The following is a 144,179-nucleotide window of genomic DNA, read 5'->3' on the forward strand; positions in this document are numbered from 1 at the left end:
CTATTGTCATATTTTTTATTGTTTGAAAATTTGATGACTGAAAAGTTATTCCTATTGTTTTAATTTACAATCCTTGTCATGGTTGCTGAATCTCTTTTCAAAAGTTTAATTGCTATTGAAGTTTCCTCTTCTATGAATTGTCTGTTCATAATCTTTGAATACTTTTCACCAGAGGTATTTGCCTTTTTCATTAATTTCTATTTCTTTATGTATTCTAAATTCTAAATCTGATCTTCTCCTTTGCAAGTGATCTTAGTTTGCGGTGTGTAATTTTTTTTTTTTTTATTAAGAAGAATATAGGCTGAGGTGCTGTAACAAGGTGACCCTAAAATATAGTGGCTCAGATAAAATAGATGTTTAATTATGTCTCATTGAAGTTGGTGGGAAAGGGTTGGTATGGTGGCTCCGTGTTATAAGAGATACAAGATATTTCTATCTTGTTTCTCTGTAGTCCCCAAAACCTGGCTTCCATCTTATGGTACAAGATAGCTGCCCTAGCTTCCACCATCACAAAAGCATACAGCCAGTAGGAATAGATTGAGAAGGGCACACCTTTCCTAAGGACGTGGCTTAGAAGTAGCCCACAGCTACTTACTTTCATTTTGCATTGGCTAAAACTTAATCATATGACTACAGCTCTCTGTAAGGAAGTCTGGGAAATATAGTCCTTATTCAGATAGCAAAATGCACAGCTAAAATTCTAGTGCTGCAGAAGAGAATAGATATTGGGAAACAAACCACAGTGCTTTCACTATCCACCTATTGGACACCCAAATTTTCATTAAAAAAAAAAAAAAATTCGTATGCAGTCTTATTTCCTGGGTGGTAAAAATGGATAGCAGCACTACACAGAGAATAAGAATGAAATTCACCCAGAGGTGCCTTGGAAGAAAGGCCTGGTGATTTCCTTCTGAAAATCAGTCATTGAAAACCCTATGAAGCACAGTTCTACTCTGACAGACACAGGGTCGCCATGAGTAAGAGTCAGCTTGACAACTCTTTTTGGTCTTAATTCCCAAGTAAGACAACCTCACACCCTCTCCAAGAGAGACTCCCCAAACTTCTACCTTGTAATTGTATCTAGCACCAAGTACAAGATTTCTAGATAAGATGGATAATACATGCATTTCTCATTATGACCAGATAAACAAATTTGCATTCCCGGCTCCCACACACTACATTCAGTAGAATAGTAGAAACGGGCCTACTGTAACAAAAATTTATTTCTTAATAATAGAAAATGAAAGAATAAGAATCCTATACCTGTTAAGTTGTGCCCATCGTATGGAAATTGTGAACATTCCCTATACTGGCAGTGCAGTATGTCTATGGGCAGTACATTCAATAAACACTGATTCTGTTTTCTGGAAGAATTCTTAGTGATCTAGTGTTGCTGTAATAAAAAATACCACAAATGGGTGGCTTTAAAGAATAGAAATTTATTTTCTCACACTTTGGGGGGCTAGAAGTCTGAATCCAGGCCATAGGCTCTAGGGGAAAGTCTTTTGTTTCTTTCAGCTTCTAGGAGTTGCTAGCATTCCTTGGCAATCCTTGGCAAACCTGGGCTTGACATGAAAGTCTGTCTCCCCCTGTATGTGTGTCTCCTTGTCTATTCTGATCTTTTCATAAAACATTTCTCCGGTTAAGAGCTTGGCTGCTAACCAAAAGGTCAGCAGTTCAAATCCACCAGCTACTTTTTGGAAACGCTATAGGGCAGTTTTACTCTGTCCTAAAGGATCACTATGAGTCGAAATCAAGTCAACAGCAAGAGGTTTGGTTTTTCAGGGTTTTCAGAAAGAATTAGGTTAGGACCCACCCCACTCTGGTATGACGTTATTAGCCTAATGGAAGAAAACTTCTATTCTTGACAAAAGGGTCACATTCACAGGTACAGGGGCTAGGAATTCAATACAACATTTTGGGGAACAAAATTCAATCCACCACAAACACTTTAGTATAGTTCACAGTTTGTGGCTTTGCCCTCTTCAAGGACTTTGTTTTTCATTATCCTCTGTGGTCATACAATATTTGATGCCTGGATTGCGAGCTTCCCTATACTAAAAGACTATCATGGCTTTCAAACCCTGCTTCCTTATGAGGTTTTAGAAGTTGACCTGTGCTTTTCTTTGAAGCATAAATTTATTCCTCAGCTTGGCAGGCATCCTATCAAATTGCTTCCAAAAAGTTGCCTGGAAAGACCTTATCTGGATTTAATTCTTAAAATCTGAAGATATATATTTTTTATCTACTTACCTCTGAATTCTGCCTAACATTCCTTTCCCCTTTTATCATCTTAATTGTGATGATGTTGGGGGACATCTCAATGCAAAACTTGGATGGGAAGAGCCTAAACTTATCTCTGTCCTTTAGTTGGCTCCCATTTTCTGGTAGATGACTCTTAAGTGGAGATGCTTCAGAGAGGTTTGAGGCTACATTTTATCTCCTGCTGAAGCTGACTCTTCAGAGCCATCTTTTGTCATTGCTTCAGGTTTGGGTGTTAACCCTTAAAGTCCCAAATGAATTTAGAGACTGGCCTCAGGTAGAGAAAGCCTCTCTCTCTAGAGATCATTCATTTCCACCTCTGCCTGCAAACTAAACAACTATGTAATGAATTCATCTTTCTCATAGAAGATTCCCAAAAGTGTCAAGAAGTAGACAATTTGCATTAATATTTTGAGTTTCTCTGAACAGTTTCATTAAAGTTACACCTTCAGTGGATCAATGACGTTCTTCAAGTTATTGTAGGCGACAATTTACATGTTCTTTTTTTTTTTTTTGCCACAGCATTGCGAAGGTTACTGTGATTGTCCTATGATGTGTCAGCTTGGCTAGACTACCAAACCAAAACCAAACCCACTGCGGTCGAGTCAATTCTAACTCATAGCTAGACTACGGTCCCCAGGTAGTCAAGCAAATCTTAATTTTGGTACTGCTATAAAGACATTTTGTAGATGTGGCTAAAGTCTATAATCAGTTGACTCTAAGTAAACGAGATTATTTTAGGTAATCTGGGTGGGCCTGATTCCGTTAACTGAAATGTTTTACAAACCAAGCTGTGACTCCCCTGAAGAAGAAATTTCGTATGTAGACAGTAGTTCATCTCATGTCTGAGAATTCTAGCTTGCCCTTCCTGAGAATTAATATGTATTTTCTAAATTATTAATTATATTTCTGGAAATTTTTTTTTATTGTGGTAAATGTATGTAATAAAACATTTACCACTTCAATAATCTTCACAGGTACAGTTTAATGACATGATTTATGGTCATCATGTCCTAGAATTTTTGTTTGGTTATTATCTTTTGGATTTTTTTCTTTTGTCTCTTTAAATATTATAATCATAATAATGGGAAAATTCTTTGCATATGATTTGTAATTTATAATCTTTTGTGCCCAAATATTTTGCTTTGCTCAAGTTGCTGACGTTCCTTCATGGTGACTCACTTCCTCAAAACAATATATAAATAAAAATTTAGAAATCTGTAACAAACTTTAAAATAAGTATGCTTCTAATGTTCAAAGAGATTTAAAAAAAAAAAAACCAAAAAGGCAATAACAGAATAGAAATCATGAAATCAAAAAATACACTTACTAAATTAAATAGGAGCCGTGGTGGCACAGTGGTGAAGAGCTTGACTGTTAACCAAAAAGTTGGCAGTTCAAATCCACCAGCCATGCCTTAAAAACCCTATGGGGCAGTTCTACTCTGCCCTTTAGGGTCGCTATAAATGTACATTTGCCATTTTGGCCAAAAAACTTATCTTAGTTTTATCCCACCCCCACCTCCCCACTACTTGTGCTCTGGAAAAAAAAAAAAAAAAAAAAATCCCTTCAAGGCAGTTTTGCATTTCTCTTCTTCCAGTTCTATGTGTTCTGGGTGGGATTTTTTGGTTAATTTTTTGCCCAGGATTCCTACAACATATAGGTAATTTGATTTGGGACCACAAGACCTGAGATATAGAACCCGATAGATAATGCATCAAAGACTGATGAATAGATGGAAGATAGAAAAGAAGAAAGGAAGGAAGGTAAAAAAAAAAAAAAGGCAGAAAGGAAGGAAAGAAAGAAGGAAGGGAGAGAGGGAGGGAGGAAGAAAGGAAGGAAAGAAGGAAGGAAGGAAATAGGTTAGAAATAGATTGATAAACACACACATGCACATACACTCATTTATTTCCTCAATCACTTTCTCAAACATAAACAAGCCACGAAGTCTCTTTAAAACCCATGTATACATTTAAAATGCATGTGTGCGTTTACTTAAGAGATCATGCAAGATTCCATATTTCTAATGAAGATGTCCCACACCATTCAGCTTTGCTGCTGCTGTGGAACACACAGCAATCGTAAGGGGAGAAGACCTTTGCCTAATGTTTAGGATGATAATGTACTGCGTGAAATGCATCTTTTGTGTGACTGGTTCAGAGTTGCTCTATTTAGCTGATTATACACACTTGTGAAAGCTTTAAACAGCACAACCCTGTTGTTTGTATTGGTTCAGATGTTGAGTTTGTGGACCTTTCTCAATACAAGTGGTCAGAAGAAGACTCCCAGTCCAGGCTGTGTGGGGATTCAAACTAGCACACTGTGGGGTGCTAGTGGGTGCCAGAATTCAGGTCCATGCTCAAAACTCTTGACTCATTTTAAATCTATAGCAACTTTTTGATGTAGATGTCCTTGTTTTTTTTTACAAATGAGGAAATAAAGTCTCAGAGAAGTAAACTGGCCCAGGTCATCCAACTACCAATGAAAGAACAACATTTGAACCCCAGCTTTCATTCCAAAATATGTACTTTCTTAGAAAGAACATTTAGTCTCAGAATTTAATACTCTATTAGATTATGCTCTAATAATAACATAAAATTCAATATACAACTGTTCAATTTAATCACGTTATACAAATATACTCTTTTCATTCCAAATCTTATTTTTTTTCACTAGTTACTCATAATACTTATTCATTTTGTGTAGCAGGAAACCCCAAAATTGTGGAGAAGATACCCTGTTTTGTTTTTTAAATTAGGGAAGCTAATTTTTTTTTTTATATGTAGGTAACATTTTGAGAAAGCCTGCATCTTGGAATTATATTAGTTTGAATGATACAAGCGAAGGCCAAATACATTCTGAATACAAGATGAATTATTACAAAATATATAATATTCGATGCATTTAAAATTTAACCTTCTGGCTTTGAACCATGAGGAAAAGTAGAAAAAATGTCATTGTCCATTATGTCAAATATGAACTCTGATCCGAAACCTATCTTCACACAGCCTACTGTGTATTTCCATGGCAAGATTGTCTCCCTCAAAAAAGTTCCCACAAACCAGGTTGAGATTAAGTGCCTACTGACCAAGAGCCTTGTTAGTATTGCCTAGGTGTTTCCTAGTTGGAGAGACAACACTCTTAGAGCTAAGAATGTACACAAGCTTGTTCAGACATAAAGCTTTAGAGTAGCAATAGGGAAGCTGGACCACTAGCTGTGATGACCACTTTCCCCAGATTTTCAAGGCAATTGCAATTTTAAAAGTTACATCTCATTGTTGTACCATGTGTTCACTCAAACACAATTATCATGTTCAGAGGCCTTACTTAATAGTCAGCTAACGTTCCCTCTTAAGGAACGTCAGTGAAAAAACGTGAGCAGGTGCTATTTAGAAGGCCTACTCAAGCTTTTGAGCCTCTTCTTTAACATGAAAACCTCCGACCAAGCAATAGCCGTATCTGCCTAAACTCCTGGCAAATCTCCTATTTACACACATGAAGCAGCTACCCAAGTATGTGGCACATAGTAGGTACAGTCAGATGGCTATTTTAAGTATTGTATTTCCATTCTGAGAAACCTCCTACTCTTTCAGGAATATGTAGTTATATAATTGTAAAATATTAAGAACATAGTACATGTAAAATTTTAATGTGCACACACAAGTCTTTTATAACCTTCTCACTTACTAAGTGGTCCCACATTAAAATAAAATAAATCTTCACCCAAAGAGAAAGCACTTAAAATGTGCAGACTTTTCAGATTTTAGTCCCCCAAAGAATTCATTTTTCTTAATAGTGTCAGATATAATAAAACCATCCGTTCTGAGGAAAAAATAATTAAAGCACTTAGCACCATGTTTTACTTTCAGTATTTAAAAATCAGCTATTTCTTATGATCAGTAATTTGGGATTCCATTAGACTTCATGATATTAAATTTAGATTTACACAATAATATTAATGACTCTGGACTCTCAGACACTTGTTACCTGCTAAAAACCAGGATATCTGCCAAGAACTTAGGTTCTTAAAAATTATGCAAAGAATGCAAAATGATCCCAAAGTAGTACAGACTAAAAAAAAACACAAATCTTACCGCCTGATATTGTCTATGCATTTCAAATTCTTTCCAAACCAGTTGATTTTTTTTTTGAACAACTCATTTTAATATATTCATTTATTTTGAGATTTCTTGTGTGCCTTCTATATCATAGGCCCCGTCCTGGGACCCAAGAATTTGGAAAAAAAAAAAGAAAGAAAGAAAAGAAAAATAGAGTCCCAGTCCCTGCCCTCAAAGAGCTGACAAATGGGTTGCAACCAATATAAAACAAAATAAATTTAGTAGAATGCTAAGTTAGTATTGCTGGAAGGGATAGGTGATTGGCTTTGGGAAAGAACATCTAGTCCACTGAGAGTAGCATGCAAAGGTTTCCCAGAGAGGGTGTTAAAATGAACCAGTGGTAAAATGGGGGAAAAAAATCAGTAGAGAAAGAGACTGCCATATGGAGGTACTTCCCAGGTCCTTACTAAAGAAAGGGAATTTTATTTACTTAGTTCTTTTTTTTTTCCATTTTATTGTTGTGTGTGTGTGTGTATATATATATATATATAACACAACATTCACCAGTTCAACATTTTCTGGTGTACAATTTAGTGATATTCATTACATTCATTATGTTTTGCAACCGTCACCCATTATCATTGCCCAATTTCCTACCACTCTAAACAGAAACTCAGTTTCTGAAAGGGTGTTTTAGACCTATGTTTCTCAACACACTGTGCTTCAAGTACCAGAATCAGAAAGCTCTAAATGCACTTGTGTAGAAATCTGGCTTACACCTAGATCTCTTGGTTTCAAATCTGCAAGGATGGTTGCAAACGCATGCATAACCTGTGTTAAGCATGATTCTTGTACGCAGTATTGAACGCACAGAAGGTGCAGTGACTTGTCACTTGGCGCTAACGGGAGTTTCTTATGAAGGTATTACCGCTTCCTCCTTGTAGACTACCACTTAAAATATCTCTGTTCTAAATAAAATATTTCTAATAGTGTTGATTAAATTGTGTTCAGGTTTAAATAATAAAAATAAAACAAATCTCTTAGAGTGTTTCCTTATGACTGATGTCTATTACACTTTCTTGAGTAAGATCAGCTCCTAAAAGCTATGTCATGTTTGGGACTGTGAGACTTGTTCTACTCATTGCCACTGGGTAAAGAACAACATTAAGGTTGCAGTTGGTTGAGGCCCCTTAGGTTTCCAAGGGGCAGAAATATTACTGTGGTAGGTCTTTGATTGGCATACATCACAGTCTCTTAGTCAACAATAATATCTCTATTATGATAATAGTAATGCTAATAAATCCCTACTAAAGTTTGCACATCACATTTATGATAAAATCTATAACTTTTAAAGTAGAAACACCTGGTTATAGTTTGCAATAACTCAGAGTAAATTTCAGCTGTTATCTATTACTCAATAATTTAAACCTGATTATATCTCCCTGATTATATTTCTCCCAACTCCCTTAAGTTTAGAAACCTTATAATCTTCTTTATATTGAGTGATAAGCATGACCAAATAATATATTGTCTCAATACAGAAAAAGTAAAAGACAAAAATAATAAAAATATACCATAAACAGACCAGAGGCAGTCTTTAAGTGGGTGCTTAAAATTTTCAAAGAGAATTTACCTTCTCAGCAGCCTTAAAAATCCCATATTGTCCTTTTACTTCCTTAGAAAAGTCTATGTTTTCACTAAAAACCGATTTATCATGGCTGGTTATTTATTTTGGGCTGTTTATTACTTCTTCCCAGCAACAAAAGTATGCCAAATTTTATATGTATATACTCATATGGAGTATATAAAAATTTGGAATAGTTTTGTTATAACTTCTTATTCCCATTTCCAACATGATTTCTAAAGTTAGTAAGAAGAAAAAAAGGCACTCTTAAGTTTTACTATTAGTTGAAAGTTTAAAATTTGTTTAAAGTTTTGGTATCAAAATTTTATTGATGAAATATACCGTATTTCCTTCTCTGAAAATTATAAAAGCATTTATTAAAAAAGAACTCTGTTTAAATTTGCATATACTGTATTTTTATCATACTGCCAATTGCTGAAAGACCTGGTGATCTACTTCTAAAATAATTGGCCAGGGAAAACCTTATGAATAGCAGCAGAACATTGTCTCATATAGTGGCTGGAAGATAAGCCTCTCAGGTTGGAAGGCATTCAAAATTCGACTAGGGAATAGCTGCCTCCTCAAAGTAGAGTCCAACTCAATGACATGGATGGAGTCAAGTTTTCGAGACCTTTGTTTGCTGAGATGGCACGAATCAAGATCAGAATCAACTGCTGCAAACATCCATTAATAATTAGAACATGGAATGTATGAAGACTCTAAGAAAATTGGAAGCCATCAAAAATGAAACGTAACACATAAATATCAATACCCTAGGCATCAGTGAGCTTAAATGGGCTGTATTGTCCATTTGAATCAGACAATCATATAGTCTATTATGCCGGAAATGACAAACTGAACAAAAATGGCATCATATTCATCATCAAAAAGAACACTTCAAGATCTACTCTGAAGCAGGACACTGTCAGTGAAAGGGTAATATCCATATGCCTATAAGGAAGACAAGTTAATATGACTAGTATTTAAACGTACGCACCTATCACTAATGCCAAAGATGAAGAAATTGAAGACTTTTACCAACTTCTGCAATCTAAAACTGATCAAACATGCAATCAAGATGCATTGATAACTACTGGTGATTGGAATGAGAAAGTTGGAAATGAAGAAGGATCTGTAGTTGGAAAATATGGCCTTGGAGATAGAAACTTTGGGCATGTTATCAGGAGGGATCAGTTCCTGGAGAAGGACTTCATACTTGGTAAAAGTAGAGGGTCAGCCATAGAGGAAGGCATTCAATGACACGGATTGACACAGTCACCGCAACAATGGGCTCAAACACAGCAATGATTGTGAGGATGGCACAGGACTGGGCAGTGTTTCATTCTGTTGTATATAGGGCCGCTCTGAGTCAGAACTGATTAGAAGGCACTGAACAAAAAGAACATCAACTGCTGTGAGAAAATTAAAGACCAGCATATTTGCAATGCAGGCAGTTTCCAGATTATGAATGTCAGACTTCCTTATCAACCTGTAGTGTAGATAAGAAGTGACCCCCATAAAACCAAAAAACCAAACCCGCTGCCCTCGAGTTGATTCTGACTCATAGTGACCCTAGAGGACAGAGCAGAACTGCACCACAGAGCTTCCAAGGAGTGCCTGGTGGATTCAAACTACTGAACTTTCGGTTAGCGGCCATAGCACTTAACCACTATGCCACCAGGGTTTCTGAACCCCCTTCCCCATAAAGCCTATTATATTAAAAATTTGAGATACATACAATGGTTCATCATAACAAATGGGTGCTACTTTGCGATATGCATCAAAACATTATTAATATTATTATTGTTACTGTACAATTATGTTAAAGATGTTTTACTGTATCTGGAAGTGTTTCTTTAATTTCTTTATGCATAGAAAGTTACAAGATGTACTAAGACAAGCATTTGACTAACTGATGCTAGATATGAACCATACTTAGCTGTTCCTACTTACATAAAAAATTTGACTAAAAGACAGACTTAGGAACGGAGCTTATTCATATTCTGGGTACTGCCTGTGTAAACAAAAGTACATTTAGGGCAAGAAAGACATCTGTCAAATATATGCTCAGTTCTTTATAAAATTGCCTACAGTTTTTTCCCAAGAAGGAAAAGAAAAAAAAATCAAAGCAAAATAAACACCCCACAAAATAACATTGTTATCATTCTAGCCAAAAGAGGTGCAATTAACGTTTTTTTATTGAATGAAAAAATGAAGGTTGAACAAATAATATTTCTTTCATTAATTCCAAAAAAGACAATAATATGCCAAAAGAAATTGCCCCATATCTGTGATAGAAATATTAATAAGACATATTTCTTAAGCAGTTCCAAATCCAATAATAGTAGACTTAACCAGACTAAATAACTTAGGTCATGAACTTGAATCTTTCTGGTACAATGAAAGGACTTTGGATTTATCTTTCTCAAGTATTGTATGTGCCTAATTAGTCCCAACCTTGGGCCTTTTACTTGTTTTACATCAATGCACCCGTTATGACTGAATTGTGTCCCCCAAAGATGTGTGTCAACTTGGCTAAGCCACGATTCCCAATATTGTGTGATTATCCACCATTTTGTCATCTGATGTGATTTTCCTATGTTGTAAATCCTACCTCTGTGACGTTAATGAGGCAGGATTAGAGGCAGTTATGGTAATAAGGCAAGACTCAATTTACAATATTAGATTGTGTCTTAAATCAATCTCTTTTGAGATATGAAAGAGAGAGGTGAGCAAAGAGACAGGAGACCTCCTACCATCATGAAAACAGAGTCAGGAGCAAGTGTGTCCTTCGGACCCAGGGTCCCTGCACTGAGAAACTCCCTATCCTCTTAAACTGTGAGAGAATAAACTTCTCTTTGTTAAAGCCATCCACTTGTGATATTTCTGTTACAGCAGCGCTAGATAACTAAGACAACATCATATTGTTAACAATGTACTTCATTTGTTCCTTCATAATGAACTCCCATAATTCCTGCACACCACTTCTCCAAGTCTGGGTTCGCTCATAAAAATGTGACTGGTATCTTGGATTCTTGGCCTATTCAGCAGTTTCTTAAGGTGAGAAGCACCGTGATTAATAAAATGCTACTCCAATTTCGGTAATTCACAGAACATTTTTCACTACTTTCCATTTTTTAAATTAGCTTATAACTATACACATTCCAGATTCGCTCCAGATGTAGACCCAAAAATAACCTTAAGACCTCATAAACATTTTAATTTTCTCTTATCAGATCATCGTGCTTCGTAATTTTGAAGTTTACTTTCTTATTTGAGGAATTGGAGTAAATTAAAAAGAAGAAGAAGAAGAAAAACTATACACAAATGCAAAAAACTTAAATAACAGCCAGATATTGGGAAATTTGCAGTCAGATTAATCAGATTCTGAAATACATTAGCAAGATTTTTCCAGAGAAGATTTAAAGGGACAAGCAAAGCTTTGGAAGAAGCACTTACATCTCTATAGCTACTAGTTAGCCTCTTGACTAAAGAGTACCAATCTGTTACTCCTGGCTTGTAAACAATGTTACCACCTCAATACCAGCTGGTTTCCACTGAATCAAATGAGATTTGGCAGATTCATACAACTGTAAAATTGTTTTCAATAGAGACTTTTTCTTTATTTATTTACTTCTCTTCTAGATGTAATTTTTTTGTTTGCTATTTATACATTTTTGTTAGCCTTTTAATTATGCAGGTTAGTTTATTGAAACTTTAACATTATTGGCAAACTAGCCCAGCCCTCCACTGAATAAGGTAGGGCACTTTATAACACCTCTGCCAGGTTATTATCTATTGACTGTTTAAACAGTGCCAGTGAAAAGAAGTCACAGATTTGTGAAAAGATCTGGTCCATTCCAATGTGTAACTGATAACTACCATTGGACATTTCCTTTTTTTTTTTTTTGAAATCACAGTAAATTATTGGCAGCCATTCATTCAACAAATATTTATTGAGTATCTACAATTGCTAGGAAACAGGGAAGAAATTGGCAAACTACAGGCTGTGGTAAGTGTTACAATTAACATGAGATTGTATGCTGATAGAAAAACCACATATTGGGGTGAATTACTTGAGATAAGATCACTGCCTTAAGATGAGACCTGAAGGATAGGAAAGAGCCAGCCATGTAAACATCTGGAGGTATGAAGTTGTGACACCATAATTGAGGCAAAGGGACTAGAAAATGCAAACTATCTGAAGTAAGAAAGGGCTTGGTTTACTTATATAACCAACAAAAGGCCAGGAGAGGGAGAAATTGTCTTGAGTTGACACTGGAGAGAGAAACCAGGGCAAGATCATGCAGGTCCAAGTAACACAATGTAAGGCGTTTGTATTTTCTTTCAAGATGTTTGGGAAGTCACTGATGATTTTTAAGCTAGGGAATAACACAATTTTACATGTGATGGAAAAAATATCAGTTTGGCTGCTGTGAAGAAAATGTGAAAGACCAACAGAAATTGTCTGGGTAACATATGATTGTTACTGAGAATACTATTATGGAAATAAATATCAAGAGGAATGGGTAGGTTCACAGCACATTTTGTAGGAAGACTAAGAAGTTGTCAAAAATTAGATTTGTGGGTAAAGAGAAAAGTTGAGAATGCATTCAGGTTTCTGATTTGACCAAATGAGTAATAATGGCACAACAATGGCAAAAAAAAAAAAAAAAGAGTAGCTGCTTACGTACAACTTAAAAACCTAAGCATTTGGTTTCTTGGTTTGGAGGTTTAGTGTCACAGTTTCACATTTAATTGGCCTAATAATATGTTTAGTACGTCTGTTTTACCTCCTAGTTCATGGCATAGAGCCTGAGGTCTTAAAAATTTGCAAGTGGTCATCCAAGGCACAACCATTGGTCTCTATTTACCTGGAGCAACAGAGGAAAAAGGAGAGTCAGGAATAGAAGGAGGATAGTGGATGTGTGACTAATTGGCTCTATGAACAACTGCCCCCTTTGCCATGAGACCAGAAGAACTGGATGGTGCCTGGCTACCATTACTGAACATTTTGATCAAAGATTCTATAGAAGAATCCTGATCAAAAGGGGGAAAATGCAGATCAGAATTTAAAATTCTCATGGACTCCAGACTTTCTGGAGCTATGGGGACTGAATGAATCCCTGAAACTACAGCCCTGAGATAACCTTTAAAACTTAAAGCAAAAACATCCCCTGACATTTTATTAAAACCAAACAATAGTTTAGCTTAACTAGTAGAAAAGGCCTGCCTTGAGCATTATGCTCTTTTAAGAACTATCTGTGTGTGATCAAAGTGACAATAGCAATTTGAAAGGTTAGATAGAAACCTTAGGGGACAGTGAGCTTATGTTAATAAGGGAGGAACAACTCAGAAAAGGGAAGTTAGAATGGTTGCACAACTCGAAGAATGTAAACAATGTCACTGAATTGTGCATGTAGAAATGGTTGAATTGAAAGTTTTGCTGTGTATATTCTCAACAAAGTATCAAAAAAATTCTGCTTTGCTTATGTTACATTTGAAAACTCTTGGAATTTTGTAGTTGTTAGCACACAGATTTTGGTTGAAGCCATTGAGATAAATTGACCACCTTAGGGGTAAAATTAGAGAGATCCCCTAGTTGCCGTCGAGTCAAGCAGCTGTAGCTCTTAACTACTACACCACCAGGGTTTCTTAGAGAGACGTAAGAGCCCAGTATTGTTCCTTGAGGCAGACTGTCCTGTAGGGAAATAACAGAGGAGGAGAAACAAGTCAAGATGACTAATAAAAATAGTTTATTGAAATCCAGGAGGAAGGTATAGTGTCATATGGTCTAAGAGAGAAAAAAACATTTATACACAAGAAGCTGCAGAGGTGGTATAAGATAAGGACATAATAGCATCCATTGTTCAAGAGTAGCTTCAGTAGATTGATAAGGATTGAAATTACAATGGAAGCAAGATTGACAGGTGTGGAACTAGAAACATTGTGTATAGGAAACTCTTTTGAAAAACTGTTTTGTACTTGAAAGTGGAGCACAGAAATTGTAATGTAGCCAGAGGGCCATGAGGAGAAAAGGGATTTTGTTTTGTTTTGGTTTTATTTTTGTTGTTTTTGTTTATTTATAGAAATAAGAAAACAACAGAGCAGAAGGGTGGTGGAACAGGAGAAGAGGGATAACTAAAGGAACGAAGTCATTGAGAAGGTAAAAGGAATTGAGATCCAGAGTCCAAAGGGAGCTACTGGCCCACTAGAGGGTTATTTTAGTAGGCAATGTCTTTTTCATAAGAGTTGAAGGCAGTCTCTTCTAAGTCAGGCCTGAAAAGCTAGTCATCCACCATTTGAAGGTTACTATTCAAAAAAAAAAAATTTTTTTTATTCATCTTGAGGAAAATGTCCTTCAGTGGAAATATGAAATGTATTCATTTTTCCCTCCCAATACCCCTAAGGGAGAAGTTTGTTCTGGCTCACAAAGACCTACATTCACAAGTTGATTTCCAAAAGCAAGGAAGAAATATGCTTGAAAAAATAATGAGGCATCCTGAGGGACTGTGCAGAGAAAAATCACCAGGTGTGTGAAATGAGGTAAATGAAAGTTAGTTGGATTTTTATTTAATAACAATATAGTAATTCCAACATGTAGTGGTATAGATAAAATCCTCCTTACTTTCACTGTTCATTACAGTAATACAAATTGGAATTAAGAAAAAGCCTAATCTGAAAGGACTCTAACAATAGGTAGAATCTATTGAAATTTGGTGATTCCAGGGACAACATTTAGACATATCTTGGCTCAGGACCCAAATAATGTGATCAGAATCTGCTTCTTCTTTCCTTCCATCAGTCTGTTTTACTTCCTCAGTGTTGCTTCCATTCTCAGACAGGTTCTCTTCTGTTGCAAAAGATGACTGTACAATGCTTCATTCTTATGCTTATCAAAAGTATTAAACATCCTCTCCTCACTTATCAACATGGTTAGGTTCCAAAGACCAGGTCATTATGTGAAATCGACGTTATGCAAAAATGGAGGATGACCACATCAGATCACAAAGTGGAGGATGGCTATATCATTATATAATTGTCAAATTACATCACTACATAACTGCCAAACCACTGAGAATCACAGCCTAGCCAAATTGACACATAACCTTAACCACCACAGCCAACATTTACTCTCACCTCGCACCTCGGTGTTCGTTACTGCCTGACATAAGTTGATAAAGTAAAAATAGTCAGATAGTAGATATTTCACTATTGTCTTGAATGTAAAATGTTAAAGAGATAATCAGTAAGTGAGAGGAAGGTGTAAAGGGAAAAGACAAGTCACACACTGGCAGAAAATATTTGAAACATAACAAAGTAACAGTATCCGAAGTGTATTTTTTCAAATCTTTTATAAGTCAATAATAATAAAAAAATTAACTAAAAGAAAAAAAAATGGCAAAAGGCTTGGCTAGGCATATGTAGGCTGTGACTAGAAAAAGCAAAGCAAAATGTTCTAAAACATAGAAGCTATTCAATATTATTAAAAACAAGGAAATGTAAAAAAAACAATGAACCAGCATTCCATAAGTACTGGAGTAACCAAAAGTGTTGGGGATGATGTGCAACAATGGAACTATGGAAATTCATACCTACTGGTGAGACTATAACTTGCCACAGTTGCTTTGGAGAAGAGTTAGGCATTATCTGCTAAAGCTGAAGATGCACATGTCTATACCCAGCCTTTTTCATGCCTAGGTATATATTCTAAAGCAAAGATGTCACCTTGAGGACTAAGGTGCACCTGACCCAAGCCGTGGTGTTTTCAATAGCTTTATAGCGTGCAAAAGCTGGACAATGAATGAGGAAGACCAAAGAAGAATTGTGGTGCTGGCAAAGAATATTGAATATAGCATGGACTGCCAAAAGAATGAACAAACCTGCCTTGGAAGAAGTACAACCAGAATGCTCCTTGGAGGCAAGGATGGTGAGAATACGTCTCACATACCTTGGACATGTTGTCAGAAGGGGTCAGTCCGTGGAGAAGGACATCACGCTTGGTAAAATGGAGGGTCAGAAGAAAAGAGGAAGACCCTCAACGAGATGGATTGACACAGTGGCTGCATAGCAACAATAGTGAGGATGGCACAGGACTAGGTAGTGTTTCCTTCTGTTGTGTACAGGGTTGCTATGAGTCTGAACTGACTCGACAGCACGTGACAACAACAACAAGGTATATATTCTAGACAAATTTCTGTTTGCCACTTGAAGTTATGTACAAAAATGTCGATAACAATGCAAAAGTTCATGAAGAGTAGATAAGATAAATGAATGAATGAACTGTGGTATTCCATTCATTTAATACAACACTGTAAAGCAGTGAAAACAAATTAACTAAAGCAAATCAGTCACAACATGGATCTCAAGAATAAAATGTTGAGCAAAAATAGAGGCAAAGGGAATGCATAATGTATGACTCCATTTCTGTAAAGTTCAAAATAGCCAAAATTCCATCAGATACTATTTAGAGTTCTATACATACGTATTAGAAGTCTATAGAAAGATAAAAATAACACAACATTTAAATAAGTAGTTACCTCTGTGAGGGATTAGGTAAAGAAAAGAAAAAAATAAAGAGGATGAGATAAAATAGGAGTAGAAAAAGGTTTCTGAGGCAATGGAAAATTTTTATTTATTAAGCTGAGCATTTGGTACATAACCACTTTATTGTTATTATTTTACCCTACTGAAACCCTGGTGGTGTAGTGGTTGAGAACTACAGCTGCTAATCAAAAGGTTGGCAGTTCGAATTCACCAGGTACTCCTTGGAAGCTCTATGGGGCAGTTCTACTCTGTCCTATAGGGTCGCTATAAGTCAGAATTGACTCGATGGCAATGGGTTTGGTTTTTTATACATAATATAAGGAGCCTTCATGCCTCAGTGGTTAGCCCTCACCTGTTGACTGAAAGGTCTGCCGTTGGAACCCATCAGCTTCTCCGTGGAAGAAAGACATGGCAGTCAGCTTCCATAATGATTACAGCCTTGGAAACCTATAGGCTAACTCTACTCTATGGGTTGGAATTAACTTGATGGCAGTGGGCTTAGTTTTTGGTTTTTACATAAAATATACCTTTTGAGATGTGTAATATATTTGAAAATAAAAAGTTAACTAAATGAAGTTAACCAAATCATTGTACACCTAAATTGTTAATTCTGTTGTAATGAAGGAGATATTCTGGAGCTGCTAGGATTGTAAATTGGCACATAACCTTTTGCAAAGCTACTTAGCATTACATATCCATAACTACAAAAATGTCCTTTCCTTTTGACCCGATAATACTACTACTTGCATTTTATTACAAAGAAAAAAGGTAGGTTAAGTTCTTGCCTTTCTTTCTAAATTCATTTTCCATTCCTCTCACTATAAGGCTCTAAACTATCATAATACCAAACAACCCGCTCCTTCCAATTTTACCCTTGTACCTCTCCACAGGCTCTGAACCTATGCAAAAGTCTTACTTAATTGTTTCAGAGTGGACTTCTTACCCACTTTATTCTACTAAATCTTTCTGTATCCTTCAGGATACAACACAGGTATAATTTCCTCAAGTTCATGTATCATGACAGTGTGTGTTCCTTACACTAAATTTCTGTATTTGTATATCCATCCATGATGGCATTATTTTGTTATTTCATATAATCTCCAATGAGATTGTCAGCTCCATGAAGACAGACAGTAGTTTATTCATATCTGTAACCCTCCCCAGCAGGAAGTACTGAACAAATCACCGCTTAGTGAATATTTATTAATTTAAAGAGAGAAGAGGTTACATGCTCACAACATATCATAGGAAAACAGACAACAACTCAAGTGTCCACTGATGGGAAATTGTCTGTTAATTACAGTGTTTTCATTTTATGAGTATTATATGCTCATTACAATGCTGTTTTAAAGTGCAATATATCAAAATATTGAAAAATCTTAAAGATACAATGGTAACTAACCTAGGCCATTAGGAAGAAGAAGATTCTATTGATTATCTACTTCAGAGCTATGCAAACATATACATACATGAACAGAAACAGGAAGGCAAAATAATATAGCCCATATATCACAGAAATGTGAAAATGGTTGATTTTAGACTCTTGGTTGACATTCTTCTCCAGAATAAATCATTTAATTTTTCAGAAGCTGTATTTAAAAATTCATTATAACCAACTGAGACTCTGATTCATGAGGTGTGACTTAGCCTAATTCAGAGAAGTCTCTGGCCTTCTTTTTGGTGCCCTGTTCAATATGCACACTGGGAGCTGAAAAAGTAGCCCAAGATGGACAGTAAGAAGCAGTTTCCTCACTCCAAAAGGAAGCTTTTTGTAAAATTAAGCATTCAATAATGAATTTTCAAGAATATCCCTATATCACCAAATAGTGAAAAAGAAGAAAAATATAAATCTCTGAAACGCATAGCCATAAACTGTTTTAAGGGCATCATAAAATTTAAAAATGTTCTATGAATCACCCAGCTTAAGTATCTGTGATTGCGCTAATTACCGTCCTTCTAACTTCCGCAATCACAGACCGTGTATAATACAGGGCTGCTTCCACGTATCAGCACAGAATGACAAGATGAGCAGTGTTTCTGTACCTTGGCTATGCTGCACGTCTGAATCGGCTCTGGGACGTTAGAAATGCAGATTCCTTCGTCTCATCTCAAGTAAAGTTTTAAAACTTCTCAGGGAATTTGGATGCCTAGCCCAGGTTGAGAAACACTTGCTTAGAGCATGAAAGCCGTTTTTCTTCTTTTTTTTTTTTTTTTCTTTCTTTAAGGTTGAAAGTACAAAATAAAGTTTAACAAAATAAGGAACTCATATTAAAAAAAAAAAAAAAAAAGTCCCAGTACATATAGCATCTTTGGCATAACAACGTTTGTTGGGTACGTAACCAAAGGCTCTAAAAACCGGGACATCTCCTCCATTTAAGTAATTGGTTGTGATACTTAAATTCAACATGTCTGATACTAATTATGTTCTCATCATTCCTCTCGACTACTGAGCCAGTGCTTCTTACCATTTTTACTTCTCTTCTGGCATATTTATAACACTTTTTTTGGATTCCCTAACTCCAATCCTCCCGATGGAATCCATGGTGAATACTGTTACCAAAATAATCTACTTTGGAAACCCTGGTGGGGCAGTGGTTAAGGGCTACGGCTGCTAACCAAAAGGTCGGCAGTTGGAATCCACCAGCCGCTCCTTGGAAACTCTATGGGGCAGTTCTACTCTGTCCTACAATGTCTCTATGAGTCGGAATCGACTCGAAGACAGTGGGGTTTTGGGGTTTAAGATATAACTCTGTCCATCAATCTTTAGCAAGTTTTCATTGCTCAATGGACAAAGACCCAGCCCCTCAAAATGTGACTTGAAACCTTTGACTATCTGACCCCAGATGATCTCTACTACCTTATCATTTTATTTTCCTGTGCTGACCTACATTTCAGCCAAGCTACCTCATACTGCATGTACCTGTGCCCGTATCTTCCCACATTTGTGCCTTCTTTTTTTATTCCTGCAGTGCACTTGTATCCAACTTACATGTATTCAAATCCACCCCCCAATTCTAATACAAATATAATCTATTTCCCAGGGAAAGCCCCAACACCTCTCCAATTTAAAGTCTCTATCTTATTAATCTAACTAATACGATGATTTGTACTTTTATACCATGTAAATTTTGATCTTACAGAGTCATTGTCATCTTATTACTTACACAACATGTAAGCTCTTTAAAGACAGGATTATTCTCTGATTGACTGGTTGTCTTATTTCCTCCAGCATCTTGCATCTATTTATTTCCCTGAAATTTTTGTTAAGTTACCACAGGCATTATAAATACTTTTGACTTTTCCAGAAAACTCAAATATAAAACCCCATGAAATTTACTATGTCATTGCCCAAAACCCTCTTCACAAAACAACAAAGAACTCCGTTTCTACTGTCAAGTACACATCGTTTTTTTAAGTATTTATTAAGCTTGCATGTATGTATCTCCTGTAATTCTGACCAGTGAGTGACTTTTCACCATTAAATATATGTTCCCAGTGTCTGAGGGATGTTCAAAAGAGGACACCATACGCTTTTTTTTTTTTTTTTTTAAGTTCTACGGAAGCTTGCATCAGAATCCAGAAAAATAAAAATGCATAAGACCCTGTCATCCTGGGATAGACACAATCTAAATATCAGGGTGTGCTTCTTAGAGGTTAAGATAAACAAATCAAAACATATTTCATAATATTTATAATTTTCATTATATTTCATATAAGATAGAGCTACGTACACTTTTCCAGGTTTCCATAGGAGCACAGAGGGATGACTTTAATTTAACTGGGATTTCAGTATTACTTAGTTGTACTCTACTGGATTCTGAATAACTGGTGTTGGGATTTCTTCTCCACAGCCTGGTTAGTCTTCCCCTGAGTGTCTTATCTACCCTGCTGTCACTTATGCTTCTTCCTGGATTCCAGCCCCCCTTCCCACAATGGTCTCTGCAATCACTTACCACATATTATCGAGGCCACCAGAGAGTAGATCTAGCTCTATATATGCTGGTCAGTCTATAAATCACTGATTTTGATTCGAGGAGAGAAGTGGGTATACATTTCTCTTTCTGTGTCCTCCCAAAGAGAAAGCACTTGCTATCCTCTATAATTCTGAGCAGCAAGTGATTTTCCGTCATTAAATATGTCTCCCTAGTGCCTGAGGGCTGCTGTGAGTCGGAATCGACTGGACAGCAGCGGATTTGGTTTTGGTTAGTGCCTAAGGGATGTTCAAAAGAGACCACAACCCATTATTCTTTTGACGCCAAGGCTCTTCAAAGGCATCTATTTCTCTTGATCATTTTTTTTTTTTTTCCTAATCCTCTGAAGGTCTCAAAAACCTGAAAAGGTCTGCATCAAGTTTTCTCCACTAGGAAAGGACCAATTTTAAATCACTTAATTACCAGTCAATCTTAAGTAAGTCAAGCAAAAGCAACATCTGACCCAATTTGTTTAGAAAGCCATTCATTCAGCCTTGTGGATTCTCTGCCATGCAGGAGACCTGTCAGACTGGAATCAAGAAAAAGGCTTATTGAATTTTAATGTTGAACTGATGTTGCTTCTGAGTCGCCTGCAATAGAGGAGTGATGGGGAGTCCAGGGAGGAAGTGAAAAATGGTCTTCCTTTCTCTCACTTTTTTTTTTTTCTTTTACAGAGTTCAAACGTTCAGTCTGTCCTTTCTATGAACCTACTATTTACGGCAACCTCTTTTAACCTATATATAATGCATGAAGAAATCTAGGCAGAATAATATTGCATTCAAGCATTCATATGACTGATGTCATTGAACTCTGAAAGCTTTTGAATGTCAGGCTCGAGATATTGTCAGATCCCTAGCTAACTCCACCTGCTAAAGCAACTCTTATCAACCTTCAGAAAAATTATGCATAAATTTATAGCTTGAGACAAGAAGCGTAGATTCTGTCTCGATCTAGAGGACTTGGATGTCTTCCTCACTTCTCAGCACCCTTTTTCATAATCTAATGCTTTCAATAGGGTTTCATTAATGCTTCCTATCGAATGACAGAGTCTATAAATTTGAACGGTAATTTAAAGAGTATCTATAACATCTTAACAGGAAGAAATACCACAAATGAATATTGATATTCTCATCTCCTCTCTCACAATTATGAAAATAGCTAGTTCTTGTCCTTTTACCCCATATCTCACACTCAGGTTAGGCCAAAGAAAAGTAAGCTAAGGAGTAAATAAGGACAGTAGATCCTACCTCTAAATTAGCAATTGTCCCAGCTCTACCTCAGTACTCAGGGCAGCTGAACCTTCGTTCCTCATGTAAATGACTGAGATCAGTGAAGGTGACCTACCACAGTCTGTTCCTTTTTGAGTATCTGATTTCCTATTATATTTCCAATGTGTTCTACACTGGATATAGAATAGGTAAACTTTCATACCCCTATCTGTCACTTCCGGGAGCTCTTACTTGTTTTTTTAAAGGAAGATCTATTGCCGATGTTTGAATTCATCCAAAAGCAGAGCTTGAGACAAGAGCTTGGGTGCAGGTAGTAGATTTGAAAGTGGAAGTGGTAGAGCAGAGAGAGCAAGACGACGAAGAAGAAAAATCCAATAAATTGTGCAGGTTATAGCTGTAGACAACTGGGGCTCAGTTCCACAGGGAAATGTCTGAATCACCATGTAGAATGCATGTGAAAAGTGTCTCTTCAAATGCTAGAAGACTCATACGTACATCCACCAACTCCATCTCCTATTGGTTAAGGATTGTCCTCCAGAGCCACTGAAATCTTTCCATTTTAGTTTGATCAGCATACGTAACTTTGGGCTAACCAAATTTAAGGCTTTAGAAAATAAATCCCTGAGGCAAGAAACAAAAATATGCTGTAAAGGTTTAAAACAGGGGTATTGGCATGAATCTAAAACCAGATGTGGGCCAAGGAGATGTGGTAAGGGACATACAAATTGTGTGTCACATCCATGGCCATACAAGAGTTTTTCAGCCTCCCCACCACAAATACATACATACATACATATATGTATATGTATATATATATGTGTGTGTGTGTATATATATATATATATATATATATATATCCCAGAAACTCTGGTGTTGTGGTGGTTAAGAGTCCGGCTGCTAACCAAAAGGTAGGCAGCTCGAATCTACCACGTGCTCCTTGGAAACCCTATGAGGCAGTTCTATTCTGCCCTATAGGGTCATTTTGAGTTGGAATCAACTTGACAGCAATGGGTTTGGTTTTTGGTTACACATATAGCACTGGTGGCACAATAGTTAAGCTCTCGGCTGCTACCCAAAAGGTTCGTGGCTGGTGTTTGGTGTTTGGAACCTACCAACAGAAGCTCCACAATCTGCTCCTGTAAAGATTACAGCCTTGGAAACCCTATGAGACAGTTTTAATTTGTCATATAGATAGGGTCACTGTGAATTGGAATCAACTTGATGGCACAGAATAACAGATAAAAGAAATATATATATATATAAAAGATCAACTTATTCATTCATCCAGTTATTATTTCATTCATCTGCTTTACATTTTCTGTATTCCAGATGGAGCCCTGGTGGAGCAGTGATTAAGAGTTACGGCTGCAAACCAAAATGTGTGCACTTCGAATTCACCAGCTGCTCCTTGGGAGCACTATGGAACAGTTCTACTCTGTTCTATAGGGTCACTATGGAGTCATAATCAACTCAATGGCAACAAGTTTTTTGGATTTATTCCAGGCATGCTAGTTCAAGTCTCCAAGGATATATATTTGAATAGAAAGCAGACTCTGTCTTGCTTTTAAGTAACGCACAGACCAGTGAGGAGGATGACACATGAACGGATAATACAGTGGGTTAAGTGCAATGGCATGATGTCATTTTTTAAAATCAGTTTTAGCAGGGAAAGTTGAGCGAGACCTCCTGAAGGCAGTGACCCCTCAAGGAATGTATTAACAAAAAAGTCAAAATTCTAGAATCCAGCATAGGCAATCCATTATTAAAATAATATCATAAAAAATCATAAGGGGACTATTATTATCCCCATTTTACGTGTGAGAAAACTGTGGCAAAAGAGAGTGACTTGTTCAAGTTCATAGTTCTGGTGAATGATAGAGCTAGGATTGTAACCTAAATTATCTAAATTCGAGTTGTTGTCTGAACAACTGTGCTAAATTGCCTGACATCTACAACCACCCTGCCCATCTCTACTTCTTCTAAAATGTCATCCTATAATGTCTTTAACGTAGCTAAAGTCTAGGCATGATATTGTGATTCATACAGTCTACTTTATCTAAAGGTCAATCCAATTTTTTTTTTTTCAGGATTTTAATACCATGTGACAGGAATTATAAGAAAGAAGAAAAAAGATACACACTTTTAATTAAGCAATGATTTCATGTTTCTTCAGCAAGCAATGGTCCAACTGTGATGGTATAATTTATAATTCAAACTGAGACACTTTTCAAGCATAAAAGGGGTGTGCATTAATGATTATGCTAGAGCAGTGGGTTTAAACACAGTCTTGGACAAACAGCCCTGTGGATAACCCACCTTAGGCCCAATAGTCTCAAAAAAGAATGTTGTGCTGTGTGGAAAGCCCAGGAAACCTTTGGTGTGTATGAAAAAAAGATAAAATAATTAAGAGATTGTTTTCCCTTATTCAGTTCTAAATATTTCCATAGCCTTCTCTACTGCCACTGCTTGCCTCACATTTTCCACTCCAAAGCACTGAATCTTTTAAAGTTCTTCAGGACTTACCTTCTTGAAATTTCTTGTCTTTGCTTAGACTGGTCTGTCTTTGGAGTGCTCTTCTCATTCCTTTTCTGTTGGCTAACTAATCATTTGGCCAACTTCCTTCTTTGGTACCTACTGTCTTGGCTAACAACTCACTCCTACTTTTCCTTTAAGAATGAGATCAGTTCAGGAAAGCCAATTTGAGTCTCCTCCTCCCATCCCCTTTCCTAGCCAGGCTGAGCCTGCTCCTTGGCTTCAATCCCTTACTTTATTAGGCTGAGCTTCTGAGGGACCAGCCCCATGTTTTCCAAATCTTGCAGACTCTATCCTTAGTATATAATATGTAACATGGTAAAGTTTGATGAATATTTATTGAATTAATGACAGACAAATGAATAAATTAAAAAATATATATTCTTGCCATCCTTGCAGTAAGGACACGTCAAGATCTCTGATCTCCAAGATCAGTATAAAATTCTACAACTTTTCATGACCATTGCGTAACTTGGCAGCTAATTGAAAGGCTGGCTATTTGAATGCACCAGCCACTCCTTGGAAACCCTATGGGGCAGTTCTATTCTGTTCTACAGGGTTTCTGTGAGTCAGAATCAAACTCGATGGCAATGGGTTTGGTTTATTTATTTATTTACTATCTTTTCTGTTAATGTGGCAAACTAGTCCTCTGGAGCATTTGCCAAAGCAGAAAAGTCCCTAATATCCTGGCATGTCCAAGAAGTGGGCTATGTTCTAAAAATATTGTCAACTACAGAGCCAGTCCAGGTAGACATTTCCATGCAACTTGGCAAAAAAAAGAAATTAGAAAAACTTCCTCCTAATTTAGCATTTTACAATGGATTTTGCACAAAAAAAAATCTTACAGATAAGCAAAAAAAAAATCCAGGCAATTATGTATATAATATTCCTCCTTGAAAAGTCAGTCATAGGACACCAAGCCTCTAGAATTAACTTATCAAGGGTTTTGCTATACCTGTCGTTTAAACCAAACCAAACCAAACAAAACCTAAACAACAACAACAAAAGCTTGTTAAACCTTGTTTAACTAAGAAAAACCTCAAATCCATTTGACACAATGCCCATAAATGTACACATAGTTTAAAACTGTAGGCAAACAGTTTTTACTATGAAGCCTTCCTCTTGGACATTGTTTCTAACTTATTAGAATATTTCTCACCCTGTGCATTTTACCTTACAGTTTGTTATGAAAAAATACATAAATATATGAAAATAAATACTATAGTTCTGCTTCCAGAAGAAGTATTAGACATGCTTACCCTATTCCCACTAAGTATAATTGAAAACCCTGGGTGTTGTATCTAAACAAACATGAAAAAGAATCTGAACAGTGCAAAGAAGAAAGCAGGTTGGCTATGAACCTTGCCAGTCAAGGAATGGCACAGTGGTGAATGCTAAACAGTGCAAACAAAAAATGCCCCAGCAAAAGCTGCTCTCTCTCGCCAGCGGACCAGGAAAGGGGCAACTTAACACAACAGAAAACATTTAGACAATACACATGCTACTCAGCCAAACACTACAGAAAAATATTGTGCCCCCCCCACACCATGCTAGCAAAGGTTGAATGGGTAGTCAAGACTATATGAAAATATATCAACATTTGTGGGACACAAATTGAGAGAAAAAAAAATTATAGTATAAAAGCATCCATTAGAAAAGAGCAAAAAAATCTCAAATCAATAATCTAAGCTCTCACATCAGAAATTTGTTTAAAAAAAAAAATAACTCAAAGAAAGGAGAAGAAAGAAATAATACAGGTAAGATCAGAAATCAAAGAAATTGAAAACAGAAAAAATAGAGGAATTAATAAAATACAGACCTGGTTCTTTGAAAAGATCAAATAGAACTGACAAATTTCTAGTAATATTGACAAATACAAAAAGAGAGAAGACATAAATTACCAAAAGCTGGAATGAAACAGGAGCTATCACTACAAATCTTACAGACATAAAAACGATATTGTATGAACAATTAAGTAACAAAAAAAAATTCAACAACTTAGATTAACTAGATCAATTCCTCAAAAAACACAAAGTACCACAACTTACCCAATATAAAATGCCTAATTTGAAAAGCTCTACAGCAGTGAAGGAAGTAGAATTTGTAATTTTAAAAAAGCACCCCCCCCCAAAAAAAAATCTCCAGGTCCAGGTTTTATGAGAAAATTCTATTCAATGTTTAAGAAAAATAAACATTAATTCTACACAATCTCTTCCAGAAAATGGAAGAGGGAACACTTCCCAATTCATATTGTGAAGCTAGTATTACCCTGGTACCAAAACCACACACAACACAGAAAAAAACAAAACAAACAAAAAACTACAGACCAATATCCCTCATAAATATAGATACAGACATAAAAATTATCAAAAAGACATTAAGGAACCCTACTGGCACAATGGTTGAGGTCCTGGCTGCTAACTGAAAGGTCAGCAGTTTGAACCCAACAGCAACTCCGTGGGAGACAAGACCTGGCAATCTGCTCCAGTAAAGACTAAGAAAAACAGCTCAGAAAATCCCGCTGGGCAGTTCTACTCTGTTATATAGCACTGTAAGTCAGAGGCAACTTGAGGGTACACAACAACAGCAGCGGCTGCAGTAGCAACAAGATATTAGCAAATACGATTCAACAGTATATAAAAATAAATAACTAAATTGTACATCATGACAAAGTAAGATTTATTCCTCGGAACCCAAGACTGATTAAATATTTAAAAGTCAATCAATGTAATACACCATATTAACAAGCTAAAGAAGAAGAAGAAAAAAAAAAGATCATATTAATCAATGTAGAAAAAGCATTTGACAAAATTTAGCTTGTGTTAATGATAAAAACTCTGATAAAAGTAGGGATAGAAAGGAACTTCCTCAACTTGAGAAGCATATGTACAAAAACCTAGAGCTAACAATATACCTACTGGTGAAAGTCTGAATATTTTCCTCCTTAGGTCAGACACAGGGCAAGGATGTCTGTGCTATCACTAACTACTCTTATTCAGCATAGTACTGGAAGTTCTAGCCAGTGTGATAAGTAAAGAAAAGAAAATAAAAGCATATAGATTTTAAAAAAAGAAAGCTATCATTCTTTCAGATGATATTATTTTCTATAAAGAAAATCCCAAGAAACATATAAAAATAATCTTCTAGAACTAAATAAGTGAATTTAGCAAGGTTTCCAGATATGAAATAACCATTAAAAAAATCAGTTCTATTTCTATATGGCAGCAATGAATACATGACACCAAAATTAAAAACACAATGCCATTTACAATCATTCAAAAAGCAGGTAAATGGATGGACATACCATATTTATAGATTGGAAAACACTACATAATAAAGATGTCAATTCTCCCCAGACTGACATACAAATTTAATCCAACTCCTTTCCAAATCCCAGCAAGATTTCGTGTGCATATATACAAAAGATTGTTCTAAAATTTATATGGAAAGACCAAGGAGCAATAGTTAAAACAATTTTGAAAAAGCATAGAATGGGAGGAATCAGGCTTCCTAATTTAAAAACTTATTGTACAGTCTAGTAATCAAGATGGCAGAGGGATAGATACATTGATCAACGGAACAGGTTAGAGAACCCAGGCACAGAACACACAAATATGAGCATCTGATTTTTTTCTTTTCCACAAAGCTGTGAAAGCCATTTAATAAAGGGAAGATAACATTTTTAACCAGTGGCGCAGAAGTAACTAGACTTCCATGAGTAAAAGACTTCACATCTTTTACAAAAATTAGCTCAGAAAGGATCACGGATTTAAAATTAAAATATATAACTTTTCGGAAAAAATATGGCAGAAATTTTTGAGATTTAGGAAAGGTAAAGAGTTCTGAGATTTTGACATCAAAAGAATGATTCCTAAAGGAAACTTTGATAAAATGGACTTAATCAATATTAAAAAATTTCCCTATTCAAAAGACCCTGTTAAGAGGATGACATGATAAGCCACATACTGGGAGAAAATATTTGCAAAGTATATATTAACCAAATGGATATTATCTATAATATACAAAGAATAACAGCTAAAAACAAACAATTCAATTAAAAAATAGGTAAAAGACATGAAGAAACATTTTACAGAAGAGGATATACAGATGTTATACAAGTATATGAAATAGTTCAGTATCATTGCCTAGTAAACAAATATAACTTAAAATCACAATGTGCTTTCTCTACACACCTATAATTTTTGCCATCAAATTTTAGGTAAATTGTCATTTACCAAAAGTTTGATAAGTCTGTAGTAAGACTTTAAACACATTAACAAGTTTTCTTACCTTATGATACTTCACACTAAAATTGTTTTAATGTCCTAAAAAAAAACCCATTTAATGTCCAAAGTCTATTTAAATATATCTTATTTCAAAAATCAAATTTTAAGTAACTTTTCCTTGTCCTCGTGTTCAGAAAACTTAAATCCCAGAAGAATCCCCCAAAACTTACCATTGTCATGCATTCACAAACTCCCATGTAAAAAGTATATTAGAAATTATCAAAGATGTCACCCCAGCTAAGGTACAAAGATACTAAGATAAAAAAGTGGAAATATTTGGCCAGTACTACAGACGATATAATATAAACATTAATTACCTCCACTTTATCGGTTCTGCTAATTTACTTTTATTTTCAGAATTTATTGATTCTGTATTTTCTGTAATAGTAGTGCTTATTATTGTGTATAAAAAAAAAATGTATAAATAACTAAATTGAAAGAAATCTCCCGAATAAGTTACAAAATATTTCTAAGTAATAAATACATATAAACTCAACATCAGGTAATACTGGTTTGAATTTATACTAGTTTGTCACTTCTACCATTTGAAATAGACTTTCAGATATGGTCTGAGCATCTTCGTCCAATACCTGTGTGAAAAGAAGTACATTTTGTAGATGAGTAGTAGTTAGACATCTTCCTGAAAATGTTTTCTAGATTCTTTTATTATTATTACTTTATTAGCCACTGAACATGTGCAAAATAATTGTAAGTATGGGCAAAGTATATACATACAGTAACTAAAAATAATTTCCATGTTGCCTCCAATTTTTAAGACATAGACATGACTGTGACCTTGAAAGACCCAGGTGTCCCCTTCTCCAGTCAATTTCCGTTCTCTCCCTCCTCATCAGTAACTATTATCCTGAATTTGTGTTTATCATTTATTTGGTTCTCTTCAGTAATCTTTCCATATATATTTTTTCTTATTATTAAACAAATATTTGGTTACGGATGTTTTGATTTATATAAATGTAATCACACTGGGTGTATTCTTCTGCAACTTCTATATTTTGCTCTTTAAGAGCTTGGCTGCTAATCAAAAGGTCAGCAGTTTGAATCCATTGGCTGCACCTTGGAAATTCTATGGGGACAGTTCTACTCTGTCCTATAGGGTCTCTATGAATTGGAATCGACTCAATTGCTATATTGATTCACATTGCTTGTTACAGCTGTAGTTTATTAATTTTTACTAGTGTAAAAACTTTTTTTTTTTTTTTGCTGTTTTGTAAAAAATGGATACCCATTGTATGAACATCCCATATGCTGTTTATCCATTCCAAAGCTGATGGTCATTTAATAATTTCCATTTTATTGTTATAGCTATAGGGCTCCTATAAACATTCTTATATGTGTTGCTTGGTCCACTGTGCAAAAAACTCTAGGCTCAGTTGAGACTCTTTACAAAATCAACTTGTCGCCATCTAGTCGATTCTGACTCATAGCCACCCTATAGGACAGAGTAGAACTGCCCCATAGTGTTTCCCAGGAGCGGCTGGAGGATTCAAATTGCTGACCTTTTGGTTAGCCACCTAGCTCTTAACCACTGTGCCTCTAGGGCTCCAAGATTAGATCAAATTAATTTCCAGTTTTGTTGTATCAATTTAAACCTCTCCCAGCTGTGTTTAAGACCACTCCAATAATGGATATTTTTGTATTATTTTTATTTTTCCAGTTTTATGGCTATGATACAATATCTTAAAATAATAGTATGAGACCACTACTATAAAAACTCATGAAAAGGTTTACACACAAAAAGAAATAATCTTTGATGGTTATGGGGGGGAGGAGGGAAAAACACTAGATAGGCAATAGATAAATAATAACTTTGGTGAAGGCAAAGACAGTACACAATACTGAGAAAGCCAGCACAACTTGACCGGGTAAGGTTTTGGAAGTTCCATAGACACATCCAAACTCCCTGAGTGACCAAATTACTGGGCTGAGGGCTGTGGGGACCATGATCTTGGGGAACATCTAACTCAACTGATATGACATAATTTATAAGGAAAATGTTCTACATCCTACTTTATGAGTAGCATCTGGGTCTTAAAAGCTTGCAAGCAGTCATCTAATATACTCCACTGGTCTCACCCATCTGGAGCGAGGGAGAATGGAGAATGAAAAAAACCAAAGATACAAGGGAAAGATTAGTCCAAAGGACTAATGGACCACAAGTATCAAAGCCTCCACCAGACTGAGTCCAGCACAATTAGATGGTGCCCGGCTACCACCACCGACTGCTCTGGCAGGGATCACAATAAAGGGTCCCTCCCAGACAGAACTGGACAAAAATATAGAACAGAATTCTAACTCACACAAAAAACCCAAAAAAACCCAGACTTACTGGTCTGACAGAGACTGGAGAAACCCCAAGAGTATGATCGCCGAACACCCTTATAGCTCAGTAATGAAGTCACTCCTGAGGTTCACCCTTCAGCCAAAGATTAGACCCGTAAAAGAAGACACGAGTAAATGGGCACACCAGCCCAGAGGCAAGGATGAGAAGACAGGAGGGGACAGGAAAGCTGGTAACAGGGAACCCAAGGTTGAGAAGGAAAGAGTATTGACATGTCATGGGGTTGGCAACCAATGTCACAAAACAATGTATTAAATGTTTAATGAGAAACTAATTTGCTCTGTAAACCTTCATCTAAAACACCATAAAAAAATTAAAAAATAATAATTAAAAGAAAAAACAAGACAAGCTCTTTTTCAGCAGTCTTCTCCATGGGTATATTAAAAGGGTAAAGAGGTGTTGCTATGGGAAAATAAGCTTAAATAAGGTTTATTTTATTACTAAAAAAATAAATAATAACATGCATTTTCCTGTCACCAATGAGTTTCAGTACCTTGTTATATGTTTACTGGCTCTTCGTATTTCCTGTGAACTGCTACTGATTTATTCTTCTATTTCTATTTTAATTGAAATGTAAAATTTCTTTATATATTCCAATTAATTCCCTGATAGTTTTAGGGATACAAATATATGCTACTGTTATATTATTTTCCTATTGACATTTGTCATAGATTGAATTATGGCCCCCCCAAAATGTATCAATTTGGCTGGGCCATGATTTCCAGTATTGTGTGGTTATCCTCCCTTTTGTGGTTGTAATTTTATGTTAAAGAGGATTAGGGTGGGATTGTAACGCCTTTACCCAGATTACAGTCCTGATCCAATGGGAAGGGAGTTTCTCTGGGGTGTGGCCAGCACCACCTTTTATTTCTCGAGAGATAAAAAGGAAAGGGAAGCAAGCAGAGAGTTGGAGACCTCATACAACTAAGAAAGCAGTACAGGGAGCAGAGCCAGTCCTTTGGACCTGGGGTCTTTGTGAGAAGGAGTTTGTAGTTCTGGGGGAAGACTGATGAGAAAGCCAACAGAGAGAACAAGGCTTCCTCTGGAGTTGACACCCTGAATTTGGACTTTTTGCCTACTTACTCTGAAGAAGTAAATTTCTGTTTGTTAAAAACATCCTCTTGTGGTATTTCTGTTATAGCAGCGCTGGACGACTAAGACAACATTCTTCACAGTGTCTGTTAACAAAGAAAAAGAAGACTCAATTTTAAAATCATCAAATTTATCAGCTGTTTTTCTTTATAGTTAGTACTTTGTATTGTTTAAAAAATATTTCCTTATTCAGAGGTCAAAAGTATATTATCTCATCGTATAAAATTAACATTTTTTTCCATTCACAAATAGGAACTTCACTCAAATAATTTTTGTTTTTGTTATTTTTGACTAAGCTGTGGAGTAGGAATACAATTTCATTTATTTTTTCTTAAGGATAACTAAATGTTCAGCACAAGTTCTTTAAAAAGCTCTTTCTTATACTACTCATTTTGTCAGCTCTCTCATAAATCCATTTTTATATATGCACTTCTTCTGTTTTGTAAATAAATATGTATGTTTATCCTTCCATTGACACAGTTAAACCAGTTGCCACTGAGTCAGTTGTAACTCCTGGGGACCAATTATGTGTCAGAGTAGAACTGTGTTCCGCAGGGTTTTCAACAGCTGATATTTTGGAAGGAGATCAGCAGGCCTTTCTTCCTGGTTGGAAGGAAGTCTGGGTAGACTCAAACCTCCAATCTTCAGGTTAGCAGCCAATCCAGTCAAGAATTTGCACCACCCAGGGGTTCTAAAGATTAGAAGTAGTTGTTGTTGTTGTTTACTCTTTGACAAGTGTTTTAGGGACAGCAGCTGCTACTCTGATCTTTTTTTTTTTTTTTTTAATCTGTTATAGAGATGTCCAGGCAGAACCTGGAACCCAGGCAGAAGATGGCAATCCTGAGTTGAGGAAACAGAGAGAAAACTTCAAGAAGGCCAAGTACTTCAGAACACTGAGGAAGGAAAGATCTACAGAGAGAGCAAACTCTGGAAAACCAGAAAGGGGCTTCTCAAATACTGAAGACAATACTGATCAGTACATTCCTGTGAGGAAAAACCTGAGGTTTGGGGAAAATAAACACCTAAAATGATTAGAGGGAACAATCCCCAGAGTTGACAGAAGACAAGGAATAGTTTTTCTTCTTACCCAAGAGAGTGGAAAAACTGCATAATTCCCAGATATCAAGTAGAGGAAATATTACCTAAATAGTAGACCAATATTAGCCCTATACTAAAGGCTTCTCTGCTCATGTCATCATAAACTTAAATAAGCCTCAAAAGCCTTGATTTATGTTCAAGTAACTCAAACTCATCCCAGAAGAAATCTTAAGACTATTTATATGAATACACAAATATCCAGCATCAAAAAAATGTAAAATTTATGTCTGACATCTGATAAAAAAATCAACAGAGATGCAAAAAAAAAAAAAAACGCTGGAAAACACAGCTAATTAATAATAATTAAAAAAAAAAACAGACTCAGAAGTGACACAGATAATAGAATTAGTAGACAAGAACATTATAACTTTATAACTGTGTATTTATGTTCATGGAGGTGAGGAAATTTCTGAACATATACAAAAGAGACATGAAAGATATGTATATATATATATATATATATATAAAAGACTGAAATCAAACTTCTATAGTTAAAAACTATGATGTATAAAGTATGCACCATACTGAAGGAGACTAACAACAAATTAAATGTTGCCAAACAAAACAATTCATTAACTTGAAGACATAGCAGTAGGAACTACCCAAAGTGGAAACCCAAGGGGGGAAAAGTTGGGAAAAAATGATCAGAGAGTGAATGATATGTGGGACAGTTTCAAACACCCTTGTTAACAAGGAGGTGGTAAACAGAAAAATATTTTTTAAAGAAATAATTAAAAAAAAATAATAGCCCCAACATTTCCAAATTAGATGAAAATTAGAAACTTAAGATTCAAAAGGGCCAACAACCTTCAGGATTCCCCATACTCTGTCTCACAGGGTCTCCCCTTCAGGTCCTCTGGTCAGAAAGACAATGTTTCTTTCAGCATTTTTGCTGCCTGTGTCTGCTCCAGCGTTCTTCTCTGACACCACATTTCATTTAAAGCCTGGAGATAAAAGAGGAAAAAACAAAACAATAGAAAATTCATCCTTATTGTGGGTCCTTCTTCAAGTTTGACTCCTCTCCCAGCTGTCTGCTCTTGTTAACTTTTCAGAGTCCTTTTAAGAGTTATTTTTTGTATCTTGTCCAAAGTTTTTCATTGTGATCAGGGGGAGAGATAGGCTGCAGGGAGTGTACTCCACCTTGGCAACAATAGGCTTGTATTATCACTCATAGGGCCATAGAACTCAGTCACAGTTTCTTGTTGACAACTACTCAATATTCATTTAGTTGACTAGCTACTAAGATAATCTACACTATCCCTTATCACCCGTTAAAAGAAACTACCATTCTATATGATGGTCTTTCCAATTTCTTTCTACACTCTTGTTTTATGCCATGAAAACAGTAGACGTTTCCTACTTTAGATTTTCTCACTTCCAGTAAAGAAAATACGTTTTTCTTAAAATAAAATAAATGAAGAAAAGTTAGCTAATAGCCTATTTTGATGCTATTCCAAAAGAAAATATAGCTAACTTCTTCTGCGTATTGGTCTTTAGTAGAAATTTTATTAGGTGGTTCCAATTTATTAATACAATAAGCTTCAATCCGACGAATCACCTTTAGTAGTAAACATTTGGCAACCTGTACTAAGTTGTTTAATTTTGCTATTCAAAGATCATTTTCTATGTGAGCTAATGTGTTTAGTCCTCACTTAAAATAGCCAAATGGAGTTTACTAAAAAAATTTTTAAAAGGTAGTTTCATTAATTTTCCCACAGGAAATTCTGTACTCTCCTGCAGGCTTCTATGTTCAACAATGAAATTTTCAATTCCTGGGAGGAATATGAAGGCAAATTCCATGCTGCTTTGTTGGCATAAGGAGCAAAGCTACCATACTTCCTGTGTTCTGGCTGGATGTACTCCTGGCTTTTGTCGAGATGTTTCACATCCTGTGGACCTATATACCGGCAAGTTGCCCACATATGATCCCAGGGCATAATCTAGTTCAGGTTTTATAATCTCTTACCTGGGTTTTTGCAGATGTCTCTTAATTGGTGTTATGTATTGAATTGTGTCTAACTTCTATATCTGTGGTTATAATCTTACTTGGCAACGGGTTGTCTTTGTTCTGTTAAAGAGACAGGATTCGTGTAGGGTATATCTTGAGTCAATCTCTTGAGATATAGTAAAAGAAATTAAACAATCATTTGAAAGAAGAGATGGAAGGAGAGAAATACCAAGCTACATGAAGATTGACCAGGTGCAGAAGCTCAAAAGAGACAATGACATTTCTCTAGAGCTGACAGAGAAAGACTTTCCCTAGAGCCAACACCCTTAATTTGGACTTCCTAAACTGTGAGAGAGCTATGGCTGCTAACCAAAAGGTCAGCAGTTCAAATCCACCAAGCACCCCTTGGAAACTGTATGGGGCAGTTCTACTCTGTCCTGTGGGATTGCTATGAGTCGGAATCCACTCGACGGCCACAGGTTTGTTTGGTTTTTTTTGGTAAACTGTGAGATGTGTCTGTCAATTTATCGTAGTGTGGGGGCTCACGTGTTGCTGGAAGCTATGCCACTGGTATTCAGATACAAGCAGGGTCACCCATGGTGGACAGGTTTCAACTGAGCTTCCAGACTAAAACAGACTAGGAAGGACCTTCTTCCTAGCTGAAAAGCAAAGATGTTGAAAAGCAAAGCTGTCTCCTTGAAAACTAAGGTGTGCCTGACCCAACCCATGGTACTTTCAATCACATTATATGCGTTTGAAAGCTGGACAATTAATAAGGAAGACAGAAGAAGAATTGATGCCTTTGGATTGCGCTGTTGGAGAAGAATATTGAATATACCATGGACTGCTAAAAGAACGAACAAGTCTGTATTAGAAGAAGTGCAACCAGAATGTTCCATAGAAGCAAGAATAGTGAGACTATGTCTCCCATACTTTGGACATGTTATCAGAAGGGATCAGTCCCTGGAGAAGGAAATCATACTCAGTAGAGAGCCAGAGAAAAATAGGAAGACCCTCAATAAGATGGATTGACACAGTGGTTGCAACAGTGGACTCAAGCATAACAATGATTGTGAGCATGGTACGGACCACGCAGTGTTTACTCCTGTAGTACATAAGTGTCGCTATGAGTGGGAACCGACTGGATGGTACCTAAAAACAACAACAAACTGTGAGAAAAATTTCTGTTTGTGAAATCCATCCATTTGTGGTATTTCTGGTATGGTGGCACTAGATATCTAAGACAATTGGATGTTTGACTGTAGGCACTATTCTTTTGAAATCCTTGTTAAAATTGGCACAAAGTAATGGTATATATGTGATCTGTCTGTCTATCTATGTATCTATGTATGTATCTATGTATGTATCTATGTATGTATCTATCTATCTATCTATCATCTATCTGTCATCTATCTATTTTCTCTCACTAAAAAATAAAATCCACTTTTATGGTTCCCTCAGGATCAAACTCTGTGTCCTTACCATGACATTTCCTGCCTAGTTCTCCAATGTCACCTCCAATGATGTACACATGTTTCTCACCACAATTGGAAGTGTTCATTGGATGCCTTGGTGCAAAGGTATTACCAGGAATGCTTCTCAAAAATGCAGTCCTCCTAGTGGGATGGGTCTCAGGACAGTGTGTTTCTAACAAACTTTCTATGAATCTCTAATGTAGGTGGCCCAGGGGACTGTACTCCAAGGAACTTACCTAATGTTCTACTCATGTTTTTCAACTATGTCGATACATCAGAATTAACTGGAGAGCTCTAAAATGTTCCGTTGCCTGTCTAACCTCTATATATTCTGATTTAAGTGATATGGGGTGGGGGACAAAGAATTAGTTCATTAGATTTTTGTTTCGTTTTGTTTGTTTTAATAGTGTTTTCAGAGGTTTCTAATGTGCAGCCAGGGCTAAGAACAACCAAATTAGCCGCAGCTCCTTAAAAGGCCTCTGCGTTTCACTGATGATGCTCCTCTTGCTGATTTCCTCACTTTACCACTTTCTCGGACTTTAAAAAACTGTACCCAAACGTTCAGGCTTAGATGAAGGATCATTGGGCCTGTCAAGCATTTCCAGACCTTCTTACCCAATCTAAAGCAGAACTGATCACTATTCCAGTAATTATTTAGTATAAAGCATTAAACATTAAGTTTTGACATACTTGTCTTTCCTATCAGACTGTGAACTCCTTGAGGGCAGGCACAATGTTTAATTTACCTGGGCCTCACTGACATTCAGAACAGTACAAGGCATTTTCTAGGAGCTCAGTCACAGCTGTGGAACACATGAGTCACCATGTGACTGCATCTAGTCCTTAGTCACTTCACTCAGGCTCGGGAAGCTTTAAACACCCTCTGTGTGGCGATGACCCTCAAATGTCCTGATCTCTCCCCTGTACTCCACACTCGTCTATCCAGCTGTCTCTATGATACCCCAGCTTGGATGCCTTTAAGAATCTCACAACTGAATAGCTAGTTCTCCCCTAAGCCTACTGTCCACTCCACCCCCAGTCTTCCCCGTGTGAGTTTAATGACAACTTTAACTTTCCATTTGTTCAGACTACACATGTGGCAGTCATCCTTGCCCACTCTTTTACTTACATTGCATATAAAAGGCCAAAAACCAAACCCATTGCTGTTGAGTCAGTTCTGACCCATAGCAACCCTATATAGGACAGAGTAGAACTGCCCCATAGTGTTCCAATAAGTGGCTGGTGGATTCAAACTTTCAACCTTTTGGTTAGCAGCCAAGCTCTTAACCAATATGCCACCAGGGCTCCTGCACTGACATATATAACCTGTCTCTAAAAAGATATATATATATAAATAAAAATAAATTCTGTTAAATCTGTCTTCAAAATATATCCAGAATCAGACCATGCCCCAACATTTTTTTTTTTTCACTCCACCATGGCCCAAACCACATTTAGTTCTCACAGGATTATTGGGATAGTCTTCATAACCGGTTTCCCTAATTCCACTCTTGTCTCCTAAATTCTATTCTCCTTAAAGCAAACACAGTTTTAAAAGAGATTCTTTTAAAATTTAAGTCTGATCTTGTTACTCTTTCTTCCCACTTTTCTCTGAATAATTCCTTACGCTGACTGGGGAGGCACTGCCACTTTGAACTCACCTCCTACTGCTTTAACTCCTGTTGACTGCTAACATTGCATGGGCCACTGGCATGTTCCTCAGGACCTTTGCATGTGCTTTCCCACTGCCTAAAACACTCTTCCCACAGATGACCTGACTTCCTTCAGTTTACTGCATAAAGTGATGCTTTTCTTAACCACTTTATATAAAATAGCAGTCCCTAACCCCACCCTGACATTCTATATATTTTTTTAAATATTGTATTTTTTGGTGAAAATATATTCAGCCAAACACGTTCCCATTCAATAATTTCTGCAAATAATGGTCAGTGACATTGGTTACATTCTGCACACTGTATGAACGCTTGCATTATTTTAGTTTTAGGTATTTGACTTCCATTAACTTAGTCACGCCCCCCAGACTTCTCATCCATGCTGTAGAGTAACTTTTGTCCACTTTGTCTCATATAGATAATTTTTAAAAAGAACGCAGCACTCAAGGGTGACATTCTTTCCTTTTTGAGTTTTCCTGCTTTTTAGTTAATAGGTGACTCTAGGCTATAGATTTGCTTCAAGGTTTAAGGAGTATCTTAGGGCAATCATCCCACTCTGACATTCTTTTTTTTTTTTTTTAATAATTCTTATTGTGCTTTAAGTGAAAGTTTACAAATCAAGTCAGTCTCTCACACAAAAACCCATATACACCTTGCTACACACTCCCAATTACTCTCCCCTTATGAGACAGCCTACTCTCTCCCTCCGCTCTCTCTTTTCATGTCCATTTTGCCAGCTTCTAATCCCCTCCAGCCTCTCATCTCCCCTCCAGGCAGGAGGTGTCAACATAGCCTCAAGTGTCCACCTGATCCAAGAAGCTCTCTCCTTGCCAGCATCCCTCTCCAACCCATTGTCCAGTCCAATCCCTGTCTGAAGAGTTGGCTTTGGGAATGGTTCCTGTCCTCGGCCAACAGAAGGTCTGGGGGCCATGACCACTGGGGTCCTTCCAGTCTCAGTCAGACCATTAAGTCTGGTCTTATGCCACTCTGACATTCTTTATCATTCATATCGTGGCTAATTTCCTTTGTGTAAAGCATTTTACTTTTTTATGTTATCTATAACCAAACCAGTTGCTGTCAAGTTCATTCCGACTCATAGTAACCCTATAGTGACCCTGTCCCATAGGGTTTCCAAGGAGCAACTGGTAGATTCCAACTGCCAAACTTTTGTTTATCAGCCAAGCTCTTAACTGCTGAGCCACCAGGGCTCCTATCTATAATAGACTGAATAATGTCCCCCAAAATATCAGATCATAATCCCCGGAATCCTTAAATATTTCCTTATTTGGACAAAAGGATTTTTGCAGATGTGCTTATGTTAAGGATTTTGAAATGAGGAGAGTGACCTGAATTATGGAGGGGATCCCTAAATGTAATCACATGCATCCTTATATGAGGGAGATCAGACACACACACACACACACACACACACACAGAGAAGATAAATATGGGAATGATGTGGCCACAAACCAAGGAATGCTGGCAGTCACCAGAAGTAGGAAGAGGCAGGGAAAAAATTCTCCCCTAGTGCCTCCAGAGGGAGCACGACCTTGCCTACACCTTGATTTTGGCCCAAATCAAAAAAGCCAAACACGCTGTCATTGAGTCAATTCTGACTCATAGCAACAATATAGGACAGAGTAGAACTAAGTGTATAGGTTTTCCAAAGAGTAGCTGGTGGATTTGAACTGCCGTTCTTTTGGTTAACAGCCAAGCTTTTAATCACTGTACCACCAGAGCCCCTGATCACTGGTAGGCTGAAAGAATAGACATTGATTCTCTCACAATTCTGGAGGCCAGAAGTCTGAAATTAGTATTACTGCTTTTGACCCAGAACTGTGAGAGAATCAATGTCTGTTCTTTCAGTCTGCCAGTTTGTGGCATTCTTTTTTTCTCTCACAGTAGCCACAGGAAACTAATACACTACCTGTTTACTCATTTTGTGTTTTTGTCTTTTCCTATCTCGTGCACACTAGAAGGTATGTCACACGTGAGGGCAGGAGCTTCGGATGTTTGGGTCAGTGTTCTATCTTCAGTGCCTCGGATGGTGCCTGACACATAGCAGAAGTCCAGTTAATATTTTCGGAAAGAAAGAACTAATGAATGTTTGTGTCGAAGAAATTAAGTGCTTAGGAGCTCGGAAGCTGAAATCAGTGGGTTGGGGGCTTGAGGGAGAGGTTCATGAAAAAATAGGTGAAGGAGGCGCTCTTAGAAGCATAAATCAACAGACTGAAACTTGTGGGTTTGGAGATCACTTCTTTATTCTCCTAGGTTATGTTGAGATTCATTTCCAGAAATTGCTTTTATCTCCTGAACAGAGGGTGATGATCGATATGAATAATTCTCCACAGATATATCTTGGCTAATAGGCAAGTCATTGGCTACAATTGTGCCTAGAAAAAGCATACGTGGTAAAATGTTCCTTGTTCCTGTGTAATCATCCTTTGTTAAAATGATAGTATAAGAGGTGACGTAACATAAAACACATAGTCCTGGGAGAACTGAGTTTAAATCCTGGCTCTGCCACTTCTGAAAATAACGATCATTTATTCAACACTTACCATGTGTTGAGAATTGTACTATGTGCTTTATGTGTGAGTCCTTGCCAGTTGTGTAAATTGCGTAACAAGCCATTTAACCTTTAATCCTCCTGACAGCTCTGAAAAACGGGTATCTTCGTGCCTACAGTGCAGATGGAGAAACTGAGGCACAGACAGGCAAAGTAACTTTTTCTAGAGTATATAACTAATAAATTCTGATATTAAGACATACATTTCGGATCTACCTAACTCTAAATTTCGCTGAACCAATTGCCATGGAGTTAATTTCGACTCATGGCGATTCCATGTGTCATAGTCGATCTGTGCTCCATGAGGCTTTCAATGGTTGATTTTTCAGAAGCAGAGCACCAGGCCTTTCTTCCACGGCATCTCTGTGTGGACTCAAACCTCCAGCCTTTTGATTAGCAATTGAGCTCATTAGCCGTTTACACCACCCAGGGACTTCCACTCTACTTTCCATTAAAATCCATGGCTCTCAGCTAATTTTGGGCCAGTCACTGATCTTTTCTGAACCTCAGCTTCTTCATCTATAAAATGGAAAGAATTTCACAGAGTCATTGGGTAAATTAACAAGACACTGGATATGATGTAAAATGATCAAAAAAGAAACAGCTATATTTTTTTAAATAAAATGTGCATTTAGCCTTGGGCTTTGATTATGTAGTCAGAAACCTTGGACTTTGGTGTCCTTGACTTCATCTTTTCCTCTTCTCCTTTTCCTCCCTCCTGACATAACCTTTCAGTCAGTCTACCTCCTTGTCTGTTCCTTATTGAAATGTGCTTCTCTAGTACAATTGATAGGATATTTCTACTTCAACTTAAGTGTTTTTCATCTGGTTTCCCGTACTGAAGTCTCTGATTTTTAAGATCATTTCCCACTTAAAGACAAACTTTCGTAAGAGAAGGATACAGAAGAGATTCTGAGGCATCAGGCGAGTGAACTGGTAATTTTGGAAACATCAGGGATTCTGGGGCCTCTAAAAACACTTTGTCGTGGCATAAGACTGTGCTGAGTAGGGAAATGAAACCCTGATGGTGTAGTGGTTAAGAGCTATGGATCGGCAGTTCAAATCTACCAGGCGTTCCTTGGAAACCGTGTGAGGCAGTTCTACTCTGTCCTATAGGGTCGCTATAGGTTGGAATCGACTCAATGGCAACAGGTTAATTAGGTTACAGTGAAGAAAACCTATGGAATGCAGTTCTACTCTGACACACTTAGGGGCGCCATGAGTTGGAGTCAACTGTTTGCTTGTTTGTTTTTGTTTGGTTTGTTTGTTGTGTTTTTCTGTAGGGAAAGCAGCCTCCTAAAACCCTGGCAATAATCTTTCCTCATTTGGAAGCTTTCTCGGGGCTGCAACCCTGAGACCTATCTCTGCATGCGTAAGCAGTATCCATGGTCAGATGGGAAGCACTTCAGATTGATTGTTTTTCTGGAGATAGGACCAGCCTACACTCTTGGCACTTTGCAAGCTGTGCAAACATGTGTGGGCTTGTGGTGGCTCAGTTTTGAGACAGCCCTTCATCTGCTCTCCTCCTCCTGTGTAGACACGAGGCCAAGTTCTGAACTGGTGAATCCATATGACAAGGAAGCCTATCTGGGAGAGGTGGCGTTCCCCAAGCCCATCTTCCTGCAGGCATGACCCAGAAACACTCTTCTTTCTTTCATTAGTGAGGAGGCCCTGTGCCAACTTCTCCAGCAAAACACTCGAGGGTGGAGCCTACATCACACATCCCTTGCTTTCAGCAGATGTTCCCTGAGAGTTGCTGCCAGGACATTTCTGTAGCAGTGAAGGTGTTAAAGCTTCAAGGCCTTCAGAATATGTCTGTGCTGACAGATTGGGGAAAACATGCTAAAGCGCTTATGGTGACGAGCATGTAAAAATAGGGCACAGATGTCTAATTTAAAAGACAAGAAAATTTCTTGGCATTTACATCTTATTAGTCATTACTACGTTTTTCTTGTATTTTACTCACACATTTAACTTTGGGTGTTCCTCTGATTTGCTTTGCCAACTGCAAGCTACCATTCCCATGGAAAAAAAAAATGCTACTAATACATTCCAAAAGATCATTAAGAGTAATGGAAACTTCTATTGATCCTTGATGGGAACCTCATATGGGCCACAATATGGTTGTTTTCAAACTAACATGTCCACACAATGGGCTATCTGGACCTGATTCTGTGACGGAGTTGCCTGGATGCTTGCAAAATATAGAGGGAAGAAAGAAAACAAACAAACAGACAAAAAAACTGATTTTGAAAATTACCTCAAGAAGGCTTTTTGTTTTAATAGTTAGGCTTTATGTTAATGTATCTGAGCACTTTAATAGTTTTACCTCATATTTCCATCCATGTTGTGTTGAACAAAATCTAAGTGGAATCAGAAATAAGTCGTATGTCCTACAGTTACATAAACACTTCTTACATCCATTAGCTTTTTAGAAGCCTCTCGATTAGAAAATGACGCTGGCTCATAGACTAAATGGAGGGGAAAGATTTTAACTGAATAGACAGGAGGCCTTGGGAATTTTCAAAATTCTAGAGCAGCTGTCTGTGCTCGTATATGAAAAAAGGAAACAAAAGCAAAGAGACAAACAGAAATGAGATAAATGATTTTTCTTTCCAGACACACCTTAGGGCCTATTTATCTATAGAGAGAAAAGGAAGAACTCTGATCCAGGTTGATAGACGTCTCAGACAAGAGAAGGGGGATATGTGGCAGGTTAACGGCATCATCAAAGCATGCCCTTATTAAATGGGTAGCACTGCGTGGTACTGGGAAAGGGGCTGCCCTTTTCCCCTTGAGCTCATGGTGCGAAGGTGTGTGCACACACACACACAAAGTGGGGTTGGGTAATTGAATAAAGTGGTGGGGGAGTCAATGGAGACATTATACAAAAATACAAAATTTAAAAATGGCAGTTTCATGCTTAAGAAAACCAATAAATATCCTTGTCCCTAAATTTCATCAATAAACAACACATCCTAGCTGAGGGCAGTGGTAGAATTCTCACCTTCCATGTTGGAGATCCCAGTTCATTTCCCCACCAGTGCATCTCATGCATAGCACTACCTGTCAGTCGGTAGAGACCTGTGTGTTGCTATGATGCTGAACAAGTTCAGCAGACTAAGAAGGAAGGCCTGGCTGTCTACTTGTAAAAATCACCCAACAAAAAACCCTATGGATCGCATGGTCTGATAAACTGATCATGGAGTTGGGGTAGAACCAGGAAGGGGCAGTGTTTTGTTCTATTGTACATGGGGTTGCCACAAGTTGGAGGCTTACTCAATGGCAGCTAACAACAATAATAAATCTCAGCTACACTTGGGTATCATCAATATCACACACAAGTAAAGTTTTGCTGAAGATTGCTCAAAAACAGCCGCAGCACTACATCTATAGGGAACTACCAGAAATTCAAGCTGGGTTCAGAAGAAGGTGCAGAACCAGGGATATCACTGCTGATGTTAGAGGGGTCTTGGCTGAAAGCAGAGAACACCAGAAAGATATTTACCTGGGCTTGCTTTATCGATTATTCTAAGGCATTCAACTTTGTGGATCACAACACATTATGGATAACATTGCAAAAAAATGGGAATTCCGGAACTCTTAATTGTGCTCATGAGGAACCTGTACATAGATCAAGAGGCAGTCATTTGAACAGAACAAGGGGATACTGCGTGGTTTAATGTCAGGAAAGGTGTGTGTCAATTCCTTTCACCACATTTGTTCGATTTGTATGCTGAACAAATAACCCTAGAAGCTGGACTGTATGAAGAAGAAAGGGGCATCAGGATTGGAGGAAGACTCATTAACAACCTGTGTTATGCAGATGACACAAACTTGCTTGCTGAAAGTGAAGAGGACTTGAAGCACTTACTGATGAATATCAAAGGCCACAACCTTCAGTATGGATTACACTTCGACATAAAGAAAACAAAAATCTTCACAACTAGACCAAAAAACAACATCATGATAAAAGGGGAAATGGCTGAAGTTGTCAAGGATTTCATTTTACTTGGATCCACAATCAACATCTGTGGAAGCAGCAGTCAAGAAATCGAAAGACTTATTGCATTGGGCATATCTGCTGCAAAAGACCTCTTTAAAGTGTTAAGAAGCAAAAATGTCACCTTGAAGACTAAGGTGTGCCTGTTCCAAGCCATGGTGTTTTCAATCGCCTCATAAGCATATGAAAACTGGACAATGAATAAAGAAGACCGAAGAAGAATTGACGCCTTTAAACTGTAGTGTTGGAGAAGTGTATTGAATATACCATGGACGGCCAAAAGAACAAACAAATCTATCTTGGAAGAAGTGCAACCAGAGTGCTCCTTAGAAGCAAGGATGGCAAGGCTGTGTCTCACATACTTTGGACATGTTGTCAGGAAGGATCAGTCACTGGAGAAAGACATCATCCTTGGTAAAGTAGAGGGGCATCAAAAAAGAGGAAGACCCTCAACAAGATGGAGTGACACAGTGCCTACGACAATGGGCTTCAGCATAACAACAACTGTGAACATGGTGCAGGACCAGACAGTGTTTCATTCTGTTGTACATAGGCTCGCTATGAGTTGGAACCAACTCCATGGCACCTAAAAACAACACACTCGTGTGGACATTGTATAAATCAAGAAACCTCTTTAAGCTTTGGTTTCCTAAAAAGTAAAGTTAGAATCATATTAGCAACTCACTCAAATGTTATAGCATACACAAAATTCTTGTTAAGTACCTTGTAAATTCTAAACACTCAATAAATAGTTTATTGCTGTTTGTTGATACCTTTTTTTTTGGTGCAATATCTTTAGTAACAAGCTCAAGGACAAGCAACATATAATGTAGTTGCTGGATTTTGACATATTTACTTATCACAAACTTTCATATATAATTGTATATTTGCACCTACTTGTACTTCTTTGCACGAAAGCTCAACATTTTCCGAGTTTGATAACACACTCAAAAATACCAGACTCAGGGTGAAGCAGAGATGACTTTTGTTGTAGTTTTGGTGGTGGTTCTGAGCAAAAGCTGCTCTACGCTTGTGCTCTAGTGTGTTGCACAAGTCTCCTCTTCATGCATTTGAAAACCAACTTCCTGAGCAATAGCCCAGGGAGGGAGATCAGGGTCCATCATCTCAGACGGGCTTCACTTGCTGGTCTGCTGCTCTTAGGAGGACATATTTCAGAAATGTTTTCTTTATCATGGAAAGTCCTCATACATGGAATTCTGATCAAATCTATCATCAGCTAATTCTTTCCTCTGATAACTTTCTAGGCAAATAATTCCTTTATTTTTAATCCACATCATCGAAGCATTTTTAATCAGTTGTGATAATGTATATGGAAAACATAGCCTAGCTCCTGATGCAAGGTGAACACTCAATGAAAAGTAACTTATTATTTATTATTATCATTAGTCCATTTATAGAAAATCAATTTCTAGCACACTTTTAAAGCAGTCATTAAGATTACAATCATTAATGCAATCACTCTTTGTAGTACCTAATTTTATTATAATTATCTTTATCTTAATAATCCAAATCCTACTAATAACTCAAAGCTATTTCAATTATATTAATTAGGTTTAACTTTACAGCAATCTATAATGTTCTGTCAGGGCCAGTCCTCAGCTAAACACTGAAGCAGACATATTTGTGTTTGATTTCCTTCCTCTATCCCTATGGTATTCTTTCCTTTCTGCCGTGAATACCTGTCCCTAGGAAGGCTCTGGATAAATTAATTCTGGGCAAGGGGAATCAACTCCTCAAGACTAGGATATGGTCCTTTATCCCATCTCTTAGTATTTGTCCCATGTCATGCTCTCTCTAACCCTGGCTTCCAGCTGGCAGCCAACTAACCCCTAGTGGGTAACGTGGAAGCAGTTTTCAGCTGTAGACGTGATTGTTCCCGGAATCTTTGCTCTTTCATAGAGTCCTATGAAAGGTCAACACCTTAAACTCAAGGAAATTGATTTCAAATCGTGGATGCAATGCCAGGAATCATAATTGTGGACATTTAGGAGGTATTTGAAGAGGGAGATCCAATGTCAGAGACTTTTACTTTATTCTGAAAACCTATAAGAGGCTACAATAAGAATGGTATTCATTCACATAAAAAGGGGAGATAATGAATCCCCACTCGCCTTGTGAGAGGCTGCCTGCTTCCCCCACACGGCTTGTCTGTTAGCAGGAGTGGCCAGTTGTGGAAGAGCTTCATCATAGTCATCAACACGTAGACAAAACCTGCTCTGTGAAGTTAGGAAAGTCAGCCAGGTTCTGCCCTTTAGATAGATTTCAATTGCAAAAGCATATGACAAGTAATAAGTATCTTTGAGGGTTCCACAAGCTTTTTTTTTTTTTGTAAAAGGATCATATACTTTTCTTCTCTTTTCCTTTTTCTCTTTTCCAACCCTTCAAAAGTTCAAAATACTTTAATAGCTCAAGGCCTCCTGCGAATTGACTAGGAGGGTCCTGGGGAGGAAGAACATGGTAGGCTAGAGGATCCTCTGGGAAGGCTTCTGGAAGGAAGATGACAGACATGTGGAATTAGCCATCCTTGTCTACACCTCCAAACCCTATAAAGACAACAATTATTCAGTGAGTGGTATTATAGATAACATTAGTGTAGACAAATTCTGAAAGTTAAAAGGAAAAACAATATGAAATTCCAGTACCCCCAGAGGCCTAACAAAGCTAGCTACTCTACCAAGCAGGACAGGGACAACTTTGTCTCTGATTGAGCTCATTCTTTCTCACCATCGAGCACGAAAGAATTACATAGGTAGAATGACCTCTCTATGGCTAATATACACAGTCAGCAATCTGGAAACTAACAACCGGGAGGAGCTGTCAGAAAGGCAATGTGCCACTGGAGTTATGAACTCATTAATTAAATATCAGTGTATCAAATGGGCTATGAGCTATTAATTCAAAAGCTATTACTGGCTTTGAAGTTGAAATTATAGGCAAAGCAATTAAAAAGTAACTTCTCAATGAGAGTGTTAAGGGAACATCGTATCTGTTTACATACATCAGCTCTTTAATTTGGGGATTGAATTGCTCCCTTAAACACAATGATTATATAAATGATCAAACTACCCATTTTATTGCACAGGCTGGGATGCTATAGTTAGAAGGTAAAATCTGCAGTCTTTCCTTTGCTGCAGCAAAACCATGCAGTGGCTAATATTCTCTGTTTGCCACACAGATCGATAGGGATCACCGTGAAAAATACAAATGAGGGACATTGTTGAAACGTTTGGATCTTAATATTTGCTTTGCTTATTCCCTTCTAATTACCATGCCTGCAAGTGAGGCAACTGTGACCAGGTGATGGTAAATAACTGCACAGTACAAATGTGGATCATTGAACCAAAACCGAAAAAACTGAACTCATTGCCCTTGAGTGAATTCTGACTCATGACAATCCCATGTGTTACCGAGTAGAAATGTTCCATAGGATTTTCTCAGCTGTAATTTTCACAGAAGCAGATCACCAAACCTTTCTTTGGCAGTGCTTTTGGGTAGGTCCGAACCATCAACCTTTAGGTGGTAGTCCAGTGCAAATCATTTGCACCACCCAGGGATCCCTGGATCATTGAAAAGACGGCCTAAATCTTTAGCCTACGACATTGTTTTTCTCCATGCACATAACCCTAATAGCCAACTTCCAACATTCATTTCCTTTGGTGTGTGATGAAATTCTCTTCCTTGTCTTTCCCATCTTTTGTATTTTGCTCCCCCTATTTTTCTTGTTTGGTCCTCTTCTCTCCTTACACTTTTCCCTATATCATTTTTTATTTATTCTCTCTTTTGGTTTTAAACACATATGTACAAACAATTTGGCTACTGAAATCCTCTAAAAATAAGATATACCCTCTACATTTTATTCCTACTGTGTAGAAATACAAATAGGAGCAAATGAACAAATAACCTCTCTGAAAGGAAGTTGCTTCTTTGGGCAGAGTCAGTATTCTGGTTGTTCAGATCAAGGCATTCTTTTCCTCCTACCATGCACGTTCCAGCCATTGCTGGTAGGGGTTTGATTAATGGACTAAAACTTATTTTGAAGAAAAAGGAATGCTTTCAGTGGATTGGAAGCAAAAATGTCTGTAGTTTATAGCCAGTGGTGAACTACTCTGAAAGAGCAGCTGGAGATTTTATATCTATTTGGTAGTGGCTTGTAGGAACTTCTATTTTTTATTTTTTCCCTCAGTGAATTCTAAAAGGCTCATTTATTCCTCCAAAGTTCAACCTTCTTTTTTATCACAAAACAAAAATAATGGTGGTCAGTCCAAATTTGGTGTTGGAAGTCAACTCAACTTGGTAAATCCATTCAGTCAATAGCTATTTCTAAAGCATTTCACTTTGTCAAGCACTCTTCTAGGAACTTGAGATACAACATTCAACTAAGCAGATAAGTACCCCTGCCTTCATGGAGCTTACACTCCAGCATTAGTAGTACTCTAACTACAGACCAGTATTATCATACAAACAACTACACTATTAGTACACAGTGCTCTAGAAAGACTTTCTTTCCATCATTTAGAATACCTAAAATCATTCTCAGGCATCCAAGAAACGGTATGGAGTAAGGAATTTTACAGGGTTCATGTTTTCAAGAGAGGTTTGTTCTTGTCAGCTGCCTTTGAGTTCCCAACTCATAGAGACTCCTCAGAAATAGGAAAAAAAAGACTGCACTGGCTCCACTGTGATTCATAAGCTATTCGTTAGCTGATTTTTGGAAGCAGATAACGAGGCCTTTTTTAGTCTGTCTTCATCTGGAAGCTCTGCTAAAACCTGTTCAGCATCGTAGTAACACCCAAGCCTCCAGTGACAGACAGGTGGTAGCTGTGCCTGAGGCATACAAACCTAGGTTTTCAGCATGGAAGGCAAATTCTACCACTGCACCTCCAGAGCAGTCTGGATTTATTTTACTTATGTGCTCAGTGGAGCCCTAGTGGCACAGTAGTAAGAGCTTGGCTGCCAGCCAAAAGGTTGGCAGTTCAAACCCACCATCCACTCCATGGAAACCATATAGGGCAGTCCTACTCTGCCCTATGGGGTTGCTATGGGTCAGAATCAACTCGAAAGCAATGATTTTGTTTTGTTTGTGTGTTTGTTTTACAGGGTTTATGTGCTCAGCACTCATTAATAGGGCTATACCTCATTACCCCTTACCTTTTGAGGAGCATACTGAGGGTAGCATAGTCATAGAGAAAAAAATATTTGCTCATTTCTCTGAGAAAAGTAACTACAGCCCATAAGGCCAAGAAGGCCAAGCCCACTTGTAGCTTCTGGTGAAGCAGACTTTTTGTAGGGGAAACAGTGCCCACTTTGGTACCAGCACCAAGGGCTCCCACTCTAGTCCTTCCACTTAAAAGATATATGCTATTAAAAATCTAACCCTGTCTGAGATTCAAATTCATCATTTCTGTAATGGGGACCCTACTCAAAAGGCTTTGTAAGGATATAATAGAATAATGTGTGTAAAACACTTAACACAATGTTTTCTCCTCACCAGGCAAGTGCAAGTATCCCCAGGAGGCTTTAGTTTGTTTGACAGCCAAAAGCCTGCTAAAGAAATGCTGGCAGGCTCCCTTTCTATCCAGGTGCAACCAGGACTGGGAATGGGGATACTGAGTGTGAGAGAGCCTGACTGATGTCTTCCCCTGGGCCAGTGAGGATGCATGGGTAGTTATTGTCTCCTGTGCCAGACAGAAATTTTGGAAGTTTTGTGAGAATATTGGATTCTGCAATAATATCTCACATTTCTTTTTTTCTCCACAGCTCTTCTGGAAATGATTTATACTGTTTACCAAAAACAGAACCAAGACCATCAGATTAACAAAATCTGGGATTCATATTTATCCTGTTGTTAATGAATGATGGAACCGAAGATACAGTAACAATTACCCCACCACAACCGATTTGCCTCTTTTCCGCTGTGTGTTAGAGTTTTGATCTGTGAAACAAATGGAAACAATAAGTAGCTGTATTCTTAAGTTTTCCTGGTGCATCAATATTCTCTCCCCACGATACTCCTGATGCTTTTAATTAGGGGCAAACAAATCACAATCACAAAGGTATTAACGTTCATAAAGCTTAAAATCTCTTAAATCTCGAAAGAAAGACTTGATGTAATTAAAAAATGAAAATCTATCATTTAAAAACAGTTTGACATGGCATATTTGTATTTTGCATTATAATAGTTAAGACTCTTATTTGTGGTTTACCAGCTGAAAAGACAGAAGGGGAGGCATATCTCCATTCTCATTCCAAATCCATTATTTTGCAGCTAGAAACAATTATAATAGAAAGCCTACGAGGAGGGCAAGAGTGCATATATGTGCTTGGGGGAGGGAGGTGGAAAAAAATCATGAAAGACAAGAATTGTTCACAGCCTCATCTGTAAAATGAACGTGCTCTAACTCTATTAGCTTATCTTTTCACCTAAAAAATCGTATTGTTCAGAGAATCTACAAGTCTAAGAGGTAATTCAATTGTGACAGCAAGAACAGGTCAACTCCTCTAGGTCTCACATAATTAATAAAGGCAAATGGGCAGCCCAGAAGGGATTTAAGAAAATGAATTTAATAAGTCTTTGTAAGGATACCTCACAAGGCTGGCTCTGGGCTAAGTGCTTTGGGAAATGTAAAAAAAAAAATAGGAGCTGTAAAATGCAAGGTCACTGGCTCACATAAGATACATACCCAGGGCAAACCTAAAGAAATGTGACAAGTGCATTAGAATACTAACAAACTTGAAAAGTCTTTATTAAAACTTTCTGCAGTTAAGCCAAGATAGAATCCTTAATGTCTGTGGATTGCATCATCTTCCCTTTTTTGGACCCAAGTCTTATATCACAAATATGCTCCCAAAACACTTAATATTTTCATTTGATGAGTCTTATCACTTTAGCATATCACAACAATTTTGGAATTTGCATCTAATATACGACTTTATTTTTTTTTTTAATTGTACTTTAGATGGTTTACAGAACAAACTGGTTTCTCATCAAAAAGTTAGTGCACATTGTTCTAGGACATTGGTTAACAACCTCGCATGTCAACACTCTCCCTTCTCAACCCCGGGTTCCCTATTACCAGCTTTCCTCTTCCCTCCTGGCCTCCAGTCCCTGCCCCAGGGATGGTGTGCCCCTTTAGTCTTATTTTGTTCCATGGGCCTGTCCAATTAATATACGACTTTCAATGTGATAGTGCAAAGCCCAAAGATAACAACTAGATGAATGTCGTCATCCTTCCAGATAAAAAAATGTCCTCTTCAATATGTAGAATTTTGTTAGAATAATCCAGTCAGGTATTGATTTATCTAATATTCTGAACACAAATTCTATTTCTACTAGCTAAGGTTGTGAACCCTAATTTTTGCTAGTCCCTGTCCTTAGCACCTATATTAGTCAGGGAAACAGAACCCTAAATATATTTAAAGGAAATACATTTTTAACATGAAAGTATCTTTAACTCTTTGTGCCTTTTCTTTTCAAAGACATGAAAAAGTAGACAGAAGAGTAAAATGAACACCCATACAGCCAGTTTCCCACATCACACCCCACTACCCAATATATTTCAGTATGAAGAAGTAGGAATAATTTTAATACAGTGTACTTGAGGTTAAAGAAAAGTTGGAAAGGATGAGAGAGTAAAGGTCAGAGATGCTACTTTAAGAGTTCACAAAATTCAGAAAGCCCAGTCAGTCACAGGTCAGCCCTGGGGATGCTCTCAGTTGCCTGCAGTAGAAAGGCTGGGATTTGAAGGACCTTGACCAGAGAGCAGTGGCTGTTGATCTCAATTGGCTGCAAAATTTAAGTAGGTGGTTTGAGAGAGCACAGCAGGAAGTGACTGTATACCTCACACCTGCCATTTGTTTACAACTCGGTCTGCAACTGTCACAAAGAAAAATATGTTTCCTTTACTTCTGCATTCAAATTCTAGTTCAGTGCTTCTCATTGGAAGAATTTAACTTAAAACCATGTTGGAAAAGGATTCTGGGAAATATAATTCTGGCTTCTCCCTTGTGATGTAAAGGGCAATATAAACAAAACAAAAAAGCCTGTTGCCAACAAGTCAATTCAGACTCATAGTGAACCTATAGGACAGAGTGGAACTCCTAGGGTTTCCAAGGAGCAGTTGGTTGATTTGAACCGCTGACCTTTTGGTTGCAGCCAAGGTCTTAACCACGGTGCCACCAGGGTTCCAAAGCACAATACACAAGAGGATAAATATGAGGTCGAGATGATGAAAATCTGGGTACATCGCCGTGTATATATTAGTCCACTTAACACTTTCAACAACTTAAATAGGCATCAGTAAACCTATTTATATAGTTGAGGAAACCGATGCATAAAAAGGTTGAGTAGCTTGTCCATGGTTACACAGCAAGTTAAGCCAGGATTCAATGCGTGATTTCAACTCATAAGTTATACATTAGAACCTACTCAACAGCAATGGGTTTGGCTTTTTTTGGTTATGCAGCATACCAAAGTCCTTGGTCCTATGTACAACCCATACCATTTTCTAACATTTTGTCAACAAGTATGTCTATAAATGCCTGTTCAAATGTATTTTTAAAAGCTAGATTACTCTATGTAATGCATTTCATTGATCTTCCAAGTTAGTTAACTTATCAAAATAAGAAATTAGGACAGATCAATAAAGTCTTTTCTTAATAAAACATGTGTCATGCCCATTTCTAATCACTTGTACATTTTATTTTCTAATATTCCATTCTAGAACATGCCATGGTCATCTCAACTTTCAGAATCTAATTTCTTCTTATTTTCAGAATGTAAAATAAGACATCCTGGTAAATATGGAGGCTTGAACTCCTTTGATTACCTTTGGTGACCTCCCAACTCTCAATGATAAAGAAAAAGGATAATTAGGGAATAATTAAAAAATTGTAAAGTAAATAGTGGATGAAGAAACAGTAACTCACTTAATAGACCCAGAGAATGAATACATAAGCTATCAATGACAACAGACAAAGATATATGTCAGAGAATCCCAGAAAGAACAACAAATTAGAGATACCACCAATTTCTAAAACTGAGGATCCAGGTGAATATCAGTAGGATTAGCTAAAGTGTCTATGAGAAGTTAGACTCTCTAAGAAAATGTCCCACTTCATTGAAAGAGCACATCTGCACAACTGCCCTACCCTTTCCTGGCCTGCAGTTCTGGATTTGGAACACTGAGCGCAGCTCAAGGAAGGGATGCTATGCTGAAAAAAAAAAAAAAAATGCTGAAAAGGAAGAATAAATAAAGTATGCTTATTGATTTTGAAACCTCAATCTTCCTTACCCAACTTTGTTTTCCTTAGTTCCTGGCAACCTGATTTATAGCTGCAAGGCAGAATTGAGGCCTCAATTCTGGACAAATTGAATAAATAAAATGAATAAATAGAGTTATATTTGTGGGTCCTCCAAAGAGTTATATTTGTGGGTCCTCCAAAGAGCAACATAACCATATTACAATGCTAATATGCAGGCATGAGGGGTATTCGTGCACATAGACCTTTTTTAGTGTTCTACTGTTAAATATAAAAGGAGTGACAAAAATCATCAAAAGGGGAATAAAAGAAACTAAGAGAGAAAATGATATAAGAGGAAAGAGAAACAATGCAAGGAGATAAATGAATAAAAACCAAACAAACAAATAAAAATAAAACAAAGTTAAAAAAACCCAAACCCAGTGCTGTCGAGTCGATTAAAACAAAGTTACAACCATCTTTTACATTCCTCTGACCTCACAGAAGTAAAATAAGGTACTCTATCTGTGAACAAAATAAAATGTTGTGAAAAGAAATGTCTGGAGAACCACAAAGAGCCCTTGAAGATGAAATTAACTGGAAAAGATGCAAGTTAAATTCAGGAAATTCCCCAGAAAGAAAACATTAAAAAAAAAAAAAAAAAGATAAAAAAATAGCAAAGAAAAACAAATAAAAAAATAACTAAGGGGCTAGACCACCTTATTCAACAACCAAATAATACAAATTCCACAAAATGTGAACTGCAAAATTGAAGTCCAGCAAGAAAAAGCAGCCTCTGACAAACAATATTGGGGCCTTGGTATTGCAAAGAGCTGGGCTACTATTCATGGCTGTGTAGGCCTTTTGTTATCCAGTTGAACATAAACAATTTGACAGAACATTAACATCACACAAGCCCACTTGGTGGCCATGATGGAGCAAGACAAAAATAAGACGACTCCAGAATCACTATGCGCAGAGACAGAAATAGGAACACTGTCTAAACCGCCCCCCCTCCAAAAAAAAATTAGCCACACTCTCCTCTTTTCCTCAGTAATATGAGTAACTGGCTGCCTTTTTAACAACTACAACTTCAACAAGCCTTCATTTTTCCAATCTTCTAGACAAGAATGATTAAGATACCTAACCACAGAATTACCCTCCCTCCTGACAGTATCCAGTCTATAGCAAAACCCACTTTCTTTAATTCTCTCCAAACTTACTACAAGCCCAAACACTATAATTAGTCCTTTTGTACACCCTACTTCTGAGAGATCCCATGGTTCATCGTCCTGTGCATACTCCATCTTTGAAACAAATCAATAAAACCAACTTTGTTCAACTACACATGTACTGCTGGTGGTCTTCAACTAGAGGGCATTGACTAAAAGAAATTATCCAAGAAATTGTCCTATCGACAAAATATTTGTTTTCAGATTAAAAGAATATTGAATTTGTTGAAAAATGAATAAAAATTTGACCCTAAGATTTGTTGTTATTAGTCATTGAGTTGTTTCCAACGCAGGGTGACACCATGTGTGCAGAGTAGAACTGCTCCATAGGGTTTTGAAGGCTGTGACCTCTTGGAAACAGATCACCAGGCCTGTCTTCTGAGGCAACTCTGGGTGGGTTTGAACTACCAACCTTCAGCTAGTAGTCGAGTACTGAACTATTTGCGCCACCTAAGACTTATGAAATTTCAAAACAACTATAAGGAAGAGAAGATCTTCAAGATTTCTAGAGAAGAAAAATAATAGATTCTATACAAAGAACCAGGAAACAGAATGGCATCAGATGATTTGTGTCAACACTGGGTGCAACGCCCTTCAAGATTTGTGAAAATTATTTTTGGTTTAGTATTTCTAGCCAAACTATCATTAACTATGAAAGACAGAATAGAGTTTTATTTTAAGATATGACTGGTTTAAAATTTTTACTTTCATGTTTTTCTCAGGAAGATACTGGAATGTGCTCATTTCCAAAACAAAATGAAAGGCAAAGAAATAAACTAATCTGAGTAAATCAAGACACGTGGCTTTAGACATGGGTAAAAATTCAACCCAAAGGGAAAGCTCAGTGAATCACAGGATGGTGGGCAAAGATCTTAGGACAAGAGTTGGCCACCAGACCTAGCGAACAACCAGTCATTTTTAAAGTAGAAAGATGCAGGATTTCTCCAAAAAAGAAAACGAGCATGTATTTACTTTAACAAATATGAACTGAGAATTTCCTGATGCATTTAAATATGTTGAGAGGAAATATGTTTTCTGAATGCTTGGGAATGAATTAGTGATAAAGTACTCTGAAAAAAAGCAAAGAAATGAAAATCATCAATTCCAGGGAAATCATATAAGTGATTTTCTTCATTTCTTTACTTTATATATATATATATATAAACATACTTATACCATACTTTGTAAATCAGAAATGAATAATATTTCATAAGCAAAAAATAAAAAATATTGTAATTTAGCCTCGCCCTGTGATATGATCGTATTTAAGGATGGAAAGATGGAAGCATGTGGGTAAAGTGATGTAAGAGAGAGAAATATTTATTTCCCGTTGTTCAAACTGAATAATCAAATATTTTCAAAATTCAAAATGAGCAATATAAGCATGCTATTTAAAATTGTAAAACTGATTGTTAGGAAAATTGCTTTAGAAGATCATACATATGAATAACTTTGTAAAAATAAAAATTAAACTTTATAGTTTACAGAAAAGAAAAAAAAAAATGAACCGACTGAGCATCAGTGCTCAAAGCAGAGCTCAACAGGGGGCAAAGCAGAGAACAATGGAAAGTGAGGCAAGAGAAATAGGGGCTGCCCTCTGCAAGGCCTTGCAGTTTCTGTTAAGAAGTTCAGAAACCATGCTAATTACAACAGGAAGACACTGCAGATTTGATTCTGTGAAGGGATGTTTTCTAAATTCTACTTAAAGTTGACTGTCTAATGTAGGAAGATCATTTTTGAGAGGTACAAGATGATAAAGAAATAGGAGTTAGGAGGCAGTTGATCTAGTCTAGGTGGTAGATGATGGTTTGGAATAGGGCAATGGGTGACTTGGGGAGACCTAGCTGCATTTAAGACATGTTCAGAAGGGAAAATCAACAGTAACTGTGATTAATTCATTGTGAGCAGTCAAGGAGGGTTCAGATGATTCTAGCTTGTAAAACTGAATACATGGTTATGATCACAGAAAAGAGAATTAACTTCAGCCATTAAAAAAAAAAAAAAATCTGGGAAGGTCAAGTTCCATTTTGGACACATTGAATTTGAGTGGAGCTGTCAAGTAAGCAGCCCAGAGGAGAAATCTGAGTTGCAAATCCAAATTTAAGAGGTAGCTCGATATTGTTATTAAAAAACAAAACCAAACCCGTTGCTTTCGAGTTGATACTGACTCTTAGTGACCCTAAAGAATGGAGTAGAACTTCCCCATCAAATCTCCAAGGACAGGCTGGTGAATTTAAACTGCTGACCTTTTGGTCAGCAGCCAAGGTTTTAACCATGGTGCCACGAGGGCTCCTAAAAAAACCTGGGATGTATGAAAATTGAAACCATAGGCTCGAACAAGTTTGTCAAAAGAAAAAACATAGAATGAGTGGGGGGTTGGGGGGGAGGATAGCACACTGAGAAATGCAGACATTTCGAAGCTTGTTAGAGAGGCAATAGCTGGCGTAAAAAACTGAGGCAAAACCAGAAGACAAATATGGTTGCTGTGAAATAAGATGAGAACTGGAAAATGCCCTTTGGATTATTGTTTGTAAGAGAGACATTGGTCATGGAGTGGTAGGAGTGGAAGCCATGGCAGAGAGGATTAAGAAGTAATGTCAGAAACTACAAACAATTCTTACAAATTAGTTTACTAAGAAGAAAAAAAGAGAATTCACATACAATTTCCAAGTATCAAGGCTCTAGTAACCAGATATTTTGTTCATGATGGCTGACAACATTGTTCACAGCTCTCAGCTCCTTGGGAGTTTAAGTGCCTCTGTCATTCTACTCATAAGTTCCCATTATCATATCTATTTGTCTTTGTAATGCTGTTTTCACTTCCTTTCTTGGGTCCCTTTCAAATCTGACTTAGTGAGCTCCTTGGCATCTTCGCAGGAATCCTGAGATAGCTCTATCAGTATTCCTAATTAGAATCATCTACCACCAAAAACTCAAATTACATTTTTGAAATATCCCCTTCAAGATTGAGTCACCTCTCATTTTAAAAATTCACCTCATGAACTCCTGTACATCTTTTCTCTGGTTTGTCAATATCTAGATCCCTGAAGTCCAGTTCCCTTTTCCCCAACTATCATAAATTTAGGACGCCATGGTCTCTTTCTCCCAAGGTACTCTGACTTCTGTTATATAAACCATGTCTTTCTTGTCAAACAGAGTGAGGACTTTGTTTAAGGATCCCTTTGGGAAATTAATCTTTCAGTAAAGCAAATTGAGGGTGTTTCAGGTGCTGTGCATTTAGGTGAATAAAACTTCTAGTACATATCTGATAACTTGAAACCCCTATCATTACCTTCTGCCATTATTACATTCTATCATGCTTGAGATTCAAGACTGAAACACATAATTTTCTCCACTGAGCTGAGTGGCTTGGAGTATACACATTTGTCCACTCACTCAGCAAATATTTATTTAGTGCCTACTGTGTGCCAAGCACTGTATTTTCAAAATAATATGACTTGTTTTCCTCCCTCCTATCATCTCTCTTTTGATGACATATTTCAAACAAATCTTCCAAATATAAAGGCTTGGGTATTTGAAAGGATAAATAAGTCAGTAAGGTGTATAAAAATACCCTGCTCCAACTTAATTCAAAATCAAAAAGCATTTTAAAATGTTGAGCCAGTGGCCAGCTTAAATTTTGATCTGTGGAGGTTAAAAGATTTATTTTAAAGTAGTTACCATATATTGGTGCCTACTATGTTCCGGCAACAGTGATGGTTCAGTGATAGAATTGTTATCTTTACATTTGGGAGACCTGGGTTTGATTCCCTGACAACGCACCTCTAGGAAGAAAGGCCTGGTAATCTGTTTCTGAAAATTCACTAGTGAAAACCCTATGGATCACAACTGGACAATTGTGTATGGGGTGGTCATGAGCTGGTGCCAACTTGATGGCAGCTAACAACAGCAACATGTCCCAAGTAGTATGATAGACAGTTGTACATACATTATTTTATGTACTACCCATAGCAACCTTATGAAAACTTTCTACCTTCTGTTTTTTTTTTTTTTTTCAACCCATGGGGAAATTGTGATTTAAATGTTAAATAAATTAGCTGGATTTACAATCTAGATATATAAGAGTCTATGTTAAGAGCTTGGTTACTAACCAAAAGGTTAGCAGTTCGAATCCACCAGTTGCCTCTTGGATACCCTATGGGACAGTTCAACTTTGTCCTATAGGGTTGCTATGAGTCAGAACTGACTCGACGGCAACAGTTTTTTTTTTGGCTTTATGTTGCCCTTGAAGAATTTATACTGTAGTTTTTGGCAACAGAGCCACTTACAGAGAAGTCAATGATAAACCACAAAAATAAAAATAAATAAATAAAACAATAACAACAACAACAACAAAAAATACTTCCGTTAGAAATGGCATCCACTTCTCTAATTCTCCTTTCATCTGAGGCTCATGGTTTTATATTTTCAAGTTCACTTTCTGCTCCTGGACCTCCATTGATAGCCAGTATCTTTCACTGATTTGCATCACTCAGGATATATGATCGTATTTAAGATCGTTTAGTACCCGTAAGAAGTCCCTGTTTGGCACAAATGGCTAAGCACTTGATTACTAGCCAAAAAGTTGGCAGTTCAAACCCACACATAGGTGCCTCAAAAGATAGGCCTGGCGATGTGCCTTGAAAACCCTATGGAGTTCTACTCTGCACATATGGGGTCATCAAGACTTGGAATCTCCTTGATGGAAAACCAGAAAAAAAAAAAAAAAAGAAAGAAAGACAAACCAGACCCATGGCTGTTGAATTGACACCAACTCATAGCGAGTGACCCTAAAGGACAGAGTAGAGCTGCCCATAGAGTCCCCAAGGAGCACATGGTGGACTTGAACTGCTGACCTTTTGGCTAGCAGCCGTACAACTTAACCACTACGCCATCAGGGTTTCCTTCACTGGAAGGCAACCTTAGTAACTTTTAGAAGTTGAATAATGTCTTCCACTGCCCTCTTGAATTGAAACCTTAAAGCTATCAGTTGGATTTGATTACACTGCTAGATGATTGTTTTTTTGTAGGAATTATCTCACACAGAGAATAGATACTTGGTAGTTACTGTATAGCTATTTGGTGAAAACGTGAATCTTTGTAAGAACAAAGTAAACTAGGGATTGATTGCAGTCCCTGAGTTCTCTAGCCTGCCATTGTCATAAGTTCGAAGGACTTGAGTTAAATGACTAAGAGGTAGACATTCTGTCAAATAAGCAAACCAGAGGGTTTACTGAAAAACACTATATTTGGGTGAAATCCTGATGAAAAAGGTAGAAAATCTGCTATTAAGGAAGTACAGAGTCAGTCCACCGAAACCCCTAACTCCCATGAATTAGTGGTTATTACATGTGGAGGGAAACACAAACTTTGTTAATACTTTTCCCATTCACTGTGAAATATCGAAGCTCAGCTGTGATGTAGCATTTAACTGCACATCGAATCAAGAGGCCAGTAATAGAAATTGCCTTTTTGCAGTAGAAAACAGGATTAGAAGCAAACCAAAATAACACATAAAACAGATCTCCATGGAGAAAATTGAAGACTGTTTCTAGCATGTAAAGATTGAGGATGCAATCCCTGTTCTGTGAAAAGCTTTTTTCCTGGGGTTTTAAATTTTCCTCTTGATTATGTGTGGAATCAAGGGGTGTCTGTGTGATTGCAGCCATGCATGACTCCGAGAAGCAGAAATGGGGCCGACACAGACAGATGGTGACAGGCTCATTTTTAAGTCCAAACAGCAGGGATAGAAGTCAAGAATGGAAGGCAGATCGTAAAAGTTAGCACCATATTTTCATTTCCAACTTTAATTGATTAAAACTAAGTTTACTTTCACTATTAAGCGATAGATTCGGGTTAAAATTAGCATGAAGAATTCTTTTTTATTTAACTAGTTAATTTGCAAATTTAAAAAAATCATTCATTCTTCATGCTCAGTATTAGCAAGGGTGCAGGGAAATGGATACTCTCTTATACTATTTCTTGATGTGCAAATTGAAGCAGTCTTTCTAGAAAACGATTTAGCTCAGAAATAATTATTTACAATGGAGAACATTGAGAAACAATCTGCTTTCTCCCAAACAGATGATTTGCATACTCATTAAAGCACATCAATAAAAAATTAATTTCCAAGACAAGGAATCTGGTCATGATACCATGTTTTATGAATAAAATAAAATATAAATTAAATATCTGGTATGATTCTGATATATCACTATATAGTGAGTTGTTCAAAAGGCTGGAGCTATGTCAAAATGCTACTAATTGCCATCTCTCAGTATCGGACAAGGCAATTTTATTTCTTCTACTGCAGGATATTTTCCAAAATAATATGTATTGTTTCATTGAGAAAACGTTTAGAAAACAACATACTCTTTCTTTTTCAGTGTAAATCCGTTTGTATCTGACAATGCATTTTTCAAAGTAAATCCTTATGTAATCTTAGAGAAAGAATCCTCCTTGGCTAGGAGAAACACATCTATATTGCTTTTGTTGAGTCTAAGCTTATAATCCCTTTCGTCTGCTGTTTGATATAACTAGAGTTAGATTTCAGACTCAAGATCTCGGCCCATAGAAACATACAAAAACTGTAACTCCATCCATCAGCTATTTCATCTCTCTAAACGACCACATTCACTGAAAAAGATCGTCAGATATTCAAGGGGCATCCCCTTGACTATGTTCTCTACAGAACAGGCATCTACCCATGGATTTTCAGAGGAGAAAACAGAAAAGTGTCGAGTACTGGAGTTGTATAAAGGCAAAGCCTTAATGAGTTTATCCCAGGATTCTTTCTGGCACTTTCTATTCCCTTCTCAGGCCATCAAAAGCCTACCATGGGGAAGGAAAGTTTCCCTAAGGGCTTCTTACTCTCTTCCTTCTTGAGTAAATTTATTCTTCTGAAACTCCAAAATCTATGGAACTCTTCTAGTGCTTCTGCCGCATCCGGGCCTCAATTGCGTTGCATTAATTTTATACACTATGAATTTACCCTCAGATATTCTGCTAAGTGCTCTCTCCTCTCTCTTCATCTCTGTCTCTGTCTCCTCTCTCCATTTTCACCTCTCTTTCTCTAAATCTACCATTAGCTCTATTATGCCAAGAAGAAGTTTGAGGCACAGGGGGATTCACGAACTTTCCCAAGGTCACCGAGCTAACTCATGCTGCAGTTAGGACTCAAAGGCAGACAGTTTAGCACAAAAGACTGCTTCTTACCACCATATTCTATACTATTATGTCAGTTGTCTTTGCACAGATGCTGTTGCCCTACTAGATCCAAAAACATGACAATTCATCAGGCCACAGAAAAAAATCTCTGACCCATGACCCAATATACCTTTCCAAGTTAGCGAAAACAATTTAAAGCCTATTGCAAAGTTCCTCAAAGTATCTGCAGACTAATTTTCAGTTTCCTCTGTGATAAATAAAAAGTCAGATGTGATAATGTTAACGATTAAGATTTATGCACACCCCCTCTATATCAGCAAAATCAAAACCTCTGAAGATAGCATGGATTTTTTTTTTTTTAGCTAATTCTTCTACAGGCTGAAATCTCTGACCCACTAATCTGAGGGTTTGAGATATTTCCCACCTGGGCAATTTAGGTGGTCACCAGAGGTAGAACACAAGGCTGTTTGCTCTTGTGGCTATTTTCTCTCAAAGACGCTCAGTCAGGATTCTTGGTTTAAGTTTCACTTAGCAAGCAGTTTGTCTAATGTCTTCAACTTCATACCCTGTTTCTCTGATTTTTTAAGCACGTTCAAAACATCGGCATGGAGTATTACGATTTAAACTCACAGGTATGTGCTTTTTTTAAACAGATGCATGAATGAATGGGTGCAACTCTACAGATTTATATTTGAAAAAATATTGTATCAAAGTCTGAAAAACATTAATAATGTTATTCATTTTGTCAAAGAAGAGAAATGCCATTTTTTCTTTTCTTTTTTTTAATATCTTATTGTTAATTCCCTCTTCATTGCTTCTTGTCAATCAACAAATTTTTTTCTACATGCCTATGGAATATAGCTCAATTATGAGCAGTGATCGATTTGGGTGACTTCAACCCTACAATGATATTGAATTGAATTCTACTGATTTAGTCATGTTTTCTACTAGTTTATTATGTGAACCCCAATTAGAAAATCAAAAGTAAGCTTTTATCAGCATTTAGTGTAGTTTAGAGTGTAGAAACATTTCTTTCTTATGTTGGACTTATATTTGAGCTGTCACTTAAACTACTTTTCTCATCCTTAATATGTTTGGTTTAGATCACATATTTCTAGCACTGCTCTTTCATTCTGACTTTTAGTATTCTGTGTTGCTTGAGCCCAACTTAGCCATTATTATTCTTGTTCACCTGAAGTTTACTTTACTCTGCAAACTCTTTTTTGGTCAGTGGTTTGATCAACAGGCTGTAGAGAAAAAAGATTAGAAAGGTTGTCAGTCTGAATACTTTATCTCATATAAGTCTATTCCTGTGGGAACAGTTTCCAATTAGCTAAATAAAAGTGCTATTCAGCCTGTGTAAGGCTACTTTTGTTAGCCAAGACAATAGGGAATAGATTTATCTACTTTTCCTAGAAAATGCTTTTGTGGGGGGGTGGGGGGGTGGGGAATGACAAGCTCACATAGAAGCTGTTACTAGAACAAAATTTTCAAATAAAATTCCTATTATATTGATAGATATTGAAATTACTGCTCATTATACAGGGACATAAATATCCATTCTGTTCAAAACAAATTTAGCAAAATCAAAACATGTAACACTGAGAACATTTAAGCTTCTCTCTAACACATGGAGCCAGCTATACATGGCAACCCTATTCTATCGCCTTTACTCATTAAGCTTGAAAGCATATTTTGTGTTGCTTTTAGCAGCTCCTAAAATTTCTTTGTCTCTTAGCACTGCACCGTAAAAGTTTCCACCTGACAGATCATAAATCGTTCTCACACAGCAGTCCGTCCCCTGGCACATTCTGGCTACATCCTATTCTCCAGATACATTACTAAGAGCATTTATGCACTTTTGTATAAAACTTAGTTTCAGGATCTAGAAAATGCTTGAGCCTGTCCTATCAATTCATAGCAGGAAAGGGTCTGCTTTAGCAGACAATTTATTCTCACTGACAGTGAGAGGAAATCAGGTTTCTTCTGTGATGAAACACATTTGGAACAATAAAGAGTTTTCTGAAGCCAAGGCTATCACATATGACCTGGATAATCAGGAATCTCTCATGTACTATAGGATCCATAATGGTGATTTCCTCAACCCTATCTGTAAAGGATTTTTAAGGATGTGTAATTCATATTTCATTTTGTTATTTATTCTTTCATTCTCCAAGCATTTATTGAGAATTTACTAGATTCTAGACTGTGGTAAAATGGAACACCTTTCTCACCATGGTCTTGTAACTCCCACCCAAGCTATTGAGTGGAACCATGCAAATAGGGTACTTGTGGCCCACCAAGAGGACTGATCAGTTTTGCCATTCCACTGGGCTTGAAATGAGCCATCCCAGAGGCAAGAAGGAGAGGATCTCACTACCATCAAGGAAGAACAACCAAGAGCAGACCACATCTTTTGGACCCGGGATCCCTGGGCTGAGAAGCTCCTAGACCCAGAAGACAGAGAGAGAGTTGTAACACTGAAGATGGCAAGAGGTGGAGGCAGAGAAACGGCAGAAGGAAAGACCAGCAGGAGATGGAGTGGTTAGCTTTCTGACCCAAGGAGCAAGGAAGCTGAGTTCCTTCGGGCAAGACGTTTGGTGACAGAGCAGGATGCCTCCAGACACTTGGTGGAGCTAGGTTTGCTGACACAGGGAGCTAGAGCTGAGCACCTTCAGGCTAAGGCTTACTGGCAGAGTGGGGTGCCTTTGGACACTGATCAACAGAGCTAAAAGAACTTTGTAATACTTGCCTGAATGAAGCAGAGGCTGAGAGGCCAGAGAGAACCTGCCTGTGAGCATGGCTGGGAAGTGGCTGTACTGATGGAAGAGCTGTATCCTGAATGTTCCTGAACCTGAATTGTAACCTGCTATTTCTCTAATAAACTGCATAATCCTGAGTATTATCTGTGAGTTCTGTGTGTCCATTGCAATGAATTATCAAACCCAGCAGAGAAGTAGAGAGTTCCATAGCAGGAATAGTTGGTATCAGAATTGGTAGAGATAGCAGAGACAGGAGGCATGTCTGACCTCTGCTTCGTAGGAATCAACCTTGGGCTCTTGGCCTTGATTCTTCTGCCTGCCTGTGAAGTTAGAGGAGGTCAGATGCTTCCTCCATGCCCTTTTTGCATAGCCCCTTTACCAAGTGATATAATCTCAAAGTTAGAGAAGACCCTCTCCTGTCCCCAAGTTACACACAGATTTGTGGATAAAGCATGCAGCAGTGAAGGGATTTCAATGGAGCGTAATAGAGGTATTATTAAGCAAAGAAGAACTGACTGCTTGGGAGAGGAAAAGCAGTCAGAATAGCTTTTATGGGAGAAGTAAAGTATAAGCATAGTTTTGAGATCTGAATGAGAGTTTCTTAGGTAGCAGATGATATATACATGCACAATTTCTGAAGTATAGCATGTTTGGAGAATGACAAGCCGTCCAAAATGAGCATAAGCCATGTAGTATGTGGTGAAGAGGGGCTGAGGCTGGAGAGGTAAGCAGAGTCAAATCCCAAAGGGCCCTGGATGTTAGATAAGGATTTTGAGGTTTTTTTCCTATGTTAATGGAGAGCGATAAAGGGTGTAACATAAGGAAGTTGAATGGTCAACTTTTTACATACTCTTATTTAAACATACAAAAAACTACAAAAATAGTAAGTAGGGTAGACAACCAAAATGGCCTCAAATTGTCCCCATCTTTGTATGTATGCCCCTATGCAAAGTAACCTTACAACTTCTCCCATCAAAAAGTGGAATGAGTTTCTCTACACCTTGAGCCTTTGCTTGACTACGTGACATCCTTTGGCCAATGGGGCAGTAGCAAACAATGCCATCAGAGTCTTGGAAATGACTTTCATAGAGAGACTCGCTCTCTCTGCTGTTCTTCAAAATTTCAAACTGCATCTGAAGAAGTCTGGGCTGGTGTCCTGAATTATAAGAAGCACATTGCTCAGTTATCCTCACTGTCCTACTTGACAGCCTGCTAAGAGTCAGACAGGTCTGTGGGGCCATCCTAGATTATGCAGCCACCAGATAATCCACCAGGCAACCTACTAGCTGGCTATAGAAGCATGAACGAGCCTAGCAAATATCAGCTGAAGCTTCCCGTATCAGACGAACTAACCAATCAACCCAAAGAATTTTTAGCTAATTAAATGATTCTTTTCATCTACTAAGTTTCTAGGGTTTTTCTTGTTTTTTAGGTCTTGTTTTGTTTTGTTGTGTGTGTGAAGTACAGCTAATATATACAACAAAGAGCATATTAGATATTTGTGATAAAACAGTAACTCTTCCAAAAACTTTACTTAATCATGTGTAAAATCTTTCAGTTATGATTTATGTCCCCATTTTATGGATGAGGCAAGTGATCTGTAGTAATTCCTACTTGGTCCTGTGGAAATTCTGTTTAACCCAAGAGGTTTTATGAAACTACCATGGCAACAGAAACCCTGGTGGCATAGTGGTTAAGAGCTATGGCTGCAAACCAAAGGTTGGCGGTTTGAATCCACCAGGCCCTCCTTGGAAACCTTATGGGGTAGTTCTACTCTGTCCTATAGGATCACTATGAGTGGGAATCGACTCAATGGCAATGTTGTTTTTTTTTGTCATGGCAACATTTCTGATTCATATTAACTTTAAAAACTAGTGTACACCTGTTTTGTAAACTAATTTCCCAACTGGCTAATCCAGGGGTATAAATGAATGGAGCAGGAAGCACACTGGATTTACAAAGAAAACAAACAAGTACAGCACATGCTTCATGTGAAGTGTGCAACTTCCATGTAATTGTCACGCAGAATGTGGGCCCAATACTCACAACATTTCTAGACCTTCCAAGTTATATTTTTAAGTAGCAAATCTGTAATTAATGTGAAATATTCCGATGTTTAAATAATTGTAGTTTATTTATAATAACGTAAAAGCAAAGTGTCTCAAAAAAAAAAAAAAAACAAAAAACCTATAGTTGCTAAGATTTGGCTGGTGGGACCCAGTTTTTGATCTCAAGTCCATACTTTTGGTGGCGGTAGGAATGCTGGAGTTGCCTTGTTGGCGACTAATTTGTTAGTGGACTTCAGAGGTCTATGCTGGTGTGCTGGTTTCACAGGGACAGTTTGCCTGGAGGACCTGAGCCAACTGATGAAGGATTTACTAAAAAAAAAAAAAACACCATTTGGGACCATCCTGACACCAGTGGCATCACTAGTGGGGTCCAAGGGGTGTGGACCACACTAGATGACACAGTCAGAAGGGGTGACACCAAAATGACTGTCTATAACGTTTCCGTGCAGTGTTTCAGCAGAAATTTACTATTTTTTATAAAAATATTCCTGTAGTTAGCTATAACAACAAAAACATTTTTGTAAGCCCAGCTTACATTTATCAATATACCTACAACGCTAAAATTCTATGCTAATTTCCATTTTGAACCTTGTAATGCTCTCCAGTCGGAGCTGTCATTATGACCCAATTACAACGACGGTTCAAATCACGTGGTTTCATCTGCAAGCGCTGCAATCACGTCCTGTACTTTTCCTTGCTGCCAGCGTTTCTAATAGTCTCCGATTTTGTCAAATTTTCTGGTGTTTTTGCTGCAATGTTGTGATAATTCATATTTGTGAACATGTATTGACAACTTTTTTGAGTGTGAAATAGTAATTAAAGGAAAAGAAGGAGTGCTGTACGGTAATTCTGATTTACAAGTAACATAAATACAAAAAACATTGTTAAGAATTCTGTGGGGTCTGGTACGGAAGGAGGTCCACGGAGCGTGACACTATGAGTTACCCTACTGGGTGACACCAACTCTAGTGACACCACTGCTTGACACTAGAAATGGTGAAAACTTCGCACCTCTGGCTACTAAGTTATGCCTTCAAAGCTTTAGTATATCAAATCTTCCTAGCTGGAAGCCAAGAAATATTCGGGCATTCTCATCCCCAAAGAAGCCTGCCTTATGTCATATAGTCTTCTCCCCTCCACAAAGGTTCAGGGCTCCTTGGCAGCTCCATCATCTCCTTCACTCACCTCTAGAAGCATGTTTTGTTACTTGTTTCAGTCACTCGGTCCCATGTACATTTTCTAAAAAGCTGCCATGTCATTTTCTTGGAGTTCTGCCTCTCTCTTTCTATCTTGTTCCCAGAGCTGTGACTTTTCTGGACCAGTGAGGGAGCTGAGGGGTTTCCTCTCTCATTCCTGATCTCTGCAGAAGCCTGGAAGGGCAGCGCAGCATCTGAACTGGCCAGTGATCAGGTAAGACACCCTGCATGTCCCACAGTGCCCACCAGAGGGAACTATTGAGAAAGGCCAACCCACCACAGCAGGGACCACTCAACTCCAAAGGGGACTTCATTTTTAAAAACTCTTGCTTCCTCTTTGCTACCAGCTGCCTTCCCTGTGCAGATGACAGTGGCAAATGATCGAGAATTTCAGTGTCTTCATTATATTGATTTCCATTTTTTTCGATCTTTACAATCTTTTCTCTTTGGAAGAGAATGTTTTTTGGCTGAGGGAAATGCTTTAAGTTGACTTCTCTCTAAGTTGTAGCACTTTAAAAAATACCAGTGAGTGTTTAACAAGGCAAGTAACAGATAAGGGTCAAAAGAGGACAGATCAAAGGTAAGTTGTAGGAAAGTCCATCGAGGCAGAATTAAGGAGAGAAGCAAAGCCTGATACCAGGGCTGTGTTCTTCCTCTCAGGTCTGTCTCAGGCTCTGAGAATAATAGTACCTGTGGAAGGGAAAAAACTGGCTTTGTGAAATTTTAGCCATGGAGCTCAGAAAATTCAAGATTAAGTCAGGTTATATTCCACTCTGATCTATGTAGCCGTACAAGAAACACACTTGGGCCTTTAACACCTGTTCTAATAACTGTGCCCCTGCTTCAGTCAGATGCCAAGAGTCCAGTTCCACCAGTCCTGAGGTCATGTCTTTCTTATTCTAGGTTTCTCCATAAGAGGATGCCTGAAACCCAGCCAAGTATTTGGATACTATTACTTGTTGAGAAATGTTTCTAATGATTTTCTGCCTAAATATACGTGTAAAAACCAAACCCAAACCCATTGTCGTTGAGTCCGACTCATAGCAACCCTATAGGACAGAGTAGAACTGCTGCAGGGAGTTTCCAAGGACTGGCCGATGGATTCAAACTGCCGGCCTTTTTGGTTAGCAGCTAAACTCTTAACTACTGGGCCACTAGGGCTCTCCCAAAATCTGTTTCCTTCTCTGCTCCCAATTGGCATTCTTGGTCAGCTGCCAACTCTAGATGATGTCTAAATATAAATTTTTTTTTAACCGTTCCTTTTGGGTAGCGTGTAGTACATTATTACATCAAGAAAAAAAATAATTTGTCTGCAACATCTAAAAAAAAAAATTACAAATATCCTATTTTAAAAGGCATACGAGAGAGCTGTGAAAGTGATGAGAACTTGATGTTCCAGAGAGGAACTGGTGAGTTAACTCTCTCAGGTCATTTTCTTCCCTAAAGGCATTTATCCATTCTGGATGTGGGCTAAGGATCAGACTTGTCCTAGGCAGAGAGAGTCCACTGAAGGAAAGAGAAAACAGTGGGGCTTTTGATATATGCACAGGCCAGTGGGACAAACTAGAATGGAGTAGAGCCCAAATGTACAGCAAAAAAAAAAAAATGCTTTTTTGTTTTTGTTTTCCACAGGGCATGTATTGAGCTCTGTAGTGACATGGGAGTTTGGGGAGCTAGGTTAGAAATTTCTAAAAGACAGTTATGGTCCCGTAGTGATTATAAAATTAAGTCCAGCAAGAAAGAGCATGCCTATCTTAAGACTAGTCCCTTCTGAAACCTTTAGGCAGGAAACAAAAGAGATAAAGATTAAAACTCTGAGGTGCAAAAGTGAATCATTCAATCTTTCAAGGCTAAATCAGAACCCCAAGGGTAATGCATTCTAGAAATAGGATGAATCAGAGGTGAATGGAGTCGTAATGTAACTGCAGCCCAGCCTAGGACAGTCCGGTCCCTGATTGCTGGTGATCAACTGCAAGATGAGAGGGTGGACAATTCCTGGGGGAAATTACTATTATTCATAGACTGTGTGATTCTTTTACTGCTAAAAATCACAAGGCATGTGAAGAGGCAGGAACATGTATCTGAAAATCGATAGAAAAGACAGATAATGGAAGCAGATTCACAGATAATCTAAACTTTGTTTTCAGCAGATAACCACCCCCCCCAAAAAAAAACCCATTGCCCTTGAGTCGATTCCAACTCATAGCAACCTTATAGGACAGATTAGAACTGCCCCATAGAGTTTCCAAGGAGCATCTTGTTGATTCAAACTGCCAACCTTTCGGTTGGCAGACGTAGCTCTTAACCACTATGGCACCAGGGTTTCCTTCAGAAGATAAGGACTTTAAAAGGACTATTTTAAACATGTTAATCTACTTTAAATTTCTTGGGCTTTGTTGGTATCTTCCAACATTCCTGGAATTTGCTCAGCCATTATCATTTTGAATAATATTCCCTTCCTATTTTATTCTTGGCTCTCAGAAACCCTGGTGGCGTAGCGGTTAAGTGCTACTGCTGCTAACCAAAAGGTTGGCAGTTCAAACCCATCAGGTGCCCCTTTGAAATTCTATGGGGCAGTTCTATGCTGTCCTATAGGGTCACTATGAGTCAGAACTGACTCAACGGTAATGGGTTTGTTTTGGGGGGGTTTATTCTTGGCTCTGGAACTCTGATTAGATGTACCTTGGAGGTTTTATTATATCCAATCTATCTAGCATACTTTGTATTTTACTTCTTTAATTTGTTTTTCTCTGTTTCTTTCAATAGAAAGTATGTTTCAACTGGGCAAGGATTTTGATTTTTTTGTTTGTTTGTTTCTTTATTACTGTACCTCTAGAGCAGTAAAAAGCCATTTAATATAACAAATTCTACTGAGTATTCTGATTGGGAAAAATAAAGTCTCTAAAAAATATAAAAATAAAAAGATATCTCTACAAAATTCTCAATGATATGTACAGCAAACTCAAGTATATGCATCAAAATACAAGCCATCATACTTTAATAGTAAAGACTAGAAATGTGTCTCTTAAAATAGAAATAAATAAATCCATTACCATCTAGTCAATTCCAACTCATAGTGACCCTACAGGACAGAGTAGAACTGTCCCATACGGTTTCCAAGGAGTGGTTGGTGGATTCAAACTGCTGACCTTTTGGTTAGCAGCCATAGCTCTTAACTACTGCACCACCAGGGCTAAATAGTAGATATTTATTGAATGTCAACCCTGGGCCTCTATATCACCTCAATACACTGCACTATACTGCTTCATCAGCAGTGTTATTTAGCATAATCTTAGAACTCCTACTCAATGCAAAGAGACAAAATAAAAGAAATTAATAAAATCAGAGTTATTTGTGCATATTAAAGTTTTCTACTGAGAGAACTTTGGACTATTAGCAGAAAATCTATTAAAATTAATAACAGAGTTAAGTAAAGTGGCTGAATTCACAATTACTTAAAAAATATTTTCTGCATATAAGCAATAATTGTTTGGAAAATTATTCACAATAACAAAGTGCATATGATATATTGGACTAATTTTAAGAAAACTTATAGAAACTATGCATAAAAAAGAAAATTTTGCTGAGACATTAAAAAAAAGAAATCAAATGGAGAACTATTTATATCTCTGGGTAAGAAGGCTAGGTGTTGTAAAGATGGCATTTCTTTTCAAATGTATTTATGTCAGTGTTTCCAAATACTAATGCTCAGGACATGGATTGATCATATATTAAACAGATAACATACACACATAGAAAGCAAACATATACATGCATATCTGCCATGACAAAGAAGATTGGCAAAGGATTCTTACTCTACTTTTTTATTGGACAATCATGGATCAATTCACCTGTTGGGAGTTCTATGGTATTCTGCCATAACATTCCATAGGTGAATTTTTAATTTTTTTTAGTGACGCCATGTTTTTTCGCTAATGGAATGAACGCTGAATTGTTATTTGTTGGTAGTTTTTTATTATTTGAAAAAATGAGGTGCCAATTGCAAGTGGGACATATTGGTTCCATGGCCCAGGAATATTTCAGCCATAAAATATCTTAGACAACTTTACAGAAATACCTACAAAATACTAAATAAACATTGCACTTGCTGCACATAATTGTTATCACTTTGATTTAGAGTGGGCCATACTGGTGACATGTTCCATGAAGCACATCACACTTGTGGGACATATTGGTCCCATGGCCCAGGAAGTGCATCACAAGTTGTTTTCATCCCCCAAATAACTAATCTTCTTGAATATTTCCCAATGCTGGTAACCAACCATACCGTCTCAACAATACAACAACTCATTGTAAAGAAGCAAAAGACACAAAAGCTTCATATAATCATTTCCCTGGGAAGCATCTCCTCATACGAATGGCTCTCAACACTCATATATGGTGTAGATCGCCATCCTTGTTTCTTAGGCAGTTGTACCAGTATCTGCCACGATGCGATGCCAGAATGTACTAAAATGGCTCAAATGCATGCAATAAACACCCAGAGGCAGAAAATGTAACTGGGCTTTATATCTCCCAGCAATCAGGAAAGGGATAAAAAAAAAATCTATAGCAAATAAAGCTTCATTTAACTCAGACTTATTTGAATACATGTCTCTAGTAGCACCTGATTAACCCATGGCACAGTGTCATGCAGATTAGCATCTTGGAAAAGTGCTAATGAATAGGTTTAATCTAATTTAAACTTACAGTTGTAATTTCATGTTAATCTTAAAGTTATTCGAATGTTCCCCTGAACGAAAACCTAATGGCGACTAACTATATTTAAAAAAAAAAAATTTTTTTTTTTTATTTACAAAAGTATTATCAGGAGTAACTGTTACTGCCAGATATGAAAAGATAGTACAAATTGGTAATATCTAAAGGAGCATATTGTATGTACAAGGCAAGACAGGTGAATAAATAATACAGAATAACCCATGCATTAACCCATCCATTGGTAAATGTTTGCTGAAGAGTTATTTTGCCAGAATAATCTGTTTTATGTGTTCCTAAGAATTGTCTCTCCATAAAGGAGAAATCAAAAATATATTGGGAAGGGGAAAGATAATTTATTAAATGATGTCAGAAAACTGTTTAATTATTTGGGTAAGCCACTAAACCCTATATAAAATCTCACATGACATAAAAAAAAAAAAAAAACAACTCATATGTAGACTACTTATTTGACTTAAAAATTTAGAGAAAATATAGACATTAAAAAATATGTTTAGAATGGGCACGGCAATCTAAATTTAAAAGTAATAGGGGAAATCACAACAGTGAAAGTTAATAGATTGGACATCATCAAGATGAAAACATGTATTTCTCAAAACTAAAAGAAATTACAATAAATATGAAAGATAATAGTGATTCCTAAGAAATGCATAAACATTGATTTAAAAAAAACTAATTCTATCAGGTAAATGTTCAAAGACATAAAAAATAAATAGGACATTTCAATTAAATAATAAATTTAGATGCATGTTTCTGTACATGTGATGTATACGCATTATTTCAGTAAAGATAATGTACATACCAAATGTATCAGGACTGCCATAGCTCACTCTCTGTAGGCCAGTCTTACAGCCCAGGAATAATGCATCTCTCAAAATAAATATTCTAGATCCTTTCAAAGAATAACATAATGACTACACAGCACTGATCCACCCAGCACCCAGTGCCTTCGAGTCGAAGTAGCTGTGAAATCATGCACTGAGTCATGGACATTTTCCCCACTTTTAAGCCGACAGTGAGCTGATGAAGGCTAAGTGGAGGACGGAGGGTCAATGAAATGTATTGAGTGTTGTTTTGTTTTGTTTGTTTTTTGTTTTCTCCAGCAATTGACTGGTCCTGATTTAACTGGTTCTACAAAATATTTAAGAGCAGTCCTGGTGATAGATGTGTGGAAAGTTGGGAAGTGCAGGAAGAAGGTTGGTCAGTGGATTTCCCAATGGTCTATCTACACATCAACAACAACCCGCCCCAAATTAGAAAGAGAAGAAAAATAAACCTACACCTTTTCTTCCCAAAGGATTTTTCCTATTGTTTTCCCTGGGGCACACTTTAGGCCATAAGGACTTTAGGCTCTGTGGAGACATTTTTTAAATGAGAAGACAGCAGAGGATGGTGCCCTGGAAAGTGCTTCCAGGGACAAATCTCTAATTTGCCCATTTAAATTAATCAGAAGCCAAAGGAAGTGGTTTTCCAAATAGACGGTCCTAGATTTCCCTCCCCATAAGCTTCTCACAACTTTCATTCTTCCTAATGGAGAATTTTCTTCCCCTGATTGCAGCTCTCTGAAGCCAGAGGGCTCTGTATATCCTTTCTCTCCTTACTTCATAGATCCAGCTGAGCAAAGTTTATTCTGTTTTATGTGCCATAATCTGTCATGGCTGGTTTTGTTATAACAAGATCTGAACAGATGGGGAATGGTTTGCTCAAGAATTACTTGCAATATGAGTGACCTATAGAAAAAATCGGAAGGTAGAATGCAATTCCTGCAATAAAATCTCAAGCTTGTTATCCTCCCCACAGGATGCCCATGTATCTCATCCCCCCCACATGAAGGTGTTAATGACTAATCCACAGACCTACAAAGGAGTCCAGTCCTTTGGTAAATAGCACATGCACAAAGGAATATAATAGCAACAGAGAAAGGCAGTGACAATTTTTTGTCATAACTTGTCTTTCTGATTTTTTTCCCCCTAACAAGTGACATATACTTAAAAGATAAAACACAATCAGTTAACAATGGAATGGAAATGCTGCAAATAAAGCAATTTCCTTAGAACTGGAAAATCTCCAGAATTAGACAGATTCCCATCAGCATTTAATAAACTTTTTCAATACCTACTGAGTCTAATTTCATACTTGTTCAAAGTTCTTGCTAAGCATGATGGAGGAGATAATCAGAAACCCTTATGGACAATATGCTGTCTGAAAAGAGTATTAAAAATAAAGCAGATCAGGCCATGAGAGTGCCATTAATCCTTTAATCCAACTGCCTGTATTTATGTAGCTTTCACACACAAAAAAAATATGTCATTCTCACATGTTAATGCCTCCAATCCAAAGAGACCATACAAATAATATTTTAAAAAACTCTTCTCTGCCTAAGGTCTCTGTGGTTTGGTATATTTTAAGACGGCTGCTCAATTAGAGTCAGCCTGAAGCCATTTCTACATTTAAAAAATGACAACATTAACCATAGGATCCTTGAACAGCATTTATGATCCAACTACATATACTCTGCTGGACCTAAAATCACAGACCTGGAGAAAATAAAGGAAATGAAGAGAAAGGAAGCCTTCGCAACTGGGCTCCTCGCTGTGAAATGCACTGTCGGTTTTCATCTACCTACCTCCGTCTTAAGCACCTTCCATCTCTACCAAGCCTTCCCTGATGTCTCTGGCTGGTATCAGAACTCAGGCATCACTTCTAACTGTACCTCACAAGTTAACACTTGGCCATATGGTGACTTCTTTTGTCCTTTTCTGTTTTAGGTGAAATAGTTTCTTCTGTACAAGCAAATTTTAATTTTATCCTTCATAGGATGAAAACATTATTCATGCTTAACAGTAAAAAAAAAAAAAAAAGGATCTAAAAATCTCTTTATTATGTCCAAATGAGTCATATCTTACTTATTGAAAGGCAGTCCAAGAGGTGGAAGGTCGTTTGTTGAGAGGTTAGGTCTGCAGCTACTTCATTAGAACTGATAAAAGTCGGCCTGAGGTAGCACCTCAGAGATTCAGCTGTCCACTACCACTGGAAGCTGAAGGGCTGCAGAGAAAATGACTGAGCTTCAACCTTGACATCCGCAAGGTTTGATTTGTTCCCTGTACCCTGAGTTCGACATGGTTTTTAAATCTAGGACTTTACTACCCTGGAAACTTTCCTCACTGTGACACACAAACTTTGACAATAATTTTCCAAAGCTACTTTTTACTCTAAAACATGAGTCACCGGGGTAATGACACTCAACATTTCAACAGCTCTTTATCCCTGTTACTTAATTATCCTGCAATGCGGAGAATGACAATGGTTCTTATTTAAGAGGAAAATGAATGCTCTTGCTAAAGCTGAGAAAAGTCATTGAAATTGGTCTCTAGAACATTGGGCGTTTTGCCTTGCATACACACGGGAGGAAACATTTGCTGACTCTTCCTCCCCAAACATCGCAGCACAAGGACTTTCTTTTTCTTTTTTTGTCATATGTTGCCCTCCATAAAAAAAAAAAAAATAAGAAATCTGGCAACCCTTTTTTTTTTGTCAGACTTTCTTCCGCTGCATCCCTTCCATGAACAATTTAAATGCCAGTGAGCAATTGAGGGTCATCGGGCTAATGGTTGCTGGCTATGTATGTTTAAAGCTAGGAAGGGTTTATGGTTGGAGTAGATGAAGAAGCTGAAGGAAAAAACTATAGGATCTTGCTGCTTTACCCACCAAGTCTTTTCACCTACCTGCCCTAAGCGCTACCATTTCCTCATCAATTCACCACCATCACCATCATCATCAGCACTCCCACATGCTCACTCATAACCACACTCGCGCGCGCGCGCGCACGCACACACTCCAAACCACACCCACATTCACTGCTTTCGCTAGTCCTGATTTAAGGCTGCTTTTTTTTCCTCCTCAGGGTGAAACCAACCTGAATCTTTTACTTTACCTCTATCAGTATAGCTGAGATGAGGTAGAATTTCCCAAAGACTTATTAAACAACTATGAGAAAAAAAAAAATTGAAGAACTCCCACTTTACTTTCCTCTCCATGGGTTCTCTTGAAGTTCTTCCAAAGGAAGGAGTAACCAGAGGGAAACTGTTAGCTTTTTGTCAGACTGACTTCAAACTTCTTTTAAAACAAAGCTTATCCTTGGTCCCACATCCCCAGTCCCATTCTATGACCAGGCTCCTTAGAGGCACACACTGTCATGTATTACATAGGTATCCTCCTTGTCAGTGTTTTGTTTGATTGTATGTCTGTTCATTTTACCTTTATGCACATAAACACCATGAGTTAAATAAAGAACACTTTTGGAAAGTGTTTTAAAGTATACATGTTGTTGTTATCTGTAGTCTAGTCAATATCGACTCATAGCGACTCTATGTGACAGAGTAGAACTGACCGATAGAGTTGTCTAGGCTGTAATCTATATGTGAAGAAATTGCCAGAAGTGGCTGGCTGGGTTCCAAACATCAAACTTTTAGATTAGCTGGTGAGCACTTAACAGTTGTTCCACCAGTGCTCCTTAAAATATACATACATACATGATTAGTATCATCTTTTACAACTCTCTGTCTTAAGTATTGTGTTTTTGAGGTTCTTTCATGCAGATAGATAGATAGCTAGATAGACAGACAGAGGGACAGTTGAACAGAGGGAAAGAAAGATAGGTAGAGAGAGAAAAAATACATAGAATTTAGTTATCGTCAAATACTGTAAATTATTTCACTGTAAGAACATGTTTTAAACTATTAATTAAAAATGATTATCCTAATGACTCACCTTTTTCTGGTTGCATGTTGTTGTTGCTTTCATGACTGCACATAATGCATGCATGATATGTGGTGTGAGACCATTTTTTTTTAATGAATCATTTATTTACTAGTATATTTCTACCTCAATTGTTTATGTTTTTGTAAATTTGGAATAATTTTGCTGTTATCACTTCAAATAATGCTTCTCCCCCATTGTAAGTTGCCTTTTTTTTAAAACTATCAAAAGTATTTTGGAGCTTACTATTCTATCCTCCGTGTCTCTTAAATTCTTGTTTATTTCTCCCATCCCTTTATATTTTGAGCTACAGTCTTGATGATTTTCTAAGACCTGCGATCTAGTTTACTAAATTACTCTTCAGCTGAGTTTTTCTTTTTTTCCTGTTTCACGTATGTGGAATCAATACTTGTTTCAAACTCTATAGTTACATTTCTTGTAGGTTGAATTTTTATTGTTTATTAGAAAAAAATGTTAGGTACTGTCCAGTGAGTTCTCATTTATAGTGACCCCAGGTAAAATAGAATGAAACACTGCCCAGCCTGTACCATCTTCACAGTCACTGGCATGTTTGAGCCCACTGCTGTAGCCACTGTGTCACTCCATCTTGTTGAGGGTCTTCTTTTTCATTAACCCTCTACTTTACCAAGCATGATGTCCTTCTCCAGTGACTGGTCCCTTCTAATAACATGTCCAAAGTACTTGAGAGGAAATTGTGTCATCCTTGCACCTAAGGAGCATTCTGGCTATACTTCTTCCAAGACAGATTTGTTCATTCTTGTGGTAGCCCATGGTATATTCAATATTCTTTGCCAACACCATTTCAAAGGCATCAATTCTTCTTTAGGCTTCCATATTCATCGCTCAGCTTCCGAACACATATGAGGCAATCGAAAATACCATGGCTTGGGTCAGGTGCATCTTTTTTCTCAAAGTGGTATCTTTGCTTTTTAATACTTTAAGAAAGTCTTTTGAAGCAGATTTACCTGATTTCTTGGCTGTTGGCTCCATGGGCTTGATTATGGATTCAAGTTAAATGAAATCTTTGACAACTTCAATCACTTCTCTGTTTATTATGATGTTGCTTATTGGGTCAGTTGTGAGGACTTTTGTGTTCTTTACTTTCAGGTGTAATCCACACTGAAGGCTGTGGTCTTTGATCTTCATTAGTAAGTGCTTCAAGTCCTTTTCACTTCCAGCAAGCAAGGTTGTGTCATCTGCACATCGCAGGTCGTTAATGAGTCTTACTCCAACCCTGATGCTGCATTCTTCTTCATATAGTCCATCTTCTAGGATCATTTGCTCAGCATATAGATTAAGTATGGTAAAAGAACACAACTCTGACACACACCCTTCCAGGTGTTAAAACACACAGTATTCCTTTGTTTTGTTCAAATGACTGCCTCTTGGTCTATGTACAGGTTCTGCATGAGCACAATTAAGTGTTCTGGAATTCCCATCCTTTGCAATGTTACACATAACTTGTTATGATACACACAGTCACATACTTTTGCATAGTCAATAAAAAACAGGTAAATGTCTTTCTGGCATTCTCCGCTTTCAGGTAAGATCTGTCTGACATCAGCAATGACATCCTTCATTCCAAGTCCTCTTCTTCAATCCAGCTTGAATTTCTGGCAGTTCCCAGTCAATGTCCTGGTGCATTCGCTTTTGAATTATCTTCAGCAAAATTTTACTTGCATGCGATATTAATGATATTTAATAATTTCCACATTCCGTTGGATCTCCTTTCTTTGCAATGAACACAAATACAAATCTCTTCTACTTGGTTGGCAAGGTAGTTGTCTTGCAACTTTATTGGTATGGACAACTGAGCATTTCCAGCATTGCAATCATTTGATGAAATATCTCAATTGGCATTCCATCCATTCCTGGAGCCTTGTTTTTCACCAGTGCCTTCAATATAATTTGGGCTTATTCCTTCAGTACTATTGGTTCTTGATAATATGCTACCTCCTGAAATAGTTGAACACTGACCAATTCTTTTCGATACGGTGACTCTGTATATTCGTTCCATCTTCTTTTGATGCTTCTTGCATTGTTCAATATTTTGCCCATAGAATTCTTCAGTATTGCAAATTGAGGCTTGAATTTTTTTTTCATTTGTTTCAGCTTGAGAAATGCCAATCACGTTCTTCTCTTTTGATCTTCTTACTCCAGGTCTTTGCACATTTTATCATCATACTTTACTTTGTCCTCTTGATGCCCTTTGAAATCTTCTGTTCAAGACCAAGTTTCAGAGTTTTTTCTGACATTCATTTTGGTCTTTTCTTTCTTTCTGTCTTTTTAATGACCTTTTGCTTTCTCCTTGCATTACGTCCTCCCACAATTCATCTGGTCTTCTCTCATTAGTGTTCAATGCTTCAAATCTATTGTTGAAATAGTCTCTAAATTCAGGTGGGATATACTCAAGGTCATACTTTGACTCTTGTACCCTTGGCTCTTGTAGGCTTGTTTTAATTTTTTTTACCTTCAACTTTAACTTGTACATGAGCAGTTGACAGTCTGCTCTGCAGTCAACCCCTAGCCTTATTCTAATTGATGATATGGAGCTTCTCCATCCTCTCTTTCCACAGATGTAGTTAATTTGGTTTCTGTGTTTTTTATCTGGTGAGGTCCACATGTGTAGCCTCTGTTTATATTGTTGGAAAAAAAGGTACTTGCAATGAACAAGTTACTGATCTTGCAAAATTCTGTCATGGGATCTCTATCACCAAGACCATATTTTCAAACTACCAATCCTTCCTCTTTGTTTCCACCTTTCACATTCCAATCACCAGTAATTATCAGTGCATCTTGATTGCATGTTTAATCAATTTCTGACTGCATGAATTGGTAAAAGTCATCAATTTCTTCATCTTTGGCATTAATGATTGGTGAGTAAATTTGAATAATAGTTGCATTAACTGGTCTTCCTTGTAGCCTTATGAATATTATCCTATCACTGACAGCAATGTACTTCAGGATAGTTCTTGAAATGTTCTTTTTGACAATGACTGGGACATCATTCCTCTTCAAGATGTCATTCCTGGCATAGTAGACCATATGATTGTCCAATTCAAAATGGCTAATACCAGTCCATTTCAACTCACTAATGCCTAGGACATTGATCTTCATGTGTTTTCCTATGGAAAGGCCAAGGCCTGGAAACAGCCAGTCTGTGGAAGAATTATTTCCATATCTAGTTATTAAGGAAGGAAGTTCTTTAAAAAAACAAAACTCATTTTCTTTGAGTTGAGTCCAAGTCATACTGACCCTATAGAAGAGAGTAGAACTGTCCTGTAGGGTTTCCAAGGAGTGGCTGGTTGATTCAAACTGCTGACCTTTGGTTAGTAGCCAAGCTCTTTTGTAGCTCTTTTGATATTTATTAGCCTTCAAGTTAAAGCAGTAACTCTAAGATTTTTGAACCCAACATCGATTCAATTATCTGCTTGGTTATTAAATAAAAGGAGGCCAGATTAAGGGATGTGGGGAGTTTATTTCTTTCACTGTTTCACACTCACCATTCTTGTACTTGTTAAATACAGGCAGCACAGCATCTTCCAGGCAGTGACAGTAAGGAAGGTGTTTGTGCACATGGGGAACACAGGCAGAGGCTGTGTACAACTCCCAGAGGCTGGTTAATGTCTTATTTCTTGGGAGAGAAGGAGTAGGGAACAGTGTCAAGAAAAGGAATGAATCACCACACGGAACCTTCATCAATCTTACTTATAGTTCTTTTAGCACAAATAGAACCAGGTAACTGTGGTAATTCTAACCATGTTACGAGGACAGTGTATTATCAAGAAATTACTAGTTTGTTGGGGCGACAGTACAATTTACACATCTCCAGTCCTATCTCTAATTGTCTGACACTTATTTGGTGCTGAAAGAAGCACACAGCAGGAGAGGGTCTGAGAGGCAAGCCAATCTGTTGAAGGCTTTCAGAAGCTAGAATGGGCATACTCCAAGCTTTCAGGACTTCACAAGAAAGGTTTCAAAGGAGTAAATGGCCCATGTTTGAAGGGAAATGAGACCTTTGAAACAGGAAATACTGTTTGATAGAGATGATATAAAAATGAGGACGATCCCTGCTTTTTCTTACTCATAGGGCTTCTGTGACAGAATCTGAGATCATGGAAAAATGCTTTGTAAATCTAGAGTGTTGACAGATGTGGGGGAGGCAGACATATTCTGGGGAGTGTATCATTCATCAGGACTAGAAGGCTGGCAAATTCTCCAGTTTGTTGGATAATCCACTGACTCCATCCTTCCTGTAGCAATCCTACCACTCCTCTCTCTTATTATTTTTCTTTTAAGATCTCTAAACATCAAATTGAGGCTTCTTGCTTTCATCCATTTTAAGTATTTTGTCAGACATTTAACAAATGGTGAGAGTAGTGTCAGCCATCCTCTGTCACCAAAGAGGCACTAGAAACTTCCTGAATCAATGGAGTCCTGTCCTGGATGGACTAAAATCAGAATGAACCCTATGTGACAAGGAACAAGGCCCTTTTCTCAGCCTTCACAACAGCACAAACAAATAAAGAAGACCAATAAACCGAAACCAAACTGGTTGCCGTCAAGTCAGTTCCAACTCATAGCGACCCTATAGGACAGGGTGGAACTGTCCCATAGGATTTCCAAGGAGCATCTGGTGAATTTGAACTGCTGAGCTTTGGTTAGCAGCTGAACTCTTAACCACTACGCCACCAGGGTTTCCAATAAGCTGGGGATTTCTCATCTTCGAAGCTAAATGCAAACAATAGCTTCTTAAATTGTAAAACCATGCTGCAAAGTTGGAAAATATTTAAAAAAAAAAAAAAACACTATGAAAGTGAATTGCATGGCTATGTTGTGGAATTAACAGATAGTTTTTTTTTTTCACAGTTATCAAGGAACTTCAAATGTGTTGTAGGAGTTTATACACACAATCACGTGCACGCATTTGTGAGTATAGAGAGGATTAACATTAAAAAGAAAGAATGCATTTGATCAACTGTCAAATACGTGGTGCTCACATACAAAAATGCTCTGAGATTTCAGAGGATGTAGAAATTCCTGCCGGTGAGCAGGAAGGTGCTGTGGAGGAAGCCTCAATCAGGTAGAGCTTGAAATACAAGGTAATTTATGTATATATATATGAAAAGCAGGAGAAAGATGTAGTCAGAAAAGCTGGGGAATATCATTAGTGAAGGCTTCAAGGTGAGACTGAATAATATTTATAAAGAAGACAGTGAGATCAGGTAAGTGGGAGCAGAGGAGCTGTAGAGAAGAGGATAAAGTCTGAAAAGAGTCATTTGGTGAGACTGTGGAGGGTCTTCATTATTAGAATAAAAGGTAGGACCATAAAGATGAAGGAGGAGCAAATAAGGCAACACTCACCGCATCCGGGAGCTCCAGCAATGGCCTGAGTGACTGAATAAAAGTGAGATTAGTCTTGGGGGATGCCAGACATTTTGGCTTCTTTCACAGGCTGCGGGTCAATAAAGTGTGAGTTTAAATGTTTTAAATTCATTCAAATATTCAGTTTTCAATACTTTTTTTACCAAATAAAATTGTTGAGACACCAGTGTGACCTTGTAACAAGCTAACTTTGTTGAATCATTTTATGGCCCTATCTGAGTGAATACAGCCCATGGAAGAGTCAGCAATGGTTTAAGCAATGCTTTAACTTCAACAAGATTTTAATTCTTTGCAAATGAAACTATTGAAAAACTAATGGGACAAATCATTTACGTTGACCCTCTATCCAATTGTTAGTCATCGGGATAATCTGGGTTGAAAAGTTGGCGTGATGAGTGATGAGAAAATACATATGGGTCACAGTGAAACCCCAGCTTATTCTGGATTAACTGTGCACATCACACTTCCATAGTGACCCTGATAGAGGGCGACATAACCAATCCTGTGGCCAGTCATGAACCCAAACCCACTCATTCCATTTATACTGGTGAAATCCTAACAATCATTAACTTAGTTCATATTTAAGAATACAAGGCACTTAGAGAACCAACAAAAAAGAAAAACAATGAATGCTTTCAAAAAGGAAAAATCGCATCTCCAACTTTTTGGTTAATAGCTGAGCGGGGTAACTATTCGCACCCTCAGGGACTCCTTTCTGTCCATAGCTCCTGGTATACATGTGCTAGTTTCTCCTGGTTATATACCCAAAAATACAATGTATGGGTGGTGAGATTCACTCATTTTCAGTTATGTTTGGTTATGATGCACTGCTTTTCGAAGTCGTTGCATTAATTTACACCCCATCTGGCAGTATATGATGGTTCTCATTGCTTCAAATCTTTGCCAACATTTGTATCGTCAGAGTTTAATCTGTATTCATTTTCTGGGTATAAAATGGTAGCTCAATGTGGTTTGATTTTCATTTACCTGATTATTAATTGTGTTAAAAATCCTTTTTATATGTTTATATCTTACTCATGTTTTCTATTCTGTAATGTCTGCTCATGTTTTTTGTCCAATTTCCTTTTGGGCTCTTCATGAGAATTTCCTTAATAGCAATATCTATATCATTATAAACTATTCTGTCTGTTAAACCTTTTAGGCACAGGAAGGGGGCAGTTCTCCCACAGAAAGAATAACATTGTTTCATATTATTAATTGGGATAGTTCAGTTCCCAGAAAGAGAGAAGCAAGCCATGATCACTCACCCATGCTTATTGACTTCAAGGGCTCTAAGTGCCATGTGTATTAACTGAGCAGATTGACTACAAGACTGCAGCCTTCTCTTGCCTTTTACTTCATCACTCTGAATGATGTCATTCCCAGTGCTGGACTGACAGGCATTCATGTCCAGTCTTGCTTCTATATCCCCAATCCATTAGTATTGGCTCGAGGTCAGCTTTTTGAATACAAGATCAATTCTAATATAGTTACATTGACTTCTCTGTCTATCAGTGAGCAGATAGAAAGTTGAGAGGGATCAATAAATTCCAAACAACAAATAGAAAATACATAGCATAGATGAACTAGTTAGCATGCATGGATTTCTTTCTGCTAGTCATTGATTCAAATATAGGTAGTCCAGAAATAATGTGTTCATATCTATAACTGAAAGCCTCAAAATAAATCAATTCCTCAAGCTATGTCTTTAGCTAAGTAGGAAATAATTTGCATTGTATTCAAAGTCTTACATTTTCTGGGGCTGTGCTACCACTTCTTGTCTCGCTTATGTTTTTCTCCAAGTGCTCCTGCAGACTAGCCTAATTAGCCTTGCCCCAAGACATGTACTCCTTCCAGACTCTACCAACAGTACTGCTCCACCCTCAATTCCATCACCATACTACCATAAATTATTTTGGCATTTCTTTTCTGCCTAAAACTGTATTCTAACCAAGACCTGCCCAAATCTACCTCTTCTCAGATTCTCTTTAACTCTATTGCTCTGAGGAGCCCCTCGGACTTCCAGTATTCCTTAACACTTACTACCACTAGCACTAATTTAAAGCTTTGTTATGTCTGCCTAGCCTGGGACCCTGGTGGTGCATTGGTTAAGAGATCAGGCTGCTAACCAAAAGTTTAGCAGTTAGAATCTGCCAGCCAGTCCTTGGAAAACCTATGTGGCAGTTCTACACTGTCCTATATAGTCACTATGAGTCGAGATCAACTTAACGACAATGGGTTTGGTTGTTTTATTTTTTTTGGCAGCATGGTTAGTTTTCTGTGTTTGCTACCTAACAAAATGGTGACATCTGAAGATAGTGTCTGGGATGGCATCTGAAGTATTGATGTATATCCCACCCGTGTAGCACACTGCTTCAGTACACGTAGATGTCTAATTAAAGCTGATTCAGTAGTACAGGTATGAGCTTGCATTCTAACCTCTTGTTAATGCCATGCTAATCAAAATTGACCAATCACCATTAGAATCCTTGCTCCCCTTTTAATCTGAGGCACCAAGTTGGGCGATTTCCATATTTCCATCCTGTTCTTCTTCTACTCGTCCTGCCTTCGTTTCAGCTTTTAATTTAGAGTAAGTACTTGCAATTAAATTAAGAAAAATCCAGCTAAATTACCCACGTAGTCCAGGCTGAAATGTGGGGTCTAATAGGTGCTCTATTCCCTCCTAGTGTCTATTAACACATCCTAGTGTCTCAGAGATTCTAGTTTCTTGTTCTTGAATCTCTATCTGGAGATTCTAAATTGTAAATATGTGACAAATTTTTCTCAAAGAATTTTGAGCTAGCTTTAAGCCTAATGACGGCATATAGAGACAATAACTATAAGAAATACTTGTATTTTTATTATAAATAAAATACTTATATGAAGCTTACTATGCACTAGGTACAATTATTAGTGCTTTGCAAATATCAAATCATTTAATTTGCATAAACACTATATGAGGTAGGTACTATTACTCTGCTGAATATTCTCCCTTAGTCACTTGACATCCACTTTCACTATTCTTCACTGTGCTTTAGGCTGCAAGAGCCTAGTGCTATCAACCAGACTTCCTTGCCTTCTGGCTTATAATTGAGTCCAGCCAGTGGGAGATGTCTGCAATATAAAGAATTTAGAAGGAGAGAAAAATGGATATTTTTACTTCACCAGCATCCTTTCTTCCAGTCTGTGTTTTTACAATGAATACTTTCCTCTAACAAAGTACACAAGTTCTATTGCCAGCCGTATCCTATGGCTTTAACTCTCCTAAGACTCTATTAACTACTCCTTCCTCTTGCCCCTTTAGTATTAGAAGGGATAAGACTTTTTTGTTTTTTTTTTAATTGTCGGAGTACTTTACCGTTTTTTATTAGTCTTCCTTAAGCCTGATCATACCTTTGTAAATATTCCCTTTAGGAAACTCTCTTAAATTGCCCCTCGCAAGCATATGAGAGTAGCATCTTACTGCCTGGACTCCAAGCATTACAAGTGAGGAAACTCAGCCCAATGATATTAAGTTACTTACTCAAAATCATGCAGCTAGTGAGTGGCACAGTTGGGATGTAAATCCAGGCTGTCTGGCTCCACAATCTGTGTTCCCACTACTGCACCATGCTGTCTCTGGGTCTGTGTGTCTCCAAATTTAGCCAGACAACTGGCTTTCAACTCTAACATAGGCCATCCCATTTCTCCTCACCAGCTGAAGTTAATAGCAAAGGCTTTTTCCTTTGCCAGAAGAGAAAGATTGTCAGCTCTATTTCAGAAAGGTTGTGGGCAGAGTTAACCATGAAAAAGGAAAGTGTTGCCTTTGGTCATGATTGTTCTTTCATAATCTTCTTGCAGGTTCCACTGCTGTCTGTTTTCCATTTAAATGCTAGAGATAGATGGGAATTCATCTAATGCAAACTAAAAATAGTACACAATTAAGAAGAGGTAAGTGAAAAGAAACAAAATCCTACCTGGACACTTCAGAGGTTTAGGTCTCTCCTTTGGCCAATGTAAAATCAATAGTGAGGATGAATTTTAATTGAAAAGAACTACGGAAAGGGAGGTTTCATATGAGGTGAAACAAGGTAGCTGATGAAACATTCATTCAAATCCTACTGTAAATCTGTCAGCAGTTCTACCTGCAATCTACCATGAAGACAATATTATATTAATGCCACTATGTGTTAAATGCCTACTGTAGCAGTTTGAATCCACCGGGCACTTCTTGGAAACCATGTGGGGCAGTTCTACTCTGTCCTAGACGGTCACTATGAGTCGGAATCAACTTCACGGTAGTGGGTTTGGTTTTTTGGTTTGGTATGTGAAGGACTGTATCTATATATCAATGTTGAACTTCTCCACACCCTTAAAAGGTGGATAATATTAGTCCCATTTAACAGGTAGGAAGTGGTGGCTGAAGCGGATTAAATTACTTTCTTAAAATGAAAGCAAGAGTGGAGAACAAAGATTCAAACTCAAATGTGCTTCTGGATACTGTGTATTTTTTATTTTTAATTCTTACTACACTCTCAGGTATAGAATTACACAATTATTTGGAAATCAATGCTTTGGGAAAGGTGAAAACCACCTGGAATTTTGCTTAATTTAAGTTTTTTTTTTCAATTCTGTAGTGTCTATGTCATTTTGCCTGACTTTTGAGATTATGCAGACACAAAAAATATGTACTTGTTTTCTTTTCGTAGTTCCTGGAAAACACCCAGGAATCAGAGAAGAATAAAGTATAATTCCGTGTGTATAGCTAGTGTCTTCATGCCTGGTAGGCTGAACGAGGTCTATTAAAAATTCTACCAATTGTTGGAAATACCTGGTTCCATGCAAAACACAAGTCCCTGAAATCTTTTATACCCCAAGAATATTGAGAAATCCTGTCCTTTTCCTGATGATTCCTAAGACCATTTAAGCAAGGCCCATCTTCATTTTGGGTGGAGCTCCTCTCAGATTCTTCTTTTCCCTTCTTTCCTCCATCTTTGGCAATGTACTCAGCAGTAAATGAATCAGTTTATTAAAAAAGAGCAAACATTTTTTTAAAATGTTTCGTCAGGTAGACATAAGATAAGGGTGTCTACAATGATTATTCAGCTTTGAGGGGACTTCGCTAGACATAACGGCAAGATCTGGGATGTGGATTTTTCCTTGCTGTATAAAAATTTCTACCCAGAGGTAGGGAGACTGTAGGCTTCTGCTGCGTAGGCAGTGCTCCTAACAGTGTTTACAAAAATGGCTGAGAAAACCCGTGTCTGTCTGACAACTTTTTACCACATCAATTATAAATGCATTTTCCCCTGGGTGGTATTAGTTTTCGCCCAAGGAATTTTCCACTGTCCTGGAGCATTTGCTGAGGAGAATTGATTAGGAAGGCAGCTTCCCAGTAGATGGAGAAAAACTGCAAATGCTTCTGTTTGGTGCTGCTGTTGCATTGGTAACAGAAGTACTGCGAGAATGTGAACAATTACGCTCGAATATCCAAGCGGAAGCTGCTATGATAGGATTGGCAATTCACCCCTGTGGAGCGGAACAGACCCAGATACTTGAGGCTTAAATATTTCTACCTGAGCAAAGTGGCATTTGCTGGTGAGGGAATTTAAAATCCCAATCGTTTTAGGGGAATGGAGAGACAGGTGTTTTGTTTCGGGTGGTCCGGAATTACCTGGATTGGTCATTGAACAGTTTTACTCTAGCTTCAGATAGACCCAGTTTACTTTCTCTTTTTTAGTTGTGGTCATTGCAATATTAACTGTAAATTAGTTACTAAGAAGCAATTTTAAATACGTTAAGCCTTTTTGTTTATAAGTATAACAAATTTTTAAAGAAGCATCTTTCTTTATCTTTACAATTTAGCGTCACGATGTTGGTTAGATTTGATTCTAAACTCCGGTAACTGCGTTTCAATCTTTTCTGCAGTGTTGTTTCATATTGGTCTTAAACAGCAAGATTTTGTTTTATAAGGCTTTTTCTGTACCATCTGACCGAAGATCAATATGTAGTTAAGTATTGAATTAGGTAATTAAAATAAAAATACAGTTTAAATTGATATACTTATTTGGTAAAGCGAATTATATAAAGCAAAAATCTTAAAATCGTTCAATCATTTTATACCAATGATTCTATGACTATATAAATTTCCCTTTAGGAAATGTGCTAAAACTATGGCGTCCAATATAGTAGCCACATCCACATGTGTTTACTGAACACTTGAAATTTGGCTAGCCTGAATTGAGATGTGGTGTAGTGGTTAAGTGCTAGGCTGCTAACCAAGAGGTCGGCAGTTCGAACCCACCAGGCACTCCTTGGAAACTCTATCGGGCAGTTCTACTCTGTCCTGCAGTGTTGCTATTAGTCGGAATCGATTCGACAGCAGTGGGTTTGGTTTTTTTCTTTTGGCATAAGTTTTAAGAAAAGGAGCCCTGGTGGCACAGTGGTTAAAGCGATCGACTGCTAACTGCCATGTCCGTGATTAGAAACCACAAGTCGCTCTAAGGGAGAAAGATGTGCAGCCTCCTTTCATAGAGATTTACAGCCTTGGAAACTCTATGGGGTTGCTATGAGTCAGAACTGACTCAACAGCAGGGGGTATGGTTTGGGGTTTTTTATGTTTAAAATAAATACTAGATTTTGAAGACAATATAAAAATTAATATGTAATATCCCATTAATATTTTTATCCCATTAATATTTTTAAATTAGACCTCAGGTAGAAATGAAAACATTTTGAATGTATTGGGTCAAATAAAATATATTATTAGAATTAGTTTACTTAACCTCTTTTTGCTTTTTCAATGTGGCTATGAGGAAACTTAAAGATATGTATGTGGCTCACATTTGTGTCTCACATTGTATTTCTACTGGGTGAATTCTCTAAAAGAGTAAAAGGCTATATACACACCAAGATGTCTACTATTACATTGTCTATGATACCAGCAATTTAGTGTGCAACGGAAATAGCAATAAATGAGAGAATGGCTATAAGCATTATAATATTTTTTTTATGTAGCATAGTGGTTAAGTGCTAAGGCTGCTAACCAAAGGGTCAGCAGTTTGAATTCACCAGGTGCTCCTTGGAAACTCTATGGGGCAGTTCTACTCTGTCTTATAAGGTCGCTATGCTTCGTAATCGACTCGATGGCACTGGGTTTAGTTCAATGGTCTACAGACACTGGGAATGCTAATTATCAAAATTTCAGCCAAATGCAAGCTATATAGAATATATATTTAAATGAAAAAGTGTGCTATAAAACTGTGTACATGAATAAATATATAACATTGTAAAAATATGCAGGTGAACGGAAAAAACTTGAAAAATATATGAAAATTAAAAATAATTTTTTTTAGAACGGGAATAAAATTTTGCAAGAATTGTTCTTTTCAAAGTGATGCTATTAGCATTGTGTTGTTATTTTCACAAATAAAATAGCTAGAATAAAAATATAATACTTATATAGAAAGGTGTTTTGATAATGTTCTATTAAGAGCTTCACAGTGTCCTACAAATCTGAGTTTCCAATCATTGCTGGCAATCAGTGTTTCGTGTGGGACTGCACTTAATATACAGTACACCCGTGAGCTTTAAGATAGAATAGCTACACCTTTGACAACCCCATCATACAGTCTGAATTTTATGTAAGGAATTGCACATATCCACACAAAGAAGTAAATGAACTCAACCACCAGAAAAATAAAGATCAATTCTTACACTAATTATGCCTACCCATCATCTACCACCTGAAGGTTTCTATTGCTAAGCCCTCCTACCCTTGGAGTATAGGCCTTCAATACCCCATTGTTTCATTGTCTCACATTTTTATGATTTGTCAATAGCCTTCCAACAGAATTCCTTGTCTCCATTCTCCCGCATCGCTCCAGCTTTTCTTAGACGTTGCATAAAATCAGTTCCCCTAAAGTGCTCTTACAATGTCTTCAGCCTGCTGATTAAGGAAAATAATGAAAAAATAAAACAAGCACTGTGATACTTACAGAAGCCCTGGTGGCACAGTGGTTTAGCACTCGCTAGCTAACCAAAAGGTCGGCAGTTTGACCTCAGGTGGTTTGAATCCACCGGCCACTCCACAGAAGAAAGATGTGGCAGTCTGCTTCCATAAAGATTATAGCCTTGGAAACCCTATGAAGCAGTTCTGCTCTGTCCTATAGGGACTCTATAAGTTGGAATTGACTCGATAGCAATGGGTTGTGTTACCTATAAGCTATCTTGATTCAATATAAGGTGCAAACAATTTTTGATTAGCTTCTAACCTAAAGGTTGGTATTTCGAACTTATCCAGCTGCTCTGTGGAAGAAAGTCCTGGAGATCTGCTTCCATAAAGATCACAGCCAAGAAAACCCTATAAAGCAGTTCCACTCTGTCACACATGAGGCTGCCATGAGTTGGAATCGACTCTACAGAAATAGGTTTTTTTTTTTAGTCGATGTCAGCACTCCTGTTCTCTCTTACCATGACCACACTAGCTCATAATCCCCAGCTAGCCTGCTCTAATTACACTAAAAAAAAAAAATTTTTTTTTTATTACACTAGTCTATATATTTTCTGCTCTCCATTCATTAACACAATATTCATCCTTGAAGGCCTTGATCTAATTCTTACTAAATCATATCCTCTGTGTTACACTCCAGTTATTTGGACAGAGGTGTAAAGATGAGGTACCTCCGTTTGTCGTACTGTGGTGGCTTACATGTTACTGTGATGCTGGAAGCTATGCCACTGGTATTTCATATAGCAGCAGGGTCACGCATGGTGGACAGGTTTCAGTTGAGCTTCTAGACTAACACAGACTAGGAAGAAGGACGTGGTGGTCTACCTCGGAAATAATTAGCCAGTGAAAACCTTATGATAGCAGTGGAATGTTGTCTGATATAGTGCTGGAGGACGAGCACCGCAGGTTGGAAAGCACTCATAGTACGACTGGGGAAAAGCTGCCACCTCAAAGAAGCGTCGTCCTTAACAGCATGGATGAAGTCAAGCTTTTGGGACCTTCATTTGCTGATGTGGGACAACTCAAAAAGAAACAGCTGATGATCAGCGAAAAAGAGGAAGACCCTCAATGAAATGGATTCACACAATCGCTGCAAAATGGGCTCAAACATAACAACAATTGTGAGGATGGTGCAGGACCGGGCAGTGTTTTGCTCTGTTGTACACAGGGTCCCTATGGGTCGGAACTGACTCAACAGCACCTAACAACAACAGCCACCTAACACTAACAATCATATTTGTATTGTTGAAATCTATTCGTTTCCCAAGCTAGACACAGGAGCTCAAAACTTCACTCTAGCTTCTTCAGCATTCCTTTATCGAAGCACAGTTTTTTGTTGGGTTTATTTCCTAAACCGCTCTCTATTTCTTCTCTTCATCTCTCTACATTTTCTCCAGTTTAAGCGCCATCTTCATCATGCCTTGATTTCTGCAATTACCTTCTAAGTGATCTCACCTTCTCTGGTCTTGTTCCACCAGATAAACTATTCTCTACATAATCACTAAAGAATTATTCCTAAAATACAATTATGATTATTCATTCCCCCCAGTGAAGGCTTTAATTGCTCTAAATCAACTTCAGTGTAACTTCTATGGTGGTTTACAAAACCCTCCATGACAGGTACTATCTATCTAGCAGCACCTCTCTGCATTTGCCATTTCATAATTTTTGCTCCAACACCACCAAGCCTCTTGTTTCTTGGTAAATACAGCATGTGGTTTTTAGGTTTGGGGCCTTTTCTCATGATCTTCTCTCTGTCTGTTTCACCATCCCCTCCCCTACTGCACATAAGCAAACTGGCTTGGCCTAAATCAGTTGCTATAGAGGCAATTCCGACTCATGGCTACAACATACGTGTTGGAATAGAACTGTGCTCCATAGAGTTTTCAATGGCTAATTTTTCAGAAGTAGGTCTTCAAGACTTTGTTCCAAGGCACCTCTGAGTGGACTTGAACCTCTAACCTTTCCATTGGCAGCCACGCATCTTAATCTTTATACCAACAAGAGACTCTCCAATTGGCTCTCTCCTCCTTTTTCTTCGAAACTAAAATAAGCGTGACTTTCACTGCTTTCCCTCTGTCTGATTTACTCCCAAACTGCTTTAGACATGTACCTATCTATTCACTTTCATAATGTTTCTAAAATGTTTATTTTTGTCCACGACAGCAGGCAGTAAACACCTTGAGAGCAGAGAATATGTATTATTTACTCACCAGCTCATAATATATGGTGGACATTCAATGACAGTTTATGGAATGAGCCAATAACGAAGGCCAGCCTGGCTCATTGCTTACAGAAGAGTTATAATGACAAGAATTTAATCTTGCTTTTATTGTATTATTATATACTACCCATTATTTGCTTATTTAATCTAAGAACTCTTTTCTGTTCTAGTCAAAATATTAGTGCTAAGGTAGACAGTGCTCTTGGCTTCTTTAGCAGGTTTGGTTCCATGTAACAAAAGATCTTCACACAGACTACCTGGAAAGATAGAAAGGGAAGGGGTGTACCGGCAAATGTCACCTCGGACTTGTGTGGTGTGTTTCCAGGTTGTAAGATCAGCCAGTTACTGCTTGCAAAGGTGAATTCAGGTTCAGGTAAATGTTAGTATTAGATATTTGATTTTTGCTGGAAAAAAACATCTTCTGTTGGGTTGTTCCTTTTAAATACCATGACCAGAAAAGTCCAGGGGGAAATCAAAGAAATGCGTTTGCCTTTACTTCACCTCGTTATATGTGCTATCTATTCCAGGATTATGACACTCAGCCGCTTTTGTTTGGTGAGTATGGATTCCCTAAGGGGCCTTGAAATACCTTTTGAAATACCAGGGAAATATCTTGCCATCTTATACAATTAAATGAACAAGAACTTAGGTTACATTTACAAAATACATGCTAAGGGATTTTTAAAATGTGGCCACGTTTGCATATATTTCCTTCTTGTATACTATTTATTGTAATAGAAACTAGAAATATGTGTTTCTATAAAATGAGCAAGCAATGCATTATGATCTGGTTCTAAGTGGTAGAGTGATATTTCAAAAGAAAACAAAATCTGTCTTGTCGAATAAAAATACGTTTAGAGTATAATTTTCAAAGCTACATGTAATCATCAAATGGCAGGTTTTGAAAGTCTGATAATTTCCTTTGTAACCCTTTACTAAAGAAAAAGACCACTCTTGAGTTTCACCAAATAACAAAATGAAATGAAAAAAAAAATATTGAAAATGTTGCTGGACCACAAATACTAATTTTTAAAAAGAAATGGCTTCAGGAGACAGTGACCCTATACTTCAAAAGTGAGTTTATTGCAGGATTCTCATTCATGTTTTGCTCTCATTGAGCATTTTTTTTATTGACTAACCAACAGATATCTTCTAAGTACCTATTATTATAAATGTTCATTATTGCAACAGTTATCAAGGTAATGTGCTAGGAGTATCCAAAAAATCAAAGGATTTTCCAAAATGATTGAGACAAGATCCCAGTGCACGTATTCACTAAAAACACAAAGACAATTTGGGATTCTTGCTATGGGCCATGCTGTATCTTGTCGTTAACTGAAGGGCAGTCAATGAGTACAGTACAGCAGTTTCCCTATTAATCAAAAAAGTATCCAGAATATGGATTGAATTGTATTTCCTCAAAACATGTATTGTAAACCCTAACCTTTATACCAGTGGACGTAATCCCATTTGAGAATAGGGTATTCTCTGATATGTTAATAAGGACAGTATGTAAGGATATGTTTTAAACCAATATCTTTTGAGATATAAAAGAGTAGATGAGGCACACGAGAAGACAGAACAGGGGGAAGACCAATACTATCTCAAGATGAAGGAGGCAGACCAGTCTACAAGCTCAGGAACTCCAAGGATGGCTGGCTAGAGAGGCTGAGACAAGGATTTTCCCCCAGAGCTGACAGAAAGAGAGTCTTGCCTTGGAACTGGGGCCCTGAATTCAGACTTCTAGTCTCCTAAACTGCAAGAAAATAAATTTTGTATTCGTTAAAGTATTTCTGTAATAGCAGCGCTAAGAAACTAAGACACCTCACACTTTCCATTAAAATGTTTAAAACTTTTGGGGACCGGTATAGTGAGGTGTAGAAAAAAGAAAATAATTTAAAATGTATTAAAGTCTTCCTTTACCAATCCCAGTGGATGAGAATCATATAGGCAGTACTTGGATCAGATATAAAAAGGATCGTTTCCATAGCCACTGTTTTTCCACAGGCGGCCAATTCCTGGGTAAGGAGCAAAGGCCACCTTTTTGGCCAGAAGCCACCCCTACTCTGATGCTTTTATATGGCAATAACTCAGGCTTTACATAGCAGCTGATGGCCAAATAATCCAAGTGTAATTAAAAGTCATGTTCAGAAAACAGAAAGAAATCCCCACAGAGCAGTTTCCAGGAGGAAAGCTATCAGGCATCCACACAGGAGGCCAAACACAAAGGATATATGAGCCAACAATGACTTGGGAAAGAAAACAGACCTGGCTAAAGATGGAAGCACTAAGGAGGGAAGCTGGAAGCTCACAGGCTCCAAAAGAAATGGCCGCTCAGAGCTGATTAGCTCACCTGAAAGTGACAAGCAAGGAAAATAAGAAAAATCCCTCTTGGACCTGAAACAAAAGAAATGCCCTAAGCGCATTAGCATCAGGGAGCCAAAAGGCTTTGTTCCCACATGAAATTAGCTGAAAGAATTACAAAATAATGACCATCTTTGGTAAATAGACTTAAGGCCTCTATGTAGCTCTAGTGTCCAAGGTTAGTTATTTCTTCCGTGAGCACAAAGGAGCATTTGTATTGAAGCCTCTGACGTCAGCAAAGGAGCCTGACTGGATTTTCCCTAGGGGGCATGAGGAATTTATCAAAGCAATAAAAAATTATAAAGTGGTAAAACATAGTTGACAGGAAAAGCCTTTGGAAAAAAATAATTCTTCCTTTAAAAGGCAGGTTTCAGTGAATTGGAGTAGAAAAAAGACATGTCAAATGTGTTGTTGTTGTTGTTAGGTGCCCGGTCCTGAGCCATCCTTACAATCGTTGTTATCCTTGAGCTCATTGTTGCAGCCACTGTGTCAATCCACCTCGTTGAGGGTCTTCCTCTTTTCCGCTGACCCTGTACTCTGCCAAGTATGATGTCCTTCTCCAGGGGCTGATCCCTCCTGACAACATGTCCAAAGTATGTAAGACGCAGTCTCGCCATCCTTGCTTCTAAGGAGCATTCTGGTTGTACCTCTTCTAAGACAGATTTGTTCGTTCTTTTGGCAGTCCGTGGTATATTCAATATTCTTCACCAATGCCACAATTAAAAAGCATCAATTCTTCTTTGGTCTTCCTTATTCATTGTCCAGCTTTCACATGCATGTGATGCAATTGAAAACACCATGGCTTGGGTCAAGTGCACCTTAGTCTTCAAGGTGACATCTTTGCTCCTTAACACTTTGAAGAGGTCCTTTGCAGCAGATTTGCCCAGTGCAATGTGTTTTTTGATTTCTTGACTGCTGCTTCCATGGCTGTTGATTGTGGATCCAAGTAAAATGAAATCCTTGACAACTTCCATCTTTTCTCCATTTATCATGATGTTGCTCACTGGTCCAGTTGTGACAATTTTTGTTTTCTTTATGTTGAGGTGTAATCCATACTGAAGGCTGTGGTCTTTGATCTTCATTAGTAAGTGCTTCAAGTCCTCTTCACTTTCAGCCAGCAAGGTTGTGTCATCTGCATTACGCAGGTTGTTAATGAGGCTTCCTCCAATCCTGATGCCCTGTTCTTCATATACTCCAGCTCGTATTATTTGCCCAGCATACAGATTAAATAGGTATGGTGAAAGAATACAACCCTGATGCACACTTTTCCTGACTTTAAACCAATCAGTATCCCCTTGTTCTATCTGAACAACTGCTTCTTGATGTATGTAAAGGTTCCTCATGAGCACAATTAAGTGTTCTGGAATTCCCATTCTTTGCAGTGTTATCCATAGTTTGTTATGATCCACGCAGTCAAATGCCTTTGCATAGTCAATAAAACACAGGTAAACATCCTTCTGGTATTCTGTGCTTTCAGCCAGGATCCATCTGACATAGGCCATGACGTCCCTGGTTCCACGTCCTCTTCTGAAACCAGCCTGAATTTCTGGCAGTTTTCCCTGTCGATATACTACTGCAGCTGTTTTTGAATGATCTTCAGCAAAATTTTGCTTGCGTGTGATATTAATGATATTGTTCTATAATGTCCACATTCAGTTGGATCACCTTTCTTGGGAATAGGCATAAATATGGATCTCTTCCAGTTAGTTGGCCAGGAAGCTGTCTTCCATATTTCTTGGCATAGACGAGTGAGCACTTCTAGTGCTGCATCTGTTTGTTGAAACATCTCAATTGATATTCCATCAATTCCTGGAGCCTTGTTTTTCGCCAATGCCTTCAGAGCAGCTTGGACTTCTCCCTTCAGTACCATCGGTTCCAGGAAAATTGTACTAGCCAAGTCTCCTTGTTGGGCAAGGTTGTAACTAAAGAGAAAGAAGTGGTCAACATATTTTTTTTTTTTCTGTATTATCTCAGCTTGGCAGAAGACATGGCCCCTTAATGAATATTTTTGTTATAGATGAGGAGGTGAATTTCCCTTGGTACAAGCAGAATCATTCTCAAAAATGACTATCGAAATATCTGATCTCTGCCTTGCTGAAAAGTAATAGGATATTATTCGAGTAACCAGTCTTATGAAGCAGAAGCTCACATGGAGCCTTCACTGTTTTAGGAAGAGTACAAGATAGTACAGTAGTATTTTGGTTTTTACAACACCTGCTTTAAAATGTCTAGAGAGCGCTTAGTGATTCTATACATAAAAACAAACAAACAAAACCCAAACCCATTGAGTAGAGTTGATTCCGACTCATAGCGACCCTATAGGAAGAGTAGAACAGCTCCATAGAGTTTCCAAGCAGCGCCTGGTAGATTTGAACTGCTGATCTTTTGGTTAGCAGCTGTAGCTCTTAATCACTATGCCACCAGGGTTTCCAATTCCGTACATAAGATTATTATTTCTTGTCTACTACTGTCTCAATGCAAAAAGCTGGATAAGTTGGTACCACATTCGTAGAGTATGTTTAGGGCAGTTTGTCTTAAAATATAGACTGTGACATTCACGATGTTTGCTATGGAAGAAGCCATTTGGGGGATCTTAAAAATGTCAGTTATTTCCAAAGCAGCTGAAAGGGAGGATCAATTAGAGGCTCTGTAAGATCAATCCGGGTGCTGATTCACACATATTAAAATACAGTGTATATACTAAAAAAAAAAAACAGAATTTACTGGGTTGTATGGTTGTTGTTAGTTGCTGTTGAGTCTGCCCTGAGTCATGTGACCTTATGTAAAACAAAATGAAACTTTGGTCCTGTGCCATCTGCATGGTCATTGATATATTTGGATCCATTGTCGCGGCTATCGTGTCAATCCACCTCATTGAGGATTTCCAACGTTTTTGTTGACCCTCTATTTTACCAAACATAATGTCCTTTTCTACTGATTGGCCTTTCCTGATGAATTGTTCAAAGTAAGCAGGCCAACATCTCACCATCCTTATTTCCACGGAGCATTCTGGTTGCATTTTTTTTTAAGACTAGGCTGGAGGAGCTTATAAATGCTAAAGGATGCCTTTATCTCTGAGTCTAGAAAGATGGGGCGTTTGTTGACTACCTCTGGCTGCTTGTTGAATACCATGTAATTCTATACATACCAATTGAATTCTTTTAAATTAAGCCAAGACAGCCCGTACATTTTCAAGAAATACAATGCTTTATGTGTAAAACATATAGATTTTGGTGCTGTGAGGAAGAAAATTATTGTCACTCAGTGCTTTCCAGAAGTACACATTTTGATTTAAAGAAACCTTGGCTTATTTCCTTGCAAACCTTTATCTTTACCAGCCCCAGACCATGAATCATCACCATTTAAGAGAACTTTTTTCAATAAATTCAATAAATTAGAATAGAATGTGAGTATTTCTTCTGTTCAGAAACTATTTGGCTTATGAGGGGAATTGTTAAAACACTTCAAAGAACTTCAGGTACATTTTCTTTTTCTTTTTACTTTTTGAGAGAGAGACAGAAATTCATCTCTTAAGGCAACTTGACTGGGAGGAAGTCCTTCATCCGTGGACTTACTTGCTGCATATATTTGACCTTATGAATAAAGCAAAATGCTCAATTAATGGCCTGGGAATCATTGTTACAGCCACAGCTAGTAAGGTGAAAAAAAAAATCAAAACCAAAACTATGATCCTCATGGACAAGTGTTAAGTTTCCTCTATAAAATTCCCAATATTTGAGAAGTGCTTCTATTGGCTACAACCAAGAGTAGAATATATATTAATTTCTCACAAACTGAGGTCTTTTTATTAAAAAAAAAACTACAGAATTTCTGTTGGAGGGTAATTCTGTTTAGACAATTTCAAAATTGAAGTGTAAAATTTAATGATGTAGACCTTGCCAAAGATGACCTAATAGATTTGAGGAAAAAAAAAAAAAAATACTAGAGCGTGAATTCAACTTGATGGGTTTTAAAAAGTTCTCTTATTTCTCAGAGAAAACCTACTTTCATCAGCAATGTGAGCCATGAAAATTCCCATAGTCTTTGCTTGTCCTCGTTTTCGTGAGTCAGAGCTTTCAGCACTTGTTAGTATCAAAACCATAAGGCAAAGTCACCTGGATGTCAAAGTTGGCATACCGTTGAGATTTACTTCTCAGCAATAAAAAGATTTATATTTTGTTTATTTTGTACAGTTTGAGATTATTCACCCTTTTCCAGGAAGAAGGTATTTATTTTTGCATGAAAAATGAGATGCATGGTATTTCTGAAGCTTTCTATAGTCAGTATACCTGCTGCCTTTGAGTCGGAATGAGGGAATTACACCTCCAAGACAGAAATGAGTTGTGTGAAAACAAAATTGCTTGCATGTGTTTATGTGCATTTTTTGTTGAAGGAATTTCATATGTTTTATGAAATTCTCAAAAGTTTCGAGAGTAAAAATGTAATTGAGCAACTAATCTGTAGGGAAACTCTCCTGAATTATAAAATATAGCATAAATGAGTAAACAAGTGTAGGAAGTTTAGATTTTGAAGGATATTAGAGTTGTGATTAGTCTGCTCTTATTATGTATGGGAACACTATGAGTTAGAATCGACTCGATGGCAACAGGTTCAGTTTGTTTTTTTGGTATTCATAGAAGGAAAAAAAAACCATTGCCGTCAAGTCAATTCTGACTCATAGCAACCTTGTAGGACAGAAAAGAACTGCCCCATAGGATTCCCAAGGAGTGCCTGGTGGATTCGAACTGCCGACCTTTTTGGTTAGCAGCTGTAGCTCTTAACCACTATGTTACCAGGGTTCCCTCATAGAAGGGAAGGGAGAGTGATAAGATTATCTTTTCTGAAGTTGCTTAGAAAATGTCAAGGGTTAGGGACATATGCATTCAATAACTCAAAGAAATGAAACTAATCAACTCTCTATAAAGAAAAATACTTTTTAATTAATTCATTTATTTATAGTGCTTTAAGTGAAAGCTTACAAATCAAGTATACTCCTAGCTGCTCTCCCCCTAATGAGACAGCACACTTCTCCTCTCCACCCTATATTCCCCATGTCTATTCAGCCAGCTCCTGTTCCCCTCTGCCTTTTCATCTTGCCTCCAGACAGGAGTTCCCACATAGTCTCACGTGTCTACTTGAGCCAAGAAGCTCACTCTTCACCAGTATCATTATCTATCTAATGGGTCCAGCCCAATTCCTGTCTGAAGAGTTGGCTTCAGGAATGGTTCCAATCTTGGGGTAACAAAGGGTCTGGTGACCATGACCTCCAGGGTCCCTCTAGTCTCAGTCAGACCATAAAGCTTGGTCTAAGAAAAATAATTTTTGAGGCTACATTTAAATTTGAAAATAGATCCTTCATCAATCAGAGACACAAAAGTCAACTAGAGAAATTGTTAAAATGTGGACTTTCATGCACTCTGCCTGGGATGGGGTATGAGATTCTTCATTTCTAACAAGATCCCAGGTGAAGCCATTACTACTGCTCTGTTCCATATTAAATAGCAAGGACCTAGGCTAACAATATATGTTGTGTTAGGACAAAGACTAGGCTGCAAAATATTTTATCTAACTTGCTGACTTACGTTGTTGTGGTACTTGTTTGACTTTTTGCTGTTGCCTATACTCTAGGGCAAGGATCACTGCCATATATCTGCATTATTGTAATGGCCTGCTAACTGTTCTCCTGGCCTCCTGTCAGTTCGTCTTATAATTTAATAATATTATGTGCCAGGTACTTGTTTAAACACCTTGTTGTTGTTAGTTGCCATTGAATCAGTCCCAATCCTGGTGACTGCACGTGTACAGAGTAGAACTGCTCTATAGGGTTTTCAACGCTGTGACCTTTCAGAAGCGTATTGCCAGGCCTACCTTCCTAGGTAACTCTGGGTAGATTTGAACCACTAGGATTTAGGTTAGTAGTCCAAAGCTTAACCATTTGCTTAGACACCTTACAGGAATTAAATCATTAAAGCATCCTCTGTCAGATTAATCAACTCCCAAAATATTCCTATTACATTACCCCCATGTTCCAAAACTTTCAGCAGTTTCAACAGTTATTGAGAATGGGTTCAGGGCTTTCCCCCTGCACTCTCTCATTCATCATCATTGTTCTAGAGTCAGAAGTTTCTAGGCGAGGCAAATTTCCACTTTGTGCCATTCCGTATTAAGCGTCAAGTCTAGCCTATATTTACATAACTAGTAAACAGAGTCATCTTTTAATAATCTGTATTCTCAGTGTCTAGAATGTTTCTTCGTCTTTTCCGTTGTTGATATGTAGGGCCTTTCTAATCCTGGTAGTCGCCTGTGCTTGAGAAAGAGTCCCAAACATCAATATGTCTAAATATTTAGTGTTTAAAACCAGACCAGACCCATTGCGATTGAGCTGATTCTGACTCATAATGATCCTTCCTTTAGGGCAGAGTAGAACTGCGCCATATGGTTTCCAAGGCGTGGCTGGTGGATTAGAACTGCTGACCTTTTGGTTAGCAGCCAAGCTTTTAACCACTTCCCCACCAGGGCCCTCAGTGTTTAAGGGTAGATGGTAAAGCAAATAGATACTAAGAACTTGCAAAGAGAAAATAGGGCATATATTGTAGGACCAAATATAAATTGCTAGATGCGTCCTAATTTTTCTTATATACTCTGATATTTTTATTCAGAATTTTTCCTTAAGTGATGTAGATGATTATGATGTTAGGTTAGGAGGAGCCTAAAATTGTGAGTGGGTGCAGATTTCATGAGCTGTAAACTTCTTTCTTTTGGGACATTTTATTGTGTTTTCGGTGAAGGTTTACACAGCAAATTAGTTTCCCATTCAACAATTTATACATAATTTTTGTTCTGTGACATTGGTTACTATCCCTACAATATGTCAGCACTCTCCAATTTCCACCCTGCCTTCCACATTTCCATTCCTCCTGTTTCCGTGCTCCTCCTTGTCTTCTCATCTTTGCTTTTGGGCAGATGTTGCCCATTTGGTCTCATATAGTTTATTGTTCTAAGGAGCACATTCCTCACGGGTGTTATTGTTTATTTTATAGGCCAATCTATAATTTGGCTGAAAGGTGATCTCCAGGAGTAGCTTCAGTTCCAGGTTAAAGAATGTCTTAGGGTGATAGTCTCAGGGGTTCCTCCAGTCTCTGTCAGTCCAAACTATACATTTCTTGGTTAAAAAAAAAAAAAAAGTACATGTCCATGAATGTTCGTATCAGCACTATCACAATCGTGCTAAAAGGTGGGGAAAAAATCCAATGTTTGTCAACTGGTGAACAGGTAAACAAAATGCAGTATATCCATACAAGGGCTTGTTATTCATGCTACAACATGAATAAACCTCAAAAACATTAAGCTAAGTCAAAGAAGCTAGACACAAAAGGTCACATACTTTGTGATTTGCTTTATATGAAATATCCACAATAAGCAACTCCAGAGAAACAGCAAGTAGATTAGTGACTTCCAGGGGCTGGGGATTAGAGAGAATGGTGAGTGACTGCTTAGTGGCTATGGGGCTTCTCTTTGAGGCGATCAAAACGTTTTTTAAAAAAAGATAAAAGTGATGGGTGTACAAAATTGTGAATGTACTAAACGCTACAGAATTATATACTGTAAAATGGTTAAAATCTTTAGGTAAATTTTATGTTATGTAAATTTGACCTTAATACAGAAAATTAGATAAATAAATAAATGTACATGCTTGAGAAAGATTTGGAGCATTACACTGTTTATTTTTTTCATTGGGCTGATTGGTTCCACAAGGATTGTATAATCCTCCAGTGACTGGCAGAAAGTTTGACTTCTCTTTAAAGTTACCACCAGAGTCCCAAATGGCCAAAATTTCTACAGAAGGGAGTTGCTGACATAGACTTCCAATTCCTTATTGATAATCTTAGCAATTCAAATTAACTTATCTGAAATTTTGGGCTCTCGATAATATAACATATTATGACTCAACCGTATTTAACAGAGCTCCTCAAAGACAACCTCTGCTCTAGGTGTAAATTTCCTTGAAATTCCACAAATGTGTCATCATTATTTTCACCTGCACACCAGGGTGTTCCATCCACTCTCGAAGCCCTAACTGACGTTGCATCAGCTTTTATTGCCACCTTTTTCTGAAAGATCTTGTTTCCATCTAAAGCAGTAAGATAGATCCAAACATTACAGTTCCCTCAAGTGTTGTGCCATCCTTATCTTCTTAACTAGCTCATGAGAATTAAGAATCGAGACCATCTGTGTTAATGTGATTTAGTTTTTGCTCCAAAAAAGCTTTGCCCAGAAAAGATAAGCTATAACCCCATAAATAATTTCACAGCTTGCTTCAGAAGAGTTCAACAAATCTATTTATCAGAGACACCTGGCAAACAGTTTACTTATTAAGCACAGTTTACTTATCAAGACTCACTTCAAGACCTTTACTGTGTCTGCCATTCTAATCTATTGTATTGCAAAATTTACCCAATCCTAATTTATCAGTTCTCCATTTTGAAAAATCCACTTTAAACCTCTCACGCTCAGACCCCTAAGTTCTATAAATCTTTTAATTCCGACTTCCCCATTATCAACATCGTGTTCTTCCTTATGTAGTAAAGCCTAATACATTTAGTTTTGCCTTCTAGTGATAATCTGAGGAGTCCAATACCAGAAAGTATGAGCAGGGCTTCCTTATTTTCTGATCACCCACTGAACGTTGGTGAATACAAACAAACAAACAAACAAATCAGTTGCCATAGACTCAATTCCAACTTGTGGTGTTTCTGTGAGAGTTAGAGCAGAACTGTATGTACTCCATCAGTGCCTGTATTTGCTTAGAAGTAAATATCCAGGCCTTTCTTCTGAGGAGACATTGGTTAAACATCCAACCCCCATGGTTGGTAGCCGAGCACATAACTGTTTGCATCGTCTGGGGACTCGGTGAATACACAGGGATGCATTTCACACAGGAAAAAGCAGTCAAGGGAGGATGTTTGTTAAGTTAAATAAAAAAGGAAAAAAGCAACAGTACTGGGTGTCGTTTCTTAGGGAAATCCCATGATGTGAGCCATCATCATGCAAACAGCATGTGCTTATTAAGAGCTAAAGTCTAGGATGAATCTATTTGTGAGTTAGAGCCTCTCCTTTCATTACACACACAATCATTAGCCCCCTTCAGGGACATCCATTTTCAAATAGAAAAGTCTCTTCCTTAGAAATCTAAGGTAATTCTTCTTAAATTGCACCATATCACTGTAAGCCAGGCTACATAGGGAGACCTCCCGAAGTTGCAAAGAAGAGGCACCTCCGGCTTCTGCTCCCTCTTGCAAGAGTGTTTAAAAGGGTTGAAGCGATCGAACAATTACTGATATCTAGAACTGTGGGGAGTGAGCTTGTCTCTCCGTTAATATGCTTAGTACTTATTACTCCCAATTATATTCTTGTGCATGGCTGACAATAAGCACAAGGATTATTCATTACATTATGACCTGAAAATGAAAGGAAGAAGGAAAGTGTCTAAATAAGGGAGACACCACTGACTCAGAAACTGATGCCTCTGGTAAACTAAAAATCCTACTTTCAACCAATGGATGGAGAAAACCCCTTAATGATGCTCTCAGGAAAGCCTTAGAATTGTTAGTAGAGAGAAAATTTTAAAGGACTCAGCCTATGAGTGCAATGGGGAAAAAAGCCTTCTGAGGCAACAGACCATATCCCATGCACTAAAGCAGTAAGCAGAAAAGTGACAGTCTTTCTTTCTATACCCGACTTTTGTCCTAAAGGATAGCAGCGGATATGCGGTACATGGTAGGTGGGATTTTGCATCCATTTGTGTGATAAATACTATGCTGTGTAGGGAATAGCACGCTATGAAAGCATACGTCAGAGGGCCTTCGCCCGGAGGTGAGACTGAAACGCTGGATTACGTTTCCTCCTTTGTTTTTCCACAGCATCATTCGGCTTGTCCCTATTATGACACTGATTGTTATTTTAGTTTTTTTTTTTTTTCAATTTCCTTAGCCAGAGGGAAATTGGCCCAGAGAAAATTCACTGTCTGAAGACACAGTTGTGGAACGTGGACCACCAATTGAATGCTTCTTTGCTTCGACGGCCTAGTGACTCATTTACCCATGAAATCATATCATGAAGGTTTCCTTCCCCCTTGCTTATTGTTTTAATTGTGGTAAATATATACATATACACGTATATGAAAATTTTTTTTCATTGCAACATTTTTTTACATGTTCAATACAGTGACATTAAATTATGTTCATCACGTAAGACAAGCATGGGCACTACCCATTTGAATTTTTTTTTTTTTTTTACCGTTAACAGAAACTCTTTACCCCCCAAGCAATAACTTCCCTTTTTCGCATCCCCCCTGTGCCTGGTAACCACTATTAAACTTTGGTCTCTACACCTTTACCTGTTCTAGATATTTCTTATAAGTGGGATCATACAATATTTGTCTTTTTGTGATCAACTTATTTTACTCAGCATAATGTTTTCAAGGCATAACTATATTGTAGCATGTATCTGAATTCCATTTCTATTTCTGGCTGAGTAATAGTCCATTGTATGGCTACACCACATTTTATTTATCCATTCATCTATTGGTAGACATTTAGGTTGATTTTACCTTTTGGCTAATGTGAACAGTGTTTCAACGAACACTGGTGCACAAGTAACTGTTTGCATTCTTGCTTTCAATTATTTTGGGTGTATACCTAGGAGTGGAATTTCTGGGTCATGTGATAATTCTATGTTTCACTTTTTTAGGAACTGACAAACTCTTTTCAGTAGAAGCTGTATCATTTTATAATTCCACTAGCAATGGATGAAGTTCCCAGTATCTCCACATTCTCACCAATACCTGTGATTTTCTGGTTTGTTTTTTTGTTTGTTTGTTTTAATCATAATCATCTTAGTGAGGGGGGAGAAGTGATATCTCATTGTGCCTTTAATTTGCATTTACCTGATGACTGATAGGAAACGGTGGTGGCATAGTGGTTAAGAGTTCGGCTGCTAAACAAAAGGTTAGCTGTTTGAATCCACTGGGCACTCCTTGGAAACCCTATGGGACAGTTCTACTCTGTACTATAGAGTCGCTATGAGCTGGAATCGACTTGATGGCAATGGGTTTGGTTTTTGGTTTTAATGACTAATGACATTGCGAATCTTTTTTATGTGTTTGTTAGCCTTTTCTATATCTTCTTTGGTGAAATGTCTATTCAAGTCCATTGTCCATTTTTGTTTTAAATGGATTGTGTGTCTTTTTGATGTTAAGTTTTTGGAGTTATTTATATATTCTGGTTATTAAGCATTACCTGATATATGATTCCTCCATTTTTTTCCCCATTTGTATGTTGCCTCTTTGTTGATAAAATCTTTGATGCACAAAAGTTTTTTTATTTTGATGAAGTCCAATTTATCTATTTTGTCTTTTATCACTTGGACTTTTGGTGTCATATCTAAGAATCCATTGTCAAAAACTAGATCCTGAAGCATTGACCCTATGCTTTCATCTAAGGGAATAATAGTTTCAGTTCTTATATTTAGGTCCCTGATCCATTTTGATTTAATATTTATATACACTGTGAAGTATGAGCCCAGCTTCATTCTTCTGCAAGTGAAAATTCAGTTGTCTCAGCACCATTTATTGAAGTCACTATTCTTCCCCCATTGAATGGATTTAACGCTCTGGTTGAAAATCAGTTGAACATAGATGTATAGGTTTATTTCTGGAGTCTCAATCCTATATTATTGGTCTATATGTATATCATTACACTAGTACTAGACTGTTTTGATTACTGTCGATTTAAAGTATATTTTGAGTTAAGAAAGTATGACTCCTCCTACTTTGTTACTCTTTCAAGATTACTTCATGTATTTGGGGCACAAACAATTCTATATAAATCTGAGAACTGGCTTTTCCACTTCTGCAAAGAAGACTATTGGAATTGGATTACATTGAATTTATAGATAGCTTCAGGTAGTATTGACATCTTACCTACATTAAGCCATCGAACCCACGTACAGGAGCCCTGGTGGTGCATTGGTTAAAAGAGCTTGTCTGCTAACTGAAAAGTCAGTTGTTTGAACTTGCCAGCTGCTCCACTGGAGAAAGATGTGGCAGACTGCTTCCATAAAGATTTACAGCATTGGAAACCCTATGGGCAGTTCTCCTCTGTCCTACAGGGTGGCTATGAGTTGGAATTGACTCCACATCAATGGATTTTTGGTTTAATCCATGAACACAGAATGCCTTTCCATTTATTTAGGTCTTCATTAATTTGTTTCAGTAACATTTTATAGTTTTTTGTGTACTGTAAACTTATTCCTAGGTAATTTCTTTGACACTATATTGTAAATGGATTTGTTTCCTTAATTTCATTTTCAGAATGTTAATTGCTAATGTATAAAACCCAATTGATTTTTGCCTGTTGATCTTCTATCCTGTTGCTTTGATGAATTAATTTATTGGCTCTAGTAGTATTCTTGTGATATTTTTGGTGTCTTCTATATAAAGGATTTTGAATTATCTTCAGCAAAATTTTACTTGTGTGTGATGTTAATGATATTGTTTGATAATTTTCCTGTTAGGTTGGATCACCTTCCTTTGGAATGGGCACAAATATGGATCTCTTCTAGATGGCTGGGCAAGTAGCTGTCTTCCAAATTTTTTGGCATAAACGAGTGAGTACTTTCAGCATTGCATTTTTTTGTTGAAACATCTCAATTGATATTCCATCAGTTCCTGGAGCCTTGTTTTTCACCAATGCCTTCAGTGAAGCTTGGACTTCTTCCTCCAGTACCATTGGTTCTTGATCATATGCTACCTCCTGAAAAGTTTGAATGTTGACAAAATTCTTTTTGGTACAATGTCTCTGCATATTCCTTCCATCTTCTTTTGATGCTTCCTGCATCATTTAGTGTTTTCCCAGTAGAATCCTTCAATATTACAGCTGGAGGTTTGAATTTTTTTCTTCCGTTCTTTCAGCTTGAGAAATGCTGAGCATGTTCTTCTTTTTGGTTTTCTAACTCTAGGTCTTTGCACATTTCTTTATAATTCTTTATTTTGTCTTCTCAAGCCACCCTTTGAAATCTTCTGTTCAGCTCTTTTACTTCATCATTTCTTCAGTTCACTTTACTACGCTACATAGAACAGCAAGTTTTAGAGTCATTTCTGAAACCCATTTTGGGCTCTCCTTTCTTTTTAATGACCTTTTTCTTTCTTCGTGTACGATGTCCTTGATATCATCTCATAACTCTCTGGTCTTTGGTCGTTAATGTTCAATGCATCAAAGCCATCATCTTTTTCCACAATTCTAGTTGATTTGATTTCTGTCTGTGTATTCCATCCAGTGAGGTCCACATGCATAGTTGTCATTTATGCTGTTGAAAAAATCTATTTGCAATGAATAAGTTGTTCATCTTGCAAAATTCTATCATAGGTTTCCCTGCATAGTTTCTATCACCAAGGCTGTATTTTCCAACTACCTGTCCTTCTTTGTTTCCAACTTTTGCATTCCAATCACCAGTAATTATCAATGCATTTAGATTGCATGTTTGATCAATTTCAGGCTGTAGAAGTTGGTAAAAATCTTCAATTTCTTCATCTTTGACATTAGTGACTGATGTGTAGATTTTAAATTTGAATAACAGTATTAACTCCTCTTCCTTGTAGGCCTATCAATATTACTGTATCACTGACAGTGTTGTACTTCAGGATAGATCTTGAAATGTTCTTTTTGACAATAAACGTGATGCTGTTTCTCTTAAATTTGTCATTCCTGGCATAGTAAACCTATGATTTCTGATTCAAAATGGCCAAAACTAGTGCTTTTCAGCTCACTAATGCCTCTAGTTTTTTTTTTTTTTTTTTTTTTTTTTTAATGCCTAGGATAAAAAAAAAAAAATTTTTTTGGATATTGATCTGCAAATGTTCCATTTCATTTTTGACAACTTCCAATTTTCCTAGATTCATTCTTCATACATTTCATGTTCCTAATAGATTTTTTCAGCTGTTTTTTCTCATTTTACATCACACAACATCAGCAAATGGAGGTTCTGAAAGCTTTACTCCATCCACATCATCAAGGGTGACTCTACTACTTTGAGGAGGCATTTCTTCCCTAGTTGTATTTTGAGTGCCTTACAACCTGAGAGGCTCATCTTCCAGCAGTATATCAGACAATGTTCTGTTGTTATTCATAAGGTTTCACTGGTCAATTTTTTCAGAAATAGATTGGTTGCAGTAGTACATTGACAGAGAACTTCCAGAAATTCAAGCCAGATTCAGAAGAGAATGTGAAATGAAGAATGTCATTGCTGATATCAAATGGATCATGGCTAAAACAGAGAATACCAGAAAGATGTTAATCTGTGTTTTATTAACTATGCAAAGGCATTTGAGTGTGTGGATCATAACAAATTATGGGTAACATTTCGAAGAATGAGAATTCTAGAACACCTAATGATGCTCATGTGGAACCTGTACATAGGCTAAGAGGCAGTCTTTTGAACAGAACAAGGGGATACTGCATGGTTTACAGTTAGGAAATGTGGGCAGCAAGCTTGTATCCTTTCACCATATTTATTCAATCTGTGTGCTGAGTAAATAATCTGTGAAGCTGGATGATACAAAAAAGAATGCAGCATCAGGATTGAAGGAAGACTCATTAACAACCTGTTCTATGCAGATGACACAACTTTCCTTGCTGAAAGTGAAGAGAACTCAAAGCACTTACTGATGAAGATCAAAGTCTACAGCCTTCAGTATGGATTACACCTCAACATAAAACAAAAACCCTTACAACTGGACCAAAGAGCAACATCATGATAAACAAAGAGATTGAAGTTGTCAAGGATTTCATTTTACTTGGGATCCACAATCAATGTCCATGGAAATAGCAGTCAAGAAATCAGACAATGTATTCCATTGGACAAATCTGCTGTAAAAGACCACATTACAGTGTTGAAAAGTAAAGATGGAACTTTGAGGACTAAGGTGCACCTAACTAAAAGCCATGGTATTTTCAATCATCTCATATGCATGAGAAAGCTGGACAATGAATAAGGAAGACTGAAGTTTTGATGCATTTAAATTATGGTGTTGATAAAGAATGCTGAATATACCATGGACTACCAGAAGAATGAACAAGTCTGTCTTGGAAAAAGTACAGCCAGAATGCTCCTTAGAAGCAAGGATGGTGAGACTTCATCTTATGTGCTTTGGACATGTTGTCAGGAGGGGCCAGTCCCTGGAGAAGGACATCATGCTTGGTAAAGTAGAGGGTCATCGAAAAAGAGGAAGACCCTCAATGAGATGGATTGACACAGTAGCCACAACAATGGGCTCAAACATAGAAATGATTGTGAGGATGGTGCAGGATTGGACAGTGTTTCCTTCTGTTGTACATAGGGTTGTTGAGTGAGAACCAACTGGAAGGCATCTAACAACAACAACAACACATATAGAATCATGTCATCTGTGAAATTGGAGAGTTTTATTTCTTCCTTCCTGATCTGAATACCATTTATTACTTTTCTTTGCCTATTTTATCTCAGTAGGACTTCTAGTACAATATTCAATAACCATCGTGACTGTAGGAGTCCTTATCTTGTTCCTAATCTTAAGTGGAAAGTTCTCAGTCTTTCTCCATTGAATATGTTAGACATGGGTTTCTTATAAATACCCATTATCACATTGAGGAATTTCCCTCTATTCCTTGTGCTTTGCGTGTTTTAATCAAGAAAGGATGTTGGATTTTGTCAAATATTTTCTATTTTGATTTAGTGATCATGTGCTTCTTTTCTTTTGTTTTATTAATGTGGTCTGTGGCATTGATCAGGTTTCTAGTGTTGAGCCACTCTTGAATTCCTGGGATAAATCCCACTTGATCATGATGTATAATCTTCTTAATATGGCTTTTGGATGTGGTTGGTAATATTTAGTTGAGGAATTTTACATTGGTATTCAGAAAGAATATCAATCTATAGTTTTCTTTTCTTGTAGTGTCTATATCTGGCTTTTGTTGTCAGAGTAATTCTTCCCTCACTGAATGGCTTAAGAAGTGTTTAGTCTTATTTTACTGGTTTTGTTTTAAAGTTTAAATGGGATTGGAGTTTCTTCTTCTATATATGCTTGGTAGAATTTCCGAGTAAACCATCTGGTCCAGGACTTTTCTTTTTTGGCAGGTTTTTGATTACTGATTCAATCTCTTCAATTGTTATGAGTCTATTGAGCTCTTCCATCTCCTTTTGAGTCAGATAAGAAGACATCTTCTCATGTTTCTAGGAATTTATCCATTTTCTGTTAGTTATCTCATTTTTTGGCCTATAATTTTTCATACTGTTCTCTTATTGCTTTTTTATTATTCTTTTTCTTTCTGTAGGTTTGGTTGTAATGCCCCTACTTTCATTTCTTATTTTATATATTTGCATCTTACCTCTCTTTTTCTGTCAGTCTAGCTAATTTTTAAAAAAATTTTATTGATCTTTTCAAAAATTCAGCTTCTGACTTCATCAATTTCCTCTATTGTTTTCCTATACCCTATTTCATTTATCTCTTCTCTGATTTTTGCCATTTCCTTTGCTCTAGTAGTTTTAGACTTGGTTTGCTCCTCTTTTTCTAGTTCCTCAAGTTATATTGTTAGGTAATTGATTTGAAATATTTCTTCTTTTATCAAATAAACCAAAAAAAAAGAAAGAAAAAAATTAAACTCATCGCCGACTCTATTTTGACTCATAGTGGTCCTATGGTACAGGGTAGAACTGCTGTATAGGGTTTCCAAGGAGTGGCTGGTAGACTCGAACTGGTGACCTTTTGGTTAGCAGCTGAGCTCTTAACCACTGCGCCACCAGGGGTCCAACAGACACTATAAATTTCTCTCTCAGCAACACCTTTGTTGAATTCTATACGTTTTGGTATGCTGTGCTTTCATTTTCATTCTACTCTAAACATTTTGTCATTTCTTTCTTGATTTCTTTATTGACCCATTGGTTATTTAATAGTACGTGGTTTAATTTCTAGGAAAACCCTGGTGGCGTAGTGGTTAAGTGCTACGGCTGCTAACCAAAGAGTCGGCAGTTCAAGTCTGCCAGGTGCTCCTTGAAAACTCTATGGGGCAGTTCTACTTTGTCCTATAGGGTCGCTATGAGTCGGAATCGACTTGACGGCACTGGGTTTGCTTTTTTTTTTTTTTTTGGTTTAATTTCTGCATATTTGTGTAATTTCCAGGCTTCCTTCTGTTGCTTATTTCTAATTCCGTTCCATCGTGATCATAGAAGAGGTTTTGTATAATTTCCATCTTTTTAAGCTTGTTAAGACTTTCTTTGTGACCTGACATATGGTCTGCCTTGGAGAATGTGCACTGGAGAAGAATATGTGTTGTGATGTTGTTTGATGAAGCCTGTTAGGTCTAGTTGGTTTATAGAATTGTTCAAATCTTCTGTTTCTTTATTGATCTTGATTCTAGATATTCTGTACATTTTTGAAGGTGATGTATTCAAGTCTCCGGTTGTTATTGGAAAAGTCTATTTCTCCCTTCAATCCAGTCAGTGTTTGCTTTCTGTATATTGGGGCTTTGTTATTAGTTTCATAATTGATATATCTTTTTGATAAATCAATCCTTTTATCATTACATAATGTTCTTTGTCTCTTATAACTGATTTTGACATAAAGTCTATTTTGTCTGATGTTGAAACACCATCCCAGTTCTCTTTTAGTCACTACTTGTACGGAATTTTTTTTTTTTTTTCCTATCCTTTCACTTTCAAACTATTTGTTTCTTTGGGTTTAAGATATGTCTCTTGTATGGAGCATATAGTTGGATAGTGTTTTTTAAATGCATTCTGCCAATTTTTGCTTTTTAATTGGAGCATTTTTCAATTGTATTCACAGTAATTACCAATGACAGACTCATTTCTATCATTTTTTGTTTTTGTGTGTGTCTCATACCTTCTTTGTCCCTCACTTCTTCCAATACTGCCAATATTTATGTTTTGTTATTTGTAGTGAACCATTTTGATTCCATTCTCCTTTCCTTTTTTCATATACATATTTTTAGGTATTTTTTTTGTGGCGACCCTGAAAATTACATTTAACCTGTTTACAAAAACCTGGTTTAAATTGATACCAACTTACCTTCAATATCATGCAAAAACTCTATTCCTATTCTGGCCCTCTGTCCCCCCCCCCCATTTATGTTTTGTTATCACCTATTATATCTTTATATATCATATTTCCTGTAACATAAATTTGTACTTATTTTTTTATACATTTGCCATTATAAAACATAAAAAAAAAAATACTGACTAGAATTAACAACCAAAAATACCGTAAAACTGGCCCTTCCACTTGCCCATGAAATTACGTTTAAAGGAAGTCTTTTTTTTTTTTTCTATGTACAACTTCTAGTTTCTCTTTAGTGTCCTTTACTTTCCATCTGAGATTCGCCCTTTAGCATTTTCTTGCTGGATAGGTCTAGTGGTAGCAAACCCTCTCGGCTTTTATCTTGGAATCTCTTAATTTTGCCTTCATTCAACATATGATATTTTCCTGGATACAGTATTCTTGATTGATGGGTTTTTATTATTTGTTTGTTTCTTTTCTTTCAGCATTTTAAATATTTCAATTCATTGTCTTCAGGCCTCCAAGTCTTCTGAGGAGAAATTGGCATTTAATCTTAACGGGAATCCTTTGTATGTGGTAATTCATCTCTTACTTGCTGCTTTCATGGTTCTCTCTTTATATTCAGTTTTTGGGAGGTTAATTATAGTGTGTCTTAATGTGGAGCTTTTTGTGTTTATCCTACTTGAAGTTTGTTGAGATTCTTCGATATGTTGATTCATGTCATTCTTCCAGTATGAAAAGTTTTATTGTTTTATTTCTTCAAATATTCTTTCCATCCCTTTCTCTTTCATCTTTTTTTTTATTCCCATGATGCATATGTTAGTTTGCATAATAGTGTCATACATTTTTATTAGGTTGTGCTGAACGTTCTTGTGCCTTCTCTCTTGTTGCTTTTCTGACTCCATAATTTCAATTACCTTAGAAGCTTCAGCTCCATAGAAGCTTCCAGACTATCAGACAGCACACACTGATCATGTATCCTCAGGTGACTACAACCTTTATTCCTTGCTCACTGATACCTGCCTTCTGGATGAGGGCTTCAATTCCGGACATACCAAGGTCTTAGTCCTTCAGAATGTTCAGAACATACACCCTGGACAGTCTTCCCAGAAGCTCTGTCCTATTTCCTTCATAGCCAGAGTTTGGGGCCCTTCTAGTACACAGTTTGGCAGTTCAAATCTACCACGCGCTCCTTGGAAACTCTATGGGGCAGTTCTACTCTATCCTATAGGGCTGCTATGAGTCAGAATCGATTCAACAGCAATGGGTGGGTCTAGTACACAGGAAAGCTATGGGTTGACTGGGGCTGTAGTTTAGCTTCACCTATATGTCTGCCACACTAGGAGGGGTAGTGGTGGGGACAATGGAAGAGATTCCCCTACCATTTGAAATTGCTACCTATTTTTTTTTTCAGTTTATGACTTCTTGTTGCCTTCTTTTGCTTACCTTTTCAGTGTTCTTATAAGGTTGAGTACATATTTCTAGCTGCTTTTCTTGGTTCTTGTGTGGGCAAAAAAAAAAAAAAGTCATAGACTTTCTCATGATGCCATCTCCCCAGCAAGCTCTCAGTTGTACTTTGGTGTAATTCCTTATTTATTCCAATTTGATTGTGAATGTAATAAATGTAGGGGTCTTATTACATAGTTGCACTTAAAGTCCTCTATAAAGTGTCTGACAGGTCATAGGTGCTCAATCGTATTTGCTTCATGAATGAATGCAGCCTTAACTAAACAATCACTGTTACCCTTCCTTACTTCACACCATTGGGATTTTCAAACATATTAAGACAACACAAACTTTACGGAGAATATTATGTTGTTGTTGTTGTTAGCTGCCATAGAGTCAGTTCTGACCCACAGTGAAACTATGTAAAACAGAATGGAACACTGCCCAGTACTGGGCATTATCAAAATCTTTGTTATGCTTGAGCCCATTGTTGCAGCCACTGTGAAAATCCATCTTGTTGAGGGTCTTCCTCTTTTTTGCTGACCCTCCACTTTACCAAGCATGAGCTCCTGATCCAGGGACTGGTCCTTCCTGATAACATGTTCAAGTATGTGAGACAAAGTCTCACCATCCTTGCTCCTAAGGAACGTTTTGGCTCTACATCATCCAACACAGATTTGTTCATTTTTTTGGCAGCCCAGGGTATATTCAATATTCTTTGCCAACACCATAATTCAAATGCATCAAATCTTCTTCAGTCTTTCCTGCTCATTGTCCAGCTTTTGCACGCATATGAAAAAAAAAAAAAAAGAGGTGACTGAAAATACCATGGCTTGTTCAGGCTCACCTTAGTCCTCAAAGTGCCGTTCTTGCTTTTCAACAATTTAAGGAGTCTTTTGAAGCAGATTTGCCCAATGCAATGCATTGTCTGATTTCTTGACTGCTGCTTCCATGGGCATTGATTGTGAATCCAAGCAAAACAAAATCCTTGACAATTTCAATATTTTCTCCTGTTATCACGATGTTGCTTATTGGTTCAATAGTGAGGATTTTTGTTTTCTTTATGTTAAGGTGTAACCTAGACTTAAGCCTGTAGTCTTTGATCTTCATCTCTAAGTGCTTCAAGTCTTCTTCACTTTCTACAAGCAAAGTTGTCATCTGCATATCACAGGTTATTAATAAGTCTTCCTCCAATCCTGATGCCCCGTATTTCTCATATAGTCCAGTTTCTCAGATTATCTGCCCAGCACACAGATTTAAAAAATTATGGTGAAAGGATACGACACTGACATACACCCTTCCTGATTTCAAACCATGCAGTATCCCCTTGTTTTGTTCAAATGATTGCATCTTGGTCTATGTACAAGTTCCTCATGAACACAATTAAGTGCTCTGGAATTCCCATTCATCTCAATGTTATCCATAACCTGTTATGATCCACACAGTTGAATGTCATTGCATAGTCAATATAACACAGGTATTCTCTGCTTTCAGCCAAGATCTCCTGACATTGGCAAGGATATCCCTTCTTCCATGTCCTCTTCTGAATAGTGCTTGAATTTCTGGCAATTCCCTATTGATGTACTGCTGCAACAGCTTTTGAATGATCTTGAGAAAAATTTTACTTATGTGTGATATTAATGGTACTATTGTTGTTAGGTGCCTTCGAGTCAGTTCCAACTCATAGTGACCCTATGTACAACAGAACAAAACACTGCTCAGTCCTGCATCATCCATAATTGTTGTTATGCTTAAGTCCATTGTTGCAGCCACTGTGTCAATCCATCTCACTGAGGATCTTCCTCTTTTTTGATGACCCTCTACTTTACCAAGCTTGATGTCCTTCTCCAGGAACTGATCCCTCCTGACAAAATAACCAAAGAACGTGAGACTTAGCCTCACCATGCTTGCTTCTAAAGAGAATTCTGGTCGTACTTCTTACAAAACAGATCTGTTCGTTCTTTTGGTAGTCCATGTTATATTCAATATTCTTCTCCAACACCACCATTCAAAGGTGTCAATTCTTCCGTCTTCCTTATTCATTGTCCAGTTTTCACATGCATAGGAGGCAATTGAAAACATTGTGGCTTGGGTCAGGCACACATTATTCTTCAAGGTGACCTCTTTGCTTTTCAACACTTTAAAGAAGGTCTTTTGTAGCAAATTTGCCAATGTAATGCATCTTTTGATTTCTTGACTGCTACTTCCATGGGTGTTGATCGTGGATCCAAGTAAAATGAAATTCTCGGCAATTCCAATCTTTTCCCCATTTATCATAATGTTGCTTATCAGTCAGATGTGAGGATTTTTGTTTTCTTTATGTTGAGGTGTAATCCATACTAAAGGCTGTGGTCTTTGATCTTCATCGGTAAGTGCTTCAAGTCCTCCTTACTTTCAGCAAACAAGATTGTGTCACTTGCATAATACAGGTAGTTAATGAGTCTTCCTCCAATCTTGATGCCCCATTCTTCTTCATACAGTCCAGCTTCTCGGGTTATTTGCTCAGCATACAGATTGAATACATATGGTGAAAGGAAACAGCCCTGACGCACTCCTTTCCTGGCTTTAAACCATGCAGTATCCCTTTGTTCTGTTCAAACAACTGCCTCTTGATCTATGTACAGATTCATTCTTGTCCGATGAGTCAAATCTATTCTTGAGATGGTCTCTAAATTCAGGTGGGATATACTCAATGTCGTGTTTTGGCTCTTGTGAACTTGCTCTAATTTTCTTCAGCTTCAAGTTGTACTTGCATATGAACAACTGATGATCTATTCTATACTTAGCGGTGGCCTTTTTCTAACTGATATTGGCCTTTTCCATAGTCTCTTTTCAGAGACGTAGTCGATTTGATTTTTGTGTATTCCATCTGGTGAATTGCACGTGTATAGTGGCAGTTCGTTTTTGAAAAAAGGTATTTTCAATGAAAAAGTCATTTGTCTTGCAAAATTCTGTCTTGCGATCTCCGGCACCATTTCTGTCACCAAGATCATATTTTCCAACTACTGATCCTTCTTCTATATTTCCAACTTTCAAATTCCAATCACCAGTAATTATCAATGCATCTTGATTGCATGTTTGATCAATTTCAGACTGTGGAAATTGGTAAAAAATCTTCAGTTTCTTCATCTTTGGTGTTAGTGGTTGGTCCATAAATTTGAACAATGATCTTTTTAACTGGCCTTCATTATAGGTGTGTGGATATTACTCTATCACTGACAGCATTGTACTTCAGGCTAGATCTTGAAGTGTTCTTTTTGGTGATGAATGTAATGCAATTCCTCTCAAGTTGTCATTCCCAGCATAGTAGACCATATATGATTGCATGACTCAAGATGGCCAATACCAGTCTATTTCAGCTCAGTAATGCCTAGAATATTGACCTTTCTGTAGTCCATTCATTTTTATGGACTTGCAGTTTTCCTACATTCATATGTCATGCATTCCATGTCCTGATTATTAACTGTTGGTTGCAGCTGTTTCTTCTCATTTTGATCCATGTCACCTCAGCAAATGAAGTTTCCGGAAGTTTTACTACATCCACGTCATTAAGATCTACTGTACTTGAGGAGGCAGCTCTTCCTTAGTTATATCTTGAGTGCTTTTCAACCTGAGGGGCTCATCTTCTGGCACTATACCAGACAATGTTCTGCTTTTATTCACTGGCCAATTTTTTTTTCAGAAATAGTCCTCCAGGTCCTTTTTCCTAGCCTGTCTTAGTCTGGATGCTCTGTTGAAACCTGTCCACCAAGGGTGACCCTTCTGGTGTTTGAAATACTGGTGGCATAGCTTTCAGTGTCATAGCAACACATAAGCCACTGAAGCACAACTGAGAGATGCATGGGGAGCCAATAACATAACCACCCTTTTTGTTTGTTGTTTGTTTGTTACTAACTATGCATAGATCTTCTTTGGACTGGAAATTCTTCTTGAAGAGCCTCTTAAAATCTGTCTTCTCTCTGGGGCTCAAGAAGAGTTGACTCACTCATCCCCATACCTTGAAAAAACAGAAAAACACTTACTCTAATACTAAGTCATGAGTTAAATAAATTATCAATATGTAATGAATAAAACAGGGACACTGTGATGGTTAATGCTACGTGTCAACTTAGCTCAGCTATGATTCTCAGTAGTCTGGCAGAAACTAGGTAATCACCTTCCATTTTTTAATCTGACATGAGCAGCCAATCTGTTGAAAAGGGAGCTTCCTTGAGGGGTGTGGTCTGCCTTCACTATATAAACGGATGTTCTGGCAAAGCTCTCTCTTTTTCTCAACCCTGCACTCTTCTTGTCACCTGATCTCCGTATCTTGGGTTGTAAGGCCGCAGAGGTCTCTGGCCTGCCACCTGACCTGCAAATTTTACATTCATCAACCACTGCAACCCCATGACCCAGCAGCAGCCTCTTGCCTATCACCTGACCTGTAGATTTTGAGTTTGCCAGCTCACGCAACCATGTGAGCCAGCAGAGATCTTTCAGCTTGTTTTCTGACCCATGGATTTAGGACTTGCCTGCCTTTAAAATTACACAAGCCATTTCCTTTCAACTGTGTGAGCCATTTCTTCAAAGTAAATCTCTCTATGTGTATATCTATATACACCTCACTGGTTTTGCTAAGACTAAGACAGATATGCAAAGCTACTTAATAAAAATAAATAAAAGACTTCCAGTTCAATTGCACTCTTATAAGACTAATTGAATACATTGACATACCTAGGGAAGAATAAGTTGGCCAGTCGTATTGGTCCCATGAATGCTTAGCAGGGTAGTCAGAGAGACCAATGCTGCTTGTATTTATCTAGGTGGGATCTGGGGGCGAATGTTCCAGGCCCATGACAGACTTTTCCTAGAAGTGGAAAGTGTTCTTTAAGCTACTTAGTCAAGGATTATTTCCTGAGATTCCATAATTCACGTACACAGTTCATGATTGTGATCTGACTCTTGGTGTAGGTTTACCTACAGAGAGAAGCAGCTAGTCATGTCCACTTGAATTCTGACTTCTGTGTAACCATTTTATTTCTCAATATATATTAAGGACCTTCTTGCTCAATATTAGTCTTCAAGAATTTCCTTAATGTGATATCTGTGAAAGACAGAAATATTCCTATGTGGTTAGGAAACCAGGATTACAAATCTGCAAATGTGAGGGCCACTCTGGTAAACTTATAATGTCAGTCTCTATTTTGAATTATTGTATATTACTATGCTCCTCCTGAAAACCATCACCCTTCTCAATCTTGTAACCTCATTTTCTCTCACTGTCTAAGTTATAGAGGAAATAGAAACAATTAAGTAAAACTGCCTCATGTTTTCTTTTTCAAATCCACCAACAGAACTCACCTATATCAATGCCTTTGCTGCCTTCTCCCTCTCATGCTCCATATACACATGGATTCAGAGAGAGAGAGAAAGCATATCTATGTATCTATCTATGTATCTATCATCTATGTATCTATCTGTAATCTATCTATCTACCTACCTACCTACCTACCTATCTATCTATCTATCTATCTATCTATCTATCTATCTATCTGTCTGTCTGTCTGTCTGTCTATCTATCTATACTCACAAAGGGTTAAGTGCTCAACTACTAGCCCAAAACTTGGCAGTTCTAATCTATCCAGAGGTGCCTTGGAAGGCCTGGAGGTCTGCTTCTGAAAAGTCACAGTTCTGAAAACCCTAAGGAACAGTTCTGCTCTGCACACATGGGATTGTCATGAATTGAAATCGAACTGACAGAATCTAATATAACATGTATATATATATATAACTAGTGAAAACCAATTGTCCTCAATTTGATCCCAACTCATGGGAACCTAATATATTTGAAAGTAGAAATGGACATAGGGTTTTCAATGGTCTCAACTTTTTGGAAATAGATTGCCTTTTTTCTGAGGTGCCCTGGGTAGATTTGAAATTCCTATGTTTTGGTTAGTAGACAGGTGCTTAACCATTTGCAGCACTCAGGGGGAGGTATATATATATATATACCTATATACCTATATACATATATATATATATATATATATATATATATATATATATAAACTAAAATAAACATAGCAAACTAAACCCAACCCAGTGCCCTCTAGTTGATTCTGACTCATACCTACCCTGTAGGACAAAGTAGAACTGCCCCACAGTGTTTCCAAATCTGTAAATCTTTATGAAAGCAGACTGCCACATCTTTCTCCCTTGGAGCAACTGGTGGAGTCAAACTGCCAACCTTTCAGTTAGCAGTCGAGTGCTTTAACCACTGTGCCACCAGAACTCCTTAATAAATACACACACACCCCACACACATACAAAATTCAGTTAATTAATTAATTAGTTTCTTTAGATCATCCCTCCCTCTCTTTAAGAGTAAAGGTTTCTGCTGTGTTTTCCTTCCCTCCCTCTTAGTGGAATCTTTCATGTTGCCAAGTTTTCACTCAACAAATATTTATAAATTGCTCACGATATTCCAGATACTATTCTGCAAAACAGATTTTTTTCTGTCTCTCATCACAACCTTTTAAGATATTCATTCCTATGTCAACTTTGCGGGGAAATAAGTAGTCCCAGTGAGGTTCAGTACAATACACGTGGCTTGACAGAGATTTGAAACCAGGTCCTTCTTACTCCGAAACACTTTCTTTTGGTGTGTGTGTGTGTATTGTTGCATTGCTTTTATCCTTCCTTAAAATATAGGTATTATGAGAGCTGGGACACTGTCTACATTGTGCACCACTCTACCACAGTATCTCAAATCCTTGAACAATGATCGGCACGTGGTATGCATTTAATTAATAATTGCTGAGTTAATTCATGAATGAACAAATGAATGATCCTTCTATGCTCATGGATTTGGAGGCTGAGGATCTGTTCCTTTGCTTTTGTTTTTTTTTCTTTCCATTAAAGCCTGATTATCTCCTCTGACCCATTGTCTTCTAAATGTCTCATTATTCTTTCTTTTTCCTTGGAATTCATGAACTTGGCAAAAATATGGTTTGATGTTTTTCATTCATACGTTCCGTTTTGGCAGATTTCCGATTATTTCTCATCTTGAAGGGTCCCAGCTACAGCTGGAATATCCTGTGTAGAAGGCTGGAGGGGAGCAATTTGGTGCAGTTCTCAGCCTCCACATGACTTTGTTGTATGAAAATACCCTCAGGCCAAGTATAATTTACCTTTTGCCTCATGGGCACATATTACCCCAGTTTTCAGTATTCAGTAGCTTGGTGTGGCTCAAATCCAAATCCTTTTGCTTACAGAATCTAGATGTTCAACTTCCTCACTAGATTTTCTTCTAAGCTAACAGGTTATATTTCAGATGATGGAAATAGCTGGTAGGCACACTTTCTCCTTAAGCCCCCCTCTCCTGCCACTGAGCTGTTGAAATGCTTTTTCCACAGGGTTATTTTCTATTTCTTCTTTACCCTTTCCTGACCCTAGATTAATGCTAATTAATAGATCATTAGATATGCCTTTTGGGGAAATCTGTATAAGCTCCTGAAATCTGCAGTTGTACCTTTTATTAGGCCCTTTTTTGGGAAGGCCAGATTCATGGTATTTGGTAGATTAGCTTTACAGTTATCATCAGTAGCAGTTTGCTCCATGGAATTTTGTGTTCCTCTCTTTGCTTGCTTTGTTTTTGTCATTTTATGACATACTCAGTCTTATCCCGTTGCTGTCCATTCCAACTCATAGCGACATTATAGGCCGGAGTAGAATTGCCCATAGGGTTTCCAAGGAGTGACTGGTGGATTCCAACTGCCAACCTTTTGGTTAACAGCCGTAACTCTTAACCATGATACCACCAGGGTTTCCATTTTATAACATATCTAGTCATTAATATAAACTATCAGAAAATTGAAAAAAGTCAGTCTCCAGGGCCCACCGTTGGCAATTCTGAGTCCAGGTCTGAAGTTGCATGTGCAAATGCACATTTTTAAAAGCTGCCTAAGCAATCCTATACATGTCTAGTCTTTGCCACCCCATGCTACTGAAGTGGGTATTCTTCATAGATAACTAGCAAAAGAATGGGCCTAGTATCAATATCTTAGCTAGAAAATAAATTCTTATCAGGGCAGAGACTTGGCTTTCTTGATCCTCATTCCTGACACAATGCTTGTAAAATAATAGCTAAAGCTACTCAGCAAAGCTTTCATGTATTCCCTAAGTTCCTGTTTACTGTTTTAAATAAAGAAGACAAAAGCTAGACACTAAAGAGTTAAATCAGTATTCACCTAAACGTAAGTGAGGTAGAGGAGGGGAAAGCAGATTCTGTCCCTGGAGATTTGAAAGGACTTAAATGTTAGCACTAACAAATTGAACCTAATTCTCAGCTTCAGAGGTAGTCAGGGCAATCACCCAAGAGATCAATGCTTGCTCTTCCCTGGGGACAGACGTACTCCTGCCTTTCCTATTCAATACCCCAAACCTCATTTCTGACCGACTGCCCAAGACTGAGAAGAGTTGTTGTTGTTGTCATTTTTTTTTTTTTTCTGTTTCTGTGAAAAATTCATTTAGGACATAACATCATAATTCTCCACTCCCACTCGTTTTTCTTCTTTTTGCGAAAATCAATAACCTATAAGGGTGGATTTTATGAAGGCTGCAGCAGTTAAGAGAAAATAAAGGAATGAATCTTTTGGCTCCTCATATTTCACACACCCACCTGCTTTACTGCCTTTCTGCCAGGGAGAAAGCACCAAGGTATCGGGGCCATGTGTCTGGGCAATGTGAGTGACTGAACAGGAAACAGATATGAGAGAGAAAGAACTAGGGAGAGAGTGCATGAGAGAGTGCTATATGAATTCAGGTTCCCAAGTATTATGGATTTAATTGTGTTTCCCCAAAAATATGTGCAGTAAATAGTAACCCTCATGCTTGTGGATGTAATCGCATTTGGTAATAGGTTTTCTTTCTTATGTTAATGAGGCCACATCAGTGTAGGATGTGTTTTAAGCCAATCACTTTTGAGATATAAAAGGAGCAAATTAGGCACAGAAGCAAGGAAGCACAGATGGGGAAGATAGATGCCATGTCACATGAAGCTTGCTGAGGAACAGAAGCTGAAAAGCAAGGACTTTCCCCCAGAGCTGACAGAGAGAGAAAGCCTCCCCTAGAGCTGGTGCCCTGATTTCAGACTTCTAGCTACCTGGACTGTGAGAAAATAAATTTCTGTTTCTTAAGTCCACCCATTTGTAGTATTTCTGTCACAGCAGCACTGAGAACCTAAGACACCAAGTTTTGTCCCATGAGTTGAAAGCAACCAACATATATACGTTGACTAACTGGTTAACTATCTGACTGAATAAATGAATACAGAAATGAACGCTTGGCAGCAAATGTGAAGAATCAAGTTGGAAGTTATTAGAAACCCTCCAGAAGTCTCTAACCTTCATTTTCATGGTATAGGGAGATATTACAACTTTTTGAACATAGGGTATCATGATCAAAACTGCACCGAAGGATTCTCCACCTGACAGATATATGTAGGATATATTAGAATGGAGGATAAGGGTAATAAGCAGTCCTCTTAGAGAAGAGCATTATGCTCTAGGGATGTGATGAAAGTCAGTGCTGGCATGAGGAAAGTGATAATGGAGGGAAAGTGCAGTGAGGGGCATGTCATAAAAATAAATTAGAGAGTTAAGAAAAAAATTAGACTGTGAGGTTAGACTGTGAGGTTAAAGACAAAGAAGAATCTTGTAGGAAAACATTTTCCTGCAATTCAAGAAGTTATTATTTCTTTTAGGGTAAATTTCTATATGATTAATTGCTATAGTCTCTGGATTTTCTCTGTAATTTGTATACTTCTTGTATAGTTGGTATTGTGGGTATTATTATTATTTATTTAGTTTTATCTTTATTTCTAGTGGATTGTTAGCCACTTGAGAAAGATATCTACTCCCAAACAAGCAGGAACCAATGCGCTGGTTCCACATAGGGCTTCTAGGAGCCTGGGATAGGTCTCAAAGATGGGCAAGACATCCCTGATGTCTATCAAGTTCCAAGAGTGGGCCAAAGTTTAGGGTTGAGCATTACAAACCAAAAGAAGCACTATCTGCAGAGTCAGGGCACAAATTATGAATGCATAAGGCAGAAATCAGAGACACAGGGAGCACGTAATGGAAAGGCTTATATAAATAATAATAATGATGATAATACTCTATTTTGATGAAAGCCTAAGTAGCGGATTTCATTTTTGCCACTTGTGTTTATCTCCTTTCCTTCTCCAAGTCTGGTAAAGTCACGATAAAAAAAAAAAACAAAACCCAGTGCAAACGTAAAAATATGTGCTATATCAGGAGGGCCAAGTGAATGAAAGAGAGTGCAACAAGGGGCATACTGATGGGCAATTTCTGTTTTTTCAATGATGGGAAGAGGATGGAGAATGGGTACTAACTTAGACAAATCAAAAAATTTGTAATCTAAGCAGCTACCCTACTCCAGAAACCTCTGTCCTTCTCTGTCACAGTATAGTAAGAGTGTAGAGCCTGGAGAGATTTCCTCAAATGCTAAGGAATGAACTCAGTGATATTTTAATGTCATTCCATTAGAGCTAAACCTGAGGTGGCATATTATTAAAGGGGGGGGTGGGGGCTGCCGCATTAGATATCTAGACATAAATACCCTTGATTGTAGTCTTGTAGAGGAGACAGAAGAGTTCCTTTCAGAGTGGTGAACCCCATTACAAAGGAATCTAAGGGATGTTATAGGAATGCAGAAGAGAACCATCTGTATCAGACTGGGAAGGTTATATAGATTTCTGGAGAATTCAGTTTTCAAGATGGCCCTGAAAGCAAGTATCTGAAGGAGGCAAGCACATCCCACAAAAAGAGACTATCTCAGGGACATTAGGCAGAATGACAGGTTTAGGAAAGTGCAAATAGCTTGTACTACTTGCAGATGGGTCGGTTCTCCTTCTTCGTTGTTAGGAATAACATCATTAACAACCAGAGCAATCCATCCATGGAGTGAGCAGCAAGCTATCCACCTGACCAGATCTTGAGTGAGGAAGAAAATTTGTTTTCAACTGGTTCCAAAAAGTCATAAACAATATGTTGTTTCATTAGATCAAGAACCAAATTGATACTGTTATATTTAATAACATCATATATTGAGAAAAGAACCACAGAAATAGTTGCACAACTTTGCCCTAGTCTCCAAGTCAGTGCTCAAGCGTTCCACAGTGAGTTTTGGTTCTCGGGCCTTTGTGGCGTGACATTACTGAAATGATTACTGAAAGCTGTTGACTTAGGTCTCCCTGTAAGATTAGGTTTATTTTTTAGCTGAATATTTTCTTGCATGAGAGTCCTCATCCTCCAACTTTCTATGCTTGGATTGTGATAGAATTTTCTACTAATCATGGTGACACCTTGAGTGGGGAAATGACAAAGACTTGGCCCAGATAAAAAAGAAGTGCCTCTCTGTTCTACTCCTGCCTTTCCTTCCCTTTTCTGTACTTCTGTCCAACTTTCTGGAGCTCTTAGGCTGCTCCAAAGATCCCCAGTGCAGCTTCCATTCTGAATCATTAACATTTTCATAATTTGACAATGTATCTAAGTATCCAAACACTCGCTGATATGATTAACTTAGGTCTGTGGAAATGTTTATTTATAAGACATAATGCTTTCAGATATTACTCCTCGTGTGATCGACATCTTGCTTATTTTCCCTATGAACTTTAGCCCTAACAAGTAAGACAGAAGTTTCAGTTCCAACTGCTATCCAGTATACAGCAGCAAGAAGAGCATTGGATTATGTTACTATGCAATTAAAATGACAATAATAGCAATAATATAAAGGTATAATATTAAGTATGATAGAAAGTAAACTTGGGGAGGAGCTGTTAAATATTCATTTCCTTCCAGTCTCAGCCCCAGGCTCCTTGAAGCTTAATGTTTTTGAATAGCCAGACATTATACTTCATTCTCCGTTCTTTCTTTCTTGTAATTTTGTAGAGATTTCCTTTTTAAGCAAACAAGCCCCCAAACTTTGGAGCAAGCCACAATATTTTTTAAACAAAAGTAAAATGAAAGAGGTAGATAATGCGTCTTTGTTCTTGTCGGGTATAGCAAATTTTGATAATTTACGATCTTTCTATATTTGCCATTAACACACAAATCACCTAAAAATAAACTACTGTGAATATAAAAGGATTACATACTTTCCTAAAAAAACAAAAACAGATCTGTTGCCTTCGAGTCAATTCTGACCTATCATAGCGACCCTACAGGACAGAGTAAAACTGCCCCATAGTATTTCCCAGGAGTGGCTGGTGGATTCCAATAGCAGACCTTTTTATTAAAATATTCCTTTCATACACTTATCTTCCTTTATAATTTGCTAGTTACATTCCCAGTTGGGGTTAGAGTGGATATAAAGCAATTTGAAGATGTGGGAAGTTACCAAAATTGCCATATCTTTGGGTAAATGCCTGTGAATCAGGCAACCTCAGTTGAATTCATAAAACAGTGCTCTAAAAATTAAATAAAAATAGTACCTAAATCATATATGTTCATGTCTGATGGGAACCTCATACATCATCTGCTCTCTTAGCATGCCTGATAAGTCACCATTCTGCCTATTCTTAATATCTTCCCTTGACAGGAAAACTCAATGAAGTGGAGATGGTCTTAAACTACACAGAATTTCAGTTCTCTTCTCTTACCACAGAATTTATTCATTTAGCCATTCAACTGACTTTGATTAAGTGCCTCCTGAGTACCAGGGTTTTCTCTTAGCATTATAACACAAGAATCTACCCATCCATCTACTTTTATGAGTTTTCATTAATTGTCAATGCAATGACAGAATCAACACTTGACAACTCTTCCTGTCTACATCTATATCTCCTGTTCTGCACAAGGGTTCTTTGTGGTTTTAAACATATAGTGCCTTCTCTCCAAAGTGACCTCTAAGCTTGGAGTGGTATTGTAGCCATGAGACTAAAGCAATCCCCAGCCACAATGAATGTCAAAATATATTTATTAAACAGCTAGAGAACACTGAGTAGGCAAACCAAGTTAGTGAGAGGTAATTTACAGATGATCTTTGCCTTCAAGAGGTACATAGTCCAGGATAACTCATAGTAAAAAACTTTAAGTGTCAAAAGGAAAATCTACCAAATGTGTAATGGGTCCACACACACACACACACACACACACACACAAAGAGTTATTGCTATAGACTAGGAAGTCTTAAAGGAGGAAATGGCATTTGAAAGTCTGACAACTGCTAACAAGAGCCTGAACCCCTGTGTGAACAGACAGAATGGAAACAAATCCACTTTCCTTTCTTATTTTACATAATTATTCCATGAAGAGGGGAAAGGCAGAGATAAATGTAGTCATTCACAAAACTCAAGGGAAGTTTAGATGCCAACAAAGCAGAAGGTCTTTATACAGCACAAAGTGCACACAGGAATTAACACCTGAATGTGGTGGAAACTGAAAATATAAATCACCCAGAGATGATGGTAGAATTCATGTATCTTTAACTGGCTATGAAGAACAACGAGAAAGATATTTGGTTGCCATCCTAATCTTGAAATATGCCATGTGCTTTCCTCACCGGTGCCCACAGATGGCCCCATCAAAGCCAGAATACTGGCAGGTACAACTCATGGCAAAAATTCTCCAGACACAACCCTCTGTAATTCTGGGATTCATCTCAGAGCCTCTGAGAATGACTGGCAATTATCTCAAACAGATCCTCAAAATTCTGTGTGTTATCCTAATTTTACAGGCAAAAAAAAAAAAAACCTGAAGGTCAGTTCATGATTGAGTTTTAGTTGGTATTGAACGCAGGTTCTCTAAATACAAATTCTAATCTCTGTCCACTAGATTATACTATACCACATTGATTTTGCTGATAAAGATTATGTTTACAACAACCCACAGCATGGCAGGAATTAAATGGGATCAGGAATTCCGTTAGGCACTTTAGGAACTACTGTTTCTTCCCTTGACAGCTCCATGTTCTTTTCTCTACCTAACCTGGAAGGATCTTCCTCTACCAGCCTCACGTATCCCACTCACTATCCAGGCTTCCTCCTTCTCCAGAAAGCCCTTATTGATGCTCAGACTCATGGGGGTTTCACTCTTCCCTGAGTTCTTATGCCATTGACTTATTGAAATTCTCATTTGAAAACTTGGTTGTTAACTATTTTCGTCTGACTGTTTCTTATGTCTCTGAGAGCAGAGACTATATCTATTCATTGCTGTATTCCCAAGTCCCCCACCCACCCAATGTACAACCACATCACAACCAAATAGACACAAACACAAACATGTACAACAAATAGGGATTACATCATTTTGGGAAACTCCAGCAGTAGCTTCTCTCTTTCCCCCTGACCACTAGGCTCCCTGCTGTGTTGTGAAAAGAAATAAATCAGGCTCAGGGACCCATACCCAGAGGCCTCTACCATTTACCCTCCCTAGCTCCTTATACTTTTGGGGCTTAAAGGGCTTTTGGTTGGGGCATGTAGAGGTAAGCAGGCCTGAACAGATCTCATCAGGGAAACCTCTGGAACATGTTAATAACAGACAATTTCTGAGTTCTGGTGTGTTCAAGTTTGTAACCATCATGTGGACTAAGCCTCGTTTCTGCCACAGGATTTAGTATTCATTCTTGCGGGGTGTTGTTAGCAATCAGGGCAGACTCTACCATTTCAAACCTGTTAATTTATTTCATATTTCAAAGTGTTGGGGAAATCTCAGAGTGAGAGATGGGCAGGACACACAAATATAAAACTATGCTACCTTATTAAAGAAAAAATGTACCTGGTGGTGCAGTGACTAAGATCTCAGCTGCTAACCAAGAGATGAGCAGTTCAAATCTACTAGTCTCTCCTGATGCAGTTCTCTCTGTCCTATGTGGTCACTATGAGTCGGAATCAACTGGATGGCAATATTTTTTTTTACAGGTATATATGTGTGTGTGTGTGTGTGTGTGTGCATATATATACGTATCGTGTATATACACATTTGTAAAACATATATATAAAATACCCAAAAAAAAAATAAAAGTTTGCCATAGAGTAGATTCTGACTCATAATGACCCCATAGGACAGAGTAGAACTGTCCCATAGAGTTTCCAAGGATATAATACACACACACACACACACACACACACACACTTATCTTTCAGATCCTTTTCACTATTTCCCTACCAGAAACCCACATGACTAAATCCCTCACTTCTTTCAGGTCTTTGCTCAAATGTTACCTTCACAAGACCAACATATCCTGAATACTCAACTTAAAATTATCACTGGCCCTCCCTACCAGCTGCCCTGAACTCTTTATTTCTATTTATACTGATCCTTTTCTAACATACATTATATTTATGTATTGCATGTTTTACTTATTTTGTCTCTCCTCCAAATCCAGCAAAACCCAGTGCTGTCGAGTCGATTCTGACTCGTAGCGACCCTACTCATAGTGACCTTATAGGACAGAGTGGAACTGCCCCATAGAGTTTCCAAGGAGCGCCTGGCGGATTCAAACTGCGAACCTTTTGGTTAGCAGCTGTAGCACTTAACCACTATGCCACCAGGGTGTCTTCTCAATGGAATGTAAATTCTGTGTGGGTGGGAATATTTTTGGTTGTTATTTGTTGCTTTTGTTCACTGACGCACAGCAAACACCTAGTTGTACCAGGCACTTCATGGGTGCTCAACAAGTCATTTTTATATGAATAGAAAGATTCAATGGATTTTGCATCCCTCAGCCAGATCCTGGGTGTTTCAGCCCCAGCTATCCTAGAGAGATTATAGTGAGGCAGGTGTCAGGACACCTCCAGGGACAAAGAACCATCTAGTGGTATTTGTATGAGTACAGATGCAGGGTCTGAGAATGGATCTCAGGATCTTCTTTGTAATGTGGGACCATTAGGTTCTTTGCAGCTCTTGCTGTGAACCAAGCTCAGGGAATGATATTACCTACTACTTTCTAAAGACCCAAGAGTCTGAGAATGGAACTTGAAATGATATGCTATCACCCTTCACTTCTTACTGAGAGAGCATAGGCACCATGTTCCCAGCATGGGACTTCAAGTTTCAGCAAGGAAGCATGAAAAAGAGCCAACGTTGATCCTGACATCAAGGAGTCAACAGCTGGAAGCCAGGGGACAATAATGGAATAATAAGGAACAATGAGACCATGGCACCTAACAACAACAACAGGACAAACTCACAGAATCCAAACACTTAACGTCTGGTATATTATGAGCCCTATTCTGGGTATGGAAGATACAATAACTACAACATACAGATTCCTGTCAGGGATATAGAAAGAAGGCTGTCAATGTGTTACTGTAATACAATGTAATAAACACTATAAAGTTTATATATAGAAAATGCTATGGTAACAGAGATGAGGCTGAACAATTCTTCCATTAAATGTAGAGAATTCTACAGGGTAACATTTTATTTGGGCCTTGAAGGATAAATATGAGTTTACCAGAAGAGGAGAGTGGGTATTTCAGGAAGAAGTAAACATACGCAGAGGCAAGGTGCAGATAACAGGATGGCCTGTGTTTGGGAAGGGCAAAACCCTATACTTCCTAGAGACACACCCTCAGAATATGTCTGTTCCTCTACACTTCTCTTCATTGAACTGTGTCTCCTTCATAATAAACATTGAATAGTAGACATTGAACAGTGTCTGCCTCATAATATACACTCAATATATATTGAATAAATGCATGAAAGAATGAATGCAATCATGGTCTAGCCATCTCACCAATCAAGGCTGTCAGCCTATTTTCTTATTTTTAACAGAAGGGCTGATATTTTTAAGACCAATTCTCATGCTCCATGATTTTATGGGCCTGTTCTCTGATTTTGCCAGTAATTCCCTCCTACTCTGAAGGTGGTGATTAGATCCTGTGATCAGAGGCCACACTGTTGTACATGACCTTGGAGTGTCTGGCATGAGTTTGAGCCCGGAGCGGTCATCAGAAAATGATATAGATATGGAGAGACATTAAGAGAGCCAGGCATGCTGCTTGATCCTGCCCTTGCCAGCTACGAGTGTGTGATCTTGGACCACTACTTAACATCTCTACCAATCTGTTTGTAAAATAGGAATACAATAATCTAGACCATAGACTTGTTATGAGTTTCAAATTATTTAATACCATGCAAAATCTTTGAACAGTACTTAGTATAAAATACCTATTGCCATCGTATAAAATAGGCACTTAATAATACTTACCTGTTGTTGCCACTGATATTTGTTATGACATTAATTTTCTTGGTTCCTCCCCTACAATGCTGTTTGGTCAGACCACACTGGGGATTTAGAAGAGAAAAGAATCTATATAGCAGGAGTTTGGGATCCCAGGTCATTGTTCTGACTCTGCACAAAACTAACTGTCTTATTAAGTCAAGTAACTTTTCTCTCTGAGCCTCAGTTTCTTAATAAGCCTTTTGTTAAGCTCAAATATGAATAAGGGATAAAAGAACTTTACATACATTATTATAAGACTCTCTGGGGTCTGATCGTATGACTGATACCAGAGGGTTGATTAAAGTCTTCCAGCTAACTGGTGCTTTTGCAAAAATATGTGCACGTAGTTAAGAAGTAGGACATAGAAATGAAGTCTGAAATCTAAGATGAGAAGGTGACCCTAGCCTCAAAAGATTGTGTAGGGAGGCACCATCATTCTGCCATTATGAACCAACCACAATTTAGTCTGACCAGGTGTGGGTAAAAGCAACCCCTTCCTCCTCATGGCATAGCGGTAATGGAAGGAAAGGTTCTCTTCATCAGCAAGCATAATGTGATGGAAACATGGTAGGTTTTGAGGGCATCAGGCCTTTCATGGTTAAAGTATCTACTTACTCCTCCTTTGTGGCACTTAACAAACTATATTTGCAGGACTGACTTATCTATATCTCCTGCTAGAGCATGAGCTCATTGAGGGCAAGGGCTGCATATTATTTGTATCTATATTCATAGCATCTTGCAAGGTATAATAAATTTTTGTTGAATGAATAAGGCAATATACATGAACAATAGTAGTAATAACAATAAGAAAAGTTGACTACTGTTTTGTTACTCTGTGCAAGCACTATGTTAAGCACCACAAATGCATTGTTTCATTTAATCCTCATAGCAGGCTTATGAGTTATGCATTCCTACCCCATTTTATGGAGGAGAAAACAGAGATTCAGAAATAATAAGAAACGCAAACATGTTTACACAGCTAGCAATCAGAAGGACCAAGATTCACACTGAAGTCTTCCCGAACGCAAAGCACTGGTACAATCAGACGTGAGGAACTCAGCATGAAAAGACACTAAGCAGAGGCCCCACATACAGAGAAAACTTCAAATTAGCTTAAATTCCAATGTCGACAATTCTTTTTTATTTACTTAAATAAAGCACTGTGGGGTAAAGGACCTAGTTTTACCCTCAGTAAGGTTACCTTTGCCCTTTGTTCCAGGGAAGTAGCCTTTTGAGTCAGGAGTAGATTAACCAGTAAGCACGGTATGCACCTGTTTATGGTGAGCAAGGTAGGGACAAACTTAATTGTGTTTACTTACTAATCCATAGTGCACAATTTCATCTGGCTTTTTTACTACAGATTAGTAAGTAAAATATGTGCAATTAAGCCCGTGTGTGTACCTTGCTTATTGGGTAATCTGTCCATGCTTTGGAGTATTTGGTGTACCTTGGCTTGGACTTCCAGGTCACACCAGAAAATCTGTGCTGGTGAGTGGGGGCTGCCCAGATCAGAAAAGACTCACATAGAAGGTCAATATTAAGTGGCCTCAGGAGACGTGATTTAGCCTATCATGTGGTATTGGTCAATAATAGCCCAGAACACTAAGGCTCAAAAAGCTTCCTGGTTGGCAAAGGGAGGATAACATGCACTCTCTGAGACACATCGAGAACTCACCCAGACCTCGCCTGTGCATCTCCTCCTTATGATGATCCTGATTTATCTCCTTTTACTATAATAAAACTGAGAGTGTAAGTATAATATGTCCCTGTAAGTTACATGAGTCATTCCAGGTAATTACTGAACTCAAGGACGGTGTCCTCTTATAAGGTCTGGGCTTCTAGGGTCAGAGAGAAAGAGCCCTATGTGGGTGGCTGGTATTAGAAATGATGAAAAAGTAGGAAAGTAGGGATATGATTTATCTCCTCCTTCTGGGAAGCAGCTTTATACTGATTCTAATCCACAGAGCTCTCGTAGTAAACACATATCCCTAAAATCTTTGAATTCCTAGTTTAGTTTTCTCACCACCAAGTCCTTACCTAGGTTTGGTTAACAAGTCCATGAGACAACCGTCCTAATAAAATTGCCATTGACAACTATCTCCAGGTGTCCAGATCATGTATGCTGTCGAGTAGGGACAGGTGGACTTCTAGCACTGAAGAGTAAGTCCTCACTTTTTGCCCTTTCAGGAGTTGAGTCTAACTGCATCATAATTTACCATAGCATTGCAAATTAGAGCTTAATGGAATTATACGGAGCACCCTACCAAGTGTACTCGGGTGAGAAGCCTGGTTTGTAGCCTAAAGCCAAATAAAGGTCATTCTTGGTTTATTAACAGGACTGTTAGCAGGAGGCCATCTGAAAATGGGACTCTTCAAAATGTTGGTCTGTTTCTTAGGTGTCTGATAATTGCAGACTTTGGAAATTCTAGAATAAAACAAAACTCTACAGACATGAAGGACTAATTTAATCTGATGGCAATTAATTCGATTAATCCCATTTGAAAGGCTGGGGGAAAAAAGAGGGCAAAATGGTCCGTTTTTAAAGATCTTTTCATCATCCTGAGACCAGAAGAACTAGTTGTAGCCCAGCCACAATCGATGACTGCCCTGACAGGGAGCACAACAGAGAACCCCTGAGGGAGCAGGAGATCAGTGGGATGCAGACCCCAAATTCTCACAAAAAGACCATACTTAATGGTCTGACTGAGACTAGAGGAATCCCAGCGGCCATGCTCCCCAGACCTTCTGTTGGCACAGGACAGGAACCATCCCCGAAGACAACTCATCAGACATGAAAGGGACTGGACAGTGGGTAGGAGAGAGATACTGATGAAGAGTGAGCTAATTATATCAGGTGGACACTTGAGACTGTGTTGGCATCTTCTGTCTGGACGGGGGGTGGGAGGATAGAGAGAGTTGGAAGCTGGCAAAATTGTCAGGAAAGGAGAGACTGGAAGGACTGACTCATTAGGGGGAGAGCAAGTGGGAGTATGGAGTAAGGTGTATATAAACTTATATGTGACAGTCTGACTTGATTTGTAAACGTTCACTTGAAGCTCAATAAAAGTTAATGAAAAAAAAAAGATCTTTTCAGAAAAGAACTGATTGGGGATTATATGCCACAATTGCATTATAATCTGAAAAGATAATAAATGAAATAAGAATTGTTGTTTCTTGGGGGTCATTGTCTCCATTATTGTTTTTATGTGGATTAATCGATGGAAAGGCATTGACAGCCCTGGAGAATGTAGACTCATGTTTTCTGAAAGAATAGGAGTAGAGATGCAGCATGAGCACCATGAATAAAAGGATTTAAACAGAACTCTCCAGGGAGAGGAAACCCTGGTGGCATGGTGGTTAAGTGCTATGGCTGCTAACCAAAAGGCTGGGAGTTCGAATCCACCAGGCGCTCCTTGGAAACTCTGGGGAAGCTCTACTCTGTCCTATATGGTCGCTATGAGTCAGAATCGACTTGACAGCAGTGAGTTTGGTTTGAGTTTTGGGCTCTAGAGAGAGTCCTGAAGATGTAGGGGCTGCACTCAAAAGCCTCCCCCAGCCCAGGAGCCATGACTGCTGAGCTCTAGGCAAAACGGATCTCATTGGCCATATGCAGACCACAAAGTATATGCTTCCCCAGGTACATGCTGATGAGCTGACAAAAATCCAGATATTTAAAGAATGGAGTGTCTAAAAACCCCCAGTGGCCAAGGCAATAAAGTACCAACAGCTCAAATTAGGACTATGACTGAAGGAGAGACAGTCAAAAGGGAAATCTGCATATTTAAATTCATAGGGTGTAAATTCATACTAAAATGAAACCGAGGGCTCAAATGTGAACAGTATCTGCACACCAGCTACCCAGTGCAGTAGTTTAAAGTTCTGGACTAATGTTCCAGGTTCAAATCTCAGCCTGCTGTTGATTTCTAAGGGCTTAACGAGTCCCTGGATGGTGCAAAAGGTTAATGTACTTGGCTGCTAACTGAAAGGTTGGCGGTTCTAGTCCACCCAGAGGTGCCTCAGAAAAAAATGCCTGGAGCTCTACTTCCAAGTAATCAGTCATTGAAAACCTTATAGAGTGTAGTTCTATTCTGGCACACAAGGAGTCATCACGATGGGGTCAACTTCATGAAAAAAATTTGTTTTGGTACATGTTAAGGAATGAGAATAAAAAAGTGTACTGTTTCTCTTGAAGTTTATATCATAGTAAAGGAGACAGAAAATACAAAATAAATTATAGAGATAATTCCACATAGGGATAAGCAATCCATGACAAGCCATTTATCTTTGTTGGGTCCCTTTCCCCAATTTTCAAAAAAATGAAGATAATAATGGCCACCTTGCCTAAATCACAATGTAGGATGAGAACCAAATGGAAAAGCTCAGGAAAAGCCTAAACAGTTCTTTTCAAATAAGACATTTCACTGTTTTAAATCGCTTTGAACAAGATGTTAAAGGATTATGATAATTAACACAGTAGAAAATACGAATGTGGAGATTGGCTCTGAATAGTAAAAGATGCCTGAAACTGTTAAAAAAGGGAATTATGAAATCAAGTAAAGAAACTGGGCATCCAAAAGGGTGAGAAATGACTCAGTGGCCAAATCTGTAAAGAAGCTTATGCTTTTTCCACAAGAGAGCTGTCTGCTTTTGGATACTCTGAGTGTCTTTGTGCCAGTGGGGGATGAATGAAGACAGTTTATGAGGTGGCCAAGCACCCAAGATTGGAGGTTGGGGTTCTCAGGAACCAATCACGGATTAGCTTTAATAATCTGAGATATCAGTGGACACAAGAGAATAGACAGATGAAGGGAAGAAGATAAGACAGGATGCTCATGAGCAGAAGAATGTAAGCCTGTGAGAAAGAGAGGGAGAAAGGGAGGAACAGAAAAGGAAAGAAGAGAGACTCTAGTTATTAAGTGCCATCAAGTTGCTTCTGACTCAAGGTGACCCTGCAGAGAACAGAACAAAACACTGCCCTGTCCTGTGCCATCCTCATGATCATTACTGTGCTTGAGACCACTGTTGCAGCTACTGTGTCAATCCATCTCATTGAGTCTTCCTCTTTTTCTCTGACCCCCTACTTTACCAAGCATGATGTCCTTCTCCAGGGACTGATCTCTCCTGATAACGTATCCAAAGTCCTTGGGACCAAATCTCGTCATCCTCTCTTCTAAGGAACATCCTGGCTGTGCTTCTTCCAAGACAGATTTGTTTGTTTTCCTGGTGGTCCAGGGTATGTTCGATATTCTTCACCAGTACCATAATTCAAAGGAATCAATTCTTCTTTGGTCTTCCTTATTCATTGGCCAGCTTCCACATGCACATGAGGCGACAAAAAACACCATGGCTTGGGTCAGGTGCATCTTAGATTTTAACGTGAAATCTTTGCTTTTCAATACTTTAAAAGAGATTTTTTTGTAGCAGATGTGACCAATGTAATGGGTCATTTGATTACTTGACTGCTATTTCCATGGGCGTTGATGTGGATCCAAGTAAAATGAAATTCCTTGACAACTTCAATGTTTTCTCTGTTTATCATGATGTTGCTTTTTGGTCCAGCTGTGAGGGTTCGTGTTTTATTTATGTTGAAGCATAAACCATACTGAAGCTTTGGTCTTTGATCTTCATCAGTAAGTGCTTCTAGTCCTCTTCACTTTCGGCAAGCAATGTTGTGTCATCTGCATAACGCTGGTTGTTAATGTGCCTTCCTCCAATCCTGATGCTCTGTTCTTCTTCATATAGTCCAGCTTCTCAAATTATTTGCTCACCAAACAGATTCAATATGTATGGTGATAAGATTCAATTGTGACACAAACGTTTTCTGACTTTAAAGCAAGCAGCATCACCTCGTTCTGTTCATACTACTGCCTCTTGATCCATGTACAGGTTCTTCACAAGCACAATTAAGTGTTCTGAAATTCTGATTCTTCACAATTGCATCCATGATTTTTTGTGATCCATACAGTTGAATGCCTTTGTGTAGTCAATAAAACATACAGAAACATCTTTCTGGTATTTTCTGCTTTCAGCCAGGATCCATCTGACATCATCAATAATACTCTTTGTTCCCTGACCTCTTCTGAATTGGGGTGGAATTTCTGGCAGTTCTCTGTCGAAGTAGCACTGTAACTGCTTTTGAATGATCTTCAGCAAAATTTTACTTGCATGTGATATTAATAATATTGTTCAATAATTTCTTCATTCTGTTAGATCATCTTCCTTTGGAATGGGTACACAAAGAGATTTCTTCCAGTCTGTTGACCAAGTAGCTATCTTCCACATTTCTTGGCATAGGTGAATGAGCACTTCCAGCGCTATATACGTTTGTTGAAACATCTCAATTGATATTCCATTATTTCCTGGAGCCTCTGAGGAGATGAAAATAGGGGCTAGGGACAAGGCAATGACAACAAAGAACTCAGAGGAAGCCAGTGTTGCAAAGATGTTTAGAAGTGGATAAGGGAAATAATGGAGAACCAAGAGAGCATTAAGTGGGTTTTACAAAGAAAATGCTAGAAGATTAAAGAATACACCTATATAAACCACCTAGAACAACAATTAACCCAAGGTGGGCACTTACTAAATATTAATTTCCTTATATAGTATTTCCCTTTTACTTTATTACTGTGAATAAATTGCAATCAGGTATCATCTCCCTTGTTACTGAATGTTTCACAATATCTTGGCCACTGTCACACAAATGTATGGTGTTTAAAGAGAGTTTGTTATATTTCCATATCCAAGATTTCCTGTAGAACAATAGAAGCCTATTGTTGTTAGGTGCCATCAAGTCAGTTCCAACTTATAGTGACTCTATGTATAACAGAATGAAACACTACCTGGTTCTGTGCCATCCTCACTATTGTTGCTATGCTTGAGCCCATTGTCGCAGCCACTGTGTCAATCCATCTCATTGAGGGTCTTTCTCTTTTTTGCTGACCCTCTACTTTACCAAGCATGATGCCCTTCTCCAGGGACTGATTCCTCCTGACAACATGTCCAAACTATGTAAGATGTAGTCTCAGCATCCTTGCTTCTAAGGGGCATTCTGGTTGTACTTCTTTCAAGACAGATTTGTTCGTTCTTTTGGCAGTCCATGGTATATTCAATATTTTCTCCAACACCACAATTCAAAGGTGTCAATTCTTCGGTCTTCCTTATTCATTGTCCAGCTTTCACATGCCTAGGAGGCTATTGAAAACACATGGGCTTGGGTCAGGCACACCTTAATCTTTAAGGTGACATCTTTGCTTTCCAACACTTTAAGGAGTTCTTTTACAGCGGATTTGCCCAATGCAATGCATCCTTTGATTTCATGACTGCTGCTTCCATGGGTGTTGATTGTGAATCCAAGTAAAATGAAATTCTCGACAACTTCAATCTTTTTTCATTTATTATGGTGGTGCTTATTGGTCCAGTTGTGAGGATTTTTGTTTTCTTTATGTTCTGGTATAATCCACACTGAAAGCTGTGGTGTTTGATTTTCATTAGTAAGTGCTTCAAGTCCTCTTCATTTTCAACAAGCAAGATTGTGTCATCCGCACAATGCAGGTAGTTAATGAATTTTCCTCCAATCCTGATTCCCTGTTCTTCTTCACAGAGTCCAGCTTCTCAGATTATTTGCTCAGCATACAGATGGAATAGATATGGTGAAGGGAGACAAGTCTGACACAGCTTTCCTGATTTTAAACCATTCAGTATCCCCTTGTTCTGTTTGAAAAGCTGCCTCTTGATCTATGTACAGGTTCCTCATGAGCACAATTAAGTGTTCTGGAATTTCCATTCTTCACCAGAAATTCAAGCTGGGTTCAGAACAGGGCATAGAACAAGAGATACTATTGCTGATGTCAAATGGATCCTGGCTGAAATCAGAGAATACCAGAAAGATGTTTACCTGTGTTTTGCTGACTATGCAAAGACTTTCAATTGTGTGGCTCATAACAAATTATGGATAACATTGAAAAGAATGGGAATTCCAAAATAGATACCTACAAACCTGGGATATCCTGATTAGGAAGAACAAACATTAACTCCAAAACACCTCCAAAGGGAGCAGGCTGGAATGCAATATTTTCATGTGCTGAAGGAAGTAGAAGTGGAAGTTGAGGGGCTCTTGGAAATTTTATTAAAAGAAAAAGAGGAAATAATATTTGTTGAAATGAGATGATGGCGATCACATGATTATATACTCATGTAAAAGCCTATCAAGCTGTTCACTTAAATTTAATGCATTTTTGTCACCTCATTGATAAAATTGATACCTCGGTTAAAAAACATGTACTAGAAGGAATGGACAAGAAGATCAATACACATTGTGGATGCCCCCAAAATAGGTTGGGTTACTGCCATAATGTGAAACATAAGGGACGGACAATCTCAGGCTGTGTACTGACTGTCCCATGGGCATGTGTGGGGTAATGGTAGGGCTTTGAACCAGTTCATTCTGGTTGGAACCCCTGCTGAGAATTTGCATTTCTAACAAGTTCCCAGGCGATGCTAATACTGCTTGTTAGCGGCCAGTTCTGAGAACCACTAGTAGAACAGTGGGTCTCAAAATTTAATATACATAATAATCACCTGGGAATCTTGTTAAAATTCTGATTCAGTATATCTGGGGTAGAAATGCAAATTCTCAGCAGAGGCTTAAACCAGAATGAACTGGTTTGCAGCCCCTGGGTGATGGTGACTACTAGAAGGAACATAGCACGGGGCCAGTGGCTGTGCACGCTGGACACCAAAGCTGCTGAGGTAAGGAGAGAGAAAACTGGCATCATATGAGGACTTCCCACATACTTCATATGTGTTACCTCATTAAGTCTTAACCCTATTTAACAGATGGAGTAACTGAGAAGCATTCAGCGGGGTTAATTTTCCCAAGGGAGCAACATACTGCGAGATATCAGAGAATGGCTATAGCTTAAAACTCTTGATCTCAGATTAAAATACTATATGTTCATTTTCTAATTTTCTAACCTGGGCATTTTTCTGAGATGCTGGTCATGATCCGTAGCAATTTCTCTTATATAAAGAGATGTGTTACACAGACTTGATTTGAAAACTTTCACTTAAAGCATAATAAAAATTAAAAAAAAGAGAGAGATGTGTTATAGACTATTTATTCTCAGTATTACAGAGGAAAGCAAATAATTTCCCCCTGGATTAGAATTTTTATGTGACAGCCATCCCCCACTCGACTTGCCCCAACTGCCTCAATTACTGACTAGATGAAAAATATCATTAGTACAGGAACACACAGAGAGGAGGCTTGGGACCAGAAGGTGTACTTTCTCCTCAATCCCTGTGCATAACTTCCATTAGCGATAATGGCTGTGATATGCGGGAGCTGAGGGAATACTCTACTTTATTAAGAGCAAATGATATATACAGTTACTTATAGAGTAAAATCAAATAGCTGAATTGCTGTTTGTCTATGGGAGCTCTTATTAGTGTCATATAAATGCAAGCAGATACTTAAAGAGATTGACAACACATGGGCAGGGTTTACCCGCCGCCATCTGATTGATGACAAAGTAATTTTGAAAACAGAGAAGTATGACATTTTTCTATATTTTTTCAACAAGAATATTCCAATTCCAGAACCATACTTTCACCCCTTAGTAAACATAGTAGAATGCAAGATTTCTAGCTCTTAAATAAATCTGGAAGGCAAAGAGCAAAATGTGGTATGGTAAGCATGTTTTCCTTCACCCTACCTTCTCTACTAAGCAAAATAAGTTAATGAGTCAACTCATTTCCAACTTGCACGTTATATGCCAATGCTTAAATCAAATAAGAAGCTCTTTCTAGCTCAGGACACAGGGCTCAAGTGGAAGATGTCAGATTTAATAGAGTAGATTTGTTCTAGAAGGAAACATTCCCTTTCTATTTTCCAGGGTACATCTGTTTGCCAGAGTACATTTCCCAGCTAATGCCAGTTTGCCGACAGCATTGGCAATGAACTTTAATTGTGTGCTTTACCTGACAGTCTTAATTGTAATCTGACTTCCTTCAGGTAGCAATCAGCCGAGTGAGGTAATCATATCTCCCTGAAGCCTATAAACATAACCACCTGTGCCTCTTCGGTTTCACGTTCCTCTTTTTAACTCCACTATCACATGGAGAGAGGATACAAGCCTGAAATGGTACAGTGTACTCCAAATAGCTGCTATTTTCCTATCATTAGAGTGGTATATAATTAAACACAGGCAGAGTGCCTAAGGACAAAAATAATCCTATAATTTTAAATTGTAATAATAAAGCTGCTGTATAAGCAGAGATTGGTCTTTCCGGTGGTGGGGGAGTGGTGTGGAGGGGGGTTGGTTCTACTTCATGTTTAAGCTTGCCTTTGCAGATTTCTCTGAATGTTCTTCTCGATGTGTGGTTTTTTAATTGTGAATAGCAGAGTCCCTAGGGGGTGCAAATGGTTAATGTGCCTGGCTCCTACTGGAGAGGTTAGAGATTCGAGGCCACCCAGAGGAACCTCGGAAGAAAAGCCGAAAAGTCAGCCATTAAGCTCTCTACAGAACACAGCTCTCCTCTGACACATATGGGATTCCCATCAGTCAGAATTGACTTGAGGGCAACTGGTTTACTGATTATGTGAATATCAGAGGTCTTCGCCTTCATATGTCTCAGCTGGAACCTCTACTCTGGTCCCTACTGTCTGTTCCCACTGCTCATGTCCCTGGAACCTCCTTACATCTCTTGCCAATAAAAGGGCTCTCGCTGGTCTCCCCTGTCCAGACCACATCCTCTTTACTAAATGTTCTAAAATGAAAAGCAGTTCATTCAATTCACAGCTCTAGGTAGAAACAGTCAGTGAAGTGAGCTGCCCAAGTTTTACTACTCCCCACCCGAAATTCACAGAAATGAATAAAAAGAAGCAAAGGGTCAAGAAAAACTTTATCTAATGGATGTAAACAGATGCAAAAAGTATATATAGCAAAACCCCATTTTTCAAAATATAAATGCATACGCAAAGTATATAAATTACAATTTTGTAAAGAGGATGCTACTACAATTAGCATCATGACTTCATTTATGTGTAACATACTTTGAAAACAAATATTAATTTACAATGAATGACATTTTTCTGGTTGAATATCATTTCATTGCCTTTCATAGCAGTTTATTTATCAAGTTTTCTTTTTTTCAACATTTACTTTTTCCCCCAATGTTCAGAAAGAGCAGAGATAAACACTATATGAGTAAACACTTTCAATGGTAATCAATTAGTTCCTTTTAAAACTCCTTAAGGCAAGTAAAAACAGGGATATTGTTAAATTAATGACATCTCTTACAATTTTCTTTCCAGAAAGAATATCCTTCCAGCAATATCACCCAAAGAGGTGTTTTCCTTTCTTAGATATGTAATTGTGTCAATAATTATTTCATCAGATTATTGGTTGTGTGTGAGTGTGTGTGTGTGTGTGTGTGCACATGAGTGTGGATTGTAGATACATGTTCTTACACTTTTTTTGGTATTTATTTCTTGTTTATCTGTAAGAGC

This window comes from Loxodonta africana, chromosome 12, assembly GCF_030014295.1.
Source record: "Loxodonta africana isolate mLoxAfr1 chromosome 12, mLoxAfr1.hap2, whole genome shotgun sequence".
Lineage (NCBI taxonomy): Eukaryota > Metazoa > Chordata > Mammalia > Proboscidea > Elephantidae > Loxodonta > Loxodonta africana.